Source organism: Megalobrama amblycephala, linkage group LG7, assembly GCF_018812025.1.
Source record: "Megalobrama amblycephala isolate DHTTF-2021 linkage group LG7, ASM1881202v1, whole genome shotgun sequence".
NCBI lineage: Eukaryota > Metazoa > Chordata > Actinopteri > Cypriniformes > Xenocyprididae > Megalobrama > Megalobrama amblycephala.
Window position 1 is genome coordinate 509,814 of NC_063050.1, and position 144,179 is coordinate 653,992.

The 144,179-nt window shown below is 41.3% G+C and overlaps 3 protein-coding genes across 3 annotated transcripts; all 3 read right to left on the reverse strand.

Moving 5' to 3' along the window:
• Positions 1–18,028: 18,028 nt before the first annotated feature.
• Positions 18,029–59,757, reverse strand: LOC125271502. The gene is made up of 6 exons (XM_048195541.1): positions 59,732–59,757; positions 58,244–58,417; positions 57,977–58,150; positions 19,359–19,405; positions 18,705–19,278; positions 18,029–18,404 (listed from the first exon to the last, which is right to left on the reverse strand). Exons 1-6 carry the CDS (start codon positions 59,755–59,757, stop codon positions 18,029–18,031), a joined length of 1,371 nt encoding a protein of 456 aa, XP_048051498.1.
• A 45,064-nt stretch (positions 59,758–104,821) lies between these two features.
• On the reverse strand, positions 104,822–107,648 carry LOC125271503 (NLR family CARD domain-containing protein 3-like). Its single transcript, XM_048195542.1, has 3 exons — positions 107,393–107,648; positions 106,959–107,003; positions 104,822–106,716 (listed from the first exon to the last, which is right to left on the reverse strand). Exons 1-3 carry the CDS (start codon positions 107,646–107,648, stop codon positions 104,822–104,824), a joined length of 2,196 nt encoding a protein of 731 aa, XP_048051499.1.
• Positions 107,649–117,482: 9,834 nt separating this feature from the next.
• LOC125271504 lies at positions 117,483–138,504 on the reverse strand. The gene is made up of 5 exons (XM_048195543.1): positions 137,853–138,504; positions 137,200–137,770; positions 135,454–136,373; positions 118,199–118,475; positions 117,483–118,019 (listed from the first exon to the last, which is right to left on the reverse strand). The coding sequence occupies exons 1-5, from the start codon at positions 137,914–137,916 to the stop codon at positions 118,010–118,012; spliced, it is 1,842 nt and encodes a 613-aa protein (XP_048051500.1). The 5' UTR covers positions 137,917–138,504; the 3' UTR covers positions 117,483–118,009.
• Between the last annotated feature and the right edge of the window lie 5,675 nt (positions 138,505–144,179).

Here is a 144,179-nt window from a genome sequence, read left to right on the forward strand (position 1 = left end):
TGAACACTGTTCACTGAAAAAAAACACATTATCAACAGTTACACATAACCACCAGTTAAGTGTATATATTTCCCACATTTTCCAGCAACCTTTCCCCTTTTTGTCTTTTTTTTTTAAACCCAGGGGTAAACCACCTGACTAAGGTTACAGTAAAGTGACTACAAATCCAGTCCTTTAGGTTTCATGACTGGCCTCCCAGATCTGGTTCTAATAAGTACTGCTTTTGGACTGACAGAATATGTGTAATGAATCGGGACTCAAGGTAAGATCCATATGCAGAGCTTTTATTAAAAGTGAGCGTGGTCGTACAGGCAGGGTCAAAACAGGAACAGTAAGGAACAGGCAGAGACGTAGTCAGGGTACAGGCAAAGGATCGAGGCAGGCAGCAATGGGTCGTAAACAGGAATCAGGCAAGAACAGTAACAAACAGGAAGACAGGGAGATAACGCTTAGAATTGCACACTGGGGAAACAAGACTTCGCAGTCAGGTGGTGTGAGTGAAAGTCCTTTATAGTCCTGGTAATGAGCTGCAGCTGGGTGTGGTGATTAGTGTGGAGTGTGACTGGCAGAGAGGATTATGGGGAATGTAGTCCGAGAAGTGACAGGAACAGACGGTGATCACAACAATATGTTTGAGGTGCCAGGGCATTTGTGTCTCTGTAATGTTCTCAGACAACTGCAAACCAGCTTGGGTGTCACAACCACCCTCCATGGGAATGAGGAAATGACGGTTCCTCCGAACAGTTCCATGAGGCACATCCACCTGGTAAGAACGTGGTGTTGGATAATCTTCCACCACTGTTCCCGTCACCTTTTGATCCGTGACCCACACCTGATCGCCAGGTGCGAACTTGTTCAGGTCATGCACTCGATGACGGTTGTTGAAATATCTCATGTCAGCAATTCTTTTCTCTTTCTCCCAAACACTGATACACTGTAAAATCCAATAAGTAAACCTTACTTTAAAAAAAGCATGCAGACCGATTGCCTTGAAAAAACCAAGTAAGGTGAAATAGGAATAGTATGTAGAACTAACAAGTGCCTGTCTAGTATTGTACACTTACAAGAGAGTTCCAGTAACTTAAAACAAATTTGTACCCTTGTGATTTGTACCTTAAGAGACCAGTTTTGTACCTTTATTTAACAGTACAAAAATTTACCCTTCAAAAAGGGTACAAAATTGGCTTTGACAGCGTACAATCATTGACTATAATGAGATATATATATTTTACACACACACACACACTGAATTAAAATCAGAATTTATTAAATCCTTTTCATTTTCACATTTTACAACATTTCATTTGAAACATTTTTAAACATTCCATATGAGTCCATCTTGCCGGGTGTTAAAAAGTAACACTGAAGCAGTGTTAAAGTTAATGAGATAATTGATTGATGATTGAGTGATGATTGACAATTAGTGGAGACACCTGATGTTAATAAGCAGAATCATTGAAGGAAAGAGAGAAAAAAGGTGTTAATGTTTTATGGAGTTTCATTTCAAGTCACCATGAAAGAGGTCAGCGTTTGCTTTAGTTGGGCTCTTGACTCTTTACCTTTTATTGTTAATTATTCTCTGGCTGCTCCAACTTTGTGTTTGTAAAGCACATTTGTTATGGTCAGAGAAAATAGGATCTGGTCACAATATAATTTGATGATGATATAATCATCATGTGATGGCCTGATGCTGTTTAGAGTCTCAATCTCTGACTGTGTGCTTGATGTGTAGCTTTAGTATTAATGATTGTAGTCCTGTGATTTTACAGCTTGAGATCCAACAGCAGTATGATTTTTTTTTTCTTTTTTTTTAAGAATAATACATTATGCACTGAAGCTTCAGTGTTTAAACACACACAGACATCCAGAATCAGCATATGATTCTCAAGAACGGTGATGATGAATAAATACAAAATACTGACAAAAAGATGAACATCACAAAACAAGCTACTGTCACAACAAAACAACAGAAAAATAAAGCAAACATGAACAATCTACAAAAATTACAGGACAATTCAGCTGCATAATTTATTCATGCAGCAATGCATGATGGGAGCCATGGATGAGTTTTGATTGGTGGCTCCCATCATGCACTGCAACATGAAGCACTTTGTTTGATTGTCACCATTGTTGAGGGTCATATGCTGATTCTTGATGTCTGTGTGTTTCAAATATCCCTTCAGATTATAAAAGCTCTGCTGGATCTCAAGCGCTAACAGAGATTTACTATAAAGAAATAATATAACATCTATATCACCAGCTAATACTGGATGTCACCAATGAATCTGGCCGTTTCACAATGAGAAAACACAACCATTATGACTGTGCTTCCCAAAGCATTGTAAACCTAAATTGATCAACTTTGGCTCACAGCACTTTTGGGAAACACAGCCCAGATCATAGCTTCTCTGACCATAACAAATGTGCTTCACAAACACAAAGTTGGAACAGCCAGAGATAAATTAATGTTAATAAATAGAGTCAAGAGCCCAGCTAAAGGAAATGCTTTTCACCATCATGGTGACTTCAAACTAAACTTTCATTAAAACATTAACATCTAAACATCTGTTAATTCTCAGTAAGAACTTTTGTTGATGTATGACAGAAATCAAATCAAACTGGTTAATAATAAGTGTAATAATGTTTAATGGCTGGAAGTCAGTTGTAGTTGTTGCGTCTCTCTCTTTTTCTCTTGTTGTTTCTTCAGTGATTCTGCTTATTATCATCAGGTGTCTCCACTAATTGTCAATCATCACTCAATCATCAATCAATTATCTCATTAACTTTAACACTGCTTCAGTGTTATGCTGCGTTCACGTCACCTCGTATTTACCGGAATCTTGAAATGACAACACGTGACGTTATATTCGGAGCTGTTCACGTCCTTTTGGTCCTTGGACTGGGAATTATGCGTTTCCATGGCACCACTATCAATGCCTAAATGAATCTACAGTGGTCAGGTGGTACAAGCGCCCACGTGGTACATCTGGGAGCTTTCAGAAAACTCCCAGCTTACAAGCTGTAACTACGATCTCTACGAGGACGTGAATGCTTTTTACAAGCTAGAATCTCGTAACTACAGGAATTACAAGGCCGCGTGAACGCACCTTTACTTTTTAACACCCGGCAAGATGGACTCATATGGAATGTTTAAAAATGTTTAAAATGAAATGTTGTAAAATGTGAAAATGAAAAGGATTTAATAAATTCTGATTTTAATTCAGTGTGTGTGTGTGTGTGTGTGTGTGTGTGTGTAAAATATATATATCTCATTATAGTCAACAATTGTACACTGTCAAAGCCAATTTTGTACCCTTCAAAAAGGGTCAATTTTTGTACTGTTAAATAAAGGTACAAAATTGTCACCAAAGGTACAAAACTGGTCTCTTAAGGTACATATCACAAGGGTGCAAATATGTACCTTTGTACCATTGTACCCCTAAAGGTATAATTATGTACTTTATTTTCTGAGAGTGAAAGGCAATCCAGTTTACTTGTTAAAACCATGCAAACAGATTGCCTTAAAAAAAAACAAGTGTTACTCATTTGAGTAACGCTTACTTTTTTTTTTTTAAGGCAATCGTTTGCATGGTTTTAACAAGTAAACTGGATTGCCTTTGAAGTAAAGTAAAATCGGTAATTCCAAGTTGTATGCAGAAAACATCACCTTAGCACAACTTGCATAAATGAGTTAGGAATACTCACAAAGTGTATTTTACTTTAAATGATTTAGTTGTTTAAAATAGTAATTCTGAGTAGTCTATACTAAGACAAGTAGGCTACATCTAATCTTAATCATCTCTGATTAAGTATACGATACAAATTTGTTTTAAGTTACTGGAACTCTCTTGTAAGTGTACAATACTAGACAGGCACTTGTTAGTTCAACATACTATTCCTATTTCAACTTACTTGGTTTTTTCAAGGCAATCGGTTTGCATGCTTTTTTCAAGTAAGGTTTACTTATTGGATTTTACAGTGTAGTGATGCTATCAGGTAACATCGGGTCCAGAAGTTTTGGGAAAGTTGGCACCGTAGTACGAAGACGGCGTCCCATGAGCAGCTGGGCAGGGCTGTACCCATTGTGAAGTGGAGTTGACCTGTATGACAGTAAGGCAAGGTAAGGACCTTGCACTTTTTTGAGGAGGTTTTTTACAGTCTGTACAGTCCGCTCGGCCTCACCATTGCTGCGTGGATGCTTCGGGCTACTAGTGACATGTTTGAATCCATAAGTAGCTGCGAAATTCGAGATAGTGCTGGATGAGAACTGTAGTCCATTATCGCTCATTAATGTCTCTGGAATGCCGTGGCGTGCAAAAATAGACTTTAGGTGTGTAGTGACGTCTGCAGAGCTGTTAGATTTGACACCTCGACATACCGTGAATAGTAATCCACAACTAAAAGGTAGGTTTTCCCTTTCAGAACAAACAGATCTGTCCCTAGCTTTTGCCAGGGCCTCTCAGGAAGATCAGTTGGAATTAATGGTTCAATGTGATTGGTGCGCTCCTTAATGCAAGCATGGCATTTCAGAACCAGCTCGTTCAATTGCTGGCTAAGTCGCGGCCACCACACCCGTGCACGTTCCCTGCATTTAACTTCTCCTTGATGCCCTTCATGCAGCCTGGCGAGGACATCATTCCGCAATGCAGAGGGAATAACAAGTCTTGTACCTTTTAGAAGAAGGCCGTCTTGAACAGATAGATACGCTCGTTCAGACCAGTAATGCTTCTCATTTCCTGTGCACCGATCGGACTCGGGCCACCCGTCGTGACACATTCTCATGACATTTGAGCCAACACTGTCTGATTTGAGGTGTTCTCTCAGGTTATCCAGGAAAGATTGGCTTGCTGGGAGATGCTCCACAATGCTGTCCACGTAAATGTTAGTGCTTTCCATGAGCTCATCATTTGTGTTTTCTTCATCAGCAGGTAGTGGAGCACGCGACAGAGTGTCTGCAGTCCATAAGCCCTTCCCTGGAATATGAGAAATCTTGTATGAATAGCGCATCAGTCTCATTCGGAAATGTTGGATGCGGGGAGGCAGGGCATCCAGTTCCTGGCCACCTAGGATACTCAACAATGGTTTGTGATCAGTTTCCATCTCGAAATGTTGGCCAATCAAAAAGTCACGAAATCTCTCACATGCCCAGGTCAGCCCCAGGGCCTCCTTTTCTACCTGTGCGTACCTTTGCTCAACAGGAGTAAGAGACCGTGACGCGTAGGCAACAGGTCTCCAATCATCACCCTCTTTCTGCAGCAGGACTGCGCCCAGTCCGTACGACGACGCGTCTGCAGATACTTTGAGTGGCTTGTTTGCATCATACAAGGCCAGCACTGGTGCAGATGACAAGTCTTCCTTCAGGTTCTTAAAGGCTTTAACTTGTTCCCCCCCCCCAATACCAGCAGTTTTTCTTGGACAGAAGATCTCTGAGGGGTTTATCTTTTTCTGCCAGATGCGGAATGAATTTTCCCAGCTGGTTGACCATACCAAGAAAACTCCTGAGCTCAGTGACATTTGTTGGCTCTGGCATCTCCTGGACCGCTGCTGTCTTGGTTGGGTCTGGTTGCACTCCTGTGTCTGAGATAATGTGACCGAGAAACTTGACTACATGCTGCGACAAGTCACATTTGTCTAAGTTGAGGATGACGCCAGCATTTTCCATCTTTTGGAGCACTGCGTGAAGGCGCACATCATGCTCCTCTTGAGAACGCCCCCACACAAGCACGTCGTCCATGTGACAGACCACTCCGTCCAAGCCTTCCGTGACTTCAGTTACCATACGATTTTGGAAGTTCTCAGGTGCCGATGCGATACCAAAGGGCAACCGGTTAAAGAAGTACCACCCAAATGGTGTAATAAAAGTCGTCAGCTTGGCAGACTGCTCGGCTAGTGGAATTTGCCAAAATCCCATGTTCGCATCTAGCTTGCTAAAAACACAAGCTCCCGCTAACAATCCAAGGGTCTGTTCAACCGAGGGAAGAATGAATTTCTCCCTTCGCACAGATTCATTGAGCTTTGTTAAGTCAACACAAATGCGTGGATCGCCAGACTTTTTAGGCACCACGACAATGCCTGCACACCACTCTGTAGGTTCTTCCACCCTACTAATGGATTGCTCCTGTCTGCCTCTCTGCTCAGTGTTTTGCCTGCCTGCTGTCTGACCTACGCTCGAAGCTTCGTGGAGTTTATCCTAAATCCTTCTCTTTATTCCTATTCACATAATATAACTTTCTTATTTTTCACTAGATTACTTAACCTATTGCATAGTATTACTAAACGGAACGATTTATTACTAGTAATCTACCAGCGTAATCACCTAGTGTCAGCCATAGCCCGCTAGCCTGCTAGCTACCGTCTATTTTCTTTTTTTCCCCTCTAAACTAACCTTCCTTGTCGAACTAATGGCGGATTTATCCGATGTATGTTATTCTGATCTGTCCTCGCCAGATCGGGAAGCTGTGGAGACTTTGCTGCCCGGCATTCATAGATCCACCGTGAGGTACAGCGTCCCGCACATCACCCTTGCCCCAGGCACCGGCAAGTGACTGAGACATCCAGCTAGCGAGTCCCGTGTGCGATGCAGTTTTTCGGACGGCGACGGACAGACTACTCTACAAAAACACGCTCAGTCATGTTCGACGATTATCATGTGTATTAAATGCAACATGTACAGCTTAGCTCTTTCTGTCAGCAGTGAGACTTACACATGTGATAAATGCAGGGATATTGTCAGGCTGACAGAGAGAATCTCAGAATTAGAGACACGCATCCAAACTTTAATTGAGGATAGTGAGAATGAAAGGGCTGTAATATATAACGAATGTAGCGGTTCGTACAGTTATTAATTAATTTATGGATGAAATATGAATATAATAATTCATAAGGTTATGAATAAATTATGATTCATATATCAACCCAACAGGGAATTAAACATATATTGTGAATCAATTACAACGAATTATAATCAATTACATATATGATTAGTTCTGGTTTAATAATTATCTAGAGAAACTGTTCGTTTGTCCAGCAAACTAAGTCCCTCACAGAATATTATAAACAGAGTTATTTTCTGGCCATGAAAATAACTAAAGCATAAAGCGATCGAAAAACGTTAAAGTGACTTGGTCTTCAGTTGAAAGAACAACAGAACAATCGAGCATGAATTATGTGTTTAATATATGCAGCTACGGCTACCGAGATTATACGTCAAAAATATATACAGAAGTATACACATATATATACACAAGAGTGAGAATGAAGAAAAGACATGGAAAGAAAGATGATCAAAGGATGGCAAATTACACAGTTAACGTAAACCCTTTTGAGAGAGAGAGAGCCAGCACAGAAATCAGTTTAGACAAATTCAGATAAATGATAATACTTGCTTATTGGTTCAAGTCCGTGTGTAGCAGTTTCAATGCGCCTGGCTGGGTTGGTCCTTTCAGAGAGGGTTTCTCTGGCGGGGTTTTCAAAAGAGGTTTAAGCTTAAGTAACTTAGCCGAAGAGAGAGAGAGTCTAAAGAAGTGGTCCTCCCGAGCTGCGCGCGTGGTTGGGAAGCGCGGTCACCTGAGGCGTCCGTGCACGAGGTGCTCGTGAGTCAGTCGGGAGACAAAGGAGAAGAAGAAGAGGGGCCGAAGAGACAAGAGAGCGAGCGAAGGTGTGTGTCGTTGTCTTTATGGAAACCCAAGCTAACACACCTCCTGAATTGTAGCAGCCAATAGAGGCGCAGCACTATTTGGCGGGCAAAGTTGCTTTGTTTGGTCTCCTAGCTGAATTTGCATACTTAATGGCTATCAGATCGGATTTCGAGATGGAGTGTGTTCTTCACAGGATCATTAAACACATAGAAAAATGCATTTGTCCGTTTTGTGACATGTCTCAATGAATAGCTCAAGTCCGGAGCTTTAAAACGAGATCAAACTCGACAGATCAGAAACGCATAGACAAGAAGTTATGGTTTACAGACGGGATTCCCCTATTAAAATGCACACTAGCACAAATACACTCATTTAAACACTAGGAAACATGCATAGGCTCTAAAATATATCATATATATATTCCAGCATAGTGGTAGTTCACATATACAGTTAAAAATGTATGATTGTGTGTTTCTGTATGTGTCTGTGTGTGTGTTTTTGTGTGTCCCTGTGTGTGTGGGGTGTTGGAATGTGGATCTGGTCAGTCTCTGGGGGGGGGTGCTCCTTTGAAGTCACCAAAGTGAGGAAGTTGGACTTTTTTTGTTTACCATCGCAGGCCCACAAACCTGCCGAAAGTCACAGCCGTCCGGCGCCGATTTAGTGATTTATAAACAAAGTTCACCAGGTTAAAAGCGTTCTGAAAACTCCAAAGTTTATTGACTCTGAACGGATCCATCCAGACGTTACAGGGCCTTAGATACTGCTTTGGATGCGACTAGCCTAGTAAACACTGCACATTCGGTTCCGGTTGTAGAAGCCACGCAGCAGGCTAACTGGGTGACTGTGAGGCGGCATAGTGGCAAGAACAAACACCACTCTTCCGTTCCGATTAGAACATCAAACAGGTTCTCCCCACTCAGTGACGCACCCACTGAGAATCCTGTTGAAAGTGCCCTAGTTATTGGCGATTCTATTACACGGAACGTGAAAATAGAGACACCAGGCACCATAGTCACATGTTTGCCGGGGGCCAGAGTACCTGACATCAAAGCAAATTTAAAAGTGCTGGCTAATGCTAAACGTAAATATTCTAAAATCATTATCCACGTCGGCACAAATGATGTTCGACTTCGCCAGTCGGAGATCACTAAAATTAACATTAAAGAGGTGTGTGAACTCGCAAATTCAATGTCAGCAGAAGTAATTTGTTCTGGCCCTCTTCCTGTTCGTCGGAGTGATGAGATAGTTAGCAGGTTATCATCACTCAATGGCTGGCTGTCTAAGTGGTGTCCGCAGAATAATATAGGTTTCATAGACAATTGGAAAAGCTTTTGGGGCAGACCTGATCTGTTGAAAAGAGATGGTATTCATCCCTCCCGGGATGGTGCTGCTCTTCTATCTAGAAATTTGGCAAATAGTCTTAGAGCTAATCCATGACAAACCAGGGCCCAGATCAGGACGCAGACAAACTGGCTAAACCGACCGTCTGCTAGCCGCCTCACGTCACAGAACTCAGATAATTCACAGCACATAGAAACTCTTTCACCTAGATATTATCACATAGAGACTGTGTCTGTACCTCGAACTAGTAAATACAAAAAACTTCCGAAACCTTTTAAGGGTAAAAATTTAATTGATGTTCAAAAAATGAAAATCACAGATAAATCAGATAAACAAATGATAAAGCTTGGGTTACTGAATATTAGATCTATTTCTTCAAAAGCACTTATCGTAAATGAAATTATCACAGACAATAAACTAGACTTGCTGTGTTTGACAGAAACCTGGCTAAAACCAGATGATTACATTACTTTAAATGAGTCTAGTCCTCAAGGTTATGATTATCGACACAATCCTCAACAGAAAGGCAAAGGGGGTGGTGTTGCTGTAATTTATAGTAATATATTCAGAATCATTCAAAAGAATTTCAAATATAATTCCTTTGAAGTGATGGTGCTTTATGTAACATTATGTAAGTTGACATTTGTGCTGGCTACTGTATACAGGCCACCAGGGCACCATACTGACTTTATCAAAGAATTTGCTGATTTTCTATCAGAGTTAGTACTGGCTGCGGATAAAGTCCTTGTTGTTGGTGATTTTAATATCCATGTAGATAATAATAAAGACGCATTTGGATTGGCATTTGCAGACATTTTAAACTCTATTGGAGTTAGACAACACGTGTCAGGACCCACTCATTGTCGTAATCATACCTTAGATCTAATACTGTCGCATGGAATTGATATTGATGCTGTTGAAATTCTACAGCAGAGCGATGATATATCAGATCATTATTTAGTGTCGTGTATAATACAGTTAGCCAAGGCTACAAAACCACCACCCAGCCATAAATATGGTAGAACCATCACTTCTACCACTAAAGATTGCTTTATAAATAATCTCCCCGAGCAGTTTCATCGCCTTAGTATACCTGACAACTTAGAAGAACTCGATGCTGCAACAGAAACTATTGGCTCTCTCTTTTCCAGCACATTAGATGCAGTCGCTCCTTTACGTCTAAAGAAGATTAAGGAAACTAATCCAACGCCGTGGTATGATGAGCACACTCGGGCTCTAAAACGAGCTGTAAGAAAAGCTGAACGTAGTTGGAAGAAAACAAAACTAGAAGTTTTTCGCCTTTTGTGGAAAGAAAAAATGATTGAGTACAGAACGGCTATAAGAAATGCTAGATCTACTTATTTTTCAAATCTCTTAATAGAAAACAAACATAATCCTAGGTATTTATTTGACACAGTGGCTAAATTAACTAGAAACAGAGATTCAACTGCTGACGTTTCCAAAGAGCACAGCAGTAATGACTTTATGAACTTCTTTACTTGCAAGATTGACAATATTAGAGAGAAAATTAAAAACATGCAACCGTCTACAGTTTCGCTTCAGACAGTGCACTGTAGTGTCCCTGAGGTAAAACTAGAATCATTCGCCGCTATAGGAGAGGAAGAATTATCTAAACTTATCAAATCATCAAAATCAACAACATGTATGTTAGACCCAATGCCGACTAAACTACTGAAAGAAATGCTTCCAGAGGTCGTAGGTCCACTTCTTGATATAATTCATTCATCTTTAACACTAGGATACGTGCCAAAAACTTTTAAGCAGGCTATTATTAAACCTCTTATTAAAAAACCTCAATTAGATCCTAGAAATTTAGTAAATTACAGGCCAATCTCGAATCTACCTTTTCTGTCAAAGATACTAGAAAAGGCAGTTTCAACACAACTGTGCTCCTTTTTAGAACGAAATGGAATCTGTGAGGATTTCCAGTCAGGATTTAGACCATACCATAGTACTGAGACTGCTCTCGTTAGAGTTACAAACGATCTACTCTTATCATCCGATCGTGGCTGTATTTCTCTATTAGTGTTATTAGATCTCAGTGCTGCTTTTGACACTATCGATCACAACATTCTTTTAAAAAGACTTGAAAACTATATTGGCATTAGTGGAATTGCTTTGGCATGGTTCAAATCATACTTATCTGACCGTTATCAGTCTGTAGTAGTTAATGAAGAGATGTCGTATCGATCACAAGTTCAGTATGGAGTACCACAAGGCTCAGTACTAGGACCGTTGCTTTTCACTCTGTACATGCTGCCCTTAGGAGAGATAATTAGGAAGCATGGTGTTAGTTTTCACTGCTACGCTGATGATACTCAGCTCTATATTTCCTCGCGCCCTGACGAAACCTACAAATTCACAAAACTAACAGAATGCATAGCTGACATTAAAAACTGGATGACAAGAAATGTCTTATTATTAAATTCAGAAAAAACTGATATCCTAATCTTTGGACCAAAAACTTCCTCACGAAAAAACCTTGAATACTCTCTAACACTTGACGGGTGCTCCATTAAATCTTCGTCCTCAGTTAGGAACCTGGGTGTGCTCTTTGATACCAATCTTTCATTTGAAAGTCATGTTTCTAGTATCTGTAAAACCGCCTTCTTCCATCTAAAAAATATATCTAAATTACGACATATGCTCTCAATGACAAATGCGGAACAGTTGGTTCATGCATTCATGACCTCAAGACTAGATTACTGTAACACTCTACTGGGTGGTTGTTCTGCTCGGCTTTTAAACAGACTACAGTTGGTCCAAAATGCGGCAGCTAGAGTTCTTACTAGAACCAGAAAGTATGACCATATTAGCCCAGTTCTATCAACATTACATTGGCTCCCTATTAAACATCGTATAGATTTTAAAATCTTGCTACTTACTTATAAAGCTCTAAATGGTTTAGCTCCCCAATATCTAAGCGAGCTCTTGGCGCATTATAGTCCCTCACGTCTATTGCGATCTCAGACTTCAGGCCAGTTGATAATACCCAGAATATCAAAATCAACTGAAGGCGGCAGATCCTTTTCCTATTTAGCACCTAAACTCTGGAACAATCTTCCTAGCATTGTTCGGGAAGCAGACACACTCTGTCAGTTTAAATCTAGACTAAAAACACATCTCTTTGCTCTTGCATACACATAACACATTATCAATACATTAACATTTTTCAAATCCGTTAAAGGATTGTTACGCTGCAATAATTAGGTCGGCCGGAACCGAGAACATTTCCTATAACACTAGATATACCTGTACATCAGAATAAGAATGGCATCTACGCTAATATCTGTCTCTTTGCTTATCCTGAGGTTTGCCGGGTGCTGGATCCAGGCCGTATCCAGATCAGATGGAGAACCTGTGTCTGGACCTGACTACAACGTAGCCCAGGAGACAATGGGCCTACAGATCCAGTCCTGGCTGCATCTATAATTCAGATCTTTAATCCCTGTATCCGCTTACATATATTTATATATAATCTATTTTTTCTCTATAATACAAATGTATAATTCAGATTTTGATCTCCATATCCATTTACATATATTATATATATCTTCCAAGGGGTTTTTTCCCTCCTAGGACTTTTTTCCCAGTGTTAACACGCTGGGTTTTTCTCCTAGGGTTTTTTTCCACCCCTGGGAGTCAGCCGACATTGGCTTAATGTAGCACCATCTTGTATATGTTACATATTACCACGCTTGCTTGTACAGCTTATTTTTAACCACTTCTCTTTTTTTTCTGTGCTTCTAATATGTAAAGCTGCTTTGAAACAATTACCAATTGTAAAAAGCGCTATATAAATAAATTTGACTTGACTTGACTTAATGACTCCCATTCGATCCATGCGTTGTAGCTCATTTTTAACTTTTGGCATGAGTGGGAGTGGAATGCGGCGTGGAGTTTTGAGGGAAAATGGAACTGCTCCTGGGCTCAATTTAATGGTGTATGGCCTCTGTAACAGTCCTAGCCCACTGCACAGCTTTGGATAGCGTTCCTGTAGAGTGTGAATGCTTATGCCATCAACACGTGTGACAAGACCCAGTTTGGTGATGGCGGGTCTGCCTAGCAGTGGCGAGTGAAGACTCTTAACACTCTGAGGTCTAAAAACGCGCCGGCGCGTTTTGCAGGTTTTTTTCACATTGCAGCAAAACAGACTTAAAATACTCTGTCATTTTTTGTCATAGAGACATAAGTAATACATCAATTGAAACTATAGAATATCTCCTTTTATTTGTATACACTCAGAGTAAAAACAAAATGTTGTGCTTTTTGTAAAATAAAGAAAACTAACATGATGCGTGATCTCTCATCTCCCTCTGAACGAAGTCCAATCTGATAGTTCTCAGAAAATGAAGTGTAACTTAGTGAATACTAATCACAAAAAATTCATACTTATGTCTAACAAAACGTTGAAATGTCAGGTTTTAAATCGTGCAAGTCAAATCGAAAACAAACATTCTGTGTTTATGTAATCTGTATGAAAAGAGAGCCATGTCAGAAGTCCGTGATTCAGCTCATTACCCACTAATGCGGCCACGCCCACGGAGCCAGCGCTATTCACAGGCAAATTCAGAGGCAACACATGCATTCATCATCTCAATCGTGTATTTATTGCCTTGAAAATTGTTTATCTGGATGAAAAAGCCATGGTTAGCGATCTCTGGAAGACATTCAGTAAATTCCTGTTTGTTTTCTTCTATTGATAAGTTTTAAGTGAGTTTTTGTTTCTTTAGCGCCCTCCGGCTGTAGTATGAATTGGTAAACACCATTCATGGAATATCGTCTTCTTCTTAGGTGAATTTGTGGACTAAAATGCACAGAGCGCCCTCCGGCTGCAGTATGAATTGCAAACACCAGCGCTCATAGAGATAACAATGAATATTAAATAAAAAATAACTCCTCTGTATAGAAAATTGACATAAACATATGAGAATCCTACATTTCTCCAAATGTGCATGCTTTTAAACTAAAAGCCTATATTCAGACTCTTTGCATCACAGAAATACATTATATTTTAAAGTATAATATAAAACCATTACTTTATATTGTAATAATATCTTTCTGTATGTTTCATATATCATGATGAGCTTGAGACATCACAGAAGTTTTTTTTCACAGCCTACCTGACTGAAATGCCTCATTAATATGCAAGTCTTTTCAGGTCATTACTATTCAATTCTTTTGTCTTCACAGGTGAGAATGAGCCATTATTCATGGAGATTCACGCCTCCACGCATACTGTGTTTCTTGGCAAAAAGTGTCTTACAAAAACTAAATCAGTATATTGTTATAAATGAAAGAGTAGTCAGCATAATTTTTACATAATTTTGAAGCAAAAACTCTAGTCTACAACCTTCAATACCCAAAAGTCTTGTGAACACAGATTTAATATACTTTTATTGGCCTTATATCAGTGACTTAAGTTTTTTGTTTTTTCAGTAACCACGCATAAACGTTATTCCTTCAAAAACACAAACATGTACACACATGTTCCTCACATATTATGGTAGCCTAGTTTGTGCTGAATACAGTGTAATGACACTTGTGTCATTAATATGTTTATGAACAACTGAAAAAAGCACAAATGTCAGGGCATGTCAAAACTTCTCCAGGCCCCAAATCAGCCTCAGACTCCAGAGGGTTAACAACATACACATCCTCTGATGTATTGTTTGTCTCCTTGAGACTTGATGTGTCTGACAATTGCAACCTCCAGAGGACGCAGACTCTGAAATGAGACACAGCTACAAACATAAACGGTAATGAAGAGAAATAGTAATAGTGTTTCATGAACATCTCCCTCTGGCAGCACGTCACATTTTGCCATCTTTGATATCAACTATAGTCAGTGTCACTATGGGTGAATGAATAACACACTATACATGTAATTTCTGAGGTTCTCCCTGGTAAAACAGTCTTGAATTTTCATTCTAACACATCTGCATTCAGACATAATGTTTTATACATAAATTTTATTGAAGATTTACAAAATTTATCTGGCTAGTAAATCTGAAGAACTAACTTTAAAAACAAAACAAAACAAAAAAAGGACATGGAGAGTTTAATGCACAACACCAACATCCACAAAGAGTTTCTTACATGATTTATTTCTAGACAATATCATATATTTGCTTCTGGAATTACTGTAATATCTCTAAGACACAGATCTGACCATCATCACTTTGTTGTGAAACATTAAAGTTTACATTTGTTTAATTCAGCTAAGAGGTCTTCTATTGGTCACAGTGTTCATGTGATATGAATTCACTGATCATGAGCATCACTAGCAATGAGTCGCATTGGAGTGACATCAATACCTTCTTTAATTGACTGGCTAGAGGAAAATCTGTCAATCTAGAACTAGCGGACCAATGGTGATGCTTTTGATATATAAGAAGTCATCATACTATAAGAATATCCGGTATATTTCAGAACTGAAATCTTCCTTGTTAGTCCAATAAAAGCTTTTACTGACACCAGACCCAGAGAACGACCGATCATGTCATAGATAGGTGAAACTCCGCCTCCACAGAAGAAATCAACGCCTACTTCATCATTGCAGCATTAGCCCCGCCCACTGGTGTGTCAGTGAGATGAAGAGGAGAGAAGAGCAATACAGGACTGAAATAACATTACCTTTCAAAGGATCCTAATGCAGGAATATGATTATTTATTTTCAACAATGTGAATGTCTCAGCTGAGCTTTATTTATTTGTGTTTATTTCTGTTCTCGACGAGGTACGTGAGCATTGAGTGTCCAGTGATTGCCTGAACCTCACAATGTCCAATAAAATAAGTGTTTTCTCCTCCCTCATCGTAAGCTCGCTGGTTGGTGCAAGATGCATTGAGACATAACTGTCTCAGGTCTGCACATAACACCACCTGATGGAAACAGTACTTGGGCAGCGACTGATGACGATTCACAAAGAACTCAAGAACACATACAGTATTGAGAACCGGCTTTGAACCTTGGAATACAGCAAAACATGATCTTGCATTTCCAATCTCATGCATTTCAATATGTATGAATTTAAATCAATGGAATGAAAAGTGTAGTCTGTCTTGCCCTTTATAGGGAGGTAAGATGTCAAGAAGACATGAGAAGAAAATGTCAGTTTTTTGAAGACAGTCAGTTCCCTTCAAATATTCACTTGAATAGCTTATTTCAACATCAGAAAATTTCTGGTTTGCATCTTTTGTAATCTTTATCCAAAATATTTACATGCTTTTATACATTTGTAGTTCACCAAGTATGAAATACATAGTAAGACAAATATACAGGTCCTTCTCAAAAAAATAGCATATTGTGATAAAAGTTCATTATTTTCATAATGTAATGATAAAAATTAAACTTTCATATATTTTAGATTCATTGCACACCAACTGAAATATTTCATGTCTTTTATTGTTTTAATACTGATGATTTTGGCACACAGCTCATGAAAACCCAAAATCTCAAATCTCAAAAAATTAGCATATTTCATCCGACCAATAAAAGAAAAGTGTTTTTAATACAAGAAAAGTCAACCTTCAAATAATTATGTTCAGTTATGCACTCAATACTTGGTCGGGAATCCTTTTGCAGAAATGACTGCTTCAATGCGGCGTGGCATGGAGGCAATCAGCCTGTGGCACTGCTGAGGTGTTATGGAGGCCCAGGATGCTTCGATAGCGGCCTTAAGCTCATCCAGAGTGTTGGGTCTTGCGTCTCTCAACTTTCTCTTCACAATATCCCACAGATTCTCTATGGGGTTCAGGTCAGGAGAGTTGGCAGGCCAATTGAGCACAGTAATACCATGGTCAGTAAACCATTTACCAGTGGTTTTGGCACTGTGAGCAGGTGCCAGGTCATGCTGAAAAATTAAATCTTCATCTCCATAAAGCTTTTCAGCAGATGGAAGCATGAAGTGCTCCAAAATCTCCTGATAGCTAGCTGCATTGACCCTGCCCTTGATAAAACACAGTGGACCAACACCAGCAGCTGACATGGCACCCCAGACCATCACTGACTGTGGGTACTTGACACTGGACTTCAGGCATTTTGGCATTTCCTTCTCCCCAGTCTTCCTCCAGACTCTGGCACCTTGATTTCCGAATGACATGCAAAACTGAGCAACAGTCCAGTGCTGCTTCTCTGTAGCCCAGGTCAGGCGCTTCTGCCGCTGTTTCTGGTTCAAAAGTGGCTTGACCTGGGGAATGCGGCACCTGTAGCCCATTTCCTGCACACGCCTGTGCACGGTGGCTCTGGATGTTTGTACTCCAGACCACTGCTTCCGCAGGTCCCCCAAGGTCTGGAATCGGTCCTTCTCCACAATCTTCCTCAGGGTCCGGTCACCTCTTCTCGTTGTGCAGCGTTTTTTGCCACACTTTTTCCTTCCCACAGACTTCCCACTGAGGTGCCTTGATACAGCACTCTGGGAACAGCCTATTCGTTCAGAAATTTCTTTCTGTGTCTTACCCTCTCGCTTGAGGGTGTCAATGATGGCCTTCTGGACAGCAGTCTTACCCATGATTGCGGTTTTGAGTAATGAACCAGGCTGGGAGTTTTTAAAAGCCTCAGGAATCTTTTGCAGGTGTTTAAAGTTAATTAGTTGATTCAGATGATTAGGTTAATAGCTCTTTTAGAGAACCTTTTCATGATATGCTAATTTTTTGAAATAGGAATTTTGGGTTTTCATGAGCTGTGTGCCAAAATCATCAGTATTAAAACAATAAAAGACCTGAAATATTTCAGCAATGAATCTAAAATATATGAAAGTTTAATTTTTATCATTACATTATGGAAAATAATGAACTTTTATCACAATATGCTAATTTTTTGAGAAGGACCTGTAAATACATTTTGAATTAAATTTGATTTGACATTTGAGATTTCTTCATAATGTTAGCATGAATTAATATTTTGGAAGATAGTCATAGCTGCTATGTATATTTTGGTCATTTGAATAAAGCAATATGTTTAACTCACTAGAAAAGTCTTCAGTTTATCTTCAGCAGTTTTAAATTCATGCACCTTGAGCTCATGGTGTTTAATCAAACCAGTGTTCTAAAAGGCAACGCTCCACTTCCTGAAGAATTGAGATGAATTTAGCTTTCACATATCCAATTTTCCCTGTGTTTATAATGTCACAGATCTCTCTCATGCTCTCCTGACTGGTTGAACGCTCATGTGTGATTCGGGAATACTGTTCCTTATTAATTATTTCCTGATGAAGCAGCTTATCTGCAATGATCTTAATATTGTTAACTCTCTGAATGAGATCTGACCAGTATTTATCATAAAATGTAGCTTTATCTGCTTCACTATTCAGACGCAGTTTGTCTTTCTCAGTTGTTGCAGTGGAGATGTTCTTTTGATCCTCCTCTTTGGTAGGAGTCTTTTGAAGATCATTGGTGCAGGAGAACCTGTATCGCAGACAGAGGCAGAATGAAAGAGATAGTGTTTTATGCACAGACAGGTTACAAAGTTAAGACAGAAAGTAGCAAGTACATGATGCAACTGAAATCTTTTATTTATTTTTTTTTGTTTAACTAGACTACATGAACTCTATTTTTCTATCAATAAGCTTTCAGTAAGATCAATACACTTAATTTACAGAAAGTTGGCCAATTTTTTTTGTAAAATTGTGAGTATCAAGACTATATGATGATATAATATTATCTTGGATGTTTTTTGCGGAACATTGAACTATTAATCACACTCACCCGGTTGTGTGTGTATCATTGGCGTTTCGCACAGGAGGTTGTTTAATGTCACACAGACACACTGAGGAGTTATAATGAACTGTAAATCCAGCATAGAGGGGTTCAGTGAAAGTGGTGTTGAATGTGTGTAAGTGTGTGAGTGTGTGTGTGTCAGAGACGCTGTAGAAGGACAGAGTGCCGGCCGACACGTCCACATACACTCCTACTCTATTAGAGGATGAACTGATCGCAGGTAAATAAGTGCTGTTCTTATTGTGACGGACAGAGAATCTGTTATTAGAGCAGTTCAGACTCCAGGATTTGTCATTTAATCCAAACACACAGTCATCACTCCATCCTTTCCTGCTGATTCCTTTATATGTCACTGATATTTCAGCATGTCCGCTCCATTCAATCTCCCAGTAACAGCGTCCAGTGAGACTCTCTCCACACAGAACCTGAGGAACATCATCAAATCTCTCTGGATGATCAGGATATGTCCGATTCTTCAACACACCCGTCACCTTCCTGTTCCCATCAGACAGAATGAGTTGAGTGTTTGCTGTGTTTGGATCCAGTGTGAGATCATAGGCATCTGAACACAAGAAGAGAGAAACATTTCACTAAATGAGACAAATCAACATCAAATCACTAAATGATTGTGTGCAGACCTACATTTGTGTACTTCTGCTGTACTTCTGAACTCTCCACAATGATCCACACTATAAAACACAAACATGATTCATATTTATTTTTTTAAATTAGACACATGCACACACAAAAAAAAAAAGACGAAAAGAAAAAGAAAAACACATAATCCTTTCTGTGACAGAAACTTAAGCAATGATCAATGGTTTAGTCTGATGTTCCAAACCTTTTGTGTTAACTAAAGTCATACAGGTTTTCAATGCCATTAGGGTGAGAAAAGGTAACAGAACACAATAGAATTAAATTTAGAGCTAATATTTTAGAATTCTAATAGAAAAAAGCACAGAATAGAAATTAATCCTTCCTAGAAGTAAATAATAAACTAATAATAAAACTAAGAACTACCAAACTGTCAGGTATACATATTTGCACAATGCTAGTATAGTATGGAATACCAAGTCTGCCAATATTAAAAATAAATAAATAAATATACAAAGAAATGTAAAAAATCAAAAATAAATAAATATATAAAAAATATACATAGAAAAGCAAATAAACAAAAATAAATAATTATTTATTTATTTATTTCCACATTTCCACATTTATTCATTTCTTCATTTCTTTATTTCTACATTTCTTTACTTTTACATTTATGTACTTTTACATTCCTTTGTCCGTAGGGTAATGAGGAGTGCGTGGTTTACCTCAGACATAGCAATTGAGCTCAGAGTAGGCGAGGGCGAAGCGTTGAGGCCACAGTGACACCTTGTGGAGTGCTTGAAATACAAGAAGTGTAGCCTACTGATGTTGATACTGTTTGTGATGAATGACTTGGATGGGTATATGTCCAAAATCTTATATCATGGGTTAAGTCATATAATCACACTAACAGAACTGTGTGACATGGATAGGCTACTCTTTATTCTGGACATGGCCGTAGAACATCGTCTGGTCTGGATTTGTAAAATGTCCTTGGTTGGCAAACATGAACAGTAACATCTTCAACAGATCTGATAACAGGGAGTCACTTGTTATTTCCCATTATTAATCATTTGAATGAATGGGCTTGTGTTCGATTGAGATTCGGACACCGCTCAGAACACAGAAAGGAACCAGCGCACATATAGTGTAAGGACTTAGCCTATTTATTAGCTCAATTTAATTGTTACAGGGAATAAGAATCGAATCAACTGTAAATGATTCACTGTAAATGATTCAGAATTAATATTTAACACTTCATCAATTATTCGTCCAGCGAAAATTGAGGTTAGAGTATTTTACCAATTCTGGATAAAATATTATTCTGTGGCCAACAGTAACAATATTTTATTATGATTATTGTTATTATTGTAATTATTATATTATAAGCAAGAGGTAACTTGATCTTTGAGTTTAAGACAGTAATTTGATACACAGCACAAGAAACTCGTATATGTGAAAATCAAAACAAGATTTATTGACTACTTCTAATGATTACAGGAAACTAAGGCTAAACACATACACACACACACACACATACATGCACACACATTCGCGGAGTTGATGAGTTATGAAAAGTCCCAAGTTCAGTGCTAACTTAACTCATAACCTGAGGAAAATCACAAAAGCAGAGCTTTGGCTTGATTCTTTAGGTTTAAAGGAGTTTCACCAGTTTCCAGCAAGAGAGAGAGAAGTTTGCTTGTACCTGCGTTTGCTGTGACAGCTGAGGTAATCGGGTTGTTCCGTGACTCGTGTACAGCGGAATCCCGTTCTGGATTGGCTGTCTTTCAGGTGACGTCTTCTCGGGAAAGCCCTGTGGGTTGCGCGGAAGCTTTGAAGGATGCTGCTGGCTGGTGTGGTGCGCTGTTCTGAGCATCTGGCTTGAGCGGCTCTCTTCTTGGGAGACTTTGGTCAGATATTTCACAGAGGGTTGCGGAGTCTGGATGTGACGGCTGTCGAATGATCAGCGGCGCAGCTCGTGGTTGAAATCGGGTGTTAGATGGAAAATCAGCCCCGGTCAATCAGTTATCAATGACCCATGCGACTTTTCCGCCGTGGTCAAAGTAGCGGTGTTTCGGCTACCGGCTTCTGACCGATTTCGAGCGATTTCTGACCGACTTCTGGCTTCCAGCTTCTGACATTAGCTTGTTCGGACAGCATAGTTTTAAGGGAGCGATCCTCCAATGAGACGTTGCTACGGAGATTAGACACGCCTCGTCTATTGTCTATTGATCACATCGCGTGATATCTGCAGAACATTCTCCTGTTTTATTAACAACTTTATAAAGTTTCTTAATATTTTCCTGATACTGAATTTCAATGTTTCATTCACACAGAATTACACAGAATTATAAATTCTGCATTTAGAACTCAAACATGGCACACTTCTTACACACATATTACTAGACTGACCTAATTAAAACAATGATTACAATAATGCATTTGAAGAAAACCCACATATTGAATACATTGAATAGACATGTTAGTAATTACATCATGGCATGTATTATTCTGTATATAGTTAATACTTTAAGTAATCGACAATTGTCCCTTTTGAGATTCAAGATTGAGTCCTTAAGCATAGTTTAAACTTTGACCGGAGTCACGAGTGACCGGGTCACGATGGACGGTCAACACAAGGGAGGTATTGATAGGACAGATTCGTCTTTAAATCCGTTGATGGGTATTTTCCTGTTCCGTCCGATAATACAAGAGGGTTTTGTGAGAGAATCAATAGATTTAATGTGATCAAATCCACGTGATGGGTTCTGATTAGTTTATTGCTGATGAGCTAAGAAGTCCTTTAGACAGAGTCCTTTGTTAAAAGAAGTCACGTCATCACTTCAGGAAATGGATCTTTTGGACCAAATGAAGCTTTGTTCAATCATGCCTCTGGCTGATGAAGCCATTTGGTAACGTCTGTCGAACGAGTCCCTACAGAGTCCCCCTTTTGCTTGGCGAGGTTCCTGGTGCGAACGTCGGCAGGCACTGGAACAAGAGGCAGAGAGAGAGAACATACAAACACAAAACACAAACAACGCTTCCCTCACTTGGCTGAATCCTGGTGAAGGACTTGGGTATCTTGGAGTAAACGGGTTAGGAACACTTCAACTAACATAGGGGCGTACTGTTTAAGATCAGTTGTGATTGGGTGGTTTCGACTAATCTAATTGTCAGTGGTTCGACGAGGAGGTAGAGGCGTAATTTCAATCAGGTTGGTTGAGTTCTCGGGTTCAGGTTCTTGGTCAGTTCTATCACGTCGGAAAATGCGCGGGACGCCCGACGTGCATCTATCAAAAGACTCTTGCACGGCATTCATTCGCTTGTGCAGGATGAAGGCCAGTGTCAAGGTCACAATATATCCTACAACAGTAGAGATGCAAAGTGCTGTGTCAGCAGCAGACCAAGACCGAATGAATGACACGCCAGTGGGCGGAAGGCGAGCTATAGCTTCTAAGGCTGTATCAACAGGAGTCAGATCAATAAGTTGTGTTCCTTCCTCCCTGATCCTTTCTTCCAATTCTGGTTCGAGGACAAAGGAATGCTGTTTGAAGTACGATCAGATTTCGAGTTCAGTCTGGTACTCATCGTCGTGATACACTGCAAGATTGTCAATATGGAGGATCGAGCCCTTAGGGACATTGATCCAGAGAGTTTAGGCCGGATAATGCGTGTGGCAGCTAGTGTCGGGTCTAATTGATTCTAGGCTGCAGATGCCCTTGGTATTGTCGCGGACGAATGGTTTACTCGGGTAAAGGTAATGAATGTCTTTAGTGAGCGTACACATTTTTAGGTTTGGGGCTAGGTACAACTGTTCGTTGTTATCGTGGTACGTCACGACCTCAGGAGTGTGTATTTTGACATAGGTGTTCCCTTGCCAAAATCAAACATTCACAACGTCTTTGAGCCGGTAAATATTATTTGAATCGATAATGGGCAAGCTGAGGAGGAAGACTAATGATAGTAAAAGAGGAAAAAGAAAGCATGAGGAGAGAGACAAGAAAACACAAAGAGACACAAGGACACTGAGTTTACTAGAGCAAAGTGAGTGTCATGTGTGAAGCGACTCCTTTCTACTAGAGGTTGTTCCTAGCAGTGCTGTGGAGGAGCATGTGTAAGTGTTATGTAAAACAAAACCAGAAAAATAAAAAAAATAAAAAAACTTTCCCTAAAATGACAGAGTCATTAGTGGGGTATAGAGTAGGGGATTGTCGGTCTGTGTCAGTGGGTTTGAACCTCCCCCTTTTCCTGTCGGTTGGAACCTTGGTGCCTCTTTATCTGGTTTCGATGGACCCATCGAAGGACAGGCTCGTTGCGGCCTTGTCTGATTTTGATTCGGTAGGCGACAGGCGAGAGCTTGTCCACAATCTCATGTGGTCCTGTCCAGTGAGGTAGGAATTTCTTTGACAGGCGATGGGGAGCTTTCTGCCTTGGCTGGGCAAAGCTGTAGTACCACACTTTGTCTCCGACATCGAGTTCTTGGTAAGCGGCCCTTTTGTCGTAGTAGGCTTTACGTCCTTCCGCGCTTCTTTGGAGGTTTTGTTGTGCGAAGGCGAAAGTCGCTCTCAGGTGCTGATGCAACTCTTCCAGATACTGGTGAGTGGTGTAGGCGGTGACGAGGTTCATGTCACCAGGTTGGTACAGCAGGTGTAGTGGTAGTGTCATTTGTCGCCCTGTCATCATTTCGAATGGGGCTACTCCGGTAGACCGGTGAGGGGTGGCCCTGAGGGCCATCAGTACCAGAGGGAGCTTGATATCCCAATCCTTTTGGTTGGCGGACACATACTTCTTCAACATGCTTGCCACTGTCTTGTTGGCCCGTTCAACCTGCCCTGAGGAAATTGGATGATGGCTTATGTGAAGTTTGGCCTGTATGCCCAGGAGTTTCCATACATCCTGCATAACCTCAGCGGTGAAGTGGGTTCCTCGGTCAGAGTTGACTCTTAGAGGCAGTCCAAATCTTGAGAAGATGTGGTTCATTAACAGGCAGGCTGTTGTTTCTGCTGTATCGTTGGGAGCTGGGAGACACTCTACCCACTTTGTGAATTCGCAAACCACGGTGAGGAAGTATTTGTTACCCCGTGTTGACCGTGGCAGGGGTCCTACCCAATCTATTTGGAGGTCCGACCATGGGAAGGTCATTCCTTTCTGTTGTAGTGGTGCTCTGTGGTTTGGGTTTGCCGGTTGGAACTGGCAACACACCAGGCATCCTTTTACGTATTCCGTCACATCTTGCTTCATGCCAGGCCAATATGCTACTTGTTTGAGCGTTTCATAGGTGGCCTTGGCGCCATGGTGTCCAGCGCATGGTGCATCGTGGGCGTGTGTCAGCATTATCCCCCTTTGGCTCTGAGGAACTACAAGCTTTGGCGCAGTTAGGGGCTCAGGGACATATGTGAGAACGCCGTCCTTGAGATGCAGCATGTGCTTGATTGAGTGAAGGTGGCGGAGATCAGAGGACTTGGATAGGTCGGAGGTGGAAATGGGATGAGTTATCGGGTCGGAAATGTGAGCGACAATGGTTTGCAGCATGGGTTCCGATGCTTGGAGGGTGAGGAGATCATCAGCAGTGAACTGAGGTGAGAGGTCAACATGGGAGGAGGCGGGGGTTTGCGCGCCAACGGCGTGCTGGCGGCGGGTTATGGCTGCAACTGAAGGGTTGGGTGGGAGGGATGGGAATTTCCAAGGCTCTCCATGTGATGCACCTGCTTTGGCAAGGGCATCGGTTTGGTCATTGAGATCTTTGTCTTGCCCTGGTTGGCGTGAATGACCGCGGACCTTTTTCCAGTAGATGATCATGTCATGTGTGGTGACAATGGCATCGCATGCTTGGAAAAGTTCCTGATGTTTGACAGGCTTGTTGTTAGCTGTCTTGAATCCGTTCTGTTTCCATCCGGCTAGATGGCATGTGAAACTTAGACGGGCATAGTTCGAGTCAGTACATATCAGGAGTTCTTTGATGTTGTGGGAGGCGGCCAGTTGTAGGGTGATGAGGATGGCTGCTATCTCTGCATATTGAGATGAGTGAGGGCCTAACTTGAACTGTTGTGGTGGGCAAGGGTCATTGTTGAGCCAGACCACGCCTGCTCCCGCTTTCAAGTTGCCTTGTTGATTGTAGGAGCAACCATCGACATATGCTGTGGGCATGCCTTCACACACATTCTCCTCGAAGTACCTATGGTTTGTCAGTTGCGGTGGTACCGGTTCTTTGGCTTCTGCTGAGGTATTCAGCGTGTCTGTTGAACAGGTCTGACAGGCTGCTAGCCCGTTTCCCAGTGAGGATTTGTGGTTTTGGGCATATCTTGCCTCGACGTCTCGTCCTTGGAGCGTCATTAACCATGTAGCTATGCGGGCGTTGGTTACCACGCCATCCCTGATTCGTTGGCTGTTGAGGAAGGTCACTGGTTGGTGACACGTTTCAATGATAACCTTCTGAGCTCCGATGTAGTTGGAGAAACGCTGAATGGCCCATACAGTGCAAAGCAAGGCTTTTTCGCATTCTGAGTATTTGCATTCTGGGGGAAGCAAGGTTTTGCTGGCATAAGCGACCACCCGTTTGTCTTTGTCGTGGAGCTGGTACAGACCTGCACTGAGGCAATGATTGGAGAATCCAGCTTCCAGATAGAATTCTTTTCCTGGGTCGGGGTAGGCCAGGCATGGGGCCGAGCACAGGCGTTGTTTGAGCTCGCTCATGGCTGTGTCCTGGGCTTCCGACCAAACAAAGGGTTCGTCCTTCTTCAGGAGGGAAGTCAGTGGTCGTGCGATGTCAGCATAGTTCTCGATGAACTGTCGTGAGTAGTTGCACACTCCCAGAAAACTTCGTAGCTCAGAGATGTTAGTGGGCGTCTTTATGTTTTGTATTGCTTGTGTACGGCTGGACTGCGGTTCAATGCCGCCTCGTCCGACGAGCAAGCCAACATAATTTACCTTGGTTTTACACCATTGTCCTTTGTGGAGGGCAATTTTCGCTCCTGCTGTTGTCAGCTGGTTCAGGACATGGTCAATTTCTTTGAGGTGGTCTGCCACATTGTTGCTTTTCATAAGGATATCGTCAACATAAATGAGGTTGCCTCTGGCTCTGGCATCGGGGCAAGCTTTGTTCAGAAAGATGTTGAATTCAGCTGGGGAGTTGGCATAGCCGAAGGGGCATCTTGTGAAGGTGAATTGTCGATTGCCAAAGGTGAATGCCAACTTGTGTTGGTCATCAGGGTGGACAGGGATTGTCCAAAATCCTGAGGCGACGTCCAGTGTGGATAGGATCGTGGAGCCTTTGATTTTGGGAATCTCTTGGTCCAATTGAGTCATAGGCCATCGCGATAAGGGAACTTGCTGGTTCAATTTGCGATAGTCAATGGTGGGCCGCCATTTGCCGTTTGGCTTTAGGACTGGCCATATCGGGGCGGAGTAGGTGCTGTTGCAGGGTCGGATGACCCCCTTTTGTAGCATGGAGTCAATGATATCTTGCACTGATTCGTATGATGCTATCGGAATCTTGTACTGCCGCACAAATGTCGGTGGCGCATTTGGGTGAGTTGGGATGCGCACCATGTGGATATCAGTCAGGCCACAGTCCAGGGAAATCCTTTGCGAAGGAGTCCTTGTATTTGCACAGAACTTCTTTAAGTCCTTGGCGATCCATTTCACTGTGGAGGGCATCCGCCTCGCTCAGGATTTGTTGGACTTGTGCATTGAACCCAGCATAGGGTTCCTCTGAGTCATTCGAGGGACTGTGGGCCTTGACAGTCAGTTCTACAGGTGACTCTGTTGCAGTCTGTGTTGACACAGCGTAGACAGCGAGGTGAGTGTCATCTGTAAGTTCTGATCGGCTTCTGACATCTGACATTAGTTCAGCTGGTATGTGGCCGATGACAGGAACTGTCAGTTCAAAGTCATGGAACGCCTGGTTGATGAGCCATCCCAGGTGACTGGCTTTTGGCACATTGATGTCTTTGGCCGTACAGTTGTTGAACAACACATACACAGCACGAGATGACACTTCTATGAGAGGTGTGGCTTCCAAGGTCAGTCCTAGTTTTAGGCAGGTCCTGGAAGGTTGGAAGAAGCCTAGCTTACTGTTAAGGGTCTGGCCAGGTCGCATGTTGAGGCGGACACTGACACTCTTGCTGTAAGCGGGGATTGTGGCTTCTTGCTCGTTGATCATGGCGCATGCATCTGGTATTGTTTGCCCAGATCGAAGATTCTTGAGGTTGACTGAAGATGTCAATTGGTGTGACAAGGGAGCCCATATGACGTCATTCACGGTGTCAACGCAGGCGTTGAGACGGACCATGATGTCTGCTCCTATGTAGATGTCATGAGGCAGGTTGGGGACAACCAGGAAGTAGTGACTCAAGAGTCTGTCATTCCATCGTATGTCTGCAGCACAGACGATCTTGGAGGTAGCCATAGTTGTTGAACATGGATTGAGAGGGAAGCGGCTATGCTTCGAGACGTGTGGTATGCTCTGATTTGTCTGCTTCAATGTTCTGAAGAGCTTCAGGCTGATAGCTGAGTTTTCAGCCCACAGGGCTAATGCTGCATCAGGCACTGATGTGTCTTGGACATTTATGGCAGTCATGATTCGGAGGGAACCTGAGTCTGACGCTTGCAGTGAGCAGAGGAATGGGTCTTGGTTCTTGTTGCTTGAAGTGGAACTTGCTCTTGACTTTGAACTTGCATCGTCAGTCAGTGGATGGGGGGCGGTGTCTGTGGCTTGACACTGCAATTCGTTCAGGTTTACTGACTGGAGGGGCAGAGGCTCACGGACTTGTGTCCATATCTTCAGGTGTTTGAAGTCTATTAAGGGTTCAAAGCGGTTAAGCAGGTCTTTCCCAATGAGGAGAGGATATGTGTTGAGTGGTGAGACGTATACTGGGTGAACAAGGTTCATTGGTCCCACTGTTAGGTGAATTGGGGCCACATGTTTTAGTTGTAGGCCTGTGTGGGAATATGCTTGGAGGTTCAGCTCACACCTTTGAAGTTTGAAGGTTCCGTTAGACCTCTTTGTTCTGTTTTGGACTTCTTCAAGGAGTTCTGTTGACATTAGGGTGATGTCAGCTCCAGTGTCGAGGAGGGCTTCGACCTTGATGTGTTGTTCGATGATAATGGAGAGGTAAAACTTTCTTGCGATACCTTTCTCAATGAGATCACCTAGGAGTTGGGGGACTGGAGTTTGGGATGAGAGAGGTAGGATGTCAGCATTTATTTCGTTTTCTTCGGAGGAGTGGCAGACGACCAAGACAGCACTTTCAGGAACTGGAGTGGTTTCCACAGCAGGTCTTTGTTGGATGCTGCTGTGATCTGACCCATCAGGTGTTGGATCAGTTTCTGACTGTTTTGCAGGATGTTCAGGTGGGACTTCTTGTCCGTTTGAAGTTATGGTGCTTGTGGTTCTCTGAGAGAGAGATGAGGTGCTGTTCTCTGGGGTATGTTGAGTCAGGTGGTCGCTGCCATCTCGTCCGGCCGCTAGTCAGGATGAATCTGGTTTCGCTTTCTCTTCCCACTTCCGGTCATCCTCCTTTCGTTGGAAGAACTCTTTCATCATCATTTTCATCAGCTCTTGAGAGTCGAAACAAGATGAAGTCTTTTGTTCTGGTATGGATTCATTTTGAGCTCTGTCAGCTTGGAATCTTTGTGAGTTTTTTCGTCGATTCCTTGGGCTGGTTGCTCCAGGGTGTGTTTGTCGTTTTCCCTTGGATTCCCATGAGCTTTTTCCTCTGGGGTTTCCAAATGAGCTTGGCTGATTCCAGGTTTTCTCCCAATGACTCTCATGAGGTCTTGATTGGTTCCATGAATTTTCCCAGTGACGTCCAGGTGAGCGTTGTCGTCCACGTGGTCCATCCCAGCGGTTGTCTCTCTGTTTAGGTCGAGTACCAGTGTGGGAGTCCCACTCTCTGTTGGACGAAGATGCATTCCACTCTTTGGGTGTCGGCTTGGCAAGGTCTTGACGCTGGGTGCCCTCTAGGGCCAGCCCTTGACTCTGTGTGTTGAAGTCAAGAACTGTGGTGGTTTTGGTGCCCTTTTCTAAGGCCATCTTCTGTTTACAGTAGGCTTTGTGCGCCAAGTCTCTTAACTGTTGAGCACTCATTGTGCGTGGACAGGCAAGGACGCCGAGATGGTGGCTCACCCCAGGATGGAGGTTTCTCAGGAAGAGAGTTTTGAAGTTCAATTCCTCCTCCATGTTCTGTTCGTTGCGAGACCCGAAGTATGCTAGCCTTAGTCGGCTATAGAAGACTTGAGGAGTTTCGTGACGACCTTGTTTTGTTTCCAGGGCAGCCACTAGTCCTCGTTCTGACTCAGGGTCGGCAAACTCTCTGATGAGAGCTTCTCGGAGCAGGTGGTAATCAGTCTTTGTGTGGGCAGGCTGCCGGTCCAGGAAGCTGCGCACTTCAGAGCTGGATGTGGCTCTGAGCAAATAAAGTCTATCTTTGTCAGTGACATTGGGTCTCATTTCCAGATGGAAGTCAATATCTTGCAGATAACTCTGAACATTTGGACTACCTGGCACATTTGGAGTGAATTTGCCAATGTTTCTAGCAAGCTTGTCAAGGTCTCTGAGGTCCAAGCCATGAGATGATCTGTGGCTGGCTGGAGCACGTTCTTTTAGCTTAGTGGGGAGGTAGGATTCTTCGGAGGGAGCAGGTGACTGTTTTGGCACTGCCCCCTTCTGATCATGTGCCAGTCCAGGAACAGGGGAGCCGGTCCTGCTTGGCAAAGGTGAAGTCGGTGTCCGACGTGTTCTTGACGGCTCACAGCGCAATTCATATGCATGCTTGAGTTCCTCTTTAATACTGTCAGACTCTTCTTTGATGTAGTCAAGCTGTTGTTTTAGGCGGCTGACCTCATTTCTTGACTCATTCAGGTGAGTTTCGAGAGCTTTAATTCGGCTGTTCTTGTCTCTGAAGTCAGCCTTTGCTTTTTCCAGTAGCTGTTCTGCGTACTGTAGCTTGTCGGAGAGGTCAGCGTAGTCTGCTCTGCCTCGTTCCATTTCTTGCGTAGTAGCTGCTAGGGTCTCTTTTAGCCTGTTGATCTCCTCTTTTGCGCCTTGTTCCACTTCATCAGGCCCTTCTCGTCGTTCCTGAGCCTCCAGCTCCAGCTGTTCGATGCGTCGTTGTGCATGTGTCAGCTCCTGCTGGCGATGGGCGGCTTGCCTGTCGCTCAGTTTGAGGGTGGCGATGAGTGTGTGGCTTAAGGAGCCGGTGATCTTGGCTAGTTCTTTGTGACTGTAGCTCTGGCTTGGGTCCTGTTTCATGAGGCTTGCTATGTTGTCATCCAGCTGGTCCTGTGTCTGATGCTTTAGTGTTTCAGCGGCCTTAGGTAGGAGGCTGTCTGTTACAACACTTAGCCAGGTCTCCAGATCCTTCCAGTGTCCAGCAGGGTCTGTTGTGCGAGACATGTTTGGCACCGCGAGGGAGATCTAAACCCGAAACTGACACAGACCTTGAAGAAAAGAACAAAACAAAACACAACAAAACAAAACAAACCAGCAGGGCAAATCAAAGGTGTAAGTGTGCAATGTCAACTGTGAGTTAATGGGAATGAGTAATGAGTGTGTAAATGTGCAGGTAAGACTGGTTCTCGACTGTGGTCCTCTCGTGGATGTGCTTCTAACTCGGAGTCTCTGCGAAAAGAATCAGTAAGCACACACAGATAGCACAGCTAGAGAACAGCAGAAGAAAAGAAGAGCACGAAACAAACAGAATAGCATTTAGCAAAAAGCAGAATAATAATGGGGTGCTTCCAGTTTCCCTATAAAATGAAGTTTTGTCTTTAACACTGTTTGCAGAATGAGTTTTGTAAAATTTAATTTTAGAAGGATGGTTCTAGACAGGGGTTTTGAAAAGGATTTCAAAGTACCAGGACTGTGATTGTTATTAAAATTCCCTTCGGGGCGAAAGAAAAACAATAACAATGACAGTATTGGTTTCTCAGCTAGTAGGATTGACAACCATGCACCACTTAAAGCGCTTCTAGACGCGTGCTCAGGGTTTATGGACGCCTACCAGTCTCCTTGTCGACCTGCTCGAGCCTAGGCTGGGTAGGATAACAGGATGAGGAGGGAAGGTAAAGTGAGTGTCATACTATTTTAAAAGAAGTGTTCCGTTTCCCAAATATTTGTTAAATATTTCTCAAACACTCTGCTTTTATGACTTTCACAGGTACAAATCCAAAAACCAGCAGCAGTAGTCAAACCAGAAGAGGACAGCTGAGAGAGAGAGAGAGAGAGAGAGAGAGAGAGAGAGAGAGAGAGAAAGAGAGAGAGAGAGAGACAATCTTAAGTGTCTAAGAGACAATCTTAGAGAGAGAGAGAGAGAGAGAGAGAGAGAGAGAGAAGAAGAAGAAAGAGAGTGAAGTTTTGCTCCCAAAATTTGGAAAAATTACAGGGTTGACAGAGTGGTGGCGCTAGGGAGTCGCTACACCTAGGGGGTTGGCTTACTGCGCTAGCAGGAGAAGTCAACTGACCCAAGTATTGAGGGAGACCCCAAAATTTTCCTTTAAATAAATGAATTAAATCAAAGACTGAGGGAGTGAAAGTCTGAGACTAAACTTTATTTTAAATGAAATTTTGAATTCAAATTTGGAAGTTGTGAATTAAAATTGTAATGGGTTCAGCATTAAACATTGAGAGCAATTATAATCAAATTAATCAATCAAGTATCATCTGAATTAGGGAAGCCCAAATCCTAATTAATGACTAATGAAATTAAAATTTCAAAGCAATAATGATTAGTTAATGATTAAAATTGCCAGATGTTTGTAAGCAACTACCATTAAATTAATCCACAAATATCCATACCATATGAAAGCTAAACTGAAATTGATTATGAACTTGATTTTCAATTAAAATTGAAATCGAATTAAAGTTTCCAATCAAAAATTCATATTCCCAGATGTCATTAAAATCAATAAGAGCAATTACAAATAACATAAAATGTCATTAAAAGTAATTAGGACGATTGCTACTAAAACAAAACAGTGTTTAACTGACAAGAGTAAATTTAGGAGAGAGAACTCTCAAACAAATGATATTAAAAACCAGGTTTATTAAATTTAACATTTGTCACGTTCTCTCAAATGGGAGGAGATGAGAAAAGATAAGATGTGTAAGTTAGACAGAGAGGGAGGTGAAAGCACTAGAGTGAATTAAAGTTCAGTAAGAAAGTCATTCCAACATTGCAACATTGCATTCAGACCACAAAATGCTATGCTAGCCACTAGCCCTTTAGCAATGCTACTAGCTTTACATAGACTGTAATGCAACCGTGCTAGATTTAGCTAGCTCAGCTTGTGCTAAGCTTTGTTTACACACAGTTGAATATGGCGCTGGCAGACTGCGCATGCGCACTTAAAGGTTACCCCGGGAAAGGTTTCTTAGGGCTTCCGGGTTACAGCTGTCACTGTCGTGGTGACCGTGACGCACAACAAAAGAGTACGCTTGTTCTATACTCTTTGCACACAGATAACGAACATACAAAAATCACATTAATCATTGAACTGACGGCGCAGTTCTCAATGACAATGAACCATTCAGCTTCTCATGTTTCCGAGCTGAACAACCCCCACACGTTAGAGTGAGGCACATTAATCCACAGATTTTTCTGCAATTAATAATAGTAACATTACTGAGATCTCGGCGATCTGAATCGTTCGTGTCAGTTTCTGGACACGCAACAACATGCAGGATTTACTGCAACAATACTTGATCAAGAATTTTCAAAATAATCCCATTCAAATCAAACTCAGACACGTATAGTGTTTAGAGTATTAATATCTCATCTCACGAATGAGCGGATATAGGCGGCACATTAGGTAGCTACTCTCTAATGTGACCATGCAGGGATTTTAGCTTAGTTGAAATAACATTGGAACACGCAATATTATCCACTATAGCTAAGGCCTTAAAGAACAAAGCAAGGAACACGCTCACTCTGTCCTGGTGCGCTCTCAGGCGACTTTCCTTTTGTCTTGGCAGACAATCTTAGATTCATTTTTAACAACAACAACAACAACAAAACGTACAGACAAACAACTCGAGTTCAGATTTCATTCATCCACAGCGCCTTATGTGCAATCATTGTTATGACAATCAAAAAGCTCGTTTCTGTTTCTAATCTATCTTCCGGATCAAGAAAAGATACAATCACACAAGTTACTTGTTTTGTGCACAAATTAGATTAAACTGCACAAATTTTTCTCCACCATTATGTAAGGACTTAGCCTATTTATTAGCTCAATTTAATTGTTACAGGGAATAAGAATCGAATCAACTGTAAATGATTCACTGTAAATGATTCAGAATTAATATTTAACACTTCATCAATTATTCGTCCAGCGAAAATTGAGGTTAGAGTATTTTACCAATTCTGGATAAAATATTATTCTGTGGCCAACAGTAACAATATTTTATTATGATTATTGTTATTATTGTAATTATTATATTATAAGCAAGAGGTAACTTGATCTTTGAGTTTAAGACAGTAATTTGATACACAGCACAAGAAACTCGTATATGTGAAAATCAAAACAAGATTTATTGACTACTTCTAATGATTACAGGAAACTAAGGCTAAACACATACACACACACACACACATACATGCACACACATTCGCGGAGTTGATGAGTTATGAAAAGTCCCAAGTTCAGTGCTAACTTAACTCATAACCTGAGGAAAATCACAAAAGCAGAGCTTTGGCTTGATTCTTTAGGTTTAAAGGAGTTTCACCAGTTTCCAGCAAGAGAGAGAGAAGTTTGCTTGTACCTGCGTTTGCTGTGACAGCTGAGGTAATCGGGTTGTTCCGTGACTCGTGTACAGCGGAATCCCGTTCTGGATTGGCTGTCTTTCAGGTGACGTCTTCTCGGGAAAGCCCTGTGGGTTGCACGGAAGCTTTGAAGGATGCTGCTGGCTGGTGTGGTGCGCTGTTCTGAGCATCTGGCTTGAGCGGCTCTCTTCTTGGGAGACTTTGGTCAGATATTTCACAGAGGGTTGCGGAGTCTGGATGTGACGGCTGTCGAATGATCAGCGGCGCAGCTCGTGGTTGAAATCGGGTGTTAGATGGAAAATCAGCCCCGGTCAATCAGTTATCAATGACCCATGCGACTTTTCCGCCGTGGTCAAAGTAGCGGTGTTTCGGCTACCGGCTTCTGACCGATTTCGAGCGATTTCTGACCGACTTCTGGCTTCCAGCTTCTGACATTAGCTTGTTCGGACAGCATAGTTTTAAGGGAGCGATCCTCCAATGAGACGTTGCTACGGAGATTAGACACGCCTCGTCTATTGTCTATTGATCACATCGCGTGATATCTGCAGAACATTCTCCTGTTTTATTAACAACTTTATAAAGTTTCTTAATATTTTCCTGATACTGAATTTCAATGTTTCATTCACACAGAATTACACAGAATTATAAATTCTGCATTTAGAACTCAAACATGGCACACTTCTTACACACATATTACTAGACTGACCTAATTAAAACAATGATTACAATAATGCATTTGAAGAAAACCCACATATTGAATACATTGAATAGACATGTTAGTAATTACATCATGGCATGTATTATTCTGTATATAGTTAATACTTTAAGTAATCGACAATTGTCCCTTTTGAGATTCAAGATTGAGTCCTTAAGCATAGTTTAAACTTTGACCGGAGTCACGAGTGACCGGGTCACGATGGACGGTCAACACAAGGGAGGTATTGATAGGACAGATTCGTCTTTAAATCCGTTGATGGGTATTTTCCTGTTCCGTCCGATAATACAAGAGGGTTTTGTGAGAGAATCAATAGATTTAATGTGATCAAATCCACGTGATGGGTTCTGATTAGTTTATTGCTGATGAGCTAAGAAGTCCTTTAGACAGAGTCCTTTGTTAAAAGAAGTCACGTCATCACTTCAGGAAATGGATCTTTTGGACCAAATGAAGCTTTGTTCAATCATGCCTCTGGCTGATGAAGCCATTTGGTAACGTCTGTCGAACGAGTCCCTACAATAGGCTACAGCAAAGTCGACACAAGCATATTGATCATTGTATTTGAAACAAGACCACAAATTCACTTTTATTGATATTTCCTTTTTTTACATGTACCACATGTGACAAACGCTTAAAATATAACGCATATATCAAAGATCCAAAATAGAACGAGGTGTTGGTTACAGTAGAACATTCTGTCGTGTCACTTGTCGAGTGGATTAAGTGTGTTTTGCTGCAATGTGAAAAAAATCCTGCAAAACGCATTTCCTGACTCCAGAGGGTTAACACTCTGGAGTCAGCGGTCAGCGTTGTTTTGAGAGTCAGCCTTGTTTTTTTTTCTTACCAATGTGAAAGAGACTAAAAATACTCTGTCAATTTTGTACATACAATTAAGAGTTATACTCCATTTTAATCTGTGAACTATCTTCTTTTATTTGTGCACACTCAGAGTAAAAACAAGTATGTTGCAAGTATGAATTGAAAACACAGTATCCAGCACTCATAGTGATGACAATAAATATAGACTAAATATTACTCCTCTGTATAGAAAATTTACATAAACAAATGAGAATCCATCAATATTTCTCCAAACGTGCATGCTTTTAAGCTAAAAACCCTGATGGATGTTGTTTTGTCAAAGGTAATGACTCAGTTCCCATTCAGTCAGTCACGTTCGACGTTACGTCGATACTGATGTAATGGGGTCTCGCCAGGGAGCCCAATCACCTCCAAGGGTACAAAACAAGCCAATGGGAATTGGCCTGTGAGATTTACATGCCGGGCCCCTCCCCCGGCATCCGGGTATAAATAGGGCCGGTATACTCACCTTCATTCATACTTTTGCTTCGGAGCCGATCGGATCGGATCTTCCATTCACCTCCTAAAAGAGAGAGAATTTCTTTCAAAGAGCAAACGGCAATTTTAATTGCTACAGGACAAGTTCCTGAAAACAGCAATTTTAATTGCTATCGTCTGTTTGTTCGGTGGCTGCTCGAGTCTCTCCAGCTGGTTGGGAAGGCACGCTCAGCGGTGGGTGTGACGGCGCGCTGCCCACAGGACGGTGCTACACTCATCCCTGGGTGATTCGGCTGGTGAAGTATACTGAAAGAGCAAGCACGGGCGATCAGCGTCTTTTTCAAGATGTCTTTTCGTCCGTGTGTTTCTGGATGCAGTCGTTTCCTGACCTCCTCTGACGGCCACGATCACTGTCTCACGTGTCTGGGTAAACAGCACGCTGAGTCAGCGCTCGTGGATGGTACATGCCCTCACTGCGAGGGCATGTCCATGTTGGCGTTGAGATCGCGACTCTCCTTCTTTAACACAGAAGCGAGGGTCCCCTCTGTCACTACCCCAGCGCCGGCGGCTGTAGCGGCCTCCCACCTCCCATTCCTCCACAACGCCATGTGCCGTCAAGCTGCCGCCTGCTGCCGTGGGGCCCTCCTCAGGGGTGCCCCGCGTCACTTTCGGCGCTCCGGAGGAGGATCAGATGTCGATCGCTGCATCGGGGAGTGGGCTGAACGATTCAGAGAGCGACGACGACTCCGAGCTTCGGCCCTCTGGGATGGTTGCTCAGTCAGAGGCGGACTCTGAGCTAACAGCCGTGCTTGCCCGGGCCGCCGCGGGCATCAGCCTCGAGTGGAACCATCCACCGTGTCCCGAGCACTCGCGGTTGGATGACTGGTGTCTGGTGTCTGGCCCCAGTGCCATTCTTCCCGGAGGTGCATGAGGAGCTCCAGAAGACGTGGTTGGCACCTCACACTGCCAGACAACGGTCTTCTGCCTCCTCCACTCTCACTACCCTCGATGGTGGAGCCGCCAAGGGGTACGTGGACATCCCGCAGGTGGAACGTGCGATTGCGGTGCACTTGTGCCCGCAGTCTGCGGCCACCTGGCGGAATCGTCCGCGTCTCCCGTCCAAGGCGGGTAAGGCTTACTCTGCCGCTGGACAGGCGGCTTCTGCCCTGCATGCCATGGCCATCTTGCAGGTCCATCAGGCGAAAGCTCTGAAAGAGCTGCACGAGGGTAGTGCTGAGCCAGGGTTGCTGCAAGAGGCGACTGACCTTGTGGCGACTGACCTTGCCCTCCGTGCGATGAAAGTCACGGCGCGCGCCCTGGGTCAAACGATGTCCACCCTGGTGGTCCAGAAACGGCATCTTTGGTTGGACCTGGCTGAGATGAAGGATGTCGACAAAGCTCGCTTTCTTGATGCCCCCATCTCCCAGGCCGGCCTCTTCGGCGACATTGTCGAGGACTTCGCTCAGCAGTTCTCGGCAGTGCAAAAGCAGATGGAGGCCATTAAGCACATCCTGCCCCGGCGTGATGATGCCACCCATCCGCCACGGGCCGTGCCTTCGCCTGCTCCTCGCCGAGGGCATCCTCCTGCGGCTCAGGCTCCTGTGAGATCGGAACCCTCCCATCCTCCTCGAGCCATCTGCAGGAAAGCGACGCCCCTTGCCCAGGCCGCTAAGTCTTCTTCTTCCAAGAAGAAGAAGGCTAAGAAGCGGCCCTGAGACAGGAGACCCAGCGGTAGAGGAGGTTGCTCGACAGGAGACGGTGACTGCACCGCTCCTTCCCCCGGGAGAGGGCCCGGGGGTAAATCCTGTGTTTCCTTTTCTTTTTGTACCCACATTGTCAAAGAAAGAGCAATTTCCAAAACCCCTGGGTCATATAAGAAGGTCTGTGCTGAGGGTGAGCGAGCGTCTGCTCCCTCTCTCTCAGCTGTTCCTTCCTTCGCCATGGGCAGGGTCTTGGCGCCCCGGGGACGCAGAGCCTCCCTGCGTCACCCTGCCCACTCGGAGCCATGTGAGTGGACTCCACTCACAGCCTCAACTTCGGGACGCACTGCCTCCCGAGTTGGGCCTCAGTGCTCCATACTGCCCCCCCGTGGGTACTTCTGCTGCCCGGATGGTTTCACTTGTACGGTGCTTGGGGGCGTGGCTACGCCTTCCCAACCCGTCTCGTTGGCTCATTCGGACAGTCAGACTCGGCTACGCGATTCAGTTCGTCAGGCGTCCCCCCAGGTTCAGCGGCGTTCTGTTCACTTCAGTGATGGGTTCCAACGCCCCTGTCCAGCGGGAGGAGATTGCGGTTCTTTTGGCGAAGGACACAATAGAGCCTGTCCCTCCAGCCGAGATGAAGTCTGGGTTTTACAGCCCGTACTTCATAGTACCCAAGAAAGGCGGGGGTTACGGCCAATCTTGGATCTGTGCGTCTTGAATCGGGCCCTTCACAAGCTCCCGTTCAAGATGCTCACACTGAAACGCATTCTCACGTGTGTTCGCACCCAGGATTGGTTTGCAGCAAATTACCTGAAGGACGCGTACTTTCATGTCTCGATCCTTCCTCGACACAGACCGTTCCTACGATTTGCGTTCGAGGGGCGGGCATATCAGTACAAGGTCCTACCCTTCGGGCTGTCTCTGTCTCCTCGCGTCTTTACCAAAGTCGCAGAGGGGGCCCTTGCCCCGCTCAGGGAAGTGGGCGTTCGCATTCTCAACTACCTCGACGACGCTCATTCTGGCCCAGTCCCGAGAGCAGATGTGCGAACACAGGGACCTGTTGCTCAGTCACCTCAGCCAGTTGGGGCTTCGGGTCAACTGGGAAAAGAGCAAGCTTTGCCCCGTGCAGAGCATCTCTTTTCTCGGTGTGGAGCTGGACTCGGTCAACATGACAGCACGTCTCGCCAACGAGCATGCACAGTTGGTGCTGAACTGCCTGAACTCGTTCTCGCGGAAAACAGCGGTCCCACTGAAACAATTTCAGAGGCTCCTGGGGCATATGGCATCCGCAGCCGTGGTCACGCCGCTCGGATTACTTCATATGAGACCGCTTCAGCACTGGCTTCACGACCGAGTCCCGAGGTGGGCATGGCAACGTGGCTCACTCCGTGTGGTCATCACACTGAGTTGTCGCCGCACATTCAGCCCGTGGTCGGACCTTGCTTTTCTACGGGCCGGGGTGCCCCTAGTACAAGTGTCCAGGCATGTTGTTGTCACAACAGATGCCTCCACCACCGGCTGGGGTGCCATATACAGTGGCCAGTCAGCGTCGGGCTCCTGGACAGGACCCCATCGCCACTGGCATATCAACTGCCTTGAGTTGCTGGCAGTACTCCTTGCGCTGAGCCGGTTTCGACCGCTGCTGCAGGGCAAGCATGTACTGGTCCGGACGGACAATACATCGACTGTAGCGTACATCAACCACCAGGGTGGTCTACGCTCCCGTCGCATGTCGCAACTCGCCCGCCATCTCCTCCTGTGGAGTCAGCACCGACTCAGGTCGCTGCGCGCCTCCTACATCCCGGGCGAGCTCAATCGTGTGGCCGACGCACTCTCACGACAGCTCGCACTCCCAGGGGAATGGAGACTCCACCCCCAGGCGGTCCAGCTGCTATGGAGCTGATTCGGGGAAGCACAGGTGGACCTGTTCGCTTCCCAGGAATCCGCTCATTGCCAGTTGTTTTATTCCCTGACCGAGGGGACCCTTGGCACGGATGCACTGGCACACAGCTGGCCCCGGGGCCTACGCAAGTATGCGTTTCCCCCAGTGAGCCTCCTTGCACAGACACCGCTGAGCCGGTTTCGACCGCTGCTGCAGGGCAAGCATGTACTGGTCCGGACGGACAATACATCGACTGTAGCGTACATCAACCACCAGGGTGGTCTACGCTCCCGTCGCATGTCGCAACTCGCCCGCCATCTCCTCCTGTGGAGTCAGCACCGACTCAGGTCGCTGCGCGCCTCCTACATCCCGGGCGAGCTCAATCGTGTGGCCGACGCACTCTCACGACACTGTGCAAGGTCAGGGAGGACGAGGAGCAGGTCTTGCTAGTTGCGCTGTACTGGCCCAACCGGACCTGGTTCCCAGAACTCATGCTCCTCGCGACAGCCCATCCCTGGCGCATCCCCCTGAGGAAGGACCTCCTTTCTCAGGGGCTGGGCACCATATGGCACCCACGTCCCGTTCTGTGGAACCTCCACGTGTGGTTCCTGGACGGGACGCGGCAGACTTAAGTGGCCTACCGTCCGAGGTAGTCGACACCATCACTCCCTTCGAGCTCCTCGAGTCAGCCGAGCTGAAACATCTGTCTCTCAAGACAGTGCTCCTGACCGCGCTCGCTTCCTTCAAGAGGGTTGGGGACCTGCAAGCATTTTCGGTCAGCGATTCGTGCCTGGAATTCGGGCCGGACTACTCTCACATTGTCTTGAGACCCCGGCCTGGATATGTGCCCAAGGTTCCCACCACTCCCTTCCGGGACCAGGTGGTGAACCTGCAAGCACTGCCCCCGGAGGAGGCAGACCCAGCCCTTGTGCTGCTGTGTCCCGTTCGTGCTTTGCGCGTTTACGTGGACCGCACGCAGAGCTTCAGAAGCTCTGAGCAGCTCTTTGTCTGTTTTGGAGGTCAGCAGAAGGGAAAGGCTGTCTCCAAACAGAGGTTGGCCCACTGGATAGTGGATGCCATCGCCTTGGCGTACCAGTCCCAAGGCGACCCGTGCCCCCTCGGGTTGCGAGCTCACTCCACTCGGGGTGTTGCTTCTTCCTGGCCGTTGCCTCACGGCGCCTCTGTTGCAGACATTTGCAGAGCTGCAGGCTGGGCGACACCAAGTACATTCGCGAGATATTACAATCTCTGAGTGGAACCAGTGTCCACCCGTGTGCCTTCTACTCGTAGATAGCCATGGGTGTTCGCTTGCTGTGCCATTTCCCTCGGGAGAGGGAATGCGAGCACTTTTTCCGCTCCTCAGTTCAGTTCCCCGTAACGGCGAACCTTGTGGAGTTCCTCCTGCATCCTGCGGCAGCCAGACGTGGCAGAGGCGTCTGGCGCTAGGTCCAGTACTCGTGTGTATGCCCAATTGGTCTGCCCTTGTACTGGGCTAGATGCCCATATGCTGATATTCCCCTCGGGTAATCCCATATGTGTCTGTCTACGGTACGGTTTCCCTGATGGTAAACCCATGTCTTTCCCTGGGCGGCTTCGTTTTGCCCTGTCTCTGATTGCTAGTTGTTCCTCCCGGAAGGTAGGACCTACATCAGAGATCTTCCATATGCGTTACTGTTCTCAGACCAGTCCATATGTGTCTTCCACACATTACCTCCCTTTGGGCAGGGTGTGGTCGCCGTAGCTTTCCCCTCCTCGGGGAACGCTTTCCTGGCGTTTTGGTCATTGCTGAAAACGGGGGAATTGAGTTACGAAGCACTCTTCCCCGTGGGTAAGGAACAGCAGCTTTGACCGTTCCGTTGTAATGCCCTGTCCTCTCCATCCCACTGGTATGGAAGACATTCCTGGGCTTACTCTGGGTGCTGGAGGGTTGCGAGTATGGGCCGCACTTGCATTTGGCACGCTACGGCTTGCCAGCATCTGCCTCCCTATCACTCGTAACGTGGTTCAGTTGCTATGGCGCTTTCCACGGGACCCCATTACGTCAGTATTGACGTAACGTCGAACGTGACTGACTGAATGGGAACGTCTAGGTTACTATTGTAACCCCCGTTCCCAGAAGGAGGGAACGGAGACGTTATGTTCCCCTGCCATAGCTCTGAATCACCGCTAAGCGGCCAGATACCTATCTCGGCTCCTCAGCAAAAATATGAATGAAGGTGAGTATGCCGGCCCTATTTATACCCGGATGCCGGGGGAGGGGCCCGGCATGTAAATCTCACAGGCCAATTCCCATTGGCTTGTTTTGTACCCTTGGAGGTGATTGGGCCCATTACGTCAGTATCGATGTAACGTCTCCATTCCCTCCTTCTGGGAACGGGGGTTACAATAGTAACCTAGACGTTTTTCATATTCATAACTCCTGATGCATAGGCTATTAACAAACTACTGTCACTATAAGAGTAAAACAGAGGTCAAAATGTGAAGCTTGAGTCTTAGAATAGTGTGTAGTTGTATAGTTGTGTCATGACTAGTTTGTCAACTGTGCATTACAGTTTTTCTCAATTGTTTACACACAAATATTGGTACTTGAGACACAATGACCACAACATGTAACTCATGCACCAACCCCCTGAACCAATTCTGCTAAACTACAAGCACAATTCCTGCTTTACACTCACATTGCAGTTCTAAAACACACTTTTTTCAAAACACTACACACAAGTCTCTGCATTTGGCACAGTTTTCTGGCAGAAAAATCTCGTTTTCACAAGGAACACACTGCCATTCAAATATGCATACTGACTCATCACATGGGCAAACACCTGTCACACATTTTTACAATTAGCAAACAGAGCTTTAGCATAAAAGGGCAACAGGTGAGCTCTTTTGTTTTGGAGCAATGGATCCCAACAATGGAAACAGAGGCAGAGCAGTATAGTTTTTTTTTTTTTTTTTTTTACTGTAACTGTATACAGTAAATTCTTCTGTTGTTTTGTATGTATACCAGTGTACGTGCAACTTGCGTTGGTTGGGATGTGCACTGTACATTGTTTTTGTTGGAAAAATAAAATATATTTGTTACCGTGTATTTGTGTGTTCTGAATATAAATACTAATATATATATATATATATATATATATATATATATATATACTACAAATATTTTACAACACACTTATGTATGTACTGTCTGTAGTAAGTGTAACACTGAACCAAATAAAGACCAAAGTCATTATGATGAATGAAGAAGTGTTTTCCATTCATCATAGTGTTTTACATAGAGCACATCAGTGTTCAACTGGTTCTTATAAACGTCTATTCATATGATGGTTTGTGTGTGTCATTTGAAAACAAAATACGATTTTGAGAAGAAAGAACATTGTTTTGAATGTAAAGTTTCATTTTGCAGGAGAATTGAGGGGTTTTGCCCAATGTGTGTGTTTTTTTTTTATTTGTGTGTAGAGTTCTGAGAGTATGAGGCATGCTTTCAGAAAATATGTGTAAACAATCAAGAAAAACTGTAACATTTAGGCTATATAATATAGCCAATATAATAGCCTATATAAAATGCCATAGAGGTAACATAATCAGGGTATCTTCCGTTCATTCATGTTTTGATTTGATATTGAAATCAGAAAAATGAGAAAACCGCACCTTTTTTCGTTTTTCATTTTTAAAATGAAAACGAAAAAACAAAAAACTGACTTGATTTTTCTTTTTTCGTTCTGGGGTTGGAAACAAATAAGCAGTTTGAATATTCGATCTCTACATGTGGGCGGGAATGAAACGCCTCTTTCCGCTGATTGGTCAAGGAGACGTCAAACCACGTCGTCATCAGTTGTTCATCGGTTCTGCTCAACAGAATAAAAGTCCCTCGCTCTACAGCTGTACAGATTCTTAACGCGTTTATTCTACATTTAATCTCTTTCTAGTGAATTCTAGCCAGACGGTCCGTGTACGTTTTGATAGTTTGTTTTCCAATTTGAAATGAAATACGCAGAAACGAGAAAACGGTCGTTTCCCGTTTTTTCGTTTGTTAAAAAAACCGGGAAAACGAGATTTTGACTCGATTTTCGTTTTTTTCGGGTCACGGATAGAAAACAGAAACACGACTTCAAAACTTGTTTTCCACATGTGGGCGGTCATTACACGCCCCTTTCAGCCGATTGATCAATCAAATCTGAGCCATTGACGTCATCTTCAGTTCGTTCAACAAAATAACAGTCCTCTGCCGCTATATCAGTAGATGACATAAATCGGCTTTCTTCTGTGCAACCTAACGCGTATTTCACAGAAATATTTATTTCAGAAATGTTAATCAGCACACAGACTGTTGTAATGCTGTTTGTAGTTTAATATGCATGGTGAAACTGCGCTACCCACACAGAGGAGCGGATGAAAAGCACAGATTAAAAAAACAAAACAAAAAAAAACTACAGTTTTTATTTTATTCTATTTTGAATAAATAGAATAAATCACAATAAATAAGTAGTGTAAGCAATTTTGAAAAACGAACAATAGCTCATCTCTCTTTATTTATTTATTTTATATAGCCTAACATTGCCTGCTGAATATAGGCTAATGTTAATAACCCTTTGGTTAAAAGATTGAGGGAATAGCCTGTAAAGATCAAACATTAAAGATCAAAATTACAGCTACATAGCTATTTTAGCTATGACAAAAATAATATATAAATGTTAAGCCAAAACGAATTAATTTAAAGCTGAACTGAAACAGAAACCGGCGTTAACTACCTCTCTAATTTGACACAAATCCAAATGTTTCAATATTCACGATTTGGAGGCTAAACTATATTTATTATTTAAACGCTTTTATTGTAGCCTACACAGACTACTTAAAATGAGCAGTATAACCTTTTATATATTTGGTTGAATGTATGTTATTTTGACAGTTAACAGGCTTTGATGTCAAGTTACTAAAACTGATGTTGTGTGAGCGCGAGGCGCCGACGCGTTCATTGGAATTTTCTTATAAAAGCGGAAACAACTTAAAATACTCAGACATTTATGGTCAAATATATGTAACACCATTCGAATCTGTGAAGGGTTAAATAGGCCTATTATTTTGTACGCTCACAATAAAAACAAAACATTGCTCGTAAAATAAACAAAGAAATGTTCTGCCGTCTCTGTTTCCTTTCTGTGAACTTCTCAAAAATGAACCGACACTCATATTGTCGCATTTTTCCCCTTTCATTTTGGTAATATGTTAATTACTTAAGTGAAATAAATTTCGCGCACAGACATAGGCTATTTATTTCTTTTATATAATTGAATCCTTTGTTCTCCGTTCACAGAAGCGCAGCAGGTGCGTGATGATGATGAATCCTCATGTTCTGTGTTTATTCTGCTATTTGTTCATGTAGGCTAAAACTAAACCCCTGGAATTTGTTTAATGATTCACAGACATTTATCAATTCTATTTTCGTTTAATTCCAATTTAATATAATCGGTTAATGAAACGATGATCGCACCAGTTGAAAGTCAGGGGGAAAAACAGAAATTATATTGACAAGGCAACAATAATTTTCGTTTAGTTTAAGTTTTTCAAAACATCCAGAACTGCATACAGTAAATTTTCCCGCTGTTTAAGCCACGAATATTTACAAAATAAAATAATTACAAAGATGATAAAAGATAATAAAATAATTACATAGATAATAAAAGTTAAAAAATGTTTAATATTCGAGAGTTTTTGTTTTGCTGTTGTCCACTAAAGCAATTGACGCAGAATCGCCAATAGCCGTTAAATCGAAATTGAAAGTAAAATGTTCAGGGCCATTTATAGCTAATTCATTCAAAAGCGAAGGAAAGACAGAAAAAGTGAGGATAGCAAGTAAACTGTGACATATAATAATGTTCACTGTGTTCATAAAAGTGTTTAATTTAAGAGATAAAATCTGTATGACCATTTATAAGCTAAGGAAAACTGAAAAGCCCCCCGATGGTGATAACGTTATTAGGTGTTGCCACCTAGTGGATAGCCTATTTTCTAATATGACTGCATAGTCTACTGCAAGGAATGCGTCTGCTAAATGATTGAATTTAAATGTATAAAATGTAAACAAAACATTAAAATAAGAAAAAAAAATGAGTGCGGTAGCCACTGATCTATAATAGAGAACAGTCTATCATTATGTATAGCCTATTGATCGGTGGTAGTAGCCCAAAGGATGTCATGCGCTTGGTAACAGATGTAGAGGCATTTACATTTTACATTTTAAAAATACAATGCCAGCTTAAAAACAGACTTAATTAAATTTACTGTAGGTTTTTTAAACTTTTTTTTATCTGTGCAAACATATTTCTGTGAAATACGCGTTAGGTTGCACAGAAGAAAGCCTATTTATGAAATCTACTGATATAGTGGCAGAGGACTGTTATTTTGTCGAACGAACTGAAGATGACGTCACTGGCTCAGATTTGATTGACCAATCGGCTGAAAGGGGCGTGTAATGACCGCCCACATGTGGAAAACGAGTTTTGAAGTCGTGTTTCCGTTTTCTCTCCGTGACCCGAAAAAACGAAAATCGAGTCAAAATCTCATTTTTCCGTTTTTTTTTAACAAACGAAAAAACGGGAAACGACCGTTTTCTCGTTTCTGCGTATTTCATTTCAAATTGGAAAACAAACTATCAAAACGTACACGGACCCCAGACTAGTGAATGGCTTGACACAAATCGTTCTGATGAAGAGTCAGGGCTTAATTCTGTGTAGACATTAATTCATCACGTGAAATATTAGTTTATCTCATAAATATTAATTTACTTTGCAGCTGCACACTACCCCCAGGCAGCCTACAACTTCGATACATTGAGTGTAAAAATGTCTTTTGTTTTACACAACATGGGATGGATTTGAAATGATAGATAGGCTATGAAATATATATATATATATATATATATATATATATATATATATGTGTGTGTGTGTGTGTATTTTACAGTCACAGCATATCTATTAGGCCTATTTTGAGTTTTGTTTTCATAGAGAAGTGTAGGACATGTCAAATATTCAGTTAATCCTTCTGTTTCATAATACATGTATAGGCAACATGCTATTTTTTCCTTTTCTTAAAGTTATAACTTTTGTTTAAGGCAATATTCTGAGTTTATTTCATTAATATTGAGTATTAATGAATGGTGTTTTATTTTCTCTGCCAACTAAATTTCCAATGCATATCAGAAATGTTGTGTGACTGACTCGTAGCGCACAGAGCAGTGTTTCATTCCTGAATGAATCAGAGTCTTTGAACAAATCAGTTGACTGAGTGATTCAATGGCCCAAAAGATTATAGAGATCCAATTGATATATTCTTGAATGAATCAGCGTTTTGAACGAATCGCTTAAATAAATGACTCAATGATTAGCACAATGACTTGCTGACACCTACTGGCGACATTAATTTCATAATCCAGTTATCGTTTAATTTTGTCATTTAAAAGTTTTCTGTATTCAAAATGATGTTTAAACATTAATATGATTACATTATGCAATTGTAATTCCTACACATATACTGACCTCTCTGAGCAATCTAACAACTCATAAATCTAAAAGCAACTTCAGATGGTGCTTCTTTGCTACCTCTGCAAGCCTTTGTTTGATACTGATTTAATTGGTAACAACCTATAGCATCATTTTATTGTAATTTAAATGACTAAATTTAAGAACTTAACATTAAAGAAAGCATACATATTTAATAAGATTAGGAAAAATCCTAAAATCTCCTGAAAATCAATTAATCAACTAAATCAATTACAGTTAATTTCTGACACAGACAGATAGCAATAAATAGGCTATAAAAATACTCTTTATCTTATTATTGTTAGTGTTATTTCAGGGTTTTGATATATAGCCTAATATTGATAAAATATAATTGATATCTTCTTAAGGGAGCACTATAATGGTTATTTTTAACACTGTTTTAACATTTTTCCCTTTATTTATTTATTTTAAAATGTGTGATAGCCTATTTCGAATTGGCATAAACGAGTTCACCTCCGTCAAATCATCCAATTCGCATTTTAAGTCCATCTCTCTATAGCACCGCTTTGATGAACTAATAACATGTAATATATTTCATATCTGTCATATTTCAAATTCATCCCATGTCCAAAACTCAGGGTGTTGTCTAAAACAAAAGTTATGACTGCTGCATATTTACATCGATAGGCTACTGATTTGCACTTTTTTAATTCAATGTAGGCTATACCTATACATTCGCTGGCCAGTGCGCTGAGCAGCTTCGCTAGATTTTTATATTTGGTCACTTCAATAAAACAGGCATTGTGCTAACGTTGTAGAATGGGGGTAATTGTGTGCAGCTGCAAAGTAAATTAATATTTCGTGAGAAAGACATAAAATGTAGAATAAATGTGTTAAGAATCCGTACAGCTGTAGAGCGAGGGACTTTTATTCTGTTGAGCTGAATCGATGAACAACTGATGACGACATGGTTTGACATCTGATTGACCAATCAGCGGAAAGAGGCGTTTCATTCCCGCCCACATGTCGAGATCAAATATTCAAACTGCTTATTTGTTTCCTACCCCAGAACGAAAAAAGAAAAATCAAGCCAATTTTTTGTTTTTTCGTTTTCATTTTGTAAATGAAAAACGAAAAAAGTGCGGTTTTCTAATTTTTCTGAGTTCAATATCAAATCAAAACATGAATGAACGGAAGATACCCTGATTTAACATAAATGTTCAGATGCTTTGCATCACAAAAATACATTATATTTTAAAGTATATTAAAATAGAAAACCATTATTTGATTAGAGACTTGAGACATTAAAAACATAATAGTAATGTGTCCAATCTTTTGACTGGTACTGTAATTTAAAATATAATACGGGTCCGTGTATCTTTTGGTCATTTGTTTTTTGATTTAATAATGAAATCGGAAAATGAAAGACGGCAACTTTTTAATTTTTAATTTTTTTCAAACAAATCGAAAAACAAGAATTCGGCTTGATTTTTCGTTTTTCGTTCAGTGGCAGAAAATGAATAAACAACTTGAATATTTGATCTCAACATGTGGGCGGGAATGAAACGCCCCTTTCCGCTGATTGGTCAACCAAACATTAAACTGTGCCATCATCAGTTCTTCCACTGTTCAGCGCAGCAGAATAATAGTCCTTCGCTGCGATGGATTTAACACGTTTATTGTAACTATATAATCACTTTTAAATTTACATTTAATCTTAATCTGTATCTCTTGATCTCTATCTCTCAAACAGCCAGACTAACAAATGATTTGAGACACAATCGAGGCAGAGCTTATAGACAAGGCTTTCTTCTGTGTGTCCATAAAAATGCGTGTTTAGCTCAGAAATATAATAATCATTCTATACTAGTTTATCTCAGAAATAACAATTTACTTCACACCTGCACTCACAACTACCTAATAGCAAATACCTTTGACACACTGTCTGTTTTATTACGCTGCGCGACTCACGCGACAGCACAGAGATAGTGGCGACCACTCAAGAATTGCATGAGCAAATGCGCCGGCGCGCTGCATTTAATTACTTTATTATAGCTTAAATAAAGCGCAAAAGAAACTACGAGTGTTACGGTACACAGGGGTCAGACACAGATGTAATCAAGTATAAGATGTTTATTGACACCAGTAGAGCAGATGGTATAAGCAGGTAAACAGATTGAAGTACTTTGAATGATATGAGAGATAAATGAAGATAGCTACAGTCCTTTTGCCTTTCAGATATGGAGACAGGTGAACCCGCTGGAGCTGGAGATCGCTGGAGTTGGAGTGAGCACTCATACACAGAAGACGACACACACTGAGGTAGGGAGACACGCTGGAGACAGGTAAGTATGGAGTGGAGAGTCCTTGAGGTAAGCATCAATGTGAGTATCTGCAAACGAGACCGGACGTGGAGTGCTGTGTGTGTGTGCTCTTTGTAGTGCTGTTGATTAGTGCTGTAGTGATGTGCAGGTGGCGGTGATCAGTACTCTGGTGATTGTGAGCATTGTGATTGGTGCACGGAGGGACCTGACATGTCTGTGACAGTACCCCCCCCCCCCCCCCCAGCTCTGGATCAGGGTGGACGGGTAGAGGAGCGGTAGTGAAGGCTTCCTTGAGGCAGTTAAAGCCGTTGGTGGCAGCTGGTGTCCAGGACAGAGACTTGGGCTTATTCCTGAGGAGACTGGTGAGAGGATGAGCAATGGAGCTGTAGTTCATAATAAAATGGCGATAGAAGTTAGCAAATCCAAGGAAGCGTTGTAATTCTTTGACGGTTGTGGGTTCTGGCCAGTTGGTGATGGATTCCACCTTCCTCTCGTCCATCCGGATGCCACTGTGGTCTATGTTGTATCCCAGGAATGACACTGACGACTGATGGAAGGAGCATTTTTCGGCTTTTAGGTATAGGTGGAACTGACGAAGACAAGTGAGGACCTCCGCAACGTGTTGGCAATGTTGGGCCAGGCTCTGGGAGTAGATGAGGATATCGTCGATGTAGAACAGGACGAACCGATGGAGAAACTCCCGGAGCACCTCATGTATGAAATCCTGGAATACAGAGGGGGCGTTGACCAGGCCATACGGCAAAACAAGGTACTCATAGTGACCAGTAGGTGTGATGAAGGCAGTCTTCCACTCGTCCCCCTCGCGTATCCGGATGAGGTTGTATGCGCTGCTGAGGTCCAGCTTCGTAAACACAGTGGCACCACGGAGATGTTCCAGGGCCGCTGGGACGAGAGGAAGGGGATATCGGAATTTTACTGTGATCTTGTTGAGTGAGCGGTAATCAATGCATGGCCTCAAGCCTCCGTCCTTTTTTGCCACAAAGAAGAAACTGGAAGCAGCAGGGGAAGTAGAAGGACGAATATAACCTTGAGCGAGGGCCTCCTTGATGTATTCCTCCATGGCCTTCTCCTCCGGGATGGGAAGGGGATAGATTTTACACCTTTGGCACTGGTTCACCTGGAAGCAGATCGATGGCACAGTCCCATGGCCAGTGTGGAGGCAGCTTGGAAGCCTTTTGTGGGCAGAAAACATCACTGAAGGGGGCGTAGCATTCCGGAATTTCAATGGAACATTTCTCCACTGGACTCTCGATGGAGGTTGCGCAGATGGAAAGATCTGAAGGAGAAGTTTGTGGTACCGGGAGTTCAGTGAAACATCCGGAGAAACAGGTTTCGCCCCACTTCAGGATTTCGCCAGATTTCCAGGAGATGGTAGGATTGTGCTGCTCCAGCCAAGGACGCCCTAGAACCACGTCAGCAGTGAATTCCTCCAGAACCAGCAGATGTAATTCTTCACGATGTAAAACTCCAACTTGAAGTGTGAGTGGTCCTGCTACTCTTCTGACGTGCTTACGGCTGAGAGGTTTTCCAGTTAGAGTTGATCTGGTAGAGCGTCGGAGACAGAGAGGTCTTGAGACGAAGTTGCCGGCAGAGGGCGCCGGAGATGAAGTTGCCGGCTGACCCTGAGTCGAGGAGCGCGACCACTGTAAGGGAGATATCAGCGGCAGTAAGGTTGACGACAGTAGTAAGTGGCTTCATATGTTTAATGGAGGGAATAATGGCACTCACCATGGGTCGTGGAGGTTTGATGGGACACGCATTTATAGCGTGTCCAGATGCTCCACAATAGAGACAGAGGTTCAGGGTCAGCCGACGATGACATTCAGAGGGAGGGAGTTAAACGGGAGTAGTCGATTTCCATGGATTCGATGGCTGGTTCTGGGGAGCTGACGGGTTCGCATCGACAGAGGAGAATGTTGGGAAGTGACTGGTCCTGGTGCTCCTGGAGACACGCTTGCATACGAGTGGCACAGCGAATGGAGAGCTGGATGAACTTCTCTAGGCCGATGGAATCCTTGTATGCAGCGAGATGCAGCCGCACCCGAGGCTCTAATCCTTGACGGTAGGTGGTAATCAGAGCTTGTTCATTCCATCCACTGACTGCAGCAAGCGTTCTGAAGTGCAAAGCATAATCATAAATAGACATTGATCCTTGTTTAAGATTGTAAAGTTTCTCACCAGCAGATGAATCGGTGCTCGGTTTCCTGAAAACCTCCCGGAAATGGGAAATAAAGGCAGAGTATGATTGAGTAACAGTCCCGTGTTGTGACCAAATGGAATCTGCCCATTTTAATGCTTTGCCGCTTAACTGAGAGATGAGGAACGCTATCTTGGAGGAATCCATAAGCAGGTAAGCAGATTGAAGTACTTTGAATGATACGAGAGATGAATGAAGATAGTTACAGTCCTTTTGCCTTTCAGATATGGAGACAGGTGAACCCGCTGGAGCTGGAGATCGCTGGAGTTGGAGTGAGCACTCACACACAGAAGACGACACACACTGAGGTAGGGAAACATGCTGGAGACAGGTAAGTATGGAGTGGAGAGTCCTTGAGGTAAGCATCAACGTGAATATCTGCAAACGAGACCGGACGTGGAGTGCTGTGTGTGTGTGTGCTCTTTGTAGTGCTGTTGATTAGTGCTGTAATGATGTGCAGGTGGCGGTGATCAGTACTCTGGTGATTGTGAGCGTTGTGATTGGTGCACGGAGGGACCTGACGTGTCTGTGACAATGAGCAATGACCGTCATTGTTCTTTTGTAAGTTAAGTCATAAAATTACCAAACCGATTAAAGCTGCCTCAAAACTGTGCATGCATTTATTTGTTGACATGGTTTTAAATTGTTATCCAATTTGTTGGCCTTAAAACATCTTAAAAATGCACATATGGGAAACCAGGGAAATCTAAATTTTCGGGGGAGCATGTCCCCGTACCCCCCTAGGAACCTACATTTTCTGACCTTGGCAAATCTGAAACCCTGCATACGGCCCGGCTTATTCTATATAATGAAATCTGAGGTACATGTGCATTTCTACAAATGTGCGCACTTTTGGACTTAAAGTTTGTATGTGTATGCAGTATGCACTGTGATCAAAAATAAATGGGACCAAACGTGATTGAATGTAAAGGTTTGTGTCTCGTTATTCTATTAATAACTACCGATTGATTTTGCATTTCTATCAGAAATTAAGAATTATTGTCATTGTAGTAGTGCAAATATCTAAGCTATCTAATCACCAGCTTTCAAATCTCAAGGTTTAATCGGAATTTTTCTGTAAAAATGTTTCTGTAACAGCCGCCAAAAATAGTATATAGCTCTACTGTGGTTTTTAACAAATTTTCCAAAAAAAACCCCTTTTGTTTTAGGCAATACGCTGAGATTACTTAATTAATATTAAGTATTGGCCGGCTAACGGATGGCAGACAGAACGGTTATTTCCAAAGCAAATAAAGTCAAAGAACAGTTATGCGACTGTTTGCAGTATATGCAGACAGAGTTGTTTCATTCCTGAATGAATAAGAGACTTTGAACAACGCATTAATATAGACGATGATTAAGTGACCAATTAATATAGACAGCCACTTGATTTTATTCCTGAATGAATCAGCGTTTTGAACGAATCGACAAATGAATAAATGACTCCTTCTTTAACACAATGACTTACCGCCACCTAGTGGCGATATTACTTTCATAATACAAGTATTATTTCATCTTGTCATTTCATATTTATGAATAAAAATGTTGTTTAAAATATTAATCTTGTTATATTATACTGTTGTAATTAATATGTAAATGTATTTACTGTAAGTAGCTACATCTGAAAGCCGCAGTTGACTGATAATTGGTAACAGCCTAGTGTCATATTATTCTAATTTATTTGACTACATTTAAGAATTTAAAATTATAGATAGCATAAATATTTAATACGATTAGGAAAGAAATTATATATAAAAGGTAAAAAAAAAAAAACCCTGAAAATTATTTGTCCCATTTAAGTTAATTTCTGACACTGGTAGATGGCATTAAATATGAATACCTTTCATCTCTGGTTTATTGTACAAAGTCTTATTTCAGGATTTTATTCATATAACTCAAACAAGTTCACCGAAAAATTGTTATGTCAAATTCATATTTCACTAAAGTCAATCACTGAAACATTACATAATGGCATTATGATATACATCTGTTGACTGAATAAAAATCATAATAGAACTATATGTGCTGTGAACATTAACTACGATGGTGGTCAGCAATAATAAAACAGACAGTGTGTCAAAGGTGTTAGCTGTTAGGTAGTTGTGAGTGCAGGTGCAAAATAAATTATTATATCTGAGATAATAATATTTCTGAGCTAACCACGCATTTTTATGGACACAGAAGAAAGCCTTGTCTACAGGCTCTGCCTCAATTTGTATCTCGTTAGTCTGGCTGTTTGAGAGATAGAGATCAAGAGATAGAGATTAAGATTAAATGTAAATTTAAAAGTGATTATATAGTTGCAATAAACGCGTTAAATCCATCGCAGCGAAGGACTATTATTCTGCTGCGCTGAACAGCGGAAGAACTGATGACGGCACAGTTTAATGTTTGGTTGATCAATCAGCAGAAAGGGATGTTTCATTCCCGCCCACATGTTGAGATCAAATATTCAAGTTGTTTAATGAAAAATGAAAAAGGTGCGTTTTTCATTTTCCGATTTCATTATTAAATCAAAAAACGAATGACCAAAAGATACACGGACCAATAGGCCTATACAAAATTGTCTTCACATGTGCAATAATACATGCATGCATGAGATCACAAAAATCATGTCTGTTTTTCAAGAGTGGACATTATATTTACTTTAACCCTCTGGAGTCTGAGGCTGATTTGGGGGCTGGAGAAGTTTTGACATGCCCTGACATTTGTGCTTTTTTCAGTTGTTCATAAACATATTAATGACACAAGTGTCATTACACTGTATTCAGCACAAACTAGGCTACCATAATATGTGAGGAACATGTGTGTACATGTTTGTGTTTTTGAAGGAATAATGTTTATGCGTGGTTACTGAAAAAACAAAAAACTTAAGTCACTGATATAAGGCCAATAAAAGTATATTAAATCTGTGTTCACAAGACTTTTGGGTATTGAAGGTTGTAGACTAGAGTTTTTGCTTCAAAATTATGTAAAAATTATGCTGACTACTCTTTCATTTATAACAATATACTGATTTAGTTTTTGTAAGACACTTTTTGCCAAGAAACACGGTATGCGTGGAGGCGTGAATCTCCATGAATAATGGCTCATTCTCACCTGTGAAGACAAAAGAATTGAATAGTAATGACCTGAAAAGACTTGCATATTAATGAGGCATTTTAGTCAGGTAGGCTGTGAAAAAAAACTTCTGTGATGTCTCAAGCTCATCATGGTATATGAAACATACAGAAAATTTTTATTACAATATAAAATAATGGTTTTATATTATACTTTAAAATATAATGTATTTCTGTGATGCAAAGAGTCTGAATATAGGCTTTTAGTTTAAAAGCATGCACATTTGGAGAAATATAGGATTCTCATATGTTTATGTCAATTTTCTATACAGAGGAGTTATTTTTTATTTAATATTCATTGTTATCTCTATGAGCGCTGGTGTTTGCAATTCATACTGCAGCCGGAGGGCGCTCTGTGCATTTTAGTCCACAAATTCACCTAAGAAGAAGACAATATTCTATGAATGGTGTTTACCAAGTCATACTACAGCCGGAGGGCGCTAAAGAAACAAAAACTCACTTAAAACTTATCAATAGAAGAAAACAAACAGGAATTTACTGCATGTCTTCCAGAGATCGCTAACCATGGCTTTTTCATCCAGATAAACAATTTTCAAGGCAATAAATACACGATTGAGATGATGAATGCATGTGTTGTCTCTGAATTTGCGTCTGAATAGCGCTCGCTCCGTGGGCGTGGCCGCATTAGTGGGTAATGAGCTGAATCACGGACTTCTGACATGGCTCTCTTTTCATACAGATTACATAAACACAGAATGTTTGTTTTCGATTTGACTTGCACGATTTAAAACCTGACATTTCAATGTTTTGTTAGACATAAGTATGATTTTTTTGTGATTAGTATTCACTAAGTTACAGTTCATTTTCTGAGAACTATCAGATTGGACTTCGTTCAGAGGGAGATGAGAGATCACGCATCATGTTAGTTTTCTTTATTTTACAAAAAGCACAACATTTTGTTTTTACTCTGAGTGTATACAAATAAAAGGAGATATTCTATAGTTTCAATTGATATATTACTTATGTCTCTATGACAAAAAATGACAGAGTATTTTAAGTCTGTTTTGCTGCAATGTGAAAAAAAACCTGCAAAACGCGCCGGCGCGTTTTTAGACCTCAGAGTGTTAATACTTTTATCAGCATATTCACAGAGGGTTTTTTGACATAGCCTACCTGACTGAAAGAGCTCATTATGCGGGTCTTTGTCTTTTCTGGTGTGAATCACAGCATTATTCATGAAGATTCACGCCTCCACACATGCTGTGTGTCTTGACAAAAAGTGTCTTACAAAATTTACATCAATATATTGTTTTGTATGAAAGAGTAGGCAGGATCATTTTTACATAATTTTAAAGTAAAAACTCTAATCTACAACCTCCAATACCCAGAAAAAAACACATATATAATATTAGTTTTGTGGCCTTATTTCAGTGATTTAAGTTTCAATAACTAAGCATTAATGTCATTCCTTCAAAAATACAAACATGTACATACATGTTCCTCACATATTATGGTAGCCTAGTTTGTGCTGAATACAGTGTAATGACACTTTTTTTTCCATTAATATGTTTATGAACAACTGAAAAATGCACAAATGTCAGGGCATGTTAAAACTTCTCCAGGGCCCCAAAACAGCCAGGTTAAAGGGTTTTGATTTACATGATTTTTAAAGGTGCCATAGAATTGAAAATTGAATTTACCTTTGCATATTTGAATAACAAGCGTTCAGTACATGGAAATGACATACAGTGAGTCTCAAACTCCATTGTTTCCTCCTTCTTATGTAAATCTCATTTGTTTAAAAGACCTCCGAAGAACAGGTGAATCTCAATATAACACCGACTGTTACGCAACAGTCGGGATCATTAATATATACGCCCCCAATATTTGCATATGCCATCCCATGTTGAAGGCATTAGACAAGGGCAGGCAGTATTAACGTCTGGATCTGTGCACAGCTGAATCATCAGACATTATGCAGGTAAGCAAGCAAGGATAATAGGCAGATGGAGCAATAATAACTGACATGATCCATGATATCATGATATTTTGAGTGATATTTGTAAATTGTCTTTCTAAATGTATCGATAGCATGTTACTAATGTTCTGTTAAATGTGGTTAAAGTTACCATAGTTTCTTACTATATTCACAGAGACAAGAGCAGTCATTATTTTCATCTTTAAACACTTGCAGTCTGTATAATACATAAACAGCTTAATTCTTTATAAATATCTCCAACAGTGTGTAATGTTAGCTTTAGCCATGGAGCACTATCAAACTCATTCACAAGGATTTAAAGGGGAAGCACGCTGAATCGGCGCATTTATAATGATGCCCCAAAATAGCAGGGCACATTTAATGTTGATGATCGCATTATTTTATATATCCATCTGCTTACATATGCTATCACTTGTTTCAGCTTCTTCTTTGTGTTTTGATCAGGAAATTCACTAATCTTTCAGAAGATGCATAATAACAGTAGGAAAGTCTGAACATTTCATAGATGGTGGCAAACCATCTCAAAAATAATGGAAAATTCCATCAATGGCGAGAAAAGAGTTATGACAATGCATAGATCCAATATAATGATATACATCTGATTTCTTTCTCAACTGTTAATGTTAACTTAAGACGTAACCATCTGCGTTTATGAGAATACTTACCAAAATTGGTATTTTGACATAATTTTGTGTATGTGTCTAAGTGAAAGGAGACACAAAAGAGGAATCAATTCAGAGTTTGCACATTATCTGAAACGTGCCTCTCTCTGTGTTGCTGTGCACACAAATAACAGTACACAAGTACCAAATAAAATTTTCTTTTGTCTCTTATAACACTGGAATGGTTTAAAATGTATTTAATGTGTAAACTAGCAAGACAAAACAAATGCAAATTATAAACTTTCACTCTATGGTGGTTAAACTTTCAATTAATTTGCTTATCACATGCATGCTGTTGGGCCTGGTCCTTATGGATAACGGTTCAACTATGATTTTTGTTTAACCCCAAGTTACAACCCCTAGTTAACCTATTCTATTGCCCAATAAGCAAAACAATAAACTTACAAATAAAATAGCATAATATGGCCCCTTTTAATAATAACTATATCCAAATTAAGAATAATCAACTTGTGATCAGATCACCTGAGGCAGATCTTAATGCCAGGTTTAAACCACATACTTGAGTATCTGTAGTGAGAAGTTTGGATCCTTCAGTTTGTCAGAGAGCAGCTTGACTCCTGAATTTTGCAGTTTATTGTTACTCAGATCCAGCTCTCTCAGGTGTGAGGGGTTTAAACTCAGAGCTGAAGACACATAACCACAACCTTTCTCTGTCACCATACAGCCTGACAACCTACAGACACACAAACACAGACAGATCACCTACAGACACACATCAACATTATGACTGCCAGACTGTAAATAATCTCTCATGTGTTCTTAATACCTCAGTTTCTGCAGCTGACAGTTTGCAGCTGACAGTCCATTAGAGAGCAGCTTCATTCCTGAATCATGCAGGTCATTGTTACTTAGGTCCAGCTCTCTCAGGACACAATTTGGGGATTGTAGAGCTGAGGACACAATTTCACAATCCTGATCGATGAGATTACAGCCAGCAAGACTAGAAGAGAATAAATACAGCACAATAAGTTGGGGTTCAGGGTGGTTCCGCCAAAATCACACTTTCTTATTTTTCAAAAAGCTTACGCTGTATGTCCTACGCCTTCCATATTCTACTTATGGAACAAACACAGCCCCAGTTCCATTTTTTTTCCGTAAGTAGAATAGGGAAGGCATAGGACATACAAGCATAAGCTTTTTGAAGAATACAAAAGTGCGGTTTTGGTGGAACCACTTGGAAAGCAATTATTTGTTTATATAAAGCATATATATTTACATTTTTCGAAAATGACCAATCATTTCACTAGATAAGACCCTTATTCCTTGTCTGGTATCGTTTAAAGCCCTTTGAAGTTGCACTGAAAATGTAACTTTGACCTTCAACCATTTGCAGGCCACTGAAGTCCACTATATGGAGAATAATTCTGGAATGTTCTCATCAAAAACCTTAACCCTCTAGGGGCCGGGGATTTTTGGGGCCCTGGAGAAGTTTTGACATGCCCTGACATTTGTGCTTTTTTCAGTTGTTCATAAATGTATTAATGGAAAAAGTGTCATTACACTGTATTTAGCACAAACTAGGCTACAATAATATGTGAGGAACATGTATGTACATGTTTGTGTTTTTGAAAGAATAAAGTTTATGCATGGTTATTGAAAAAACAAAAAACTTAAGTCACTGAAATAAAGGCAAAAAAAAAAATTAAATCTGTGTTCACAAGACTTCTGAGTATTGGAGGTTGTAGACTAGAGTTTATGCTTCAGAATGATGTAAAAATTATGCTGCCTACTCGTTCATGTAAAACAATATAGAGATTTAAATTTTGTAAGACACTTTTTGTCAAGAAACACAGTATGCGTGGAGGCGTGAATCATCATGAATAATGGGTCATTTACATCTGAGAAGAAAAAAGATCCACATAATAATGACCTATAATGACTTGCATAATAATGAGCTCTTTCAGTCAGGTAGGCTGTGAAAAAACCCTCTGTTGATCATGTCTCAAGCTCATCATGGTGTATATCAAACGTACAGAAAAAAACAGCAATACTGTGAAATAGTATTACAATTTAAAATAATGGTATTCTATTATATATGTTAAAATATATTGTATTTCTGTGATGCAAAGTGTCTGAACAATTATGTTACCTCTATGGCATTTCATATAGCCTTTTAGCTTAAAAGCATGCACATTTGGAGAAATATTGATGGATTCTTATATGTTTATGTCAATTTTCTATACAGAGGAGTAATATTTATTCAATATTTATTGTCATCACTATAAACGCTGGATACTGTGTTTTCAATTCATACTTGCAGCCAGAGGGCACTCTGTGCATGTTTAGTTTACAAATTAACCTAAAGAAGAACAACCATGTGACTCTCCAGGAACTAACAGAGGCCAGATATCGCTATAACATCCAGATAAACACTTTTCAAGACAATAAATACACGATTGAGACGATGTATGCATGTATTGACTCAGAATTTACGTCTGAATAGCGCTCACTCCGTGGGCGTGGCCGCATTGGTGGATAATGACCTGAATCACAGACTTCTGACATGTGTCTCTTTTCATACAGATTACATAAACAAAGAATTGTGTTTTCGAAATTTTGTTTTCGATTTGACTTACACGATTTAAAACCTGACATTTCAAGGTTTCTTTAGACACAAGTCTATTTTTTTGTGATTAGTATTCATTAAGTTACAGTTCAGTTTCTTATAACTATCAGATTGGACTTCGTTCAGAGGGAGACGAGAGATCACGCATCAGGTTAGTTTTCTTTATTTTGCAAAAAGCACAACATTTTGTTTTTTTCCTCTGAGTGTACACAAATAAAAGAAGATATTTCACAGATTAAAATGGTGTATAGCTCTTAATTTTATGCACAACATTGATGGAGTATTTGAGTCTCTTTCACACTGGTAAGAAAAAAACCGAGGTGGTATCACCGGCGTGACCGCCGACCCAAGGGAGTTATTTTCTTTTCGACTGAAGAAAGAAATATGTGAACATCTTGGATGACATGGGGTAAGTAAATTATCAGGAAAATTTTATTTGAAAGTGAACTAATCCTTTAACCGTTTGTATGTTGTTGTAAGGCTAGGCAAGGCAATTTTATTTATATAGCACATTTCATGCACAATGGTAATTCAAAGTGCTTTACATAAAAAGTAAACAAATTCATTAGAATACAAATGGAATGCACAAGAAATAAAAATAAAAACATAGAATACCCTTTTTGTATGGAAAAGTCAGGGAGGTTCAGTCAGAATATTTGTCAGCTAGCTCTGCATTTAAACAGCACCCTTGCAGACAAATCTTACTGCAATGACCAGGGATAACTCAACTTGGTTTTCCGTCAGAGCAGATCTAAACAGCTCTTTAAAAAGTACCCTTACAGACAAATCTTCCTGGACTAACTCTGTCAAAAGATCCATCCAGGGATAACAAATGCTTACTTCCTAATTCTCCCAGCTCTTTTAACCAGATAGCAATATTTGAAATGCATTAAAAGGATAATGCATACAAGATTGATATAAAATGCACAATAAAAAGAATTAAAAGAATAAAAAGATGATACATATAAAATAAAGTGCATTCAGTAAATGCATAGCTAAACAGATATATTTTGAGTCTGGATTTGAATGTGACTACTGTTAGAGCACATCTGATTTCTCCAGGAAGCTGGATCCAGCTGTGGCTGGCATAACAGCTAAAAGCGCTCTCCTTGCTTTTAGTGAGCCCTTGGTATTTCTAAGTGACTTGATCCTGATGATCTTAGTGATCCGTTGTTTTTATATTCTATGAGGGAAGGCCAATGCGGAGTCCATTACAATAATCCACCCTGCTAGTGATGAAAGCATGAACAAGTTTCTCAATAGAACTTTATTTTAGGGTCTTTTAACTAGTTGCTTATTAGCATGCATATTATTAGAATACTGGTTAATTTCATCAGTGCAAAGACATAGGGAAGCATAGGGCTGAAGTTATTGGATGATAGGGCCATGTAAATGTAGGAGGCCAACTAAATCAGAAATAAAGGGTTTTTAAATGTTTTACATTTTAGTAAGTTCTTATGGAAATGTTATAATATTGTAACGTTGGGTGCAAGGTTAACTGCTTATGTAGCCTAATAACAACAGCATATACAGTGCATCCGGAAAATATTCAAAGCGCTTCACTTTTTCCACATTTTGTAATATTACAGCCTTATTCCTAAATTAATTATTTTCCTCAAAATTCTACAAACAATACCCCATAATGACAATGTGAAAAAAAAGTTTGTTTAAAATCTTTGCAAATTTATTAAAAATAAAAAACGAAAAAAATCACATGTACTTAAGTATTTAAAGCCTTTGCCATGATACTCAAAATGGAGCTCAGGTGCATCCTGTTTCCACTGATCATCCTTGAGATATTTCTATAACTTGATTGGAGTCCACCTGTGGTAAATTCAGTTGATTGGACATGATTTGGAAAGGCACACTTCTGTCTAATCTCCTGTGCAATCTATGGTGAGTATCATCCTTCCTGCATTAAATCATAAAAATCCACTCACTATTATCGTCAACCTTACTGCTCCTGATTTCTGCATTCCAGTTAATGCCTTCATCGACTCTGGGTCAGCTGGAAATTTCATCTCTGGAGCCCTCTGTCGCCAGCTCAAGCTCAAGACCGTCAGTTCGCCGAAAGTCTACCAGATCCGTGCAGTAACTGGCCGTTCTCTGTGTCAACTACGTCACATGGTGGGACCTCTTAACCTACAGATTGGCGTTCTGCACCAAGAGGAGATTCATCTGCTGGTTATGGAGGACTCAACATCTGACATGATTCTAGGGCGCCCATGGTTAGAGCAGCACGACCCAAACATCTCCTGGAGGACAGGAGACGTCCTGAAGTGGGGTAACCAATGTTTTCCTGGGTGTTTCCCTAAATTTCCAGTTCCAAGCCAAGTTCCAAGTCAAGTTCCAAGTCGAGTTCCTGGTAAAGTCCCACGTTCAGCTTCAAAAGTTCTTGGTCCAAGGAAAATCCAAGTCTGTGTTACATCCATAGAGAGTCCAGTGGAGAAACGATCTATCGACATACCCGACTGTTACTCCCACTTCAGTGACGTCTTCTGTCCAAAGAAGGCCTCCAAGCTGCCTCCCCATCGGCCATGGGACTGTGCGATCGACCTCATCGACCTCAAAGATCTATTCCTTGTCCATCCCCAAGGAGAAGGCCATGGAAGAATACATCACTGAGGCTCTATCACAAGGTTACATCCGCCCGTCTACTTCTCCTGCTGTGTCCAGCTTCTTCTTTGTTGCCAAGAAGGACAGAGGCTTGCGGCCTTGCATTGATTACAGAGCATTAAACAAGATCACAGTCAAGTTTCACTACTGGCTTCCCCTCGTCCCATCTGCGCTGGAACATCTCCGTGGCGCCACTGTGTTCACCAAGTTGGACCTCAGCAGCGCATATAACCTCATCCGAATACGTGAGGGGGACGAATGGAAAAAGGTTTTTGTGATCCCTACTGGACACTATGAATATTGCGTCATGCCGTATGGACTCGTTAACGCCCCCTCCGTATTTTCAGGATGTTATGCATGAGGTGCTCCGGGAGTTTCTCCACAAATCATTGTCTACATCGTTGATATACTCATCTACTCCCGGAGCCAGGCCGAACATCGCTGACACGTTGCGGAGGTCCTCCAACGCCTATGGAGCCACAGCCTATTCCTAAAGGCAGAAAAATTTACTTTCCACCAGCCTTCTGTGCAGTTCTTGGGATACACCATCGATCTCAGTGTCGTCCGCATGGACGAGGGGAAGGTCTCTGCCATCACGGACTGGTCACTTCCCGAAACCATAAAAGAACTGCAAAGATTCCTAGGATTCGCCAATTTCTACCACAAATTTATCAAGAACTACAGCACCATCACTTCTCCACTCACCAACCTGCTCCGTGGCAAGCCCAAGTCTCTGTCCTGGCACCCAGCAGCAAAGCAAGCTTTCGAGGACCTGAAACATGCCTGCGCGACCGCTCCCCTCCTCGTTCACCCTGATCCAGAACTCCCTTTCGTTGTTGAGGTCGACGCTTCGGCCACAGGAGTGGGAGTGGTCTTGTCCCAGCAGCAGGAGAAACCAAGTAGACTCCATCCATGTGCCTTCTTCTCCCGCAAACTCAACCCGGCGGAGATGAACTACGACATCGGCAACAGGGAGCTACTTGCTATCAAGCTCGCCTTGGAGGAGTGGAGGCATTGGCTTGAGGTAGCTCGTCATCCGTTCCTGGTTCTGACCGATCATAAAATTTGGAGTATCTGCGAGAAGCGAAGAGATTGAACCCACGTCAAGCAAGATGGGCCTTGCTCTTCACTCAATTCAACTTCAAAATTTCCTACAGTCCTGGTCCTAAAAATGTCAAAGCTGATGCTTTATCACGTATCCACAGCCCAGAGGAGAGTGTTGAAGCTCCTGAACCCATTGCCCCAGAGAACATTATCGTCAGTCCCATAGTCTGGTCAGAAGAAACTTTAACCGAATCTAATGCCTCCAACACTCCACCGGGTTGCCCACCTGGTTTGCTCTACATCCAACAGACACGACGCATTCCCACCATCCATACCTCTCACTTGTCGCTGGGCACTGGCCACCCGGGGGTCAATGAAAGCCTCTTGCTGCTAAAACAGCGCTTCTGGTGGCCCAACATGGCAGCCAATGTCAGGAGGTATGTTAAGGGGTGCAGGGAATGTGCCATGTCAAAGAGCCCCCAACATCTTTCCTCCGGGAAGTTACAACCTCTGCACGTTCCCAGTCGCCCGTGGTCACATCTAGGAGTCAATTTCATCACGGATCTCCCTGTCTCCGATGGATATACCTGTGTCATGGTTGTGGTGGACAGATTCTCCAAGTCATGCCGATTGATTCCTCTCCCAGGTCTTCCCACAGCAATGGCCACAGCAGAATTAATGTTCAATCACGTTTTCAGATACTTCGGAGGATACTTGCCTGAGGATATAGTATCTGACAGAAGGCCACAATTCACTTCCCACGTCTGGAAATCCTTCTTCAAACTCCTAGATGTGACCATCAGTCTCTCTTCTGGATACCATCCCCAGACGAACGGGCAGGCGGAGCGGAAGTTTCAGGAGATTCAGGCCGAGTACGCCCAGAACTCCCTCCGTCAGCCCACCACTGGTCTCACCCCTTTCCAGTGCATACTCGGCTATCAGCCCCCACTGTTCCCCTGGGACAGGGAACCATCAGATGTCCCGGCAGTGGATCACTGGTTCCAGGAGAGCGAGAGGGTCTGGGACTCAGCGCATTCAAAGGGTTCAAAGGGCCCTCAGGAGACACCGACTCACAGCTGATCTTCGTCGCTCCAAGACACCAGTGTATTGACCTGGAGATAAGGGCTGGTGTAGGAACTGTGGACAAACCAGACAAATGAATCATTCAGATGATTCTTTCAAAACATATTTCTAATTCAGAATCAAGTTTCCGGCTCCGGCTCGTCTACAGAGAGAACCAATGCTGAGTGCTTTTACGACACACTATGCTTCCTGATAGCAGGAGAAGTGACATACCAAAGGGTCACCAAAGAAGACAGATCCTTTGATCACCAGAGCAAAGAAACAGAGACAATGCAGACCCCTTTTGTTTCCTTACTTCACAGGAAAAAGCCAAAGAGACTGTTCTACAAATAAAACTGCTTCAAAATTGTTCCAACAATTTTAATGGACTTATCAAACATTTTTTAACTACATACATTTTGCATTATGTGTCCACAAGTACTACCTGTAAACAGTTAGGCTTTAGAACACTCACAATTCATGTAAATATGTTAACTCTTGACTGAATGACTGAAAGTATGCCTTATTTGGACTTGATTTATTTTTTTTCATCTTTCCTATATCCTGACTTGAATGAAATCTGTTTAAAATGTATCATATTCCAGTTAATAGAAATTATGTTAAAATGGCACTCTGCTAAAGCAGAGACAGACCGGGATGTAACACTTATGTTTTATTGGGGGCAGAGGAAGGCCCTCTTGAAACAGGACAATGTCTGATTGGCCAAGACTCCTCAGAGGTGTGACAAACAACTAAGTTTAAATGATCATATTGCAAGATAGTGAACTAGTAGTTGGTGTGTTCTGGGAAAAGAAGCCAAGACAAGAACCAAGAACAATGGAGTAACAAGGAAAACAGACAAGCCGCTCATTCAAGCCATCCAACCTTCACTCACTTTTCTTTTCTTTTACTTAATTTTCCTTTACCGCTGAAAGTCTTGTGTCCTAAGTTTCGCCGCAAAGTTCAACGACTTTTGCCGCTTCAACTCCAGCGACAAAGAGACTTCCTTTCATTGTTCCACACAGACCTGACCTGGACCAATCATCGACTTGGGAAACCCTTCTCTGCACGATGAGGTAAATTCACATTTAAGTCAACGCAAGCAAGTACCTCCAGATGAAAACTGAACTGGTGCATTTAAATTAATGATTCATGGTTCGTTCGGTTCTTTGAAATGCATTGATAGGAATTCTGTTAATCAGATCTCTCTCTCTCTCTCTCTTTCTCTTTCAAAACTATTTCTCTCTGATTTCCTTCTTACTGCAACGCGTATGAATGTATGTGTGTGTGTATGTGCATGTCTTTGTGTTAGATTAGTTTGTGTTAGAATAAATAAAATCTCTTGTAGATTTTAAAAAGAAAGTGTCTTGTATTATGTGATTCTAAAATTTAATGTCTTAAACTGTGATCAAGTTACCGGGCTTTAATCAGTGTTTTTACTATTGTTGGATATTTATATCCGCTACAAGAGCTTATTACGGCTCGAGCAAATGAACGCTGGACGACTCGTAATCTAAACAACTCTTTATAATTCCCTATAAATATTTAATTTGAGCTAATTTTACTTCCTAGGGTGTTTTCCCTACACTGGTTATCAACTAGAGATATACGGATGTGACTTCCCTGCAGAAAGCTGAGTCCCAGATTCATTGGCCCCTACACCATCACTCGACAGATAAATCCAGTCATGTATCAGTTACAGTTACCACCTGAATTCAGCCACCACCCCACCTTCCATGTTTCCTTGCTTAAACCTCACCACCCTTCTGCTCTTCCCTCCACAGAGCCTGGCGACGCAGAAGAACCCCCCTTCCTATCATCGTGGAGGACGGAGCAGCTAACCTGGTGAAGGAAATCCTGGACTCCCGTCGCCGTGGTGGTCACCTGGAATACCTTGTTGACTGGGAAGGATACTGCCCCGAGGAGAGATCATGGGTTCCTAGAGTTGACATACTCGATCCAAGCCTTATGGAGGACTTCCATGCCAGACATCCCAACAGACCAGCTCCAAGAGGCAGAGGTCGACCACCACATCGGCGGGGTCATCAGGTGCGGACTGTGGAGGTGGGGGGTAATGTCACAGACACACCAGGCTCTGCACCCAGCCAATCACAGCGCACTCCTTCACCAGAGTATTAACTGCGTTGTTTTGAATCAGCATAACATCTCCAGTCTATTCCTTGTTCAAGGGGCAAGTTATCACAGAATAAAAAAAATATGTTGCTGTTTGTCCTAACATATATCAGGCAATATTTATCACTTTCATAGAGGTTGTTTTTGTAGTTTCTACATGTGTTTACACTGTTTTTATTACAAATATATATTTATTTATTATTTAAGAAACCATGAAAATGAGGAGCATGCTTTTACCTTAAAATAGTTTAAATTTATAATTGTTCAAATTTTAATTGAAGTAAAACGTTAATTCAATGAGAGTGTGGTGAAATATAAATATCAGTGTATTGCATAAATTGTTAGGGTGTACTCACACTAGGCACAGTTGCCTTGAATCGAGCCCGAGCGAATGAAAAGTAAATTTCCGCTCCCCCGGTGGCCTGCACTCACATTGCACTTAATATTCCAGGCCGAAGCACGCTTACGTCATATACGATGCAACTTTTTGAATGGAAGAAAACAGGAAGAAATGCACAGATACTGCATAATATATTTATCATTTATGCCACACAGCGATTTTCACTTGAACGGATCAGAGGATAATTACAAAGGAAGCTGACCTTAATGGTGGAATTTAAAGCTTTACTCGCAAACTACAATTCTGTTCATCAATAAGGTGCGAATCAGACCCGTTATAAACCCAAATACACTCGAATTAATTACATGAATTATAAGTGTACTATCAGAGTAGTAATAAAGATGTTTGTCGTCGTAATGATAACAGTAGCACACACAAAAGTAGCTGTTCTGTGCTCAGGCACGGTTAGTGCTCACACTGCATGCGAACCGCGCTCGAGCCCAACCGAACCACGCTCTGGCACACCTCTTCCAAGTGGGCCAGGGCCGGCTAAACGAACCGCGCCTGGTCACGGAACGGAGCGCTCACACTTGTCAAACGAACCGTGCTATGAGTGTCAAACGCGCTCGGGGCCCGGTTCACAGCGCCTAGTGTGAGTACACCCTTAAATGTTGACAAGATTTAATAGCAGTAAATTTACTTTACGGCATCCTAGCTCAAAATCAGTGCTTTACTGTCAAGTGCATTTCTATATGACAAAAATTCAATAATAATTTTGTTTACTGTATTTTCAGTAAATTCAATAATATCTGTAATTATTTGTTTCTGTCCTATAGCCTACTTTATTTATTTATTTACTCAAATTTAAGGCCCTAATACAAGTAAAAAGTTCATGGGTGAACTCATGGGCTGGATGGTCTGGATTTGTCCAGGGCTGAAATTTCAGTCCAGGCCTGTTAACTAATAGCAATATAGTAAAGTAGTAAAATAACATTAAAATCCGCTTCTATTTAACTTAGGCGCTAAAGCGATCCGTCACGCCACATTAAACAGCGCCAAAACGTTTTTTTTAATCTCATAATAAGATGGACGTCATTTGAAATCTGAGTCTTTGCTTCATATCAAAGTAACAAAGCACAAAGATTATTGCGATTTATTGGATGGGAGGCGCTACATATTCTGCTCAGTCATCAACTGAAAACAGACTAGACTAATCGATTCTTGGGATTTAAGAATCAATATCAGTTCATAAAAATAAGAATCAATTAAAATCGATATTCCAAAAAAAAAAAAAATCTATATTTTTTACCCAGCCCTAGTTAAAACTATATAACTTTTTTTACTTGAAATAAAATAAAAACTTTAATTGAAAAGAAAATGAGAAAAAAAAATATTTCAGCTAGTTTCAAAGGTAACATTTCTTATTTCAATTTAGTTTCACTGTACTAAAATAATTGAAACTAAAATTGAATCTAATTCTCTAATTCCCCTAATAATATGCTATAAATTTCAATTTCTTAATAATAATAAAAAAACATTATTCTGAAAGAAGGGGGCCCAAAATTCTGTCTTGCATACCCCCCTTAAAAAAAGTTTATAATATAAAAAAAAAAAACATTTAGTTCATTTAGAGAACAGACACCACAATTAAAAACTAAATGTTTCTGCTTAATTCAGCATAAGTTGAAAGAGAGTCGCAGCACAGATAAGCAGCAGGAGTCAGATTTCACCTCACTCTTGACTGACATGAGGACAACGGCAGATTTGGTTTTAAAGAGAGAGAGAGATTTTCTCATAATATACATTGCACCACATTGTTCTATATATCTCAAGCGACTCGATGGATGAGTCAGTCTCTCTGTAACCCCTTTACCCAGATCTAACTCGCCCCGCTCTGCGCGGGCCTCAAGCCTGGGTCACTGGCATGGGAGTCAGACGCTCTAACAAGGAGACTAAAGGCTGCAACCCCTATCATCAGTCTCTAGAGCATCTCGAGATCAGAGGAGTGAGGTTTACTCACTCAGAGACTACTAGCTGGCCTCCGTTACATCTCTAAATCCCTCCTTTCTGAGAGTACTGAGTAAACACATTGCAGCGAGCTTTCTGTCTGATCTCCTCTTTTGTTTATTTGGACTTTAGGGTCTCAGCTGTGAGCATCCAAGAAGCTGGTGCTCTGCAGTCTGCCCATGTTTCTCTCAATTTTTAATAAACTGTTTCTGTACTGGCCATTCGCTTCTGTGTCCTCTGTCTCACCCCTGACAGAGGTACATTATGAGATGTAATTCCACACTATCAGCATTAACAAGTGTATGTCCATCAACAAACCTTTGTGTATATTTCTAATTTATTGCGGTGCACATGTGCGAACTTTATCATTAACTGTAAAGGCACATATGTTAGCCCAGCACTAATGTGAATGACTGATTTAACATTAAAGTTTGTAAAACAAATCTTGCTCCATCCTTTATCAAAACTCAAAGTAGTAAGAATGACAGAAAATCTGTATTAATAGACACAGTTTTAGGTAATGGCCAACAGCTGATTAGCAGAAGTATTTCAGAAAGACAGTAATAACGTGAGTTAGCCAGTTAGACATCCACGATATAGCTAAAACACAAAACTACGTATTTTGAACACTCAGTATAAAATACATCAATTGATTGTGGAGGGCAAAACAAGGGTTTTCTCCATTGGCCGCCAGTCATTCTTACCAGGTTTGTAATAGAATCTAATGTAGTAAGACAGTGATATTAAAAGACCAAATTCAGTATACACCTTATTGATTATGCATGCTTTGTACAGGCAAACAAATGAACACAGAATAGTAATGTTTTCCATTGAAAACCATTATAAAGGAAATGTGTTGTGTTCATATTCTGGGCTCATCTGCTCGCCTGTAGGCCAAAGTCACGTGATTTCAGCTTTCTGGCGGTTTGACACGTGATCCAAATCATGATTCGACACAAAAGATTCATTTTGCTCTGAATAACGCTCTGAATCTTCCTGAAGCAGTGTTTTGAAATCGATCATCACTATATAAGTCGTTATTTTGTTTTTTGGAGCACCAAAAATATTCTTGTGGCTTTATAATATTAATATTGAACCACTGTACTCACATGAACTGATTTAAATATGTTTTTAGTACATTAATGGATCTTGAGAGAGGAAATGTTATTGCTGGCTATGCAGGCCTCACTGAGCCATGAGATTTCATCAAAAATATCTCAATTTGTGTTCTGAAGATAAACAAATGTCTTACGGGTGTGGAACGACATGAGGGTGAGTAATTAATGACAGAATTTTCATTTTTGGGTGAACTAACCCTTTAAGGGGTATAACGGGTGTTAAGGAGACTTAACCAATCAGTGACGAGCTTATTGGTGATGTTGGAAAGGACACTAGGTGGCGAGCTAGGAAACTTCCTGAACAGTCAGCCAGCGGAGCACGCAGAACACGCAGCACATCGTCCTACACTTTAACCTTCAAAGTTTACCTCATATGTGTGCGTTCATGATAATATGTAAGTTTGTTTACATATTTGTGCTTTTTTAATATAGTTATCTGCTGTGTTACAGCATTGGTTAATGTAAATTATCGAGTTGTTTATCTCCTTCATAATCTCAGCATTCGCGCTGTACTCAAAGCCATAAATATAATAGAGATACAAAGTTATTTAAGTTACTTAAGTTAGTATTTCCTTTATTCCTTGCTTGTGGTTACTTTGAGCAATGTTAACACCTTTTAATCAGTTTCAAGTTAATAATATTTGTCGTATTTTCCCGTGGCTCTGCCAATATGATGATGACGCAGCTTTTTCTCAGAGTCATGGAGAATTCGCGATCCCTGATATATGGGCTTCATGCGCCCTCTAGCGGTTAATTTCGGTAGCGCAGTACAAACCCTGAGGATTGTATTGAATGTAGAATGGCATGTAAATTACTATTATGTATGTATATTGTGATTATTTATTGTAATATGTTATTCATCTGTTTATTGCAGACCACACGCAAAGAAATACAAAGTAAAGATGAAAATTCTGAATCCTGTGATGTGTTTTTACTGACACTCTGGGGCGAGCACAATTTCCTGATCAGCACATAGCTGCAAACTCCTTTACATTGTGGTCCTTCGAGCCGGAGGTGTGCTTACCACGGAGACAGGATGTCAGAACAGCCTTCCCAACAGAGTGTACGCCCGCGTCGTACAACCCAGCCTCCAGTTTATCTCAGAGATGAGATGAAGTCCAAAATCCTATGCAGCATTCACCTGAGCAAGAAGAGGAACCACAACAAAGTGCAAGGATAAACCAGCCTGACTCTCCGCATTCATGTTCACGTGGTTACAGCATTGAAGCGGCAGGTGGAGTGACGAGTACTCCATTTTCCCAAATGACTGCTGATAGACAACCTGACAGACGATGGTCCACTGCACCGCATGATGAAAGAGATGAAGAGGAGGAGCAAGTGTATGATACTTCACTCACATCTTAAGACAAAGGTTGGAGGTCCAAGACCTGAAAAGGGAGAATAGGCAACTTCGTAAAGCTCAGATGGTCCTTGAAGAGGAGATTCAGCAGCTACAGTCTCTTCATAACAGTATGCAGGACTTAATGATACAGCAGCAACCAGCCTCACTAACTCCACAAGCACCGCAGACAAACCAGACTCCAGTGCCATTACCCAGAACCATGTACAGACTACCTCAGATAGCAGTACCAAGTCCAGCACCACGCATTCCACAACCTACTCCACGCAGAGTTCAAGTACAACCCAGAGAGAGCTCCTTTAAGTCAGGTGCTGACATTCACACCTACAAGTCAAGCCCACAGCCTGTTCATAATTCGCCATATTCTTCTCCCACGGGGCGGCCTCAGAGCACTATATGTCCAGAGACATCCTACAGGGGCCCACAACCAACAATTCCATGCTTCACACGCCGTGACCCTAGCGAGTTCTCTTGTTTAAAGTTAGCCCTTGACAATCTGCTCCCTAATGATGCATCTGAGCTCTTTAAGTATCAGGTCCTTTTAGATCACCTGAAGTTTGAAGAAGCACGCATAATTGCTGACTCATTCCTCAATTCCCCTTGGCCATACACAGACACTATGACTGCACTTACTGACAGGTTTGGAAGACCTCACCAGTTAGCCCTAACTAAAATAGCAGCACTCATGGATGCCCCTGATGTTCAGCCTGGAGATTTGGCCAGTTTCGATAGGTTTTCCCTTCAAATCCAAGCTCTTGTGGGTCTACTGAGGACATTGGGTCCTGAAGGTAATGTGGAATTACAGTGTGGGTCACATGTAGCCCGTCTACTCACTAAACTCCCACCAGATTTACGTGCATCATTCAGACGACATATGCCCTATCAATCTGGTGCAGTCTACACTTTATTGGATCTAGCAGAGTGGCTCAAATTTGAATCCTGGTGCCAAGACTGTGAGGATTTAAGTTCAAAGAAGGAATAGAGACGTAAAATGGTGCAGTCAAGATCAGGCCCTGTAGCTAAGTCCAGATTTGCTACTGTTCTACATGGAGCTGATCAAACACAGGTATTATCCCCTCCACACCAGCCCAAGACAGCACAGAAACTTGAACAGAACAGAGTGTTGTGCCCATACTGTAACAATACTGATCATTTCCTAAGCCAGTGTCCCACCTTCCAGAAATTCAGTAAAGAGGAGATGATAAAATGGATTGAAGACAACAACTGTTGCTGGAAATGTGGACGGTCACATATAGCAAAACATTGCACCCTGAAAAAGCCCTGCCGTCTGTGCAATGGGAAACATCTTCAAATCCTTCACGAAGTTAATGACCGGTCTCAGACAGAGGGTACCTGCCTAGTTAGTTCCACAAATGAGCCCCTGTACCTGGACAGGCATGAAGGTTCCAAAGATGTGTTGCTGAAAGTGATTCCTGTTGTCTTACAACACAAGAACCAAACCCTAAACACCTATGCAGTACTTGACGACGGATCCGAAAGAACCATGTTACTCCCAGCCGCAGTTCAGAAACTTAGGATTAAGGGACAGACTGTAACAGACAAGCCTGTTACTAACCCTGCGTTCCAATGTCCATACTATCCATCCTAAATAGTATGTGAGATTAAAATAAGTGTGTCCCAAAGCATAGTATGTTGAAAAGAGTATGCCAAAAGTCCCCGGATGGTCTACTATTTCCGGTAGATTTTTGAAGTGTGGATCCGTGCACACTATAAAGGCTAATATTGCCCACAACCCATTGCGCGTTGTACGAGGATTCAGTTCAGAACTACAAACACGAGTAAAAAGTGTTAAAAAACTACAAAACATGGCGGATACGCGCGATCGACGCTGAGAGGTTTGAGTGACTAATAATCAGTTTAACCTGATAGAAAATATATATTTAATGTTACCCGTGTTATTTTTCATCTGCAAATACCAATGTGGACTTTTATAAAGATCCAAATGGCCATTAACTTTTAAATGCATCATTATGCATTAATATGAGGAGAGTTCTCCACATGAAAGACCCGCGACTGCATATCAACGTGCTGTATTTCTCTCCGATACGGTAGGAAATTAACTAAATGAAATGTGGAGGATGTAAGATGATTGACAGGCCAGTTTACGGTGACAGGATGCGCCTGAGAGAAAAGACGCGATTGTATGACGTGTTAGTATGTCCCAAAGCTTGTTTACTCTTTTGCTACACACTCAAAAGTAAGTACTTTTTGTTCACAGAAAGAGTACATACTTTTAGGGCGTAGTATAAGTAGGCGAATTGGAACGCAGCATAAGTCTTTTGTCTGCAGTTTTCTTCCTCACTGCTAGGGGCGCTATAGCACCTAATAGAGCTCCTTAAGTAAAGGTGAGGTTTTAGAGGAAGTTAGCAGAACAGCAGCAGTAGGAAGCATGGCTTTACTGCATTTGTGCTATGTCCTGGTTGAGAAATGTTCCATTTCAAGCTCAACTTAAAAAGGACCTTTTATCGGTGACTTTAACACCGCATGGTGAGAGCTCAATATGGATTTAAAGCCCAGATGGATGTAAGCTTGTGGTTTTTGGCTTACTTATGGCTGTACTTGATGGGAAAAGTCTGGGGGGTATTGCACAAAAGTAAGATAAGGGATTAAGCTGGGATTTTCCAGTTATCCTGGCTGAATTTAGCCCTGACTCGGTTGCATGAAGGGAGGCTAAATTAATCTACATTAAGTTACTATGGAGATTTACACTTTGCAGCTAGCCTGCTCCGGAGCAGGCTAACAACCAGGCTAAGCTGAGCTCCTCTAAGACTGACCAATAGGAACACAATGATATTACAACTGACTCTCTCACATACAATTATTTGACTTTATTAACATATATATATATATATATATATATATATATATATATATATATATATATATATATATATATATAGTGTGTGTGTGTGTGTGTGTGTATTATGTGTATATTATTATGTGTGTATATTTTATATATATATATATATATATATATATATATATATATATATATACACACACACACATATATATATAATACACACATTTACTAAATTGTGCTAAATAAAAATATATATTGGTGTAAGTTTAAGACATTTTTATTATTTTAATATTTTATTAAAAGGTAAGTATGATGAGAAACAAAACATTTAAAGAGAAGTAATTTCTTAAAAATTAAGTGTTATATAGCCCACTGAATCATTCTCAGACTTAATGCTGACAACAATGGAAGCACTTGGGAGAGAACTGTCAGGAGACTTATTTCTTAGCACAGAAGAATACAAGAGGATTACCAAATCATTGTTTTAAGTGTGAAAATATAGCAAAAGTAACACAGAAATTCAAAATCAATAAACCTGTGACAAGGCCCCTGAAACAATCAGGCCTTCATTTGTAAGCTTCCATTAAGTGATGAGTGATTTTTTTGCTAGACAAAGAGCAGGAGAAATACCAAATGAGTGTTTCAGAGCCAGCAAAAGCTATGAGAAGAGTGACAGAGTAAGATGCAGCCTGCTGAAGTGGCATGCATGGTTGTTGTCCACACTGAAACTATACCCACTGTAGTCAAAGCACAATAAAGTCAGCTAGCCTTTTCCAAGGCCCATATTTAATCTATACTCTGGTCTCATATATATATATATATATATATATATATATATATATATATATATATATATATATATATATATATGGAATTCAGGTTGATTAGGACACTTTTTGCTATTGAAAAGACTGGGAAAAAGTGTCCTAATCAACCTGAATTATATATATATATATATATATATATATATATATATATATATATATAATATATATAATATAGGTTTTCCTTTCTTACTGGCTAAATGTTTTGTGCCCAATATTTAATTAGATTGTTTTAAAATATATGAATACATTTCTCTCTGGTTTTGTTTGACAGTAGTACTCTTTATGGTTAAAAATTAAAATTAATATGCACAGACTAAATTTTAATTGGTAAGATGAATCTAAACTCAGTAATTGTCCCAAAGTATATTGATTTACCCCATTACAATAGTCCATTTACAGTTACTATCATAAAAATACACTTACTTGTAGGTTTGAAAGTGTACATAAGGCACATTTAATGTCCAACATCAAATATTTTAGCGAAATGTATATTTTAGAATTACTGCGCTTCTATTGCGTCCCGTCTGTTTAGCGCGCATGCGCGCAACAGCGCTCGTTCAATGTGAAGTTTAGCCTCAAAATGGAAATATTTGCATTACTTTCTAACATTTACAGATGGAGAATAAACTTGTGAAAAGTAAGTTATGCACTAAGGAAAACACCATGTCTCAAATGCATAAAATAGCACAAAATGTATGTCGTTTCCTATGGTGGATCGATTTGATCCATGATCGACCTCTAGGGCTGCTTAAGAAAAGCGTGCACGCTAAATTATCTTGACTAGGTGAACCTGGATCGAATTAGCGGGACTGCGTGAACTTCAATTACCTTTTATGAAACCGTTTTAGCCCAAACTCATTTGTTAGATTAATTCAAGTCAGGTTTTGGAGTTTAATCCTCGCTTTTCTTAGCATCTTTTATGAAACAGCCCTCTGGAGCTTGAACTATTATTGGTTGAAGTGAATTCATCGTCAATAATTGGATTACTCAATCATCTAAGGGACAACTTCTATTTTGGACATTGTTTGATGAACTTTATACCCTCAGTTAAGACTCTCTCTCACACACACACACCACCATTTTCACATTACAATACTGTGTAACCTATTGCTCAACTTCTGCTATGCACCTATCCATTATATTGTTTTGAATAATGTGATTTGTCTTTTTGTTGCATTTTCTCTTTGTGTGGTGATTATTTTTTGTTTTCATGGGTGTATAAAAGAATGGTTGATTTATTTTGTGAGCATCTTTTCCTTCTTAATCTGTTGTTAGGCAAACTGAATCCCCCTTAAATTAAGTGGTGTAACTAGTTTTATGTTAAAAACGCATGAGATGGTTATAGTTTGGTGGCCCGTACAGGGATTTTTGCATTTATTGTCTGATTAAGAAGGTTAGGATATGGCAAGCCAACACTCGGAGACAGGGGATGAGTATGAGCCCATTCAGGACTTCACCAGTGAACCATTTGTGGTTAGAAGAGAACCAATCAAAGAACTCATTAACACATTCAGTGAGTTATACATTGATTCTGAAGAGGAAAATGCGGCAGTTGATGATGCAGAGGATATTGATGATGTTGATCCTTTTCCACCACCACCTCCTGAAGTGGTAGAAAGATCTGAGCTCACCCCAAATGCTTCCATTGCAGAACAATTGAAACAATTGATAGACCAGGTCACAACCCTTGAGACACGAATGGAAGACTGTGTTAAAAAGGTGAATGATAGTTTTTCTCAGTCTGAAATAGAATGTAAATGCAGGAAAGTTGAAGAAAAGCTGATTTACCGCATTGAAAGAGAGTGTGAAAGGATTCAACAAAAACTTGAATTTAGCATTAGAGATTTGGGGAAGTCAATGGTGGATTGTCTAAAGAGACGAGATATTCAAATTGACAGCAAATTCAAGTCCCTTATTCCTCCCATGTCTACTCCTATACAGCCATCTCCAAGCCCATATGTTGCCCCACCAATTCATAAAGTCCAAAATCAAACCTATCAGGTGCAACAAAGTCAAACTCATCTAACAACTATCGGAAACACCACAGCTATTAATTCCCAACCTCCAGTGAAAATAGAGTTTCCGAGTTTTGGTAGCAGTTATGATCCAGTTACATTTATAGAACAATGTGAAGAATACCTAGTTATTCGACCTCTTTCAGATTATGAAATGTTAGCTTCTCTCACCTCTGTCTTGAAGGACACTGCCAAAGACTGGTGGCTTGCTGAAAGTAGAAATGTTCACACATGGCAAGAATTTAAAGATGTTTTCCTATGTTCCTTCTTAAGTGAAGATTATGAAGATGAAACAGCAAGACGTCTGATAGAAAGGAAACAAGGGGCGCAAGAAAGTATAAGAGATTTTGCTTTCCATTACAGAGCCCTCTGTCTGAGATGGAAACGGGATAAGCCTGAGCTAGAAATCTTGCAAGCTATCCTGAGAAATTGTAACCCTCGGTTGGCTAGCTTGCTACGAGGTTCAGTACAGAATGTTGCAGAGTTAGTGAGAATTGGTACCCAAATTGAAAGAGACTTTGGAGAAGCTAGAAGGTATTGGAGTAATGTCAACACAGAGTCTCAAAAGAAGAAAGTCCAACCTAATAAGGATTTAGGTCCCAAGTCATCACTTGCTAACACTCGTGTAGTACAGTGTGTCCAACAACCTGTACAACCACAGTTCAAAATGATCACGTTACCAATATTGCTTCGTAACAGATTTTTTCAAGCCATAGTAGATACAGGAAGCACGCTATCATTAATTCAAGAGTCATGCTGGAAGCAGTTGCATCATCGAGAACAGTGGAAGTCCAGTCAAGGTCAAACTTTTAAGCTGGCAAATGGACAAATGCAGACTGCCATAGGAATGTCTGAGTGTGAATGTAATTTGCAGGGTAAACAACTCAAGCTGACATTGTATGTGATGAAAGATTCGGATTTGACTGTCCCCATTATCCTTGGGATGGATTTCTTGATTTCATCTGGAATTGTCCTTGATTTCAAGAACGCACAGTACAGCTTGTCATTTAATGATGATGGGGATTCTGTTGAAGTATTTCCTCTTCTATTTCCTGTATCATCTCCTTCACCTTCTGTGCAGTTCTATCTTGCCTTACCTACTCCAAAAATATCTGAAGAACTTTCACAATCTGTTCAACAGCTAATCATGAACACTGATACCACAGTTCAATTTAAATCCCAGTTGGAGAATTTGATGAGGGATTGGCCATCTGTTTGCACCCATGAAATTGGACATTCCAAGATTGTCAGTCATCGTATAATTACCACTGACGAGGTACCGGTCAGGAAAAGAGCCTACAGAGTGTCATTAGATAAGCAGCAGTTAATTAACAAAGAGATTCAAGAACTACTAGATAAAAACATCATCCGTCCCTCTGTGTCACCATGGGCTTCACCAGTGGTGGTTGTACCTAAAAAAGATAGAGGTTCACGACTCTGTGTGGATTACCATGGGCTTAACACAAAGACACACTTAGATGGCTACCCCATGCCACAAATTCAAGAGATACTGGAATCATTGCATGGAGCCTCAATTTTCAGTACCTTGGACTTAAAAAGTGGTTACTGGCAAGTTGAGATGGAACCTGAAAGCATTCCTAAAACTGCATTCGTTACTTCGGCTGGGCAAATTGAATTCTTACGTCTCCCTTTTGGACTTTAAAATGCCGCTGCCTCTTTCCAAAGATTAATGGAATATGTGCTAAAAGACATTAAAGGACAATGTTGCTTTGTATACATCGATGATATTGTTGTATATTCCAAAAATGAGCAGGAGCATTTACAGCATTTGAGGCAAGTCTTCAATTGTTTGCATCAAGCGGGACTGACTTTGAATCTCAAGAAATGCAACCTTGTACAGAGGTCTCTCACTTTCCTGGGTCACGTTGTATCTGGAGAAGGTGTTAAGACTGATCCTGCCAAAGTAGCAGCCATTTGTGGTTTTCTGGTACCACAAGCACTCAAGGAAGTACAAAGATTTTTGGGATTGGCAGGTTGGTATCACAGATTTATACCAAATTTTTCAGAAAAAGCTGCACCGCTTCATGCTCTAAAGAAGAAGCAATCCACTTGGACATGGACTAAGGCATGTCAAGATGCTTTTGAAAGGATCAAAAGTGACTTAACTAAAGCTCCAGTTTTAACTCCTCCTGATTTTGACAAGTCTTTTAAGGTCCAAACAGATCCAAGTGATATTGGCCTTGGAGCTGTTTTGACACAGGAGTCAGATGGAGAGGAACATGTAATTGCTTACACATATAGATTTCTTCATGGAGCAGAGTCCTCATATTCCGTGTCAGAAAAGGAATGTTTCGCTGTGGTGTGGGCCATTGAAAAATGGAGACCCTATTTGGAGGGCAGACCATTTGAGGTGATTACAGATCACGCTGCATTGACTTGGGTTTTCCAACATCCCAAACCTTCATCAAGGCTGACGCGATGGACCATTCGTCTACAAGGATATGAGTTCAGCGTCAGGTATAGAAAGGGACAGTGCAACGTGGTACCAGATACCTTGTCATGCAGCCTAGAGACTACTCCACCTCATCTTTTAGCTATGGTCAAATCTACCAGCTCTTCTGTAACGCCATCCAACTTACCGGTAGACTGGACTGATATTGCTACTGCACAGTCCGCTGATCCAGAAATTCATGCAACAAGGCTGCTTGTCAGCCCAATCCTGGTCCTTCCCGAATGCATTATGTCCTGGAAAATGGCTTCCTTTTTCGTAGTGTCCCAGACGGTCGGAAAGGAACAAAGCTCCAACTAGTAATACCTGCTTGTCTTCAAGGTGAGTTTCTCAAGTATGCCCATGATAATCCCTTAAGTGGGCACCTGGGTCGGCTTAAAACATTACTATGACTGATGGAAGTTGCTTACTGGCCAAGTTTAAGAGCTGACGTATGGAAATACTGTAAGGAATGTGAAACTTGTCAAAAGTATAAACCATCATTTTCCAAGCTGTCAGGTTACTTGCAATCAACACCAGTGGTAGAACCTGGGTACATGCTGGGTGTGGATTTGATGGGCCCTTTCCCTAAGAGCTCTAAACAACATGAGCATCTTTTAGTTGTAGTCGATTACTGTTCAAAGTGGGTGGAGCTTTTTTCATTGAGAGTGGCCAAAGCACCACAAATTACCCGTATTTTAGTTGAGGAGATTTTTACAAGGTGGGGAACTCCTGTCTATTTGGTATCTGACCGAGGAGCACAGTTTACATCTCATTTGTTAAAGGCAGGGTAGGTAAAAAAATGTATAAAAAACTTTTTTTTCAAAATTTGTTTAAACTTTATTTATATATCAATACATATTTAAAATGTAAGTACTCTGAAAAAGAAAGTATAAAAATCGAGTGTCTGTAGACCTCTCACGACTGTTTTAAAGACAGCTCATTATTTCCATTCACTCCACCCCCTCCCTTCTGGGCTCCTTCCAAAGCCACGCCCCCAAAACGCATGAACGTGCGACTCCGACCACTGAGCTGGAAGACGCATTATTTACCTGAGACGAGCGGAGAGGAAGGAGCACAGTGCATGTAGTGACATCATGTCAGAATCACATGTAATAAAAATAACTTTATAATTATGAAGATAAACAAACAAGATGTATTTTAGTACTCACTATCAAGCTAGCATATTGATATTGGTAAAGTTTAAAATATATATTTTTTGATTCGCTAACGAGTTAGTTATCTATAAGGCAAAGCTAAAAACAGGTTGCATGATACACGTTTTTCCATTACCATCATTTACACTGTGATGAAGATGAATTTCGTGTAAGATTCATAACATATACGTTGTTCTACAGATAAACAGAGTAACATACACTCAAATATCAACTCACAACTGCATTGCAGACACAAAATAATAACACACACATACAACAAAGTGTGTACGACATACACAGATACAAGATAAAGACATCAGTAAACATAGGTAGAGAATATAAAAACAAAACAAAGGCGAAAAAAAACGTGCAGGTAAACTTACAGGTGAACATGGTAAAAGAGTTAGACAGAGGGTAAATATAGTTCTAAGAAAAGTTCCTAGATGCGGAGTAACGTTAGGCCTACTATCTGTTAAACATGTATTTAGTTATCTAAAGCAAAATTATGCACAATTCAACACTATAGCTATCATCTTGAGCTAGGCCTATAGATTATTTATAGTCTCTACAACGTCTCGCTGAGTAATGTTATGTTAGCTATATTACGCAGCTACGTGTGCTAATGACACATGCTTCATGAAAAAATAAACAAAAAAATATGTATGATCAAAATACAAAAAGAAAGATTTACCTGTCCAGCAGAAATAAAGCCATCAAGGAGTCACTTTTCAGCCCCTTGAGTTCCCTCAGTTCTCGCCATCGCTGGAGAGCCACGCCGATATTAACTTTTATTTCTTTGTTTATCCAAAGACTTTTTGTTCATTGCCTTTTCTTGTACTGTTACTGTCTTCCTTTTTTGCCTGGTTTGCCTTCACTAACTGCATAGGCCGGTACTGTGAATTTTGCTTGCTGTTTCTCTGCCATTGTTTTGGTATTCCTAGGATCCATGCCTCTTGAATTCCCCAAATCAAACGTGCGCGCGCAAGTGGGCAGGTCATGTGTGGCAAAAGGGTGGTTGCCATGGTTGCGAGAGAGTGACAGCCGCCTAAGCCAATCCTATGTTTCGTCCCGGATGGAAATAATGAGCTGTGTTTAATACAGATTAAATGGTCTAGAGTCACTCGATTTTTATACTCTTTTTATCTGAATTCTTACATTTTAATTATGCATGTATATATATAGAAAGTTTAAACAAATTTGGAACAAAATTTCTTACCTACCCTGCCTTTAAGTCTTGTCTGCAAACAATGGGGAGTTATCCAAAAAATTAACTACAGCATACCACCCTCAAACTAATCTCACCGAACGGATTAACAGGACCTTGAAGACCATGATCGCTTCATATGTGGGAAATAACCATCGTCATTGGGATAAATGGTTACCCGAATTCAGGTATGCCATTAATACCGCCTGGCAGGAGAGCACTGGCTACACACCTGCCGAAATTGCCCTGGGTCGTAAGTTGAAAGGCCCTCTGGAGAGAGCCTTACCCAGACCACCCACTCCTGATAATCCTGTTTATGACATTGTGGAGAGACAAGAAGGCATGATCCGTCTAGTCAAGGAGAATGTGGAAAGACCTCAGGCAAAGCAGAAACATTTCTATGACTTGCGAAGAAAACAGGCCATCTTCCAAGAAGGGGAGGTTGTCTGGGTTCGTACTCACCCCTTGTCAAAAGCTGAAGATGCGTTCATGGCAAAACTGTCTCCTAGATGGAAAGGCCCTGCTAAAGTTCATAAACGTCTAGGTCCAGTTAATTATGCCATTTCATTTCTTGAAAATCCGGACACTGTTGATTCTTATCATGTTCAAAATTTGAAACCTTTTTATGGATGTATTAAGTCTTCTAATAAGGAGGGGGATATGTAACAGACAAGCCTGTTACTAAGTCTTTTGTCTGCAGTTTTCTTCCTCACTGCTAGGGGCGCTATAGCACCTACTAGAGCTCCTTAAGTAAAGGTGAGGTTTTAGAGGAAGTTAGCAGAACAGCAGCAGTAGGAAGCATGGCTTTACTGCATTTGTGCTATGTCCTGGTTGAGAAATGTTCCATTTCAAGCTCTACTTAAAAAGGACCTTTTATCGGTGACACTGCATGGTGAGAGCTCAATATGGATTTAAAGCCCAGATGGATGTAAGCTTGTGGTTTTTGGCTTACTTATGGCTGTACTTGATGGGAAAAGTCTTGAGCTTGAACTATTATTGGTTGAAGTGAATTCATCGTCAATAATTGGATTACTCATCATCTAAGGGACAACTTCATTGTTTGATGAACTTTATATCCTCAGTTAAGACTCTCTCTCACACACACACACACACACACACACACACCACCATTTTCACATTACAAACCTGTGTAACCTATTGCTCAACTTCTGCTATGCACCTATCCATTATATTGTTTTGAATCATGTGATTTGTCTTTTTGTTGCATTTTCTCTTTGTGTGGTGATTATTTTTTGTTTTCATGGGTGTATAAAAGAATGGTTTATTTATTTTGTGAGCATCTTTTCCTTCTTAGTCTGTTGTTAGGCAAACTGAATCCCCCTTAAATTAAGTGGTGTAACTAGTTTTGTGTTAAAAACGCATGAGACGGTTATTAGACTGAGACCCTTGCATTAAGAACAATCCGTCAAGATGTCAAGAAACTTCATGGTGCCTCCGTTTCCTTTAGTGTACGTTCAATATCACTGCCACAAAAGAGCTACCAAATCCAGAATGCCTTTACATCAGAGCACTTAAGTTTGGCCGAGCACTCTTACCCGACTGCAATGCTCCAGCAGAAATACCGGCACTTGAAAGGCATCCCTTTGCAGCCCATACACAAAGCACAGCCCCTCCTTCTAATAGGCAAGGCAAGGCAATTTTATTTGTATAGCACATTTCATACACAATGGTCATTCAAAGTGCTTTACATAAAAAAGAATAATAAAAATAGAACATAAGGAATAGAAATAACAGTATACATAAAAGATATAAAATACATTAAAACAGGAAAAGGAATTAAAAGAATAAAAAGGTAATACGTATAAAATAAAGTGCAAACAGTTCGGACATAGCACAGTGCTCAATCAGCAAATGCATAGATAAAAAGATGTGTTTTGAGTCTGGATTTGAATGTGGCTACTGTTGGAGCACACCTGATCTCTTCTGGAAGCTGGTTCCAGCTGCGGCTGGTGTAACAGCTAAAAACAGACTCTCCTTGCTTTGAGTGAACCCTTGGCATTTCTAAATGACTTGATCCTGATGATCTGAGTGATCTGTTAGGTTTATATTCTATGAGCATATCTGCAATGTATTGAGGTCCTAGACCACTGAGTGATTTATAAACAAGTAACAGTACTTTAAAATCAATTCTAAATGCAACTGGAAGCCAGTGCAAGGACCTGAGGACTGGTGTGATGTGTTCATGTTTTCAGGTTCTGCTCAGAATCCTGGCAGCAGCGATCTGAATGAGCTGCAGCTGTCTTATGGTCTTTTTGGGAAGACCAGTGAGGAGCCCATTACAATAATCCACCCGGCTGGTGATGAAAGCATGAACAAGTTTCTCTAAATCTTGACTGGAGACAAAGCATCTAATTCTTGCAATATTTTTGAGATGATAATATGCTGATTTAGTTATTGTCTTTACATGGCTACTGAAACTCAGGTCTGACTCCAAAATCACACCAAGATTTCTAACTTGATTTTTAGTTGTCTGACCCCTAGAGTGAAGGTACATGTTCACTTTGAGAACTTCATCTTTGTTTCCAAACGCAATGATTTCAGTTTTGTCTTTGTTTAACTGAAGGAAGTTTAGACACATCCAATTTTTAATTTCATCAATGCATTGGCACAGGGAGTCAATGGGGCAGTAGTCGTTAGGTGATAGGGCTAGGTAAATCTGGGTGTCATCTGCATAGCTGTGATATGCAATTTGGTTCTTTCTCATTATTTGGCTCAGTGGCAGCATATATAGATTGAATAGGAGGGGTGCAAGAATTGAACCTTGAGGGACTCCGCATGTCATGGATGTCCACTCAGACTTATGGTCACCGATACTCACATAATAACCTCTCCCTTCTAAGTATGACCTGAACCATTTAAGGACCATCCCGGAAAGCCCAACCCAGTTTTCCAGCCTGTCAAAAAGAATGTTGTGATCAACAGTGTCAAACGCAGCACTGAGATCGAGAAGAACCAGCACTGATAATTTACCTGAATCTGTGTTAAGGCGAATATCATTTATTATCTTTATGAGTGCTGTCTCTGTGCTGTGATGCGGTCGAAAACCAGATTGAAAATTGTCAAAATATCCATTCAAGGTTAAGAACTTGTTCAGCTGATTGAAAACAACTTTTTCAATGATCTTGCCTATTAAAGGAAGATTTGAGATTGGTCTGTAGTTGCTCAATATGGTGTTATCCAGATTGCTCTTTTTCAGGAGGTTCTTGACAACTGCAGTTTTTAGGGATTTTGGAAAGTCCCAGAGAGAAGTGAGGCATTTACCACTTTTAGGAGATCTGCTTCTAAACAGTTAAATACACTTTTGAAAAAAGATGTGGGAAGTGTGTCAAGGGCGCAGGTTGATGTTTTAAGGTGCTGTACTGTTTCTTTCAAAATTTTACCATCAATTGTTTCGAAAACAGACATAATAGCTGCTTTCTGATGTTGTGATCTGATCTGTTTTACCCCAGTGCAGAGAGCATTTCACTGGGAATCTGAATTGGGGGGGTTTGTTAGTCTCTCTACAGTAGCAAAAAGTGTGCGGGTGTTGTTTAAGTTTTTGTTTATAATATTTGAGAAGAAGGTCTGTCTAGCTTTGCCTTATTCCACATTGAAAGCATGAAGAATATCTTTATAGATGTTATAATGGATTTCAAGTTTTGTCTTTCGCCACATGGCTCAGCTTTTCTGCATTGTCTTTTCATATTTTGCACTGCTGTTGAGTTTCTCCATGGTGCTTTTTGTCTGTCACTTTTCTTCCTGACTTTCACAGGAGCAATGTTATCAATAACATTCTGTACTTTTGAGTTAAAAGAATCAAGGAGAAAATCAACAGAGTCTGCAGATATGCTTGGTGTTAAAGATATAGCCTACATAAACAGTGCACTAGTATTCTCATTTAAGCATCGCCTTTTGACCGAGATAGTCGGAGAGATCAATAAATCAAAGAAAATACAGAAATGATCAGATAGCGCTACATCCTTAACCCTCTGGAGTCTGAGGCTGATTTGGGGCCTGGAGAAGTTTTGACATGCCCTGACATTTGTGCTTTTTTCAGTTGTTCATAAACATATTAATGACAAAAGTGTCATTACACTGTATTCAGCACAAACTAGGCTACCATAATATGTGAGGAACATGTACGCACATGTTTGTGTTTTTGAAGGAATAACGTTTATGCGTGTTTATTAAAAAAACAAAAAAATTAAGTCACTGAAATAAGGCCAAAAATATATATTAAATCTGTGTTTACAAGACTTCTGGGTATTGGAGGTTGTAGGCTAGAGTTTTTGCTTCAAAATTATGTAAAAATTATAATGCCTACTTGTTCATATAAAACAATATATTGATTTAGTTTTTGCAAGACACTTTTTGTCAAGAAACACAGTATGTGTGGAGGCATGAATCATAATGAATAATGGCTCATTTACACCTGAGAAGACAAAAGAATTGCATAATAATGACCTAAAATTACTTGCATGTTAATGAGGCCTTTCAGTCAGGTAGGCTGTGAAAAAACCCTCTGTAATCATGTCTCAGCTCAATTTAAAATAATAGTATTCTATTATATTCTTTAAAATATAATGTATTTCTGTGATGCAAAGAGTCTGAATATAGGCTTTTAGTTTAAAAGCATGCACATTTGGAGAAATATTGATGGATTCTCATATGTTTATGTCAATTTTCTATACAGAGGAGTTATATTTATTCTATATTCATTGTCATAACTATGAGCGCTGGTGTTTTCAGGTGATACTTGCAGCCGGAGGGCGCTCTGTACACCTTTAGTCCACAAATTATTCTAAAGAAGAAGAGGACATTTCAGAAATGGTGTTTTCAATTCATACTTGTAGCCGGAGGGCACTCTCTGTACACATTTAGTCCACAAATTATTCTACAGAAGAAGAGGACATATCAGGAACTAACGGCATGTCTTCCAAAGGTCATTAACCATGGCTTTTATATACAGATAAACACTTTTCAAGACAATAAATACACGATTGAGATGATGAATGCCTGTATTGACTCATAATTTGCCTCTGAATAGCGCTGGCTCCGTGGGCATGGCCGCATTAGCAGATAATGAGCTGAATCACGGACTTCTGAAATGTGTCTCTTTTCATACAGATTACATAAACACAGAATTTTTGTTTTCGATATGACTTACACGATTTAAAACCTGACATTTCAACGTGTCTTTAGACATAAGTGTAATTTTTTTTGTGATTAGTATTCACTAAGTTATAGTTTATTTTCTGAGAACTATCAGATTAGACTTTGTTCAGAGGGAGAGGACAGATCATGCATCATTTTAGTTTTCTTTATTTTACAAAAAGTGTATACAAATAAAAGAAGATATTCTATAGTTTCAATTGATATATTACTTATGTCTCTATGACAAAAAAATGACAGAGTATTTTAAGTCTGTTTTGCTGCAATGTGAAAAGAAAAAAAAAAACCTGCAAAACGCGCCGGCGCGTTTTCAGACCTCAGGGAGTTAATGACAATGGATGAAATGTTTAGACCCTTACTAATAATTAAATCTAGAGTGTGTCCACGATTGTGTGTAGGTCCATGTACATGTTGAGTCAGATCAAAAGTATTCAAAATAGTTATGATTTCTTTTGCCATATTGGATTCTGCATTGTCTATGTGGATGTTAAAGTCCCCAGTAATGGCAAAACAGACAAACTCAGAGGAAATTGCTGATAACAGTTCTGTAAAGTCCTCCACAAAGGCTGGAGAGTATTTTGGAGGCCTGTAAATAACTATAAGTAGAATGCGAGGAGCACCTTTTAACACAATACCCAAGTATTCGAAAGACACGTAATCACCAAATGACACTTGCTTGCATTGATAGACATCTTTAAATAGAGCAGCAACACCTTCACCTCTCCTAACAGCTCTGCAGACACTCATAAAAGTAAAGTTAGGAGGGGCTGTTTCATTCAGGATTGTTGAACTGCAACTGTCTTCAAGCCATGTTTCATTTAGAAGCATAAAATCTAGGTTGTTTGTGGTTATTAAGTCATTGACTAGAAGTGATTTATTTTTAAGTGAGCGGATGTTTAAAAGTGCTAGCTTAACAGTCTTACTTTCTGTCTCTACAGTAATCTTAGTTTGACGTGTAATAGGTAGCAGATTAAATGGGTTTGCCAAACGGTTTGAGAAGGCTTTAGGCTTTCTATCACGTAATAAAACAGAAATAGAGAAAGCAACAGGCACACTGGGTTCCCGCTTGTTCTGTAAACATTTGATAAAGTCACTGTTACCATAGCGGGGACCCAACACACATCACTGAGAGCTGTTATCGGTTGTTTTTGGTTCACCTAGAACAGATGGAGGAGGGTGAGGGCCCTGGCGTTGTGGCAGGGGCCGAAGAGCTCTCGCAGGAGGAGGGGGAGGGCGAGCTGGGCCCACAGGCTTTGGTGGTTTCGGGGCTTGACGCTTTTTTGTTGATATCTGGGGGCTCGCAGCAAAAGAGTGGGAGAGTTTGGTTCCAGCATACACCAGTTTCTCCATTTTCTCTGAGAAGCACAGAAGAGGGGATGGTGGAGAAAGGGATAACATGTCCGGTGAGAGGGGCTGTTGCTCTGGTGTTACCGGAGGCTGTAACATGTTGTCCTGGCTTCCCTGGCTGTTTTCCCGAAAGTCGTCCTTGGGTGCTGAGTCTTGGAGCAGTTCTAACATGTCACTGTCTCTCGGTGAGCTCTGTGGGCAGGGCTCAGTCAGGATTGTGTCCGTAAGCAGTGGTTGTTGTGGCTGTGTGGTGTTATCATTGACCTTGTGGGATGTGTCAACCACATGTCCATTCAGGTGTTGAAATGAAATCCTGTGGTCAGTTGTACTCTTTCCAGGTGTGTTTGTGCCATTCAGGTTGAGTGGATTTGCATACAGTGCTGAAGGATGATGGAGGGAGAAGTAGATATTGTCCTTTAGCACTCTTGAGCCCAGTTTGTTTGGGTGCAGGCCATCATGTGTGAACAGTTGTCTCTGACTCCAGAACAGATTGAAGTTGTCGACGAAATTCAGTCCTTTTAAGTTGCAGGTTTTTTGCAGCCATGTGTTAAGACCAAGCAACCGTGTAAATCTATTTGTTCCTCTTGCTGGGAGTGGTCCACTGATGAACGACTGAACTTTTAGTCTTTTAAGCATTTCAGAAAGTTCATTGAAATCCCTCTTAAGGAGTTCTGACTGCTCCTTCCGAATATCATTCTTCCCCACATGAATGATTAGTCGATTTGCAGTCTTATATTTCATCAGAATGCTCTTAAGTTCCCTGTTTACATCAGAAACTGTTGCTTGTGGAAGGCAGCATGTAGTTGTATCCCTGCTGCTAATGTTTCTGATAATAGAGTCACCCACTATCAGAGTCCTGGGCTCGGCTGCTCTCTGAGCTGAGTGCCGCTGACTGTTCAACCTTGAGCGGCAGTTAGCATCGGTGTTAGCTGCTGGCTGATTTGATCTGTGTCCGATCATGTTTGGGGATTCCTCACCCACATTCATCATGTCTGGAGATTCCTCACCCACATTCATTAACACTTCAAATCTGTTCTCCAGATGTATTGGCAGTGGTAGGGAGCTAGTGTTTGGGGTAGAGGATGCTACTGCATTAATATGTGATACTTGAGACAATCTGATTCCTCGAGTGCCTTTGGGTCTCGCTCCCTGTGTGTGCCATCGATTAATATGTTGATCAATTTCAGCACTCAGTACGGTCTTTTTAGGGGCATTAGATTCATGGGACTCACCGACTGTGTGCTGAGGACGTCCACAATGAAGCTCTGTTGTGTGTTCCTTCTGGTTTGGTAGTCCCGCAAGTAACTTTGTTTCAAGAACTGCAATCCTTTGTAAAAGTCTGTGGCAGTTTGTGCAGCAGGTAGATTCTTCAACCAGAGGAGGCATATTATTTCTAATCCTTTTGGATGTAGGTAGCTGTGTTTTCCTTTCTCCGGAATGTAAGCTGATGGCTGCCGTCAGTGGGAGGCTGGTTGGATAAAAATTCCCCTTTTTTGTAGCAATTCTTCGGTAACACTTTACTTGAAGGGGTGTGCATAAGACTGACATGACACCTTCATAATCATGACATGACACATGTCATGAATATGAAGGAGGTTTTATGAATGTTTATGACAACTGTCATTAAGTGTCATTCGCTCAGTTATGTCATTTTTAATGCAAAGATGACATTGTTTGAGATGTCCGAGTTATGACAACTTGACATAAACCAATACATCATAACCTGTCAGTGTCTTTGTCATGACAACTTGACATTATTTAGCTTTATGGGTTAACATTACATTAAATTGTCATGTGGTTGGTTTTGACATTGGCTGTCATGAGGCCATTATAATAGTGTCATGAATATGTATCTTGAGCTCAAGTACAGTGGTACAAATTGAACTTGTCATTAAAATGTCATTAAGTGACAATACTCTGACAAATAATTTTATAACAGCGTCATGACTATTTTTCATTTCATGTTTTTTTTGTTTTTGTTTTTTGTTTTTTTAAGTTTCCACTAACAGAAGGTCAGATAATAGACAATTTTATATTTCTTAAAAAAGATGACACTGTTATAAAATAATGGTAACACTTTATTTTAGGGTCTTTTAACTAGTTGCTTATTACTATTAGCATTCATATGGCTAAAATATTGGCTATTTATTAGTACTTATAAAGCACATATTAATGCCTTATTCTGCATGAACTTATTCTACATTCTTAATCCTACCCAATACCTAAACCTAACAATTAACTATAATAAGCAGTAAATTAAGAGTTTATTGAGGGAAAAGTCATAGTTAATCGTTTATATATGTGTTCCCTATACTGAAGTGTTACCAAAATAATGTAATGTAATGTTAACCCATAAAGCTAAGTAGTTTTTTAAGTTTGATAATTAATCTGCTATGTCATGTTTATGACAGGTTATGATGTTTTGCTAATGTCAAGTTGTCATGACAAAGACACTGACAGGTTATGATGTATTGGTTTATGTCAAGTTGTCGTAACAAAGACATCTCAAACAATGTCATCTTTGCATTCTTCTACAGCAACAGCTTCAGCCTCAGCAATGTTTAAACCTTTCCGTCACCCCTCTAATGGAAGAACTGTTCCGAAACGTTGAGAGGCTTTGGCAAGGAGATATCATTCCCCACAAAAATGAAAGACTGGTCACACGCTCCAAACTAGATCAGAAGGCAATGCACTTGCTACAAGCCAAAACCACCAGAGTGATGGTAGATGGAGTGATGCGCTATGCCACACCACTTCTGCGCAAAGCCGACATGCCTCACCTCCATGCCTGCAAAGACGCTGTCATGCCCAACCTGAGAAATACAGCGCGGCGGCTAGCTAAAGACCCTGTTAAGGCTACTGCGTACAGAGAAGAGATTAAAAGGCTGAAGGAAAGCAATTATGTGGTTAAACTTGAAACAGACTCTGTGACCCCTGAGGAAGAATCATGGTTTATTCCTCACCACATGGTTCATCATAACAGCAAAAACAGAGTGGTGTTCAACTGCTCCTTTGAATACAAGGGGCATAACCTCAACAATTACCTCCTTGCTGGACCTGCACTGGGCCCTTCTCTTCTGGGGGTTCTGTTGCGTTTTAGGGAGCATACTGTCGTGGTGAGTGGAGAGACATAAAGGGCATGTTTCATCAGGTCCGCCTACTGCCTGAAGACAGGAATCTACTACGCTTTGTCTGGCGTGACCTTGAAACAAATAATCCCCCCAGCATTTATGAGTGGCAAGTGCTTCCCTTTGGCACAGCTTACAGCCCGTGCTGTGCCATATATGCCTTACAGTGTCATGCTCTGGGTAATACCAAGTCAGATGACATCCTCAGATCAGCGGTTGAAAATAACTTTTATGTAGACAACTGCTTAAAGAGTGTAATGTTCCCAGATGAGGCCAAGGAATTAGTGGATGGGTTACGTGAACTTCTTGCCAGCGGTGGCTTTGAGATCCGTCAATGGGCTTGCAACATGCCAAATGTCATCGAACACCTACCTAAAGAGGCTCGATCAGACAGCACTGAGCTTTGGCTGTCACATGACAAAGTTGAACCACAAGAATCGACCCTTGGATTGAGATGGAACTATGACTCAGACATCCTTGGATATAAACACCGGCCAGTGCCGAAAACTACACCCACTATGCGCCACATTTATAAGGTGACAGCAAGCCAGTATGATCCTCTGGGATTTATTCTGCCTTTCACCACCCGTGCAAAAATCTTGATCCAACAGCTATGGAACAAACAAAGAGATTAGGATGATCCCATGTTACCAACAGACCTATTGAAAGCCTGGAACGAATGGGAGAATGAGCTCCCCAGCCTTTCTGAAGTTACGCTTCCACATTGCTATGTCTCAGTAGATATGGACCAACCCAAAGTTACACGACAAATTCATATCTTCTGCGATGCCTCAGAACAAGCATATGGAGCTGTGTCATATCTGAGAACTGAGGACAGTGAAGGAAAAATTCAACTTGCATTCCTGATTGCCAGATCCAAAGTTGCCCCAAAATGGAAACAGACTATCCCTAGACTAGAGCTGTGTGCAGCGCTTATTGGTGCTCGACTGGCAAAACTGCTAGAAACCGAACTCACAATGGAAATAAGCTAAGTGGTCCTGTGGTCTGATTCCACGACAATCCTTTCCTGGTTGAAATCGGAGTCTTGCAACTTCAAAGTCTTCGTAGGAACTAGGATTTCAGAAATCCAAGACCTTACTGATCAGCATGAATGGCGATATGTAGATTCCCTCAGAAACCCTGCAGATGACCTCACAAGGGGTCGCAGCCTAAAGGATCTTGCATCGCCCAACAGATGGAGTCAAGGCCCAGCATTCTTGCTACAGGCTGAATCAGAATGGCCAGTTATGCCGGTCCTTAAACCACCTGAGGATGAAGTTGAGAAGAGAAAGAGTGTATTCTGCGGTATCACCAGAGTATCAAACCCCTTGAACCCCAGTGAGTACAGTACATGGAACGACCTTGTTGAAGCCACAGTCCAGCACAGTCAAAGTGACCCAAGTCAATCCAGTCCAGCTTCAGCTGAAGACTATGTGATGGCAGAACGCCTCATCTTCCAGAATATCCAACGTGACAGTTTCCCAGAGGAATATGAACAATTGAAAGCTGGTAAGCCTGTTTCCAATACTAGCCGATTACTCACTTTATCCCCAGAGTTTGATGAGGCCAGTCAGTTTATACTCGTTGGAGGACGTCTACGTCGTGCTGAAGGTCTAGAATTCCAGACAATTCATTCAGTAGTCCTGGATCCTCACCACCCAGCAACCAAACTGCTCATACAGGACTATGACAGTAAGCTCTGCCACCCAGAAACAGAACGGGTATTTGCCGAAATGAGGAGAAACGTGTGGATACTAAGAGGTCGTGAGGCAATTCGCAAGTTTCAGCACAACTGCATCAAATGTCGCAAGTGGAAGGCCAAAGCTGAGATCCCTAAAATAGCTGATCTACCTCCAGCCCATCTAAGACTTCACAAACCTCCCTTCTTTAGCACTGGGATGGACTGTTTTGGGCCCTTCCACATTAAAGTAGGACGGCGCTGTGAAAAAAGACGGGGTATAATATTCAAGTGTTTGACCACTCGATGTGTACACATTGAGCTCCTCACATCTATAAACACCGATTCTTTCCTTATGGCTCTGAGGAGATTTATTTCACGCAGAGGCACCCCATCTGAACTGCTTTCTGACCAGGGCACCAATTTCCAAGGTGGAGAGAGAGAGAGTTAAGAGAAGCTTTAACAAACTGTAGCACAGAGCTTCAACAACATCTGGCCAAACAAAAAAAAAAAATCGCATTCCTCTTCAACCCTCCTAATGCTCCTCACTTTGGTGGCACCTGGGAGAGGGAAATCCGATCCCTCAAAAATGCCTTACGTACAGTAGTTGGTTCACAAACAGTGACAGAGGAAGTGCTTCATACAGATAGAGGGAATTCTCAATAGCAAGCCCCTAGGATATGTCTCCTCCAATATAGCTGACCTGGATCCAGTCACCCCAAATCTCCTGCTCATGGGGCGGCCAGACAGCTCTCTACCTCAAGTGATGTACCCCGCAACTGAGCTTATAGGACGACGTCATGATCAGTGAGGACTTGGACGACGCCAAGTCCTCACTGATCATTTCTGGTCAAGCTTTATGAGACACTACTTGCCTAACCTCCAGTTACAACAGAAATGGCATGCAGAAACTAAACCCATTACAGTTGGATCTGTTGTAATGCTGATTGACCCTCAGCTACCCCGTGCCCTCTGGTTAATTGGTAGAGTATTCAGGAAATTCCCTGGGGCGGATGGACATGTCAGGTCTGTAGAAATCAACATTAAAGGCAGGTTATATACACGGCCTGTTGCCCGTCTCATTCCCTTACCAGAGATTACTGAGGATGATGGCACAAACCCAACTGACACTTAGTAACTTGGATACAGGAACAAATATGCCCCTGCATATTTGGGGGCGGCAATGTTAAAGAGACTTAACCAATCAGTGACGAGCTTATTGGTGATGTTGGAAAGGACACTAGGTGGCGAGCTAGGAAACTTCCTGAACAGTCAGCCAGCGGAGCACGCAGAACACGCAGCACATCGTCCTACACTTTAACCTTCAAAGTGTGTCATATGTGTGCGTTCATGATAATATGTAAGTTTGTTTACATATTTGTGCTTTTTTAGTATAGTTATCTGCTGTGTTACAGCATTGGTTAATGTAAATTATCAAGTTGTTTATCTCCTTCATAATCTCAGCATTCGCGCTGTACTCAAAGCCATAAATATAATAGAGATACAAAGTTATTTAAGTTACTTAAGTTAGTATTTCCTTTATTCCTTGCTTGTGGTTACTTTGTGCAATGTTAACACCTTTTAATCAGTTTCAAGTTAATAATATTTGTCGTATTTTCCCGTGGCTCTGCCAATATGATGATGACACAGCTTTTTCTCAGAGTCATGGAGAATTCGCGATCCCTGATATATGGGCTTCATGCGCCCTCTAGCGGTTAATTTCGGTAGCGCAGTACAAACCCTGAGGATTGTATTGAATGTAGAATGGCATGTAAATTGCTATTATGTATGTACAGTAGGTGGACAACCAAAATGGGTATTACCGCAGTGCATACCGCTGCCGCAGGGCCGTTGTGTTAACTGAAATTCAGTCACGTGTAAAAAACTACCGCCAGGTGGCGCAAAGGGACGGATTGGAAAGTGACTGTAATAATAAAATGTTGGTTTGTAAACGGAGATGAAAGGACGAAGTAGAACAACAATAACATTATAATATAACCTTTTAACATCCTTAAAAACCATTAGAAAATTTAAAGTGAGAGTTAATTTCAAAATGTGGGATAGTCTTAGGCTACTCTATGCATAAAAAATTAAAAGAAAGACCTTTACACAAAGTCTTACTGCATGCTATTGTCATTAAACAGTCATAAGGCATATATATATATATATATATATATATATATATATATATATATTTAATTTTATTAGGAGCACACACACACAGATTATAAATGTAATATTTTCATTCTGGTTTGCTCTTAGCAAAAAAAAAAAAAAAAAAATCCTTCAAGTTCCATATGCGGAGCGAAATGAGGAACGGTCCAGCATTAAGACCGCATTAAGAGCAATAATTCTTATTAACTGCTATTGTTCTTGATTTTTTAATTGTTCTTGATTATTATTATTATTATTTTTTATTTTTTTGGCTATTATATATGCTATGTAATGTTTAGTGATTTTGATATCGCAGACTAAAATACCGGCAGGAATAAATATTTAGGCTAATTTACTCATTAAAACCAAAGGTGTTCATCTGTGATTGTACATCAAGAGCAAGGACATTTACCAGACCGAATCGCTCGATTGTCTGTGTGAAAACTGCGCATGTGCACGAGCGCCAAGAGAACTGATAACAGCAGCAACGAGCACTGGCCGTGATTTCAGAAACAACACATTCCAGCGGATAGATCGCCTCTTATTTAACACAGACCTATATCTTATCGAATTGAGATATTTCTTTCTTTTTAGGTAGCCTACAATTATTCGCTGAGTTTAAGTTTACTTTTGAGACGTTGAAAGCGCACCCTGTTTTTTATTTTATTTTATTATTCAAAAGTACAAGGTTTTGTTGTTATTGTGAGCGTACACAAGTAAAAGTAGACCATTCGTAGTCTTGCATCAATCTGTAAGCTATCGCCAAAAATAACAGAAGGCCTGTTTTTGTTTCAGCTGTCATGAGGAGAAAATCCATCAGAATGCGCCGGCGCTTTCGTCGGCCAGAGGGATAAAAATGTAACCAATTTAGTTTCATATTTATATTTAAATATTGGGTTATTTCCTATTATTATTATTTTTTTAATTTCACCTATGTTCATTATGAAAAGTTTATAGTATGACGGATGCGCAATGTCGGGAGACAAATGCAGCGGGTCAGACATAAGTTTGACCACTTCATTAAGTTTTGTTTTATAGTAAGTCTTTCTTTAAAGTGAATTTCGTTTTGTAGAAATTGTATCTTAATTTCAATCAATGTTTCATCAACCAATTGCCTATATTTAATAAATAGGAAGAAAACCAAGAACGTCGGGTGTGGAATGGAAACGAAACCATGTTTCCGCGGCCTTTGAATAAGGCTGAATCAATATACGTCTTTCTGTTTTTATTAAATTTATTTAATACTTTATTACATGTCTTTATTACTTAAATAATTGATAAAATGTTTTTGGTCAAACAATATATTTTAGCTGGTCTAGTTAGACACAAATTTGCGTAGTGGCTTATTGTGCAAACTTTTTTCCTACCACACGCCAAACTCATAACATTTCTTGCAGATTTAAAAAACAAAAAAACAAACAAACAAAAAAACACGACGCTCTGACTTTTACAAAATCCCTCCTCGCTCCAGTCAAAACTTCGCACATACTCTGCTCGGCAGCAGCAGACGCTGGCAAACGCGCGGGGGGAGGGTTGATCCCATTCGGAACTTCTGGAGTGGAGCGTGAAACACTGCAAAACACTGCAAATCTCCATAACACAAACAAATAAAGAAACTTACTGCAAATACTCATAACAGAGTCTAACAATTGTGTATTTCGTCAGCTTATTTCATATGATCAGATCATGTTAAAATTAACAAAAATCACCAAGATTGCAAAAAGGTCTGTCACGCGCATAGCTTAGGCTAATATTTTGAGTCTCCCGCCCTCTGGATTAATGGCTTTGGTGACAAACATTGTGACGATTTGCACAGTTATTAATCAATTTATGGGTGGAATATGAATATAATAATTCATAAGGTTTTATGAATTATTATTATGCACATACCGACCCAAGGGGGAATTAACCATATATGGTGAATTAACTACAACGAATTATAATCAATCACATATATGGTTAGTTCTGTTTTTAATAATTATGTAGAGAACTACCGGTCCGTCCAGCACACCGATAAGTTCACAGACTATTACGACAGAAATATTACCCTGTGGCCACAAGGATCAATTTCTAGAATAGCATCCAAACGTAAAGCAAGGATATTAGAATCAGAACGTTAAAGTGACTCGGTTGTGGTTGAAGGAGCAAGTGAATAAAAGTGTGGATATGATATGTTTAATATACAGAACGGGTAATACAAAGGTTATACGGATAAATGTACACAAGTAGATACAGATACATACAAGTGAAAGTAAAGGCAGAAACGAAAGAGATAATCAAAGCAGGGCAAATTGCAACAGTTCACCTTTAAGAGCCAGCAAGGAAACTCAGCATTTAAAATCGTAAAAACGTTATACTTGCATAGGTTCGTTGGGTGCTTAGAGTTTCGGAGCGCTCGGTTTGATAGTTGTTTCTTCTTCCGGAGGTTGTTTCGGCGAAGTTTCAAACGAAGGTTTAACTGTTGTAATATGACCGGAAAATAAAGAAGAGAGTCCGTCTTGACGGCAGGAACTCGTGCAGAAAACTTGTGCATCGAAAAGACGTGTGTCATGGACAACAGGCCAGAACGCCTTCTTGATAACGTCCTCCAATGATAGCGTTGCAATTTGGCGGTTTTCCACATCCCTTTGTCCTGTCCAACGAGTTAATTTATGGTATGTTGAATCAGTGCATTTTCTTCATAGTATTATTAAACATTGAACGATGCATTTGACAGAAATGTAACGTACATGAGTGAATAGCTCGGACTCACAGCTTTACGGAGAGGCCAAACTCGACAGGTGTCTCTCGTCATATAAAGAAGATACACTTTCTACTCTAATACTATCGTTTAACATGAAAACTAACCTACTACAGTCAATTCTACGATTCTACATTAGCAACACATACATGCAACAAGCACCATAGTGGCAGATACATTCATATTTGCAGGTATAATATTTGTGTATACAGTCTTTATGTAGGGCTTTGTATGTGTGTGTGTGTCTGTGGGTGTGTGCGTGTATTTTCTTTTTATGACCGTTTGGAATTCGGCCCTGTCTCCTCGAAACCCGATCCGTGGTGTTCGCATCTCCTTTGAAGTCACAGAGGAGAGTTTTGGTACTTATCGAAATAGTCATAAAAAGAGTCTCGTGATCCATTAGTGTCTGCCGGGCCGGATGAGATGTAAGATTTACAAACCGAAGTTCCGTGAATTGGGACTTAAACACAGTTTATGGTGGGACCTGCTCATCTTTGAGACTGTGCAGACCCTACAACATTTTAAACAAAGCGCCCTTTCCCCTATCTCGAACTTGTCAAGTGTTGCAGAGCAAGCACTGTTAGGTTGGGTGAGTGCCTTTTATACACACAAGATAATGTAAAAATTATACATTGATATATAAATGGAACACAATCGGTTTGTTGTTTTTGTTTGTTTTTCTTTAACATTTTTATTTTATTTCTTTGTCTTTAAGGAACATTGGATGGCAGTAAAGATTCTGTACAGTTATTGTTCTAATAATACGGAGCCATAATGTTACATATCTTGGTCAATTCTTTCGAGCTGCTTTTCAGCTTAACCACAGTTTGCAACATCAGCAGTTATTGAAATGAACTGAATCAACACAGATCTGCTGATATAAATAAATAGGCCTAAATAAATAGCAAAAAACAAGATTGGGTTTGTACGGTTCATTTGAACTATAATTTAATAATTTATGTTATGGTGTTATAGAGGTACAATGTACAGATGCCTATATGTTTTGCATAAAGTAAGAATATTTAATAAAGAATCTTAAACTTCCAATGTTAAACATGTTCTCGTCATTTTGCTCTAACTGCAGTCAAAATACAAATAGGCCTATAAAATATTCATATGCATTGTGTAGCCCATTGTGAAGAGTCAGATTAGGCGCAAACTATAGCGGAAACTTTTTATCTTAATAGCCTAGCACTTGTTGAATAACAAAATGTTGATTATTGGGATAGCAACGTTTTTTTTTTTGTTCGTAATTGTGTAGCTTATGGCATGACATTTCTTTTTGTAATGTTTATGAGCGTGTTAATGGATAAAATATATTGTTAGACCAACACATCTTATCAATTAATTAAGTAATAAAGACATGTATTTAAGAAATTTAATAAAAACAGAAAGACGTAGGCCTATATTGCTTCAGCCTTATTCAAAGGCCGCGGAAACATGGTTTCATTTCCATTCCACACCCGACGTTCATGGTTTTCTTCCTAATTAAATATATGCAATTGGTTGATGAAACATTGATTGAAATTAAGATACAATTTCTACAAAACGAAATTCATTTTAAAGAAAGATTTACTATAAAACAAAACTTAATGAAGTGGTCGAACTCATGTCTGACCCGCTGCATTTGTCTCCCAACATTGCGCATCCGTCATGCTATTCCCTTTTCATAATGAACATATGGTGACATCTTTAAAAAAATATATATTAGGCTATAGCCCAATATTTAAATATAAATATGAAACTAAATTGGTTACATTGTTATCCCTCTGGTCGACGAAAGCGCCGGCGCGTTCTGATGGATTTTCTCCTCATGACAGAAACAACTTAAAACAGGCCTTCCGTCATTTTTGGCGATAGCCTACTGATTAGTGCAAGACTACAAATGGTCTACTTTTATTTGTGTACGCTCACGATAACAACAAAACCTTGTGCTTTGGTAAAATAAAATAAATAAAAACAGGGTGCGCTTTCAGCTGTCTCTCTGCGAGAATCTGAAACGTCTCAAAAATGAACTTAAACTCAGCGAATAATTGTACCTAAAAAAGAAATATCTCAATTCGATAATAAATTCGTAGGTCTGTGTTAAATAAGAGGTGATCTATCCGCTGGAATGTGTTGTTTCTGAATTTGATATTTGATATTTTAAGGAATAGAATACACTCCTGCATTTAAATGCGGCTGCAGGAGTTGTAGTTTTTTTTTTTTATGACGTTTTATTAATCCGTCCATTCTTTTTAGTTTCAATGATTTAGCTAAATCGCCTTAATAATGGGAGCGAAATTATTCAGTGACTCACGTTTTACTAAAATAAAGGGTTATAATTCATGAAACACGCAACAATTTATTAATTAGTGTCCAAACAGAAAGGCTATATTTTTCCTGAGTAGTTATCTGTCAAATAAAGGACAGGTAACGAATAACAAAGAAGCCTATGTGCGTGTCAAAATTCCATGCTGTTTTATTAAAGGAGTTTAAAATATAAATAAAAAATGTATTTGTGATAAATATAGGCCTAATATGTGAGAAAATTTACATTTTGCATAAAGATAATGTGCTTTGATGCATTTGTTGGATAACATGTGGTTAAAGCGCTGCTCAGTGGTCAAAAGCTGCAAATGCACTTTGCGACGCCGCACGCGCGGCGGTAGAAACACCGTTTTGGATGGCCACCTACTGTATATTGTGATTATTTATTGTAATATGTTATTCATCTGTTTATTGCAGACCACACGCAAAGAAATAGTCAAGTCAAGTCAAGTCAAATTTATTTATATAGCGCTTTTTACAATTTGTAATTGTTTCAAAGCAGCTTTACATATTAGGAGCACAGAAAAAAGAGAAATGGTTAAAAATAAGCTGTACAAGCAAGCGTGGTAATATGTAACATATACAAGATGGTGCTACATTAAGCCAATGTCGGCTGACTCCCAGGGGTGGAAAAAAAACCCTAGGAGAAAAACCCAGCATGCTAGCACTGGGAAAAAAGTCCTAGGAGGGAAAAAACCCCTTGGAAGATATATATAATATATGTAAATGGATATGGAGATCAAAATCTGAATTATACATTTTTATTATAGAGATTAAAAATAGATTATATATAAATATATGTAAGCGGATACGGAGATTTAAAAATCTGATACAAAGTAAAGATGAAAATTCTGAATCCTGTGATGTGTTTTTACTGACACTCTGGAGCGAGCACAATTTCCTGATCAGCACATAGCTGCAAACTCCTTTACAACGGGGCTAAAGGCACACCTTAAGAAAATGTATGCTTTTTTTTTTAAAAAGATGTAATATAAGTCTAAGGTGTCCCCTGAATGTGTCTGTGAAGTTTCAGCTCAAAATACCCCATAGATTTTTTAAATTAATTTTTTTAACTGTTTATTTTGGGGCATCATTATAAATGAGCCGATTCAGGGTGTGTGGCCCTTTAAATGCTGACGCTCCCCACCCACAGAGCTTGCGCTTGCCTTAAACAACATAAAACAGCTAATATAACCCTCAAAATGGATCTTTACTGCATGTTCGTCATGCAGCATGTCTAATCGCGTAAGTACAGTATTTATTTGGATGTTTACATTGATTCTGAATGAATTTGAGGCTATGCTCAGTGGCTAACGGCTAATGCTACACTGTTGGAGAGATTTATAAAGAATGAAGTTGTGTTTATGAATTATACAGACTGCAAGTGTTTAAAAATGAAAATAGCGACGGCTCTTGTCTCTGTGAATACATTAAGAAACGATGGTAACTTTAACCACATTTAACAGTACATTAGCAACATCCTAACGAAACATTTAGAAAGACAATTTATAAATATCACTAAAAATATCATGATATCATGGATCATGTCAGTTATTATTGCTCCATCTGCCATTCTTCGCTATTGTTCTTGCTTGCTTACCTAGTCTGATGATTCAGCTGTGCACAGATCCAGACGTTAATACTGGCTGCCCTTGTGTAATGCCTTGAACATGAGCTGGCATATGCAAATATTGGGGGCGTACATATTAATGATCCCGACTGTTACATAACAGTCGGTGTTATGTTGAGATTCGCCTGTTCTTCGGAGGTCTTTTAAACAAATGAGATTTATATAAGAAGGAGGAAACAATGGGGTTTGAGACTCACTGTATGTCATTTCCATGTACTGAACTCTTGTTATTCAACTATGCCAAGATAAATTCAATTTTTGAATCTAGGGCACCTTTAATAATGACTAGGTTAATACTTGTTCAAAAGAATAACTTTAAGTTGTACAATTTTGTTCAATAAATATACTTTCATTAAAATAGGCCTATGTAATATCTTTTTATACATAAAATATAAAAATAGATTTTAAAAATACAGGAACAAAATTATTTTAAAAAGTAAAGATTCTGAAAGCATTGAAAGAGATCCCTTAATGAAGATCCCTGAAAATATAAGTATTAATTTAATTTAATGGATTCTTATTTGCTACTTAAATCAACAACATTTTAAAAAACATCAACATGATCTAACATCAAAAACATGTTAGATCGAACTACCTAAGAATCAATGTTGCTGCTCATGTTCGCATCAAGGATCAGACAAATTTGCACGTGCATTTTGAAAGCGGACATTTAGGAAAGTGCTGCGGTAAGTTTTTGTCAACGGGCGGTGCACATATGCATGCGCCGAACGCGTCTTTCGGCGCTCATGGGCAAAGGAGTTTCTCTGAAAGGCTCGCGCGAGACTGAACGGAACGCAGGAAAAAGTATACCCGGGCCTTAACCGCTCTAAATTGTAATGGACTGGAGCTCACGTTCATATCGGGAACACGGGAGCACCGCGATGCGACCGCAAAAGGCACTTTCACTTTCACGATCAAAGTGCACGCCACTGATAAGCACTGTAAATTAAGTATTACAGTATACACATACCAATGAAACGCACAGATCTCCTCTCGTGCGTCCTCCACTGGATGAGGCAATATCACTTTCGTTTCTATTTCAGATATCTCTTTAGATGCCATCAATGCTTTTGCCTTTCAAGATGTAATTACCGAAATCAAAACAGTCCATAAACTATAAATCCTCACGAAAACTTCAGTCAAGCCAGCTCGCGCGTCAACCTGAGAGATCAGCCTCCTTACCTTAAAGTGTCAAATTTCTCTGTTTCTGAATGGACGGTTTGGCTTGATTGACAAACGCTAACGTTCGGGCATGATTTATATAGCATCGACCTGTCCTAAAACGTTAGCATGCTTTGATCGATGGTTTGGAGATCGCGTGTTTTTCCGTTCGCAAGCGCATTTCCTGTTCACATCCGCGACAAAACAGCTGATTATTTAGGAACGGATCGCTTATAGAAACGTGAAAATGGTCTCAGTTGAAAGAAAATATCCTAAGCTAAAAGATGATATAGTGTGACTGATTGAAGCAGCCCTTATCAAAAGTGCGGGGGTCGATTTCTGTCTTTTCAAAACTGCAGGGGTCCTGACCCCCCTGTCCCCCGTGCCAACGGCGCCCCTGGGTGCAACACAACTCGATTTATAATAAAACCCAGATCAACAAATCCTTGATTAGTGTTAAACTTTGCTTATTTTAATTCTTATTGGTGCAAATAACCACCCTATGTTTTTCACGTTAACTTTTTAAAAAATTGTCCCGCTGTTTTTAGTGATTGAAATCACTGCAGGTGCTGTATATGGATCACTAGTGCGCAAAACTTGAATATTGTTTACATATTTTTGTTTTTAAGATGGAAAATTGGCAGGCTTGTGCTGCAGATGGCTGTTTTGCCAGTCACGTGACTGAAAACTATCAATAGTAAATCACACTTACAAGTTGTTTCAAATAAAGCAGGCACTGTCCCATCTTTATAATAACTTATTTTTCTCAGGCAAACTTTAGCATACAACCTTTTACGAGGTTATTTAACAAATGTATGTAATGAAAAGGTGATACAAAATGTAATAACTTGGAAAATGTTATTTAAGACATACTTTTAAAGGGCCTTAATTTTCTCTAAATTGATTTATCAACTTTTAATACTTTTTAAGGGTCTTAATTGTCTAAATAATTTAGAAAATTTCTTAATTTCCTAAATTGATTTATCAACTTTTAATACATTTTAAGATACCGCAGACACCTTGGTGATAGGTTATGTGATGCTGTCTGTGAACATTCAAGCTTTCTGGAAAAAAATATAAATGTCATGTATGCTGGAATTAATGTGACAATATATGTGATAATAACTTTTAAATGTATGTCTGTAAACTTACTGTTTAGTAATTCATGCTGTAAATGCTGATTTTACACCTCAACAATCAGTAAAACATGATACTTCACATTGCCTCTTATGGTTAAATTAATTTTCAGACTAAAAAAACTTTGATTAAACAGCTTCAACAAGTTCCTTACATGGCTCTTTTTTAGCATCTCACAGCTGGCAGGAGATTCCTGTGGCATCCAGGATCATTACTGTACCTCCTCAGGTCGAACTCATCCAGCACCTCCTCTGACATCAGCAGTACGTAAGCCATCAGTGAGCACATGGAAGACGAGAGGGGTCTTTCTGGAGATGATCTGAAACATCTTTGGATATCTTTATATAATGAATTGTCGTTGAGCTCCAGTAAGCAGTAGAACAGGTTGACTGAAATTTCAGGTGAGATGTCCTGGTTTTGTAACAGTTCTTTAATGTGTTTGGTTATTTCTGTGACGCTGTCTTTGCAGTCTTCAGTGTGTGGGAACAGGCCTCTGAGCAGTTTCTGATTGAATTCCAGTGAAATGCCCAGCAGAAACCGTAAAAATAGGTCTAAATGTCCTTTCTGACTTTGCATTGCTTTCCAAACAGCCTTCTTTAGTAAATCATGTAAAGCAATATTTTTGTCTGGCTTTTTGATGACAGACACACTCTTGATGGTTTTGTGCAGCTTTGCAGACCATAAAAACCCCGCACGTTTAGGTCTGACATCCCTTTGTGTTTCTTCACAGGAACTCTGCAGCTCGTTTTGTGTTTCTTCAGTGAAAAACTGCAGCTCGTCCATGTTCTTGTCCAGGTAGCAGAGGAACACATACACTGCAGTGAGGAACTCTTGAACACCCAAATGCACGAAGCAGAAGACCTTCATCTCATGAAGTACAGATTCTTGCTGAAAGATCTCAGTGAGCATTCCTGTGGACTCAAAGTCTTCTTCACTCACATCAATACCACATGCTCTCAGATCTTCCTCATAGAACACAATGTTCTCCTTCTTCAGCTGTTCAAACGCTAGCTTAGCTAACTTCAGAATCATTGTTTTATTGGATTCTAAGAGCTTGGACTGTGTTCTTTCTGTTTTTCTGTCATGCTTCTGGTTCTTCATGTTCATCTGTATCAGCAGGAAGTGGATGTACATTTCAGTGAGTGTCGAGACGATGTTCTCCGCACTGTTCCCAATGGGAATGTCCTGAAGAACAGTGGCTGTGATCCAACAGAACACGGGAATGTGACACATGATGTAGAGACTACGAGATTTCTTAATGTGTGAGATCATTCTGGAGGCCTGAGCCTCATCTGTGATTCTCTTCTGGAAATACTTATCCTTCTGCGGGTCGGTGAATCCTCGTACCTCTGTGAACAACCCTACATATTTACGAGGGATCTGATTGGCTGCTGCAGGTCGTGATGTCACCCAGACATGAGCTGATGGAAGCAGAGTCCCATTGACCAGACTTGTGAACAGTTCATCTACAGATGATCGCTCTTCAACACACGTCACCATTCCACTGTCAAAATCCAAAGTCAGTCGACTCTCATCCAGTCCATCAAAGATAAACGCAAGATTACGTTTATATATCTCGCATATCTGTGATGTTTCCAGGTGCTCCAGTTCAGGATTAAACATCTGTAGAAACTCATGCAGACTGATCTTTCTGTCTTTAATGCAGTTAATCTTTCGGAATGGAAGCAGGAAAACACAGTCTATATCCTGATTGTCTTTTCCTTCTGCCCAGTCCAGAATGAACTTGTGCACTGAGACTGTTTTTCCAATGCCAGCGATGCCTTTGGTCAGAACAATCTTTTTCTTCTTTTTGTTCAGTTTAAATACATCATTGCATTTGATTGGCCTGTCCTGTGATTTACGGGGTTTAATGGTGTCATCAATCGTCATAATCTCATGTTCTTGATTGACTTTTTTAAGATCCCCCTCTGTAATGAAGAGTTCATTGAAAACATCCTTGAGATGTGCTTTATTTTCATTCATACCCTCAAAAATGTGTTCTACTTTCCTCTTCATGTTCATTTTGTGAGTTTTCATGAATTCCTGCAGCCAGAAATCATCTGTTATGAAATAAACAGGAAAAGGTGTGAACAAAACAGTAGAAAATGAAACACAAAGGTTTTTCACCTTGGCATGATTATCATCAAAATCAAGTAGAGCAGACGTACAGTATTTAAATTCACAGCACTGAAAGCACTTCTGTTCTGTACTGGAGATCAATATACATCAAACATGCTAAAATCATTTCTGATCCCACTGTAAGGATCACATCCTTACTTTGGATGTTGTAAGGTTAACTCACCTTGTTTTCCTGTGTGTTTCTCAGCCAGCTCTGATGATTTTTCCACTGTGAAGAGAGAGAAAACAATGAGACTTTGTTCATCAAAGAATCCTGAAAAAGCACTGCATCATGTTTCAACACTTCACTATGCATTTATTAAATTATTGACTAAATCATCATATCAGAATGATTTCTGAAGGATCATGTGACACTGAAGACTGGAGTAATGATGCTGAAAATTCAGCTGTAAAACTTTTCCTGTGATGGCAATATAGGTTAAAGATATTAAGTAGAAAACAGATATTTTAAATGGTAATATTTCACATTACTTTAACTATTTTTTGGGTCAAATAAATGCAGGCTTGGTGAACATAAGACATTAGAACATCTTCTATCATGGCTGCCTCTGAATATACATTTCTGTGTATCTCATCCTCTATTCTTTCCTTTATTACCTTTAGTGTAGTTGTTCTGTAAATCTTCAGCCAGCTGTTTCTGGTTCATCTTCCTCAGGATGTCCACTGTGATCTTCACAGCTTCTTCTGCTCCAAAACGCTCCATCATTATATCCACTATATCAGTGACACCATCCTTCTCCAGTTCACCAGCTCTGATGCGTCCATCTTCTTTTAAGTAAATCTTAAATCTCTTCAGATCTCCTTGTTTCAGGTCATCTAGAGTATCATAAAGCAGCTTTTTTACAGATGCCATCGTCTTTCTTGGACTGCTGGAAAAAGAGAAAAGGTCTTCAAATAGCTGCACTTTTATAGCAGGGATTCCTGCAGAATGTATAAATAACTTCAGACAATGACATGACACTGATCAGATCAAATATTATGAAATCTTGTTTTAACTTTTAAAGTCTAAAGCTAAATCTCCAGGTTGTTCTTCAGTTTATGATTCTGTGATTATTTCTGTTTGTTCTGACAGATTCAGCTGATGCTGCTGATGATTGATTCGACTCAAGAAGTAGTTTCACATTTTGTCATAATCCTCTTAGAAGACTTGTCTTTTACATTTCAGACCAGACTGGAATAAAAAGAATAATGTCACACGTGTTTTCGCTGAGTTTAGGAATACAACGTCCAATCAGAGGAGTTGTGATTAGTCACCGCACAAATGCTGTTGTCATGAGGATTGTACGATCACTGACTGAATTCTGAATCTCACTCACGCGAATTCTCATTTATCATCATAAACAACAAAATGCAGAAAAGATGCTAGCAAGAGATTTATTTAGCAGTATAGACAGTTTCATAGCCAGGTTATATTGGTTTTTTTTGCAAAAGTGCATATAGCCTAACTCACATTAGACTGATGGACCAATTCAGTGATCTTTGATCGTTTCTTAATGTAATGGATATATTATGGGGTTAGATTCCTGCATAAAGTATTGCAGTCACGGATCAAAACATAATTAGCGTGAATCAAAAATGTAAAAACACTATAAAAATATATAACACAAACTTAATGCAAAATGATCAGAATGGCAAAGAACGTGGTCACGGATCAAAATATAATAAGTGTGGATCAAAGAATTAAAAGCACATGAATCAAAACTTCAAACACATTAAAAATTATAACTTGTGTTTATGCGTTCTTAAAAGTTGTTTTACTTGCTTTTATTACTCTTTTCTTTCTGCTCTCTTATATTTTCTGCTCATATTTTACTCGTTTGTGCGCTTGTGCTGTTTTTCTCTTTGCTCTTCTTTCCATGTTCCGCTCTTGCCTTTCCAAATGTTGCAGTTTGAGTTTCATGTAAATTAGGCCGGGCTTAAGCGCCACCATTGGTCCACTAGTTCTCGACTGACAGCTCCTCCTCTAGCCAATCAATTGAAGAGAGGGAGATGACATCACAGTGTGACTCATGGCTGCTGATGCTCACACTCATACAGGAGAAGATAAATGTCACAGCTGGCAATTTCCGAGCTGGGGTAAACTCTTTCTGTGGCAGGACATCATTATACTGTACCTGTAACTCGACCTGTCACTGATTTATAATGTTTACCTGGACAATCTTTTATTGTTAAATTCATCCTAACGACAACCTGTCACAGCTGTGCCTGTCTGACGATCCATCTCTGTTAAATTCACTGTACATGGAAGTACATGGATCACTGCATATCAAATCCACCTGGTTTCTGTAACACTATCGTAGTCGATAGGCTACATTCAGTCTTAGAATTATTTACCAGGTTACCTATGATTGTTTAACAACAATTAAGAAGTATATTAACATCATGAGAAATATTGATAACACCAAATAACATATATTATGAAAATAAAGATGAACAATCATAACAAGACTGCACATTAAAAAGAGTAACTCATGTATCTCAAAAAGAGGAATTATTTGTCCGTATTTTAGATAACTTTACAGCTTGAAATTCCCTGCAAAGTTTCAGATTAATCTGTTATCTTCTCCTGTATGAGTGTGAGCATCAGTACAGTAGCCATGAGTCACACTGAAGTGATTTCATCTCCCTGTCTTCCATTGATTGGCTAGAGGAGGAGCTGTCAATCTAGAACTAGTGGACCAATGGTGACGCTTAAACCCGCCCTAATTTACATGAAACTGGAGCATGAAAAGAGCAAAGATAAAAACAGCACAAGGTGTACAAAAGAGTAAAATATGAGCAGAAAATGTAAGAGAGCAGAAAGTACAGAGTAATAGAACAATAGATTTTGTCATGACATTGCAGCTTCACAGGCATGTTCAGGATTTTTAACAAGCGGCATTAAACAATATTAAATAAAACATAAATTCCATGTCAGATTCTGTTCCACCTTTGCAGTAGTTGATGGTTGAAAAAGAATCATTGGTAACAATCTGTTTAATTGTGATTGATTGATTAAAGTAACTGTTTAAATGTAGGTATTTGAACAACAATAATAAAGTAATTATAAAAACTGGCCCCTACAAAGGTAAAAAAATGTGTAAATGAAAAGGCCTATAATATATTATATATATATATATATATATATATATATGAAAATTATATATTAATTATATTATATGTAATATGCGTGCCACACCACAATAATTTCAATTTACAATTTTTCTTTATGCACATGACAAAAACCTGAACATCATGAACAAGCTTTATTTCTAAAATGAAACTAAAAAAGAAAGGTGGTTTAGCGGGCATTATGTCTTGCAAACAAAACCGAGACATCGAATGGGCCAAAGATGGATCTAAAAACGCACATGCAATAATAATAGACTATATAATATCAGAAGCAAATAACTGACCGTAAAATGTGATATTTGAGAGTCTCCGAAATGGCGTCTTTTCATCCATAAAGTTTAAACTCGATCTAAAGTGTAAGGAGGAGACAGTCGTAACACCTGTTCTGCCAGCTTCTGTGTGTCAGAACTCACCTGACCAGGTTGCGTGACAATCCTGAGGCGGATTCACTGACGAGTTTCTACACACTGATTGTGTGTGTGTGTCAGAAATAGTGCAGAAGAATGCGGAAAAAAGAAATATAGAAGTGTGTCAGAAATACACTACCCTCACACAACTGTCATGATCACCTGTGAGTGCCCATGATCACCACCAGAGGGCACTCCATCCTAGACTGTTTTGGACTTCATTACCCATAACTCTCTGCCCAGTCTATCAGCCATGATCGTTTGCAGCTGTTTGTCATTAGCATCATCAATGCTCCAAGGCACAGAGTTTGAGGATCCAGATGCAGTGTTGTTTTATTGAAGGGTCATCCACAATCGTAATCAATAACAGCCAAGAGTCTAAAACCAGTAAACAAGGCATTGGCAAATGGAGAAATCCACACAACAGGCTGAAGTAACAAGACTAGACACAAGGGAACAGAATAAAGTGGCTCAGAAACGCAAAGATAACAACTGCAAGATCTAACAATGAGTAAGTGAGAGAATCTGGCTTTTATGGACAGAGATGATGCTATTGACCAACAGCTGCAAACAATCATGGCTGATAGACCGGGCAGGGAGTTATGGGTAATGGAGTCCAAAACAGTGACAACAGTCTAGGATGTCTTGGACTAAAACCTAAACTAAACTTAAATCTTGGCCTGTTTTTGTTTTCTTATTACCAATACCTTACCTTGACATTTTGTGTTAGACTTAATATTTTTTATCATGCACAAAATTTGAATCTAGAAAATAATATATTTGCATGTCAATTAACTGATAATGTATTGACTTCAGTACCGTTTACACAAATTTAAAATTTAACTAAATGATAATAAAACCCCCAGATTCAGTGATCACATTTACCACCATAAACTTTAATTTAACCCTTAAAATGTGAGAAAAATCCAGAATTCGCTGAATACTGAACCAGAATTCATACTTTAGTGATTATCAAAAAATAGATCATTTCAACCAAACCAACATAAATACTTCATTTAAGTTTCAGCGTTTCACTGAAACTGTTTCAAACCCTCATGAAGTCCAGCTGTGCTGCTGAGAATCAGAGGAACATCTTCATCGATCGCTCATGTCTGTAATGAATCATTATTAATCACCAGAACATGAACTGTGAGCTGGACGTGTTCTGGAGAGGTTCTACCTGATCGGGTCCATCATCAGGAAGCCTCACACTTCCCTTCCTGTGTGTCTCTGTCTCTCAGAGCGCTCAGCAGCACTTTGAGGAGAGCGTTCTCCTTCAGCAGTTCTTCAGACTGACCACCAGAGGTGAGCCACCTCACGAAGATCAACTGAGACTTCAATTGGCTCATGAAGATCAGCTGTGACTTGACTTGGCTCAGGGAAATCAAATGTGGCTGCAATTTTGTGAGTGCTTTCTAATGCGACAGCCGTTACATGAAGAGACGAAGTGTTTTATTCCTCCGCGACACCCACAGTAAATGGAGAGCCAACAGTCAATAATGCACATTCCAGAAAGCAACTAAGTGATGAAAGCGGTCCCTCTTGTCTAAGTTTGTTCTAAAGAGGTTGGTTAACGCCATTACAAAAAAAGTCTATCAGCACACAGTCGGGCAGATCTGAATAATACACAATGTCTAAATATTCCATGATATATTCCTCCAACTATCGTGTGCCCTGCTTGAGCCATAATAGCAATTGTGAAATGTTCCTACCGGGCCAGTGTTCTCCAGAAAAGCTGCTGGATCCATGTTTTGGCGAGGTCTTCTGTGACGTGGCGGGACTCCGGGTAGGATCTACTTGCAAGCTTTTATTAAACACTGTTCGTAGTCAGACAGGCAATGGTAGAACAACAGCAGACAGGTATGGCAGAGAGCAGGCAGAATCGTGGTCGGAGAACAGGCAATAGGTCAGGGCGGGCAGATAACAATCACAAGTCCAAAACAGAGCAAATAGTCCAAGGTAGTCCAAGAGCAGATTTGTATATTTTGAGATGATCAAGAAAAGCTAAATAATGTACAGTAAGACCGGTTTTTCTGTAGAGACGCTCAACCCGTCTACCAGTAGCTTTGAGAATACGGAGCTCAGGGGTATACCAAGGAGAAGAATGTGTGGAAGGGACAGTTCTGGTCTTAATAGGAGCATGATGCTGTAAGATTTCAGAAATTATGGAGTGATAGTTAGATAATATCATGGAGGGAGAAGAAATATCAAAGACATCTGAGAGGTTCGAAGAAACAATAGAGGTACAGAATGATGCCGTATCAATAGCTTTCAGATTGCGGTATGAAATAACAGTTTTAAGACATTTCTTACGCATAGGCAGACTTAAGCTAAAATCAAGAAGTTTGTGATCAGAGATACCAGTGCCAGAAGAAGAGATGGAACAGATATCAACCCTTGATGTACATATATCAGATCAAGGATATGACAACGAGTATGGGTAGGAAAATGAACATGCTGAGTCAGATTAAAACATTCAAAAACAGACATTAAAGGTCCCGTTCTTCGTGATCCCATGTTTCAAACTTTAGTTAGTGTGTAATGTTGTTGTTAGAGTATAAATAAAATCTGTAAAATTTTAAAGCTCAAAGTTCAATGCCAAGCGAGATATTTTATTTAACAGAAGTCGCCTACATCGAACGGCCAGTTTGGACTACATCCCTCTACTTCCTTCTTTAATGACGTCACTAAAACAGTTTTTTGACTAACCTCCGCCCACAGGAATACACAAGAGTTGCGTTTGTAGAGTGTGTTTGTCGCCATCTCGTCGAAACGCTGTTATTTTCATCCCGCAGTCCAATCACCGGGTCTGATTCCGGCTCAAATTGATAGGGTAAAATTAAAGACATGTTTACAATAACACTGAGCGCGTGCATCTCCACGTTATGGTAAGAGGCGTGACCTTTCCGGGCAAGGTGCGCTAAGCTGCTGTCGAATCACAACACAGGAACCGCTGGCACAATCAGAACTCATTACGTATTTCTGAAGGAGGGACTTCATAGAACAAGGAATAGAAACAGCGGTATACAGATAAGTAAACTATGTGAAAAATACTGTGTTTTTTACACGCGAAACATGAACAGATGTTATATTGCACACTATAAACACAATCAAAGCTTCAAAAAACCACGAAAAACAGGACCTTTAATTGATTAGTATTAGAGCAAACAGTATCGACATGAATATTGAAGTCACCAAGCAGGAGAATGGGAAATGACAATGAACAGGCAAGGCTTAACAGTTCACTGAGTTCAGAAAAAAAGTTGGACAGGGCTTTAGGAGGACAATGGAGCAAGATAATTATAAGAGAGTCAGCCTTTAATACCATATATTCAAATGAATTGGTATCATGAAAATGAAGTTGTGTGAGATGGAGATTGTCCCGGTAAATGACAGCGAGACCACCCATTTACCATGCAGACTGGACAGATATTTATATCCTTCAGATGCGAGAAGATTCAGCTGCAGAAAATGATCCGGAACTTGCCAAGTTTCAGTGAGAAGAAAAATGTCAAGCTTATTGTCAGTGGTAATTTCATTGAGATAAGGGGCTTTGTCCGATATAGATCGACAGTTCAGAAGCGCAAAGTGACGATGCAGGGAATTCAAGTTAGCGGTACGTTTCTGGACATCAGTGAGATAAATTAAAGTGCGATGTATAGTATTGCCGGCGGGTGATTGTCTGGGCATGGACAACAATCTATGATTAGTCCAGATGCATGGAAGAGTATCAGGCTTAGAGCAAAAGGTACTCCTGAGGACACACCGTGAGCGGTGTATGTATCGAGGGCGCCGGAGAATCCCTAGACTCCAGCACCATTCATACGTCACAGAATCGAGACGCGGGTGGCAGTTCAAGGCCCTTAGCTGCGATGATAAATATCCAATATCCATTATGGAAGTGAGATAAAAAATGAGTCAGATAAGAGAGGAAAAAAGAAACTTTAACCCACTTTAAAAGAGCACTTTAAGTATATTCTAGAAATGTACTTTTTTCACCTGGGAAGGCATGTTAGTACATTACTGAGCAAATGCAAGCCGATCACAGGCGAAAACCACGTTAGCCTAAAGACCACGTCAGACTAAATAGGAGACAACACACCCAGAAATGAACAGCATCTTCAAGATCAAGCTTTGTTGTAGTTGAGACTCTAAAGTTAGGCACCATTACAGATTATCATTTTAATAAAATAGATTAAAACCTACCCTAAAAAACACTGACTGGAATAAAACTGTTTGTGAGGTAATTCACATGCAGAATCTCATCAATGTAAATTCAGACAGACATGAAGTGAAACGCATAGAAACATTTTAGAACCCAAAACTGAAGCAAAGCTTAAATGAGGCTTTTGGTAGAATTTAATACAACTTGTATTTGTCATGAGCCAGGTTTGATTCTCTCTTTTTTCCTCTGCCTTCATTGCCTATTGGACTCAGCTGTTTGTCATTACTATTGGCATTCGCGCTGATTGCTGTTACACCTGTTGCTCTTCTTCCCTGATTTTCTTGACTATTTCTCCCTGCTGTTCGCCACGCTTCTTTGTCAGATGATTGTAACCTGTTATTGGCGTCGTCTCTCTGCTAACTGCAAGATACCCTTGACCTCTGTTTGTGTGTCCATCTCAGTCATAGTCCCGGTCACAGCAGCCGTCTTGAGATCAGCCCATCTGAGCCCTCGGTTCCTCCAGCTGCCGGCCGTTGTGTTCTCCTCCTTCTACCTGAGGCGCTCCAGATCTGAGACTGTGCTACAGAGCTCTGCATGCTCTTGCCAGAATGGTAATTCAAAGTGCTTTACATAAAGAAGAATCAAATACGTAATAATAAAAATGGAACACATAAGAAATAGAAATAACAGTAAAAACAGGGAATCCGCTATCTGGATGGAAGAGTTAGGAAGTTTCAGGGAGTTTTTTGTTGTCCGTCAGAGCGGATCTAAACAGATCTTCCTCACACATCAGGACCGCTGTCTAGCTCTACCTGTTTAGGCACTTCATACTGATACACAAAGTTTCAATCTCTCCTTTTGCAGAGACACCTCAAACTGCGCCACACAGCCCAAATCCCCCTTCCAGAGATATCTTAACTATGCAACGCAGTTCAAATTTCCCCCTTTGGAAAGTGTCCTGACTGTAATCCAGAGATATTTTAACTATGCACCACAGCTCAAATTTCCCCTTTGGAAAGTGCCCCAACCATGTGTTAATCACATTGCCAAGTGATCGCAATTCTCCTTAGAAACCCCTTCCACGTACCACAGAGTCAGATGGCCCAACCATCATGGTTTGTCCCCTTTTCCAAATTTACCAAATTTTAACCCATTAACAAATGCTTTCTTCCTAATTCTCCCAGCTCTTTCAACCAGACAGCAATATTTAAAATGCATTAAAAGTCAGAAACAACATATATAAGTGTCACGCCACACCAGACTCTCTCTCTGTTCTCTCCTCTGACTTCTAATCAATAACACTCAAATTAATGAGCGTATTTATCCTCTCAATCATTGTGTGGAACACATGGAGCTCATCACAGCTGTATGAAGATAGATTCATCACACATAGATTAAACACACCATCATATTTAGACTATATGAGATGTTTCAATATAAGCCTCATCTGTCAGCACATCATGATCTGCTTCTCCTCTGAAACAGTGAAATGCAGTTCATTGCAGTGCTGTGGATGTTTCCAGGTGCCGCTGGAGCTCAAACGTGTGCAAAAGCTCCTGGAGACTCAAACTGTGCTGCAACTCCAGACTAAACCATGACTTGATCGAGCAACATTAGAAGAAATGTGACGAATCTCACCTTCTGCTTCTAAAGCATCCAGAACGCTCAGCTGCTTTCATGGGAAGAGCATCACTGGACTCTTATTTTCTGCTCTTTGTTGAAATGATTTATTCACTCCAGCTGAATAATGTTGAATCTGACAGATGTTGTCGAGGCTTCGTTCAGGTGGCCTGATGTTGGAGGAAGACTGAGACTGTTGTAGAGACATGAAGCTCAGAGAACATATTCTTCACTGCTAAATATCTGTGCTTCAGCATTATTATACAACAAATCAGATTTCAGCTGTCTTCTATCAGGAGAAATAAAGGAAAGGATCATATGGACACAGAAATAGTGCTAATGAGATAGAAGTGGCACAACTTACCCAACATTAGGGGTTAAGCACTGTATGTTGTCACTGGGGAAAATATTAGTTTTTCTGTGCGTTATTTCATGACAGTCTTACTTTACAGCATTCAGAATACATACCATTCAAACAATTCAAAATATTTCCATGCAGTGAAATATCCAAAAATATCCCAATGTTAAATTCTGAGACAACAAAATAAAGTTAACAAAAAAAAGACCTTTTATTTGTTAAAGAAAATATTGAAGGTTGCTCATTGCAGTTCATCAAACATTGTGTGTTTGAGAGGAATATAATCACATGAAAAAAGAACTGGATTCTATAGACCCCTTAATCGCCTATGTCACTGTGACGTCACCTCTCTAGCTGGAGGCAAAACATAAATGAGAACTAATAGCAGGCGCGCTAAAAGTTTGAGGTTTTGACTTTAAAATGTCGTTTTGTTGTGTTTTTGGCAGCCAGAATAGAAGGAACAGGACTTTTGGTTCAAAACTAAAGTTTTACCAGATCCCGAATCAAAAAGATAATTGTGGTTGAATGCAATACGGCGTACAGACTGGACGGAGACGATCATAAATAATACTAATGTTTGCAGTGCACACTTCATATCAGGTAAAATAATCGATGCATATGTAATAGTGTGTTGTTTTTATCTAGTACAAATCAGCAAGTTTCTATTTTATAGGTGAAAAGTCGGCAATCTCCAGCGCACTAGCTAGCTTAAATGTTAAACAAACATACAGCGACAGATGTGTGTGCCATCCTTTGAATGGTCTCTTAAAATAATCCACATTGCTAACCATAATCATAGTTAGCCCAGCGTTAGGTTACATTAGACAATAAGCCTTGACAAAATTCCCCGAACCACCCGAAAGTAATTCATATGTTGTCTAGAAAATATCCAAAACTTAAGTTAATTTACAAAAATAGCTGTAACGGTCCCGCAGAGTCAGTGATTGTACATATTCGGACAGTTCTGAACCTTCTTCTGCATCTATGTTTAATAAATCCCTCCTAAAACATGGTACCTTACGCTTGTCAACATTGAGTCCAGCGCCTCTTTTTGCCTCCAGCTAAGCCCCGCCCACCAGGAAACGTTGCAATGTTTACAAACTTTTAAGGGGTCTATTTGCAACAACTATCCTTTTTAGTAAAGCTTTACAAAACATTACATTTCTTTATGTAGAGAAAATATACATCAGCAATTCACCAGCTTTGTGCCCAGACTAAACTTACCAATTCACAACATTAAAGGAATGCATAGCTGATATAAAAACTGGATGACCAGTAATTTACTAAACTTGCATTCTCAGGTCACCAAATCGCTGTTGTCATGTAAATGAATGGCCAGAACACATTAAACTGTGAGTTGCAGATGGTCAATGCATGCAGGGCAGAAATTTGCCTCCATACTGCCTAAGTTCTTTGACCTACATGAGATTAAGTTCATGACTTGAATATGATTATGGGGTAAATATGTATTTCACTGTACAGACAGTGATCATTATTTACTCTCAATCTGTTTTGAATCAGCTTTAAAAGTGGAAGAAGCCTTCACATCGCCCTCAGTCTGAGCTGTGAGAGAAAGATGAAACAGAATGAAAGTGACATCAGATTACACAAACACATCAGCTGAGCAAAGAGGAAAGTTTGAGTTTAACAATGACTTCATTCTTCACACTGAATCCATCAGAGCACTAAACAGTCTCTCCTAACAATGAAAGAAAAATGTCAACGTAATTTTAAAACATTACCTTCCATGTTCCTTGTTTTCCAACTGTTCAGCCAGAAGGTTCTGGTTCATCTTCCTCAGGATGTTCACTGCGATCTTCACAGCTTCTTCTGGTCCAAAACACGCCACCATCGTGTCCACTGTATCCAACATATCTGCGTTCTCCATTTCAGAAGCTGAAATACGGTCATGATTCTTCAAGTGCCACTGAAATTTCTTCCGATCATCTTTTCGTAGTTCATTCAGTGATTTTTCAAGCAGCTCTTTAACAGACGGAATCATCCTTCGCTGAATCACTTCTGCAGGACAAAAAGAAAACAGTCTTCAGTATTTTTCACTCTAAACACATGGTTCTAAGTATTCAAATGTTTTTTAAATGATGAAATGAACCTGTGATCAGATCAGGTCTCGTTTCTTAGAGGTGTCTCATCTAAACTCTTCTGTTAACAGAATTTTGTTATAGGAACGTTCTCTAAATATTCAGTGTTGGTTCTTGGAACGTAAAAATCTTGACGTTACAGGAATGATTTTATAAGGTATAATGTTCCTCAAACGTTCAAAATTTTGATCTAAAATTCAACATTTTAGGAACATTGATTTGTAACATTCCAAGAACATGAAAATGTCCAGTTCCCTTTCAAAAGGGAACTCAACTCTGCGCTGAATCGTGCTTTGGGGAACATAACTCGTGACCCGTGTTCGAAATGCCAAGAATCACACAACTCCAATCCTATTGGCCGGCAACAGCCTATGACGTCAAACGGCGCGAACTGTGACATATAAAGGGAGCGCCTGAGGACGCAGTCAAACATCCTTTCGTCTTTTCGGGACTGTTTTGTTCGTGCCATTGTTTCACAAACTTCGGTAGGAAATTACTTCTTTTTTGTCTGCAAACGTTCAGGAGAATGTGTTCATCCGTGTCCCCTGGTTTGACACTTGATGTACACGTTTCTGCTGTTTTTCTGTCTGGAGAGGAGCGAACGCATTGACGATGCTTGAGTGCAGCGTCTATGTGTGTTTTTCTATGATTCACTGCAAGCGTCTCTTCTGTTTGGACACTCTGTTTTCGTTTGACACTCTTTCCGAGGGAGGAGGTGTCTGCATCTGTGCCTGGTGTTTGTAGCCCCGTGTATGCTAAGGCAATACAGCAGCTGCAATCATAGGGCTCGCAGGTGAGCTCGTTGGGAAGTTTGAGAGAATTATATTTTCTCTCAGCTTCCCGGGGCTGAAGAGGGTGTAATGTTAGATGACTGTGACGTCTGTGTTTGATGTCGCTGCGTCCGACAGCGACTGCTCCTCTGGTTGCTGGGTATGTGAGCCGCTGTGTTTTTGGGACGTGCTTTTCGGCAGGCTGTGGCTGCCGTGAGTGCGTGTTAAGAAAAGAGCCGCGTGCGGACGGTTTGACGAACGGTTCCATTCTGTCCATGAATATTGCGGCTCCCATAGACTTTCCATTCTCTCCTGATCTCCGCGTTTGAGATCGGGAGGGCATGGAAAAACCCCTGGATGTTCAGATTTGGATGGGAGGAGGAAGAAATGAAAGTAATGGGTGACCGATTGTAAATACTGTTGCGTTGGTAATTGATTCCCCAGCTATTTTAAGGGCGATTTATATCTACCCTCTCCTCTTCTTCTTTCACCTTCCATAAATATATATTCTACTTGCTCAGGTGTTTTTACAGTTAGGCTGTCAGCTGGCCTTTTTTTTAAGGCCGCCTTCTGGCTTGATAGTGAAAGTGCTTTTAGGCTTTTAAGAACTTTTGATTTCTTCCTCCTTCACGCTTTAAGGATGGGAATATCTGGTAACACTTTACTTGAAGGGGTGTGCATAAGACTGACATGACACCTTCATAATCATGACATGACACGTCATGAATATGAAGGAGGTTTTATGAATGTTTTTGACAACTGTCATTAAATGTCATTCGCTCTGTTATGTCATTTTTAATGCAAAGATGACATTGTTTGAGATGTCCGAGTTATGACAACTTGACATAAACCAATACATCATAACCTGTCAGTGTCTTTGTCATGACAACTTGACATTATTTAGCTTTATGGGTTAACATTACATTAAACTGTCATGTCGTTGGTTTTGACATTGGCTGTCATGAGGTCATTATAATAGTGTCATGAATATGTATCTTGAGCTCAAGTACAGTGGTACAAATTGAACTTGTCATTAAAATGTCATTAAGTGACAATGCTCTGACAAATAATTTTATAACAGCGTCATGACTATTTTTCATTTCATGTTTTTTTTGTTTTTGTTTTTTGTTTTTTTAAGTTTCCACCAACAGAAGGTCAGATAATAGACAATTTCAAATTTCGTAAAAAAGATGACACTGTTATAAAATAATGGTAACACTTTATTTTAGGGTCTTTTAACTAGTTGCTTATTACTATTAGCATTCATATGGATAAAATATTGGCTATTTATTAGTACTTATAAAGCACATATTAATGCCTTATTCTGCATGATCTTATTCTACATTCTTAATCCTACCCAATACATAAACCTAACAATTAACTATAATAAGCAGTAAATTAAGAGTTTATTGAGGGAAAAGTCATAGTTAATCGTTTATATATGTGTTCCCTATACTGAAGTGTTACCAAAATAATGTAATGTAATGTTAACCCATAAAGCTAAGTAGTTTTTGATAATTAATCTGCTATGTCATGTTTATGACAGGTTATGATGTTTTGCTAATGTCAAGTTGTCATGACAAAGACACTGACAGGTTATGATGTATTGGTTTATGTCAAGTTGTCGTAACAAAGACATCTCAAACAATGTCATCTTTGCATTAAAAATGACATAATTGAGCGAATGACATTTAATGACAGTTGTCATAAACATGCATAAAACCTCCTTCATATTCATGACACGTGTCATGTCAAGATTATGAAGGTGTCATGTCAGTCTTATGCACACCCCTTCAAGTAAAGTGTTACCGAATATCTTTGTTCTATGAGCCACAGGAAGGTAAGCTGGGTCCATATTTTTATGCTTATAAAAAGTGTGGACTTTGTTTCTCCTGTATAGCTTTCCTGAGCATGTAGTCAGTAAAATTAGAAGGGGCTTTTTGGGCAAAATAACTGTAGCATTAGGTTGGCTAGTTTTCAAAACATGCAGTCCGCTTTATGGCCACTATTTTGTAGCCTCCTATGTTAGAGTAGCTTCTCAGCTAATACTTTAGTTTGGTTTGAGTTAGCACTCATCGCTTCAGTTATTTGTGTACAGGATTGCAGTGCTTCATGTTCTCCTCATATTTGAAGGTTTCAAAATGAAGCCCAAGCTTTGCTTGGCCCAGTAGGCCTTAGCTAACGGCTAGGCTAGAGCTACGTTTAGGTGTTTGTTTGTTACATCACCTTTATTATTTCTATCCCTGTGAGGTGGTATAGCTCCTAGTTCTGGCCTCATCCTGAGGGAGTTGTGGGCCGCATGCCCATTTCCCCTTTGATGTGAAAATGTAGGTGCTATGGCTGGGGTTAACAGCTAAGGTTATAGGCTGTTACTAGCCTTCCTGGTGCTGTTTTTCCCAGGTGGTAGGCCCTTATCTTCGAGAAGATGAGTTATGCAGTGCTGTTAGGCCCCACTTTTAGAACTTTTGTCATGCCTATAATGTCTTCACAGGAGCCCGTTGAATTATATTCAAGTTTCAGATTACGATGCTAAATATTCTAGCTTTCGTTCTCTACGGTTCATTACAGATTCCAGTTCTGTTCTGTGAAACATTTATCCTGTCTGGATGGCATGTATTACAAAGCATTCATGTTTGCTTTGGTTCTAAGCTTTAGCCCTACATACATATGCAGGGCTCTCAAGTTTTGGAGAGAGGCAAGAGTGACATCTCCACCCCATCCCCCCCATAAAAAAAAAAAAAAAAAAAAAAAAAACTTTCGCCACCTTCTCTGGGCTAGCATCCTGTAACCTGGCCTCAGGGTGAATGAGATGATGCTTATTAGTTGCCTTTTACCTGACACCTTTGAAAGACAGATGCAATGATTAATGCGTCCATGGCCAGGATATAAAATGTGACATGATTTTAAAAGTGACCTATAACATCGACGATGCAATACACTTTAATTTATTTAGTGCTAATAAAATTATTAAAACTATTTGGAGAGAGAGATGTTTAATGTAACAAAATGTCAGTCCTCATGTGATAGCAAAATATAACTAGGCCTAGACTACTTGTTCTGAGCAGGTGTCAATGAACAGGCTGTAAAACTGTTGTCTAAGTTCAGACACTCATGAAAAACTGAAGCTGATTACCTGATTATCTAACAGCAGTCAAGTTGTCATTGTTTGTGTCAAACAACTTGTGAATTTGTTGTAACATTAAAACAGGAGATCATGACTTACTCTGTGCTCAAAGTGATGCTCAGAGCTCCAGTGGTTTCCTCTGTGGGTGAACGAGGATGATGCTGAACAATTCCAGGATATGCTTTTTTTTCATTGGTTGTTGCGTTAAATCTTACCCAGATACAATAGTGCTATTTTCTGATTGGCTATTGTGTAGCCTCTTTCTTTTTTTTTGATTGGCTGATAAGTGGCAGGTTCGAGACGCGCTTGATTCCTGCCCGGTTCCATAGAGAGAGCGGCGCGGCCAGATACATTTTGGGCGCTGCGGCATATTAAATATATGATAATTAGTTTTTCTGCGTGAGAAATACAATGTGTGGCGGGAGTGCGTGACAAAAGACTGAAATGAGTGACTGTCACGCTCAGTGCGTGACACTTGAGAGCCCTGCATATGTGAGCTTTCTCATGTGCTGCCACAAGTTAACACCTGTTTCTGTAATAGCAGGCTGTGATTAGCCTCTATCTATGAACGTGGCGTTTTGTTGTACTCCCCGGTTAGGGTATGTGTTTCACTGAGTGCATCACCTTTTGGATTGCACACTCAGGTTGAGTGTAGAGAGTCTTATTTTGGTTAGAATAGCTATCTCTGTTAACTCCCAGTCGATCGTGACCACAGCAGCTGTCTTGCATTTGCTGTTAGATTGTTGGCCCTTTATTGTAGCTTCTTTCTTATCACAGCTTGTGTTTAGGCGCTGTTGGTTATGATCATGAGTTTGCTCATGTATTTGTAGCACTGCCTCAGGCTTTTGCTCACGTTGTCTGAGGTAACGGGCCTGTTCGGCCTTCCTCAGACCGTGATAGCATTTTTATGTACCGAGGTACATTGCCTGTTGGAATGTGCAGCTTGAGCTCAGGTTCGATAAGTTAGTTCCCCACTTACCGTGTCGGATCTAGACCTGCCCCCTTGAGCTTGGGCCCTGTTATGACCACGGGCTGGCGCCACATGGCGCGAAAAGTAGTAGGCCTCCTTTGTAGCTTCTGTGTTGACCCAGCCGGGTTGGTCATTTCTGGACTCATTCCATGGTTGAGTTATGTCTTTGACTCTTACCACCTTTGGCCGCGCCTACCTCTGTCCGAATAGGCCCTATGTTGGGCCTTTCGTTGAGTTCTGTGGCGTAGTATGTACTTCTTATACCCGAGGGTTTTCAAGTACCTTGCCTGCGGGCTGGCCCTAGTCATGAAGTTACCACTGGTTGATGCCATGTGTTCATAGAGGTTGTAGGCCCCCGTCAGGGCCTCCTTTCTGTCTGCATGTTGGCACAGTTTTTTGTGGGGTTTCTATACGACTCATCACCATGGATGGGTCTTGATGCCACTAGCTGACACCGCATGTATACGGGTTGTAGGCCTTCGCAGGCCTCCTTTGTGTGACGCAGGAGTTTGGCTTTGTACTTTTCTCGCTTAGAGAGTAAAAGGTGCTTTTACTGAGTACATTTCTGAAGTGGCTTGCCTCTCAAGGTGAGCTTTTGTACTAAAACCAGTCTTTGGTCTAGTTTTATGCATTTGCTGCCTTGAGCTTGGTTTCCTTTAGCTCTAGTCGAGCTAAATAGCTACCCTGTCTATTACCTGGTTCTATTTTGCTCCTAGAACTTTAGTGGCTGCTAGCTGACGCCGCGTGTGACGGGTAGGCTTGAGGGCCTCCTTGTAAGCATGCTGGCTCTTTCCCTTTCAGTTTTTATTTGTTTACAATAAAAGGTCTTATGTCGCTGGCTGGCCGGGGCTCTGGCTGGCTAATGACCTCCTTGGTAGTCGGCCTGTCTAGCCTGAACCTTGATAACACTGCCATGAGCTGATGCCACGTGTCTGCTGAGGTTACAGGCACATGGGGCCTTCTTTGGCGTGTGTTGGTGTACGTTGTACTCCTCTTGCTTAAAGAGTAAAAGGGTGCTTTTACCGAGTACACTGCTCATTGGATTGTGTTGGATGGGCTGTCTTGTGGGCACTCACAGCTACCTAATCACTTGGTTGGTCATGTGCTCAGCATGCTTTGTTTCAGTTCTTTGGCCCTATCGGCCATCCTGAATACCACCTGGTTTGATTGGGTTTGTGTTGTGAGGATTAGTTCTCGGTAGAACTTGTAGCTATGTTGTAGGCCCCTTTGCTCGGCCTCCATGGTTATGTGCCTACAGTACTGTCTGTCTGTTAGGTTGAGCTTCGTACTTCCCTCTGGGTTGACTGCGTAATTGTGCTTAGCTCCCTAAGCTGGTCATTGGTTGTAGACTTCTGTGAAGTCTCCCGTTCAGACTGGCCCCAGGCTGGTTTGTGCATCCCTGTACCAGGGTTCTCTAGCGCACAGACTCCTCAGCGCTTTATCAGAAGCTGAGTAGATTCTAGAATGAGTGGTCTTACTCCCCTCAATACAAGGGTTTATAGCGCTTAGCTGAGTTCTGCTCTCCAGGATGCCCATCTCTGCGTGTGGGTTTGAGTTGCTCACTGCCCTTTCGCAGTTGCTCTTACCTGCTCTCCTCTTTGGAGTTTGCACATTGGAGATTCTGTATGTCAGACAAGGTTGGCCCAGACTATGTTTGGCCTTTGCTAAATTAGTATGGCCTTCTTGGTGGCGCCAGGGGTGAATTTATCCCCCTAGTGACTGGCCGGGATTCCTCTGGTTCCCTGGCCACATTCCCTTTAAGTGACCACTTCCTATGGGTTGCTGGTCTCAGATGCCTTTAGCAGCCTTGGCAGGCCTTTTGCGAAAGGCCTCTTTTAGGCTCAGCTTGGGCTGTTGGCCGTAAGGGAATGCTGTCACTGACAGCCTTGAAGAGTTGCTCCCGGTTTTTCCCTGGAACTGCCGGACGTTTGTCCAGTCTTCTTGGGCATGCACTCTTCTTCAGCATGGCGGCGTTGGTATATCGTTCCCCAAAGTGCGATTCAGTGCAGAGTTGAGTTCCCTTTCGAAAGGGAACGTCTCAGGTTACGCATGTAACCATGGTTCCCTGAGAACAGGGAACGAGACTCTGCGCTTCCCTGCCATGCTTCGGGGTGCCTGCGGAACAGTCCATCAAAGACGAGAAGATGTTTGACTGCGTCCTCAGGCGCTCCCTTTATACGTCACAGTTCGCGCCGTTTGACGTCATAAGTTGTCGCCGGCCAATAGGATTGGAGTTGTGTGATTCTTGGCATTTCGAACACGGGTCACGAGTGACGTTCCCCAAAGCGCAATTCAGCGCAGAGTCTCGTTCCCTGTTCCCTGAGACGTTTCCTTAATATTAGTATTATGTTATTTAAAGGTTAGTATGATGTTCCTGAAACATTCTTTCAATCATTCAAACACCTGCTGTGAACACACACTGAAAGAAAGAGAAATAAGAACACAAACTACAACTTTCTTCAGCCACAGCCTTAGATGAACTGAAGAAAAAAAGACATTAAATCTCTGAAGATCTGATTAAACAACTCCACAAACAGCATTACCAGCTTCACTTATTACTAACCAGACTGACTTTACTTCTGTCACACGTCTACAGAAGTCCTTATTAAGAATTAACAGAGGTTTAGATGTTGATGTCTTATTGAAAATTTGAGGTCACCATAATGGAGATCAGTGGTTGCTGTAGTTGAGCCCTTGACTTTTGTTGAGCTGCTTCTTTATCAGCAGTTGCAGGTGTTTTCAGGAAACATTTCTGCATTGATAAAGCATAATGATATGTCTGTTTTAATAACAGACAAATTACTGCATTAAGTAGTTTACATAACGTCTCAGGTTACGTATGTAACCATGGTTCCCTGAAAACAGGGAACGAGATTCTGCGTTTACCGCTATGGGGGAACCGTCACTCGTGACAGGTGTCTGAAATGCCAAAGAATCACACTACTTCAATCCTATTGGCTGTCGACAGCCTATGACGTCATCATGGCGCAAACCTGGAAGTATAAAGGGAGCGCCTGAGGAAGCAGTCGACACCTACTCATCTTGAGGGACTGTTCAGCAGGCATCCCGAAGCATGGCAGGGCAACGAGTCTCGTTCCCTGATCTCAGGGAACCATGGTTACATACATAACCTGAGACATTCCCTTTTGAAAGGGAACTTCAACTCTGCATTTACCGTTATGGGGAACGATTTACCCACGCCGCCATGCTAGAGGAGAGTGCATGCCAAATGACTAGACAAACGTCCGGGAGTTCCAGAGAAAAGCCGGGAGCAACTCCCCCTTAGGTCATGCAAGGCTGTCAGTGACAGCTTTCCCTACGGCCAACAGCCCAAGCTGAGCCTAAAAGAGGCCTTCCATAGAAAGCCTTCCAAGGCTGCTTAAGGCATCTGAGACCAGTATTCCATGGAAAGTGGTCCCTTAAAGGGAATGTGGCCAGGAAACTGAAAGGAACCCCGGCCAGTCACAAGAGGGGAACAATCACCCTCAGCACCACCAAGGAGGCCTTACTAATCTAGGGAAAGCCAAACATAGTCTGGACCAGCCCTGTCTGATACACAGAATCTCCAAAGCGCATTCTTCATAGAAGAGAGCAAGTAAGAGCGACTGCGAAAGAGCAGTGAGCAACTCAAACCCACGCACAGAGATGGGCATCCCGGAGAGCATAACTCAGCTGAACGCTATAAACCCTCGTATTGAGGGGAGTATAATCCACTCATCCTAGGATCTACTCAGTGGCTGATAAAAGCATTGAGGAGGCTGTGCGCAAGAAAAACCCTGATACAAGGGAGCACAAACCAGCCTAAGGGCTGGTCTCAACAGGAGACTTCATAGAAGTCTACAACCAATGACCATCTTAGGGAACTAAGCACAATTACACAGTCAACCCAAAGGGAAGTACAAAGCTCAACCTAACAGACAGACCATACTGGAGGCACATAGTCATGGAGGCTGACCAGAAGGGGCCTACAACATAACTAAAGTTCTTACAACTGAACTAAATATCACACAGAAACTCAACTCATATGGTGGTATTCCAGGATGGCCCATAAGGCCACTCACCTGAAAACATAGCATGATGGAAGCAAGACCAACCAAGTAATTAAGTAGCTGTGAGTGCCCACAAAACAGCCCGTCCAACACAATCCAACGAGCAGTGTACTCGGTAAAGAACCTTTTACTCTTTAAGCAAAAGGAGTACAGTGTACGCCATCAAACGCTAAGGAAGGCCCCATGGGACTATAACTTCAGCAGACACGTGGCATCAGCTTGTGGCAGTGTTATCAAGCTTCAGGCAAAACAAACCGACTACAAAGGAGGTTAATGAGTCAGACAGAGCCCTGGCCAGCCAGCGTCATAAATCCCTTTTACTGTCTTCAGTAAAGAATATTAAAGAAAACACAAAAGGTACATGCCAGCATGTTCCCAAAAGAGGCCCTGAAGGCCTACCTGTCACACGCGGCGTCAGCTAGAGGCCACTAAAGTTCTAGGAGCAAAATAGAACAGAGTAAAAAACTAGGTAACTACTTAGCTCAACTAGAGCTAAAGGAGACCAAGCTCAAGGAAGTAAATGCATAAAACCAATCAAATAGTTGGTTTTAACACAAGAACTCACCCTGAGGGGCAAGCCACTCAGAAAATGTACTAAGTAAAAGCACCTTTTACTCTCTAAGGAGTACAAAGCCAAGCTCCAGAATGATACATAGGAGGCCTGAAAAGGTCTACAACTTGTAAACACGTGGCGTCAGCTAGTGGCAATAATGACCCATCCATGGTGATGAATCAGATAGAAGTTAACACAAATAACTGTGCCAATATGCAAACTGAAAGGAGGCCCTGCTGGGGCCTTCGACCATCATGAACACATGGCATCAGCCAGTGGTAGCTTCATGACTAAAAACCAAGGGAGTACACACTGCACCACAGAACCCTATGAGAGGCCTGACCTAGGGCCTACTCTTACAGAGGCAGGCGTGGCCGATGGTGGTGTAAGTCATAAAACAAGACTCAACCATGGAAATGAATCTTAATATAACCAACCCAGCTGAGCCAACATAGAGACTACAAAGGAGGCCTGGCAGGGCCTACTACTTTTAGCACACCGGGGGCGCCAACCAGTGGTCATATACAGGGCCCAAGCTCAAAGGGGACCAGCTCTAGACCCTACAAGTTAACTGTGGGTAACTAGCTAAACAACCTAAGCTTAAGCCTACACATTTCAACAGGCAATGTACCCAGTACACATAAACATGCTATCACGGTCTAAGGAAGCCCTACAAGGCCTACCACCTCAAACAACATGAGCATAAGCCTGAGGCAGTGCTAAGATGTGAGCAAACTTGTGATAGTAAACCAACAGTGCCCGAGAAACAAGCTGTATTAACCCTCAGGGGTCTGAGGCTGATTTGGGGCCTGGAGAAGTTTTGACATGCCCTGACATTTGTGCTTTTTTCAGTTGTTCATAAACATATTAATGGAAAAAGTGTCATTACACTGTATTCAGCACAAACTAGGCTACAATAATATGTAAGGAACATGTATGTACATGTTTGTATTTTTGAAGGAATAACGTTTATGCGTGGTTATTGAAAAAACAAAAAACTTAAGTCACTGAAATAAAGCCAAAAAATATATATTAAATCTGTGTTCACAAGACTTCTGGGTATTGGAGATTGTAGACTAGAGTTTTTGCTTCAAAATTATGTAAAAATTATCATTCCTACTCCTTCATAAAAAACAATAGAGAGATTTAAATTTTCTAAAACATCTTTGGTCAAGAAACACAGTATGCATGGAGGCGTGAATAATCATGAATAATGGGTGATTCTCACCTGAGAAGACAAAAGAATTGCATAAAAGAGCTCTAATGACATGCATAAATAATGAGGCCTTTCAGTCAGATGTGTGAAAAAACCCTCTGTTGATCATGTCTCAAGCTCATCATAATGTAAATCAAACATACAGAAAAAACAGCAATACTGTGAAATATTATTACAATTTAAAATAATGGTATTCTATTATTAAAATATAATGCATTTCTATGATACAAAGTGTCTAAACAGTTATGTTACCTCTATGGCATTTCATATAGGCTTTTAGCTTAAAAGCATGCACATTTGGAGAAATATTGATGGATTCTCATGTTTATGTCTATTTTCTATACAGAGGAGTATTTATTCATTATTTATTGTCATTACTATGAGTGCTGGATACTGTGTTTACAATTCATACTTGCAGCCGGAGGGCGCTCTGTGCACTTTTAGTCCACAAATGCCAATGCTAAAGAAGAATAGGCAATCCAGGAAATAACTGAACTAACAGAGGCCAGAGATCGTTAACTATGGCTATTCAAAACACTTTTCAAGAAAGTAAATACACGATTGAGATGATGAATGCATGTATTGACTGAATTTGCGTCTGAATAGCGCTCGCTCCGTGGGCATGGCCGCATTAGCGGATAATGAGCTGAATCAAGGACTTCTGACATGGCTCTCTTTTCATACAGATTACATAAACACAGAAGGTTTGTTTTCGATTTGACTTATACGATTTAAAACCTGACATTTCAACGTTTTTTTAGACACAAGTCTAATTTTTTTTTTATTAGTATTCACTAAGTTACAGTTCATTTTCGGAGAACTATCAGATTGGAGTTCGTTCAGAGGGAGACGAGAGATCAAGCATCATGTTAGTTTTCTTTATTTTACAAAAAGCACAACATTTTGTTTTTACTCTGAGTGTACACAAATAAAAGAAGATATTCCACAGATTAAAATGGTGTATAGCTCTTAATTGTATGTGCAACATTAACAGAGTATTTTGAGTCTCTTTCACACTGGTTAGAAAAAAAACGCGGTGACCACGCCGGCGTGACCGCAGACCCGAGGGAGTTAATAAAGAGCCTACCAAGAAAGAACCAACAATCTAACAGCATATATAAAGCAGCTGCTGTGGTCATGATAGACTGGGAGCTAACAGAGATCATACTATTCTAACCAGAATAAGTCTCTCTACACTCAACCTGAGTGTGCAATCCAACAGGTGATGCACTCAGTGAAACACAAACCCTAACCAGGGAGTACAACAAAACACCATGTTCATAGATAGGGCGTTAACCTGTGACAGCACTAGAGTAAGCTCACATATGTATGTAGGGCTAAAGCTTAGAACCCCAAAGCAAACCACCTGGGAAAAACAGCACCAGGAAGGCTAATAACAGCCTTAATAACCTTAGCTGCTAATCTCAGCTATAGCACCTACATTCACATCAAAGGGGAAAATGGGTATACGGCCAACAACTCCCTCAGGAGGAGGCCAGAACTAGGAACTATACATCTCTAACACAGGAGGCTAAAAACCTAGCGGCCATAAAACGGTAAAAACTGTAATACTGACTATATGCTCAGGAAAACTATGCAGGAAAAACAAGATCTACACCTTTATAAGAATAAAATATATAGCTTGTAGAAAGAAGATTTCTCCTCCTTTCCTCTTGCATGAAGACGGATAAAATCCAAAGTTCTTTTAAGCCTAAAAGTACTTTTCACTATCAAGCCAGAAGGCAGGCCATCAGAAAAATATTCATCATGGGCCCAACCATCAAGGCTGATTTATACTTCTGTGTCGAGTGTACGCCTTAGCTACTGCGTAGGCTGTTTTGTACCACGTGTAGCCTATGACGTAGCCAGACGTGTACCTCTTCAAAAATGTAACAACCTGTCAATTCTACACGGACCGCAAGCGCTGTGATTGTTCTGCTAGAACCCCTCCCTTAGGTAAAAAAAACTGGCCCGGAGCAATCGGAGAAGAGCGAGTGTTTTTTAACTTCCTGGAGGAATGAAAAACACTCTGTTGAAGAGGACTCATACAAAAGTCACCTACTCCTATTTGCCGCTTCTCTGCCGTTTCTTTATGTAAGCTTCTCTGACAACGTACATGACAAGCTGTTTCTTCTTCGGCTTTTGTTTTGATCCTCAATCTGACCGCGGACACTGCCTACTAGTGGTCGCATGCACAGCGACGCGTACAATGATGCAGAAGTATAAATGAAAACAGACGCATAGCCTACAGCGCAGAGGCTCCGGCGTAGGTCTGACGCAGAAGTATAAATCACCTTCAGTCTGACTGTCAAAAGCCTGAGCACATAGAGGTTTTCAATGCTCCTGGGAGGGGGAGGAAGAAGAAAGAGCGAGGGCAGACTGTAGTCCCCGCGCGAGAGAGAAGATCAATCATTGGCGCTGCTGGCGCCTATGCTCGATCACCTCCCTCAGGTTCTGCTTCTTCCTCCTTACATCCTGCCGCTTCTGCGACTTACTCCGGGGAGGAGATGCACGAGTGGCGACACTAGATTTTTGGGCCTGTCTCTGAACCTTGACTCGAGACGGCCCCAGACCTCCCAGCTGTTTGGGCCTAGATCCGGATCCGAGCGGGATGCAGGATCTGAACTTCTCAACCACTGCTTCGACGGAGGTGCCGAAAAGCTCAGTAGGCGATACCAGGGCATCGAGGAGAACGTTTTTCTCTTTCTCGCCGATGTCCGCACAGTTCAACCTCAGATGTAGCTCTGTGGCCACCATGGCTGCCATCGACCTGCCGATCGAGGTGGCCGTCTGCTTGGTGGCCCTCAGAGCAAGATCCGTGGTGCAGCGCAGCTCTGCTACCACTTCAGGGGACAGACCCTGACCCTGGTCCAGATCCTTAAGCAGATCAGCCTGGTACACTTGCAACACTGCCATTGTATGCAATGCTGCACCAGCCTGACCCGCAGCAGCGTAAGCCCTGCCATTCAAGCATGATGTCACTTTCAGCGCTTTGGATGGCAGGACTGGAGCTCTCAGTGTCGGTGCACTCCCTGTAGCGAGACAGTTCACAAATGCCTCATCAACAGATGGCATCGACACGTACCCATGCTGGCCCAATACCTCAACATTAGTGAAACTAACCCCTGATGTCGATGAATTCAGGCCAAGTACATCCATGCCTTCTCGATCTCAGCGTATAGATCGGGAAGGAATGGAAGGCTCACCAGAGTTATTGGGTTATTGTCCGAAAGAAGCCATTCGTCAAGCCTGCCACGAACAGGCTCCTTCCTGACGCACTTCCAAGGCAGCTGCAGCCTGCCCGAAGTGCGCTCCATAACCTCCAATAACTTTGCATGCGCCAGGTAGGGCGCTTCTCCCTCCTCGGCCATCTCCTGCTCTGTGGGGCTTGCAGCCAGAAGAGCACTCGCTCCTGGATCCGATGACGTCAAAGACAGGACGTCATCTAGGAGCGTGTCCTCGTCAGCCGCTTCGGCTTGAGAGAGATTTACACCCCTCTCAAATTCCTCAGAAAGCTCCACCTGTGAGCCCCATGATTTCAGCCACTGCTCTGCCTCAGCATGAGCAGGACCGGAACCACCAGGCAGAGGCGGCGATGCCTCTTCCCTCGAGAAGAGGGCCAAATGAGAACGGAGCATCTTCTTGGGCAGACGCTCACAGTTAACGCAGACAGCGGCCTCAAGCACTGTCCGCACATGCTCCTCACCCACACAGAAAATGCACATGTTGTGTGTGTCTTCCGATGTTAGAAACCTGGGACAAGGTTCAGCACACTTCCTGAAACGTTTGTCAGACATATTGCAAGACATTCCTTACCGGTGTTTGAAAACAATGGCATAGACAAGACAGTCCCGAAAGACGAGAAGATGTCGACTGCTTCCTCAGGCGCTCCCTTTTTACTTCCGGGTTGCATGAGAGCGTTATGCATGAGAGCGTTATGAAAACTGATCAGAGGCTTCTTCAACAGTGCATAGTATTCTTGAGTATGCTTTTTCTAAATGCAGCATGATTTACATTTACATGATTGTGACTCTCACTATGTTTAGCGCTGCAGTTGTTCATATCATGTGCTTGTCTAATTTTCATTTTTGTAACCATATTGTTACACAAAAAAAACTGTTTCCCAAGCCTGTTTCTCGAGGCTGTAACGGTGTGTGCTTAGGAAGATGAGGACAAAGATGAATAAAGTTCAAACACAGTTTAATATAATAATCCAAATAGGAATCAGAACAGGCATCAGGATACACACACATAACTAGATACGAGACTGGACAAAGAACAACAGAAAGGCAGGAACTTAAGTAGTGCAGATAAATGATAAATGATACACAGCTGACACACGTGAACTCATAATGATGGTGACCATAGAGGCGGAAGACAGGCAGGAACACAAACAAAGGAACATGACAAATAAAACCAAAACTGAAAGTTCATGAAAACTGAAACTAACGTGACATAATGCCCCCTCTGGCAAGGGGTGTCTTCGCGCCGTGGAAGGATAATAACAGATGGAGTGATGGCGGATGTTTTGGAGGTGGATGAGGATCTGGTGAAGGGCTGGAGAGAAGAGGAGGCAAGGGGATTGCAGATGCAGGCAGATGGGGCCGTGAAGGCGCAGATGGAAGGTGCCAGATGTTGCCGAAAAACAAAGTGCTACCAACAGCAGTCAGGACAGGTGGCTGGAGAGGGAGGCTTGACAGTGTAAACATGATTGAAGATGATGATTGACAAAAGGGATCCAACTCTCGACTTACTTGAAAAATGTCCATACAGTCTAGCTGGTACTCACTCTCAGTGGTGGGAGGGTGGGAGTGGCTCACTTCCATTCCCATAAACTCCACGAGGACTCCCACAGCGATGGATGGTGTTACTGGCTCACACCCCTGGTCATACTCTTTGGGATGCTTCGACTCCAGGGTGATAGCGGGCGCTGTCCTTTCTTCTTCAGGCTTTGGCTCACATGTCACGGCAGGCGGAAGCTTCCAGTCTGCAGGGGCTCAGGCATAAGATCCGTCAATCCGGGCGGTGGTGATGGGCTAGGCTCTGGGTCGGGCTATGGTGGCTGTATGGATTGGGGGTAGACACTCTCCAGACACCTGATGATAGCCTCCTTCCAGTAAAGTTCTTGGGTGTCTGGGAGGTCTACGGGACTTACGGGAGGTCCGGTCTGTGTGTGCTTAGGCAGATGAGGACAAAGACGAATAAAGATCAAACACAGTTTAATATAATAATCCAAACAGGAATCAGAACAGGCATCAGGATACACACACATAACTAGGATACAACATCGGACAAAGAACAACAGAAAGGCAGGAACTTAAGTAGTGCAGATAGGTGCTAAATGACACACAGCTGATACACGTGAACTCATGATGATGGTTACCATAGAGACGGAGGACAGGCAGGAACACAAACAAATGAACATGACAAATAAAAACAAAACTGAAAGTCCATGAAAACTGAAATTAACGTGACAGAGGCACACCAACACCACATTTTCGAACTATTCCTGATCAAACACAGCTGATTCAACTCATCGGCTTATTAGGAGAGACTCCAAGACCTGAAATGAATGATAAGATGAATGAATGATCAGATAAGAGATACATCCAAACTGTGTAGTGTGTGTGTGTGCCTCCAGAAACAGGGTTGGGAAACACTGGTGTAAAAAAGTATTCCTCTTAGGAGTATGTACATGTATGTGAGTAGCTATGTTTCCATCACCATTTTATGCACATTTTTGAAGTATTGTGTCAGAAATGAGTGATGGATATAACAAATTTTGAACAAAAAAAGGTGAGGTGGTTTTTGACTTGCGACAAATAGTTAATGTCAATAATGGGAGATGGAAACGCATTTGCCAAATAAATTATGACATAGTGAACATTAAACCCACATGAGTAATCGTCTGTTTCTACTGATAGTCTTTTATTTTCTGTTGCTTACTCGAAATATAAATATAATTTAGATATAATTTAGTTTCGTACAATTGAATATTAAAAAAAATGTATATGAATGCTTTCACAAAATCTCTGTGCTTGTGTATAATTTCACAGATCTTTCTCATGCTCTCCTAACTGGATAAACTCCAGTCTGGTTTCTGAATATTGTTCCTCATGAATTATTTTTTGCTGACGCAGTTTATCTACACTGATCTGGATATTTTCAACCCCCTGAATGAGATCTAGCCAATGGTTATCAAAAATTGTGCTTTACCTGCATCACTATTCAGACGCGGCTCGTCTCTCTTAGGATGAATCTGATCAAGTTCATCTTTCAAAATTGTTGCAGTCCAGACCTCCTCCTTATTCTCTTCTCTGATAAGAGTCATTTGAAGATCATTCTCCAGACGTGTCGTAACCTTGAAGTAGTTTGGTGGAGTTTTTAATCCAAGTGTGATCCCTTCTTTGGGATGGATAGTCAAGGCACCAGGAACGTCAAGAATGTGTGGTGTTTTCATCCGAAATGCCCTGCCAGGTTTGGGATGTGGGATTGGACAACTTGACTTTTCATCCTTCTCAACTTTTTCTTTTGCACAATCATCAAATGGAAAAAAGTAGACATGTAGAATGAGAGGAACTTTAGAACGCATGTAGAGAAGAAGATCGCAGTGATAATTCACTCGCTTTTTCCAACTTTTCCAAATAAAGGGTGTTTTGGGAGAGAAGGATGGTTGGAGAATCTTAGCATGGAATCGGGTCAATTGCACAGGTTCTGTGGTTGTTCCCTCTTCTTTTACGGTGAGGACTTTCACAGCATCTTTGAGAGAGGGGTCAGACTCTCCTAAACAGGCGTAATGGGGCAGATGAACTTCCTCCAGTTTCCCTGAGATCACCATCACGTCAATCACTGGACCGATCCGGTTGCACTGCAGCCTCTCCAGCTCTGTGTTGAAGAAGTGTCCGTCTACGGTACAGTACTGAAGGGTGACGTCACAGTCACAGACCCATCGCATTCTGGTCCTGACACACTCGTAACGGCCTGGGTCAGTGCTGACCCTGAACTTTGACCCTCCTTCATCTGTACAGGCCGACGGCTCAATCTGAACCCACTGATCAGAATCAGCTATATGGACACAAGACTGACAGTTCAGCAGTGGGTGAATATTGAGCCCAGAAGGTTTGGAGTCAGAGACCCTGTGAAGAACCAGAAGAAGGAGGAATGATAGAGATGGTTACAAAATGAATGAATTAATAATAAACTAATAAATGATGGTGACTAACTACATTAGTTAGCATGAACTGAAGTGTTTATTAATCTCAGTTAATGTTCATTTCAATGTTTAGAAAATCATTATTAAAATCATTTGTCAATATTACATAATGGACCAGAACTAACATGATCTAACAATGAAGAAATCAATTTTTATTAACTAAATTAAAGATTAATACCATAACACATGTATTATTCATTGTTAGTTAATGCATTAATGAATGTTAACTAATGGGATCTTACTGTAAAGTGTTACTAACAACTCAAAATCAACAACATACTAACAGTCTACTATAAAAAACCTAAAGAGTAAATCTGTCACAATTCACACATTTAACAACTCTCTTTGTGGAAAATGTACCATCAAAAGATTTGAAATGATATTTGAGAAAATTAATAGTTTATTAATAAACAGTTTAGAGATCATCTGATCAGGAGCTTTTGAGAAATACTGGTAAATCAGTCTGAGTCAGGGACCTCAGAGTTATTGCTCAAAACTAACTAAAATGAAAAATAATTTCTTTAAAGTTCCTGCACAGGAGACACTTGACAAAGAAAAAAAAGATATATTTATTGGTATCGGCATCTGTTATCGGCCAAAATATGCTGACAGATATGATCATATCAGGTATCAGCAATAATCCAATATCATGCATCTCTAGTGTTTAGTGATGAATGAAGAACAGAAGATTGAACTATTAATCACAGTCTGGAAAAATTCTTCACTAAGACACAGTATATTTCACTCACCCGGTTGTGTGTGTATCACTGTTGATTCTCACACGAGGTTGTTTAATGTCACACAGAGACACTGAGGAATTATCATGAACTGTAAATCCAGCATAGAGGGGTTCAGTGAATGTGGTGTTGAATGTGTGTAAGTGTGTGAGTGTGTGTGTGTCAGAGATGCTGTAGAAGGACAGAGTGCCAGCCGACACGTCCACATACACTCCTACTCTCTTAGAGGATGAATGGATCGCAGGTATCTTAGTGAAGTTCTTATTGTGCCAGACAGTGAATCCATCATCAAAGCAGTCCAGATTCCAGGATTTGTCATTGAATCCAAACACACAGTCACTCCGTCCTTTCCTGCTGATTCCTTTATATGTCACTGATATTTTAACATCTTCACTCCATTCAGCCTCCCAGTAACAGCGTCCAGTCAGACACTCTCCACACAGAACCTGAGGAATAACATCAAATCTCTCTGGATGATCAGGATATGGCTGATGATCTTCCACATATGTGATCTTCCTGTTCTCCTCAGACAGAATGAGACGAGTGTTTACTGTGTTTGGATCCAGTCTGAGATCACAGGCATCTGAACACAAGAAGAGAGAAACATTTCACTAAATGAGACAAATCAACATCAAAACACTAAATGATTGTGTGTGTAGACCTACATTTATGTAGTTCTGCTGTACTTCTGAACTCTCCACAATGATCCACACTATAAAACACAAACATGATTCACATTCATTTTCTAAAGGTCAGACAAAAAAGAAGAAACACACAATCTGTTCTGTGACACAAACTTAGTTCACCCCAAAATGATCGATCATTTAGTCTGATTTTGTTTCAAACCGGTATGACTAACTTAAAAATTGAAAAATGTGATGTGATATTATGAGAAAATCAAAGTGTTTTTTGACCTTTGTTGCATGTAAACCTGTTTTAGGAGACCTAAACAAAAATAGGAACCTTTAAAATAGCATAAAAGGGGAACTTTAATTTTAGCATTAATGATGTCAGGTTTGTGGGGTGATGGAAGCAGTGAGGACCCAATTTCAGAAGAAATAATGGGCTTTTATTAATAATAAAAATAAAACAAAACAACGAAAACTACCCCAAAGGGGAAAACAAGACTAGACTGGACTTCTTGACTTGAGGGAAACACACACAAGGGAAAATATGACGACGAACCAGCACAGTGTCACGCCAGGCTCCAACACCGTCCAATCACAGCACACTCCCTCACCAGAGAACTGATCACATGCACCTGCACTCAATCAGCACGCTCATCAGTCACCACATAAAAGACACTCAGTCACTGTCCGGTCTCGTTCGCATTAAGACGTATCTTCATGCTTACCTCAAGGACTCCTGTTGCTATACCTACCTGTCTCCAGCATCTCCAAGTCTCCTCCTGTGTTCCACATCTGTGTGTGAGTGTCTTCAGTCTCCAGCGTCTCGTCTCATCATCATCTCCCAGGATATCCATCACTACAAGCACAAAGGAGAGTATCACCACAACTATATACTCACCTGCATAACTGTTAACTCTGCTGTGTGTCTCATAAACAACCTTATCTGTTACCTTCAGTCTCCGACCCTTCTGTATTGTAACAGAAGACCAGACCAAAACCGTCAGACACCAGCATGAGTCACCCAGATCCGTTTCAGGAGCTCGTTGATGCCATGCTCCGAGCATTCACCACCGATCCACCACCATCACCACCAGCGATCACCTCCACCAACACCACAGTCACTTCTTCTTCGACCGTTTTCGCCAGTCCCATGGCCAAACTGGCGCCCTTCTCTGGGGAGGATTGCAACAGATTTCTCCTGCAATGTTCGCTGGTCCTGGAGATGCAACCGCACTTATTCCCCACTGAACACTCCAAGGTAGCCTTCATAATTTCACAGTTAAACGGCAAAGCACTACAATGGGCCGATTCTAGTTGGTCTCAAAGTAATCCTGTCACCCAGTCATATTCCACCTTTGTAGCTCACTTCAAGGAAGTCTTTGGAAAGCCTGCCTGGGATTCGTCTGTTGGTGAGAAATTGTATAATTTGAAACAAGGCACAATGACTGTGAATGAATATGCCCTTAAATTCAGAACGCTCACTGCAAGTGGATGGAATGAACAAGCTCTGTTGACTACATATCGTCAAGGATCGAGTGCGGTTGCATCTCGCCGCATAGGAGGACTCCATCGGGCTCGAACGCTTCATTCAACTCACCATACGCTTCGCCACTCATATGCAGTCGTGTCTCGAAGAGCACCAGGGCCAGCCACAGTTCAACACCTCCCTCTGCCGACCAGAATCCGTCAGCCCTCCAGAACCAGCCCATGAGCCCATGCAACTGGATAATACAAGACCGATGCCTACTGAACGGCAGAGACGGCTGACCCAGAATCTGTGCCTCTATTGTGGTTCTCCTGGGCATGTAATCTCCACCCAATTAGTCCTCCTCGTCCTATGGTGAGTGCCATCATTCCCTCCATAAATAAGATGAAACCACTCACCACTGTTGTAAAACTTACTGCTGCTGATGTTTCCATTCCAGTTGTTGCACTCCTCGATTCTGAGTCAGCAGGCAACTTCACTTCTAGCTCCCTCTGCTGTCAGCTCAAGCTCAAGACCTCGGCTACGCCGTCCACCTACCAGATCCACTCAATAACTGGTAAATCCCTCAGTATAAGACAAGTTTGTCGGAGTGTCTGCCCCATAACACTTCAAGTGGGGATTCTTCATGTGCATCAACTACATCTGCTGGTTCTGGAGGAATCCACCGCTGACGTGAACTTAGGGCGACCATGGTTGGAGCAGCACAACCCTGTCATCTCCTGGAAGACCGGCGAGATCCTGAAGTGGGGCGATAACTGTTTCTCGAACTGTTTTTCTGAGTTTCCTGTTCCATCCTCTCCACGTACTGAACAACTCTCTGTCTGTGCAACATCCATTGAAAGCCCTATTGAAAAACGTTCTGTGGATATACCATCGTGTTACGCCCCCTTCAGTGATGTCTTCTGCCCGAAGAGAGCTTCCAAGCTGCCTCCACACCGGCCATGGGACTGTGCCATCGATCTGCTTCCAAGTGAGTCAGTGCCCAGGGGAAAGATCTATCCCCTGTCCATCCCGGAGGAGAAGGCCATGGAGGAATACATCAAGGAGGCTCTGGCGCAAGGTTACATCCATCCATCTACTTCCCCTGCTGCTTCCAGCTTCTTCTTTGTGGCAAAAAAGGACGGAGGCTTGCGGCCATGTATCGATTACCGGGCTTTGAACAACATAATAGTCAAGTTCAGATACATCCTTCCTCTCGTCCCAGCTGCGTTAGAACATCTACGTGGTGCCACGGTCTTCCCCAAGTTGGACCTCCGCAGCACATATAACCTCATCCGGATACGTGAGGGGGATGAGTGGAAGACCGCCTTTGTGACCCCTACTGGACACTACGAATATCTCGTGATGCCGTATGGCCTGGTCAACGCCCCCTCCGTATTCCAGGAGTTCATACATGAGGTACTCCGGGAGTTCCTTCACAAGTTCGTCTTGGTGTACATCGATGATATCCTGATCTACTCCCGGAGCATGGCCGAACATCACCACCACATTGCGGAGGTCCTGCAATGCCTGAGGGAGTTCTAACTCTTCCTGAAAGCAGAGAAATGCTCATTCCATCAGCCCTCAGTGCAGTTCCTTGGATACAACATCAACAGCAGTGGCATCTGGATGAACGAGAGGAAGGTGGATGCCATCAGGAACTGGTCATCACCCTCAACAGTTAAGGAAGTCCAATGCTTCCTTGGCTTCGCCAACTTCTATCGATGCTTCATCCAGAACTACAGCTCCATCACCAGCACGTGTCTGTCCTGGACAGCAGCTGCCACAAACGCCTTCAACATCTTAAAAGAAGCCTTCACCACCGCTCCTCTCCTCGTCCAACCTGATCCCGACCAGCCTTTTGTCGTGGAGGTTGATGCTTCCACCACAGGAGTAGGAGTGGTCCTGTCGCAGCAGCAGGGGAACCCCAGCAGATTCCATCCATGTGCCGCCTTCTCCCGCAAGCTCAACCCGGCGGAGGTTAACTACGACATCGGCAACAGGGAACTCCTCTCCATTAAGTTGGCCCTGGAAGAGTGGAAGCATTGGTTCGAGGGTGCTAAACATCCCTTCCTAGTACTCACAGACCACAAAAACTTAGAGTATCTATGTCTAGCCAAGAGACTCAACCCAAGGCAAGCACGCTGGGCGTTATTCTTCACCCGCTTCAACTACACAATCTCCTATCGTCCAGGTTCCAAAAACGTCAAGGCTGATGCCTTATCTCATCTATATACTCCTGAAGAAAACCCTGAAGAGCCCGAAGCTATCCTTCCTGAGAAACTCATCATCAGAACCATCGCCTGGTCTGAGGAAACCATGCCCTCCTCCAATGCCTCCGCCAACACTCCACCAGGTTGCCCGCCAGGCTTGCAATACATCACCAGAACACGGCGCACTCCACTCATCCACTCTGCTCACACGTCACTTGGCACTGGCCACCCGGGGGTCAATGAAACCCTCTCGCTGCTGAAAGAATGCTTCTGGTGGCCGAACATGGCATCTGACGTCAGAAGGTACGTGCAGGGATGTAAGGAATGCGCCATCTCAAAGAGTTCATGCCATCTTCCATCCGGCAAACTTCTTCCTCTGCCCGTTCCCAACAGACCCTGGTCACACCTAGGAGATGACTTCATAACAGACTTACCTGCTTCTAATGACTATACCTATATCTTTGTGATAGTTGACAGATTCTCTAAATCCTGTTGACTGATTCCTTTAAAGGGACTGCCCACTGCCATGGAGACTGCAGTACTCATGTTTAATCACATCTTCAGGTACTACGGTATCCCCGAGGACATCGTATCGGATAGAGGACCTCAGTTCATCTCACGGGTATGGAAAGCGTTCTTCTCACTCCTAGGTGTGGCCGTTAGCCTATCATCTGGTTATCACCCACAGTCGACCGGGCAGACGGAGAGGACCGTACCTTCTGTCACGACCACCAGGACTCTTGGAACCAGTACCTGGGTTGGTCCGAGTACGCACAAAACTCCCTGCGACAACCATCTACCAGACTCACACCATTCCAGTGCGTGCCGACCCTCACTGATCCCCTGGTCAGGGGAACCATCGGACGTTCCATCTGGCGACTACTGGTTCCGAGAGAGCGAGAGGGTTTGGGACTCCGCTTAGCGCCAGCTTCAAAGGGCCTTGTGCAGATGCAGGATGACTGCAGACCTTCACCGCTCCAACGCTCCAGCATACCAACCAGGACAGAAGGTCTGGCTGTCCACCAGGGACATCCGACTGCGTCTGTCTTGCCGCAAGCTGAGTCCCAGATTCATTGGCCCATTCACCATCACCAAGCAGATCAACCCGGTTACGTATCAACTCCAATTACCACCTCAGTATCACATTCACCCTACTTTCCATGTGTCACTCTTAAAGCCTCACCACCCTTCTGTCCTGGACGATGGAGCAGCCTACGAGGTTCGCAAGATCTTGTACTCCCGGCGCCGTGGTGGTCAGCTGGAGTATCTCGTGGACTGGGAAGGCTATGGTCCCGAGGAGTGCTCATGGGTCCCCTGAAACGACATTCTTGATCCCAACCTGTTAGATACTTTACACGCTGCTCATCCCAACAGACCTGCCCCACGTGGTAGAGGAAGACGTCTGGGTCCTCGGCCCTCAGGTACTGTCACAGACACGCCAGGCTCCAACACCGTCCAATCACAGAGCACTCCCTCACCAGAGTACTGATCACATGCACCTGCACTCAATCAGCACGCTCACAGTCACCCCATAAAAGACACTCACACTCACTCAGTCACTGTCCGGTCTCGTTCACATTAAGACGTATCTTCATGCTTACCTCAAGGACTCCTGTTGCTATACTTACCTGTCTCCAAGTCTCCTCCTGTGTTCCACGTCTGTGTGTGAGTGTTTTCAGTCTCCAGCGTCTCGTCTCATCATCATCTCCCAGGATCTCCATCACTACAAGCACAAAGGACAGTATATCACTCATCTGTCACTCAACCATCAACTATATACTCACCTGCATAACTGTTAAACTCTGCTGTGTCAAATAAACAACCTTATCTGTTACCTTCAGTCTTCGACCCTTCTGTATTGTAACACACAGGACTGCAAACACAAGGAGAACAAGTAGGAGAGCAAACAATACAGATGCATGTGCTGTTTAATGTGTGATATGTTTACTCAGCGTAAAACTTTCATTTTATGGTTACACCCTTATCTGTAAGTGTTATAAATTCACAAAAGTATTTCCATTTTCATTGGCCAAGGACCGCCCAAGAGAACGTTTGACTGACATGTAATGCAACCAATCACAGTTCGTTTTGTTCCGCATCATGTTTATGGGTGTGAAAATGTAAAGTTGATGTCCCTACAATAACAGAGCCGCATGCATCTAATAAATTATTCATTCAAGAAAGTTGTGCAAGTAGCTCGTTTTGTGTAAGCACATGGCTTGTGATTTGTCTTCATTGGCCATGTGCTTGTGTTTTTGTTATGTTTGGTGTGAGCACATGGCTTGTCATGTTTCTTGTGCCATGTGCTCTCATGTCTATTGTCCTGACCCCGCCCATCTTGTTTCCTCATTATTGGTTTATTTGCCCCACCTGTCCTCCCCTCCTATTTATGCTCCTTGTGTTTGCAGTCCTGCATACTTTTCACATACTTTTGAAAATCCAGCATCTAGTTCCTGGTAAGAGCTCATTCTCACAGTTGTAAACATGACAACATTCTTCTTCCACAAGGGGTGTTTTGCGTCATGGCATTTGTTTCCAGGCGGAGCATTAAAGAACACAACACACACGTGTCTCCCAGACATCCTGTAGAAATCAACCAACCAGATGAGGACTTTGAAAATCCTGAAGTGTTTCCAGACAAGTGTGCCATATGCATTAGAGGTTCAGCCAACGGTCGGAGGCGTT

Excerpts from the sequence above, each read along its gene's own strand:
- LOC125271502 (XM_048195541.1), bottom strand. The coding sequence starts at position 59,757 with ATGCACAGAGTGCCCTCTGGCTGCAA. Across the intron at positions 58,418-59,731 it reads AGAGTGCCCTCTGGCTGCAA|TCTTGCTGGCTGTAATCTCA; the intron begins GTATGAATTGAA and ends ATTCTCTTCTAG. Across the intron at positions 19,279-19,358 it reads TACAGCAGAAGTACACAAAT|ATGCCTATGATCTCACACTG; the intron begins GTAGGTCTGCAC and ends TCTTGTGTTCAG.
- LOC125271503 (XM_048195542.1), bottom strand. The coding sequence starts at position 107,648 with ATGGCATCTGTAAAAAAGCTGCTTTATGATACTCTAGATGACCTGAAA. Across the intron at positions 107,004-107,392 it reads ACAGAACAACTACACTAAAG|TGGAAAAATCATCAGAGCTG; the intron begins GTAATAAAGGAA and ends CTCTCTTCACAG. Across the intron at positions 106,717-106,958 it reads GAAACACACAGGAAAACAAG|ATGATTTCTGGCTGCAGGAA; the intron begins GTGAGTTAACCT and ends ATTTCATAACAG.
- LOC125271504 (XM_048195543.1), bottom strand. The coding sequence starts at position 137,916 with ATGTTTGTGTTTTATAGTGTGGATCATTGTGGAGAGTTCAGAAGTACA. Across the intron at positions 136,374-137,199 it reads AGTGATACACACACAACCGG|GGTCTCTGACTCCAAACCTT; the intron begins GTGAGTGAAATA and ends GGTTCTTCACAG. Across the intron at positions 118,476-135,453 it reads GCGTCTGAATAGTGATGCAG|AAGTGATTCAGCGAAGGATG; the intron begins GTAAAGCACAAT and ends TTTGTCCTGCAG.